The sequence below is a fragment of the Apodemus sylvaticus genome, chromosome 19 (assembly GCF_947179515.1).
Source record: "Apodemus sylvaticus chromosome 19, mApoSyl1.1, whole genome shotgun sequence".
Lineage (NCBI taxonomy): Eukaryota > Metazoa > Chordata > Mammalia > Rodentia > Muridae > Apodemus > Apodemus sylvaticus.
Genome location: NC_067490.1, coordinates 7966773 through 8094458, shown reverse-complemented (window position 1 = coordinate 8094458; position 127686 = coordinate 7966773). Strand labels below are relative to the sequence as shown.

The window sequence follows — 127686 nt, the reverse complement described above, 5'->3', positions numbered from 1 at the left end:
ATTTATAAATGCTTTTAGAGAGGTGTAAAGTAGGGCAGAATATGATCAAAGGAGGTCTTCTGCCACGTATATGGTTCCCTCTCACAGCTACTTACAGTTGAGAGACCCTGAGCTAGGATTGCCTGACCCCTTGTTCAGCTCTGCCTAGTCTGGGTTGGAACAAGGTTCCCACCCTGAAGGGAAACCAGAGCTGGAGACAGGGAGAGGCTGGACCCCACAGCAAGGTCCCGTCTCCGGGAATTGAGCATGCACATCTCTCTCTGAGCCCTGGGATGGAGAGCCTTTGCTCCCTGCAGGTCCTGACCACACCTTCTTGGTGTAGTAAAGATGACAGAAGAGTAAAGGGCACTCAGACCCTACATGCTTCAGACTGTTTCTCAGGGGTCTTGGAATATGTGGTGTAAGACATTCTGCCATAGAGGAGCTATGTTAGGGAGAGACACATTGCCAAACTGTTAGAAATACTGGATCTCAAGAACTAAAATTTCCCCCAAGAATCTCATGTCCCAGGAAGAGATTTCACACAGTTCCTACAACTTGAAGGAGAGGTTAGATATCAGACAACAGGGATCCATGGTGGGTGGGAGAACACCTTGAACAAGATTGTGTAGTAAGAATTTTGGTTTCTTTAAAAAACTCAAAGATAGGAATGTGCTTTCATTTTAATCCCAGGTGTGGGGACATGGAGCTGCTTCAGACAGTCCACAGCCAGTGACTATGATTTGTCCTGTGCTCTAGCAGAGGCGTGATTTTGCCAGCTGCAGACCGTTTCTGGGATTGTGTGATGTTTGGATTTCTGGGGACTTTTCAGAAGGTGCATAAATGCTAGAGCTCCAAGCAGCATGGTAGATTGTTAGTGGCAGTTTGTTAAGTAGTTGTGCACAGTGAAGAAGCAAGAAGAAAATAGATATCCTGACAGCAAAGATCAAACTTGCCCCCAAGTAACTTGAAACCCCTACCCAGCAGGAAGTAGTCTAAAGATAATGTAGCCCCTCTTCCAACTTCTGATTGTTTTTCAGGCATCTCTTTTCTTTCCCCTCTATCCCTCTTATCTAGAGTTAGGGGATTCAAAAGGGGAAAGAAGAACCCACAAAGTAGCAAAAGTCTAGGCTACAAGACTGCTCAGCAGCCGGGTGGTAGTAGCGCACACCTGTAATCCCAGTACTCTGGGAGGCAGAGGCGGGCGGATTTCTGAGTTCAAGGCCAGCCTGGACTACAGAGTGAGTTCCAGGACAGCCAGGATACAGAGAATCCTTGTCTCGGGGGAAAAAAAAAAAAAGACTGCTTAGCTTTGCCCTTTATTTAGCCTGATCCTCATGTGCGTACCCCACAGAAGGACTTGGGGGATCACTGGGTTCCTTATTTTTTCCAGTGTAGCCATGCTGAATAACCCTCAACTCTTAGCTTTGCACTATTGTCTGCCTCTTTCATTAGCACATTAAGGACAAATGACCAAGCCTAATTTACTGTGGCTGTCTGGGCCCTGGCTTTGACGCTAATCATGCCAGCATGTGATGAGCATTTGTCCACCTGGGCCTGGGTGATGCCACTACCATGGGATCATAAGCACACCTGTCCTACATGTCTGAGGATCTGGGTCAGGCTGTATATATTTTTAATCTTTGGGTCCTGGCCTCTGAGAAACTGAGGAGAGACATTCAAGTATCATTAACCAGGTGACCAGTCTCTGGTAATGACCCTGGATACTGAGGCTTGAGTGGGCTTTACTGGGAGATCCATGCCACTCCCTTCCCCAGTATTTTCACATACAGAGGCCATGTTTACTGCTACTCATGGACAGCCAGGCCAGTTTCTTCTTCTCTGCCCAGTGCCACAGTCTGGGTCTTTTCAGAGCAAAGGATAGCTTCAATATGCATCATGTTTCACATGCAAGAACTCAAGAAGTTAGACCCCAGAAATCCAAATAACACCATTAAAAATGGGGTACAGAGCTAAACAAAGACTTCTCACCTGAAGAACTTCGAATGGCTGAGAAGCATCTTAAAAAATGTTCAACATCATTAGTCATTAGGGAAATGCAAATCAAAACAACCCTGAGATTTCACCTCACACCAGTCAGAATGGCTAAGATTAAAAACTCAGGAGACAGCAGATGTTGGCGAGGATGTGGAGAAAGAGTAACACTCCTCCACTGCTGGTGGGTTGCAAATTGGTACAACCACTCTGGAAATCAGTTTGGTGGTTCCTCAGAAAACTGGGCACGTCACTTCTGGAGGACCCTGCTATACCACTCCTTGGCATATACCCAGAGGATTCCCCAGCATGTAATAAGGATACATGCTCCACTATGTTCATAGCAGCTCTACTTATAATAGCCAGAGGCTGGAAAGAACCCAGATGTCTCTCAACAGAGGAATGGATACAAAAAATGTGGTATATATACACAATGGAGTACTATTCAGCCATTAGAAACAATGAATTCATGAAATTCTTTGACAAATGGATGAAACTGGAGAACATCATACTAAGTGAGGTAACCCAGTCTCAGAAGATCACTCATGGTATGCAGTCACTGATAAGTGGATATTAACCTAGAAACTTGGAATACCCAAGACATAATCCACATATCAAATGATATCCAAGAAGAACAGAGGAGTGGCCCCTGGTTCTGGAAAGGCTCAGTGCAGCAGTATAGGGCAATACCAGAACAGGGAAGTGGGAAGGGGTGGATGGGGGAACAGGAGGAGGGAAGAGGGCTTATGGGACTTTCAGAGAGTGGGGAGCCAGAAAAGGGGAAATAATTTGAAATGTAAATAAAAAATATATCGGGGGGGGGGAAGATCAATAGATGTCAGCATGAAAAATTCTGCCTGTAGAGCTGAGAGATGGCTCAGTCAGTAAAGAGCTTGCCACACATCCTTGAGGACCTGAGTCTGATCCCCAGGACCTATGTCAAAAGCTTGTCCTAGAAGGCAGGGCAGTGGCTAGAAACCACTGGGCTTGGTACCAGGGACTTAATTCTATGGAGGAGCTGCCAAACTGGCAAAGCACACAGAGATTTTCCCTATAGGAGCCATGGCCCTCTTGTGGGAGGAGTTTGGAGAGAATTCGGAGAGGAGCTGGGTGGATTGTGTCTGGGAAATGCCAGGCTAATGGGAAGGAAAGGAGAGCTGATCCGCCAGACCCTGGACAGGGCCTGGGAGTCTGCTCCTCTGTGGGATGTGCAGGTCCAGGACAGGACAGCTCGCTACAGGCTTGCAGGGAGCACAGCAGAGTACCCTGCAAGATCAACTGCAATGTGGAAGGGAAATCAGCCCTGGTTTGGGCTGTGGCCACAGAGGTAGAGGTGTTTCCAGAGCTTGAGAAACATCTGTCAGGAAGTCCAGGGACCCTAAGCCACACAGTGGACTCTCTTTAAAGTGTTTGTGATGTCTGTGGTTTAGCAGGGCTCCCCAATCACAGTGCCCGTGGCTCCTGCCTACCTGTTGGTTCTAGCCTATACTGGCCTCTCTTCCTTGTGGCCTAGTCATGCTGAGTCAAAAGGAAGCAGGAAGTCGGAAGCAGGAAGAGCACATCGACAGAACTGGGATGTGTAGGACCCGGAAGCCACCTATGTGCTGAGCAGTCGTGGGCTCCGGCACTTGCCCATTACTCAGAGGGCCCCCAAGTTCCATCCCTGTACCCCACCCACATTACAGTAACAGAACCAACACATGTCAACTGACTCATTAGCTTTCCATGGTCCTTCTGTACTTGAATAGGGTAGCAGAGGGGGTGGCAGTGGGGGGTGGGAGGGAAGGTCCACAGTTGGGGGGGGGCGTCACAAAACAAATGGAATAAATTAAATTTGTAAACTCGGTTTTAAAAAATGTCTGTGGAGTGGGGTGGCTGGAGAGATGGCTCAGCGGTTAAGAGCACCGACTGCTCTTCCAGAGCTCCTAAGTTCAATTCCCAGCAACCACATGGTGGCTCACAACCATCTGCAATGGGGTCCAATGCCCTCTTCCAGCGTTTGTCTGAAGAAAGCTACAGTATATTCATATAAATAAAAATAAATAAATCTTTAAAAAAAAGTCTGAGGGGAATTTAAGTAGCAGGATGGTTGACAAGGTTTTTGTGGCCAGAATTTGGTCAAACATGCTATGAGGGCCCCTTGGAACATGATTTGAAAATTCCCAGATGTATGCTAAATACATAAATAATAAAAGATTCCTAAGTTGAATGTACTTAGGGAAAATGAAGTACTTCTGAAAATTAATCTTGGTGGAGTCTATATTTTCTTGTGAGAGGAAGTTGGTTATTTCATATGTGCATGCGTGTGTATGCACACAAACACATTTGTGCTCAGCAGCTTCTCAGGTGATAAAAACAACAACAACAACAACAACAACAACAATAATAAAACATGCTTGATGGGGTAGCAGTCAACACCAGGCTGGTGGCCAGAGCAAGGAAACCAGGGAACCAAAGGCCAGGAAGAGCTGAGATGGGACTGTGATTTCGTGATCCCCTCTTTCCCCCAAGCTCCATCTCCTACACTCTTCCCCAGCAAGAGTTGATTTCGCAGGCTGGAGAGATGGCTCCGTGGTTAAGAGCACTGTCTGCTCTTCCAGAGGTCCTGAGTTCAGTTTCCAGCAACCACATGGTGGCTCACGACCATCTGTAATGGGATCCGATGCCCTCTTCTGGTGTGTCTGAAGAGAGCTACAGTGTACTTCTAGACAGGAACTGAAATCTAAGACAGCCCAGAGTACCCTGGTCCTGCTGCTCTGAGGAAGACTCAATGTGAGTTGCCTTAATGGACACGCATCTGGTAAGTGATCATCTGTGACCATCTGTGACCGTGGGAAGGAATGGGACAGGTCTAATATATCTGCATGGCGGGGAGCCATACTGCTCTGGGGAAACTAAATTAATAATGGTGCCCACTCTGGAGAAAGAGAACCATGAGCCATTCCCTGGATCTAACTTCTATAACAGCAGCTTAGCTCAAAATAGGATTCATTGCAAAGAGATCCCATGAGTTGCTGGGGTTGAGATCAATAGCAAGCAGCTAACTAGTTCAATAGGCAGAAAGGAAAAAGGCACAAAAACCGAGGGCTCCCAGGGGGACCCAGTGACTTTTGTAAGATTAACTCATTTATAGGTACTGCTCAAAAGTCAAGTGGCTACTTCCTCCCCTGAAGCAGCTCCAGGACTCAGCATGGGGACATGGTGAGCCAGAGGCCACTCCAGCTGCTCTGGTGACATCCTCAGTCAGGGCTCCTGTAACTTTAATTTTTTTTTGTTTTTTGGATTTGGTTTTTTTGAGACAGGGTTTCTCTGTGTAGCCCTGGCTGTCCTGGAACTCACTCTGTAGACCAGGCTGACCTTGAATTCAGAAATCTGCCTGCCTCTGCCTCCCAGAGTGCTGGGATTACAGGTGTCCCCGCCCCCTCCCCATCCCAGACACGGTTTATCTATGTAGCCCTGGCTGTCCTGGAACTCACTCCGTAGACCAGGCTAGCCTCAAACTCAGAAATCCATCTGCCTCTGCCTCCCACGTGCTGGGAGTAAAGGCATGCACCACCACTGCCCCGCCAACTATAATTTTTTAAAAGCCTACTTTTGTATGTTGTTTTTGTTTTTTTTTTCCGAGACAGGGTTTCTCTGTATAGCCCTGGCTGTCTTGGAACTCCCTATGTAGACCAGGCTGGCCTTGAACTCAGAAATCTGCCTGCCTCTGCCTCCAAAGTGCTAGGATTAATGCTTTAACCTTCCTTCTAGCCCACTATCTACCAGGTAGTGGAAAAGAACGGATACGGGGAACGTGGACCTGTTTAGAAATGGTTCTTTGGAGCAAATCTCATTTGCATTGTTAGGAAATCAGCAGTTCAGTTCACAGGCCAGCAGCGGCAGCTCAATCCACTCGCAGACACTTCACAGATACAGCAGCAGTCCAGGTCGGGAGAGTCGGGATAGCAAACGTGAATCAGCAGCAGAGGCTCTACCTAGCGGAGATAGCCAGGTCTTAGTCTCCGCCCAAGTCAGCAGGAGGGACCAGGGCCAACAGGAATGCCGGGAAAAGTTCTCAGCTCAGCCTCTCTCAGCAGAGTGAATATCAGAGACGAGACGTGAGACCAGCAAGCACTGTCCAGCCAGCTCTACAGGCAAGCGAAGCTCAGCCCCCCTCACAGTCTGTTGGGTCCTTTCGGTGCTCTCTCTGAACATCACATGTCCTCCACTCTCTCCTCAGTGAGTGAGTCTGACTCAGCTGACATTACTCTGCCAATCAGCCCGAGTCCGCAGGAACAGCAAGAAACAGCAGTACACCACCAGAAGGTCTTTGGTGCAATTTTCTCACATATGCAGCTCAACTATGCAATGGATGACGGACCAATACATGTGTGTCGTTAGCAAAGAATCCTTCATTACATGTCCTTTCACATGTTTGCTTTAGCAGAACATCCTCTCCCATGTCTGCTTCAGCGAAACGTTCCCGCCTTAGCCTTTCACACCTGTGTCCACTTTAACAAAACGTTCCTTCATGTGTTTGCCCCAGCAAAACACACCATCCAACACAACTGACTTTCCAAAGAACCCTTATGTTTCCACTTCAGGTGCCAGCACGGACTCCTGCCCTGGATACCCACATGGCTGCCCAAGGCTCCCGGAGGCAGATCCAGCAGGAGTAGGCTCCAACGGCCCAGCCAGAGACATCCCAGGTTTGCTGGGTGGGAGAGTTCACTTACCTGTCCCAGGCCCTGAGATTCATGCCGGGCATACCTAACCCCTTCTAATCCTGTAGGCTCCCTCTGCGCTGTGTAAGCCCACTGTGCGCATTCCTGTATGTGGGGCCTTCCCAGTCCAGCCACTGCCCGGAGCAACCAGGACTTCACTTTGCAGATTAAGCGCATGGTGACCAAGAGCTATTGTGGCCAGGATTGGATTAGAGATCCCGGTAACACCTGACAGAAAGACCAAGGAATCCTAGTAATCATGTCCAACCACCATTTCCTCCTAAATGGAGATGGGAGATGGGAGAAAGAAGGGGACTGTTTTCCCTAAAAAGTCTGAGTAAAGCAGATGTTGCTGTAAAGTAGATGTTCCTGTGAGCCCTCCCGATGCATGCTATCCGCACTTCAGCGTGAAGACAGAATCACAGGGTCCTATTCTCAAAGCCTAGCATCACTCTAAGGTCCGGTGCCAGCAGGCACAGACCTGAAGAAAACCTTCAGATTTAAGGTCAGGAGATGCAAATCCAGTAAAAAGGAGATGCCAGAGCAGTGTTTGATACAAAAACACAAGGAGTCCAGCTACCCTGGATGCAGGCTTGGCTCAGCGTGCCATCTAGTGGTGATGTTGGGGAGTTGCATGTTGGGTCAGGCATTGAGTCAAAGCTCAAAGCCCTCTTCCATCAGAGCCCCCTCCCATCAGACCCCACTTTCATCAGACCTTTAGCTCCATAAAGTCGTCCTCCATCAAACCTTCTACCTCCCAAAGACCTCTTTTAAGCACTCCTCCACCTCCATCAGATTTCCTTCTCCAACAGTCCTTCCCCCACCACACCCTCCAGCACAGACAGACCCTCCTCCATCAGACCTTGACCTCAATCAGATCTCTAATGTGTATCATTTCAGGCACCGAGAGACTTCATCAGGAAGATTAGGGCCAATCTGAGGCCAACCAGAGACCCAGGAAGAACCACAGGAGGTAAAGGATAACCACTCTGGGGAGCCTCACAAGCGTCTGGACCTACTCTATAAAACTTGCCTAATGGATACATCCATATCCCGAGCTATAAAGTGAGAGTCTCACCCTTGGAGCCCAGGGTGAGCGCTAAGTGAGGAAAGTCGGCCATTCCCCTCCACCAACAGGAGACAGGCCTGTTCATCTGTGGACTGCAGTCTCCAGAACCCTGGGGTTTGTCCTCACAGCTGGTACCTCGTGGACTGAGGTCAAGTGTGAAAGAGCTGCCTGGTCCTGGGCTCAGGACGTGGGTTCCCCGCGATCTTATTTTCCTTAGTAACCACCAGTGGAAGACGCCAAGCTGATGTCATAAGTGATGGATGCTACACCAGGCAGGGGTGTGGGGTGGGGAGCCCCGCCTCAGCATCTCCCTGGAGTGTCTGGCACAGAACCGGTGCTCAAGGATGGCCTGTCACGTGAACCGAGCCACACAGGGAAGCGACATAGCAAAACCACTTCTGTGCCAGGAAAAATTTATTGCTCAAAGTCGGCTAGCCACGCAGACCCCCAGTGGCCATTCTTGCCCCCAAGAATATGCAACAAATGGACTTATTTCCCCAAATGATCTGTGTAAATTACAGTCACACAACATAAGCAATCATATTAATTAAAAGCTACAACCCTGTTATGATCCTATATTCACTAAGGAGGACACTACTACCTCAGGTGGTAACTGTGTAACCCATTCGGGTCTTTCAAACCAACAGTAGAGGACCTGTCAGCATGGTACGTACCCCACAACCCCTTCTCCTTCCCTGCTTCCTGTGTGGAGTGGGAAAATCCCACCTTCTTCTTGATGGGGTTACATGAAAAAATGTCCATGGATGTGCTGGGAAACATGCAAGAGTGTTACATACATGTCATATGACTATGACTCATTAGGAAGCCTCCCGAATTCGCCTAGGCTGTCTTGAGTCACCGTCGCGCAAGCGAAAGTCACGTGCTGATAAGGAGAGCCAAGTTAGTGCGTTTGCCTGTGGAAAACAGCACTCGGGGAGTTTAGCCGATGGATCCATTTGTGAACGAGCATTGGGGGCACTGGAAAATGTCTGCGAGGATGTCATTGTCGGAGAACAGGGGCCACACAAGCGGCGAGGACGTCAAAGCTCAGAAGGCTGTGGTAATTGGGGCTGTGTCTGTGCTGGGTTTGAGGATGAAGGCCACTCCCGGGCTCTGCCCTCATCTTCAGCAGGCCTGTCACCAGCCTGGGGGGTGGTACTCTGGGTCTTCGGGCTCTTGGGGGCAGATGGAGGTTGGCTGTCATCGTAGGGTCTCATCCCCAAGTGCCGACGCAACACCGTCCAGAGTTGGACTCCGGTCAGTGTTCGATGAACTAGCCACTGGACCTTATTCACGGGGTGCTCTGTGTGGGGAAGGTGGTCACAGGATCAGTCCACAGGAGGGAAAGGAGTTCACGGAGGGGCCCTCCGTGTCCTCAGGCTCTGCAGCCATAGATCCACCAACCAGAAATCAAAGCGTTCTTAAAAAAAAAAAAAATGGGGGCTGGAGAGTTGGCTCAGTGGTTAAGAGCACTTGTTTTTCTTGCAAAGGATCTGGGTTCGATTCCCAGCACCCACATGGAGGCTCACCACTTCCCCAGGCATGCGCACAGATGGGGAATTCACATGATTAAAATAAATCTTTAAAAAGAATATAAAGTGTCCCTGAATCTGGTGAGATGGCTCAGTAGGATTGAACTGGAGTTCAATCCCTGGAACCCATGTGGTGGAAAAAGAAAAACCATTCCTGCATATTGTCTTCTGATCCCCCACTCTGACACACTGTTCAAATAAAAAAGAAAGAATCTACGTTGTCTGCTCCAAACACGGACAGACTTGTCTGGCCATTATTACTGAAGCCACACAGTGTGGTGATTATGTAGCATTGCCACTGGGTGAGCTACCTTAACTCAGCAAGAGGTGGTCTGAAGCATCTAGGAGAAAGTGTGTGGTCTATGTGCCTTCTGTGGGAGCAAACTAGATTCCCCTAGAAACCAGTGTGACTGACAAGTTCACAGCCAAAGACCTTCAATTTAACTTATCAATGCTGCCCAGAGCATCATGGTGACCCGGGGCACCCAGCTGGACTCCTGGGACAAGGAGGACTGTCCTAGTGAACATAGGCTTTCATAGACGAGGCTGGGACCCATCCTTGGGTACCAGGGTCACTGCACCACCTCTGGCTTTCAGGGACCAGGGTGTAAATGGCAGAACTCTTCACTGGCCTTCAAGTGGTCCCTTCCCCCTTTCTGACGGCTTTGGAGAAGGAGAGGTTTGTCAGTTACAGATCTGCCCCTTGCCAAGCCCACTCTGCCATCTCCAGAGGTGACGATCGAGGCAGGACGTGGCGTCAGACACGCTTTCTCTTACCCATCTTCCGGTCAGCTGGGTCTCCTACTGAGAGAACACCTGATAGCTGAAGTCCTCAGTCTGGATCCGAAGGTTGTATTTCTGCCTTACTCTCTGGTACCGCAAGATCAGAAGGGTTGCGGCCCCTGCCACCACCGCAAGTGCAGCTGCCGCCAGGAGAATGATGTAACCCGTCCCCAGGACTGGCTTTGTGCACGCCTGTGCACCTGTGGGTGAGACAGGTGCCAGGGTCAGGGGAATCATGTGTCGGTGGCTGGCTCCTGGCCCAGAATCTAAGCGGTCTGCTCCAACATATTTTGGAAGCAAAATATGTGCTATGATTGCGGGAGACGGGGGGTGGGGGGTGGGGGGTGGGGTGTGCTGAGGATCTGAGGGGCTCAATCGCTATTTCCTGAGCAGCTTGCGCAGGAATTTGGTTTGAGGCCCTCAAGGTAAAGGCCTGTGTACCTATGGGTCAGCAAGGGAGGCGGGAGCCCCCATCCAGTGAGAGCAGCTCGGCCTGCAAGCTTCCAAGGTGAAGCTTCTACCTAGAGGAGCTCTGTGGTCCCCTCTGTGGTCCCCTCATAGCTCCTCATGGGGAGACACGGGGATGGGGAAGGGGGTTATCATCCACAATAGAGACCAGGGCCTCTCCCAGGCCAGAGTAGCAGTCAAAGTCCTGGAAAGTGTAGACCCCAGAGAATGGAGGGGGGAATATATATATATATATATATATATATATATATATATATATATGTATAGTATATATATATATAATTATTTTGTTTGTTTGTTTGTTTGTTTTTGAGACAGGGTTTCTCTGTGTAGCCCTTGGCTGTCCTGGAACTCACTCTGTAGACCAGACTGGCCTCAAATTCAGAAATCTGCCTGCCTCTACTTCCCAAGTGCTGGGATTAAAGGCATGTGCCACCACTGCCCATCTGGAAAACAAATCTTTTAATGGTTGTTTTCACGCCATGATCATAGCGGCGTTACTCATCATGAATGAAACATGGCCCCAACATCCATCAGTATGTGAATGAACAGGCCAGCTGTGACCAGTACACACAATGGAGTGGATTGTTTGATTTTCCCATTAGTTGGTTTTGAGATACATTTTCACCCTGTAGCACCAGCTGGCCTGGAACTCACTGTATATAACACCAGTCTCTGCAATCCTCCTGTCTCAGTCTTCCATGTGGTAGGGCTGTGGGTAAGAGCCCCACTCTGCCCAGTTTATACGATGGAATATTATCAAGCCACCAAAAGGAACAGAGCTCTGATGTCATACACCATGTGGGAGACAGTGTTTAAGGGAGTCACAGAGGGACCATGGTTAGTGAGACCCATTCATAAGAACTCTCTAGAACAGGCAAAGCAGAGACAGACAGAAGGCTGTCAGGGCTGGAGCATAGGAAAGAGGCTGCTGCGGGGCAGGATGGATGCTCCCATACTGCCAGGGCTGGGAGAGTCAGCTCTGAAGGAAAGAGACCTTCATGGAAAAGCATAGGATCTGAATTCAGATTTGCAGGACCCACATAAAGGCTACAGACCTGGACTCCTAGTGCTGTAGGGGTAGAGGCAGGAGGATGGCTGGGACTGGCTGCCCTCCAAGCTCTAGGAGCAGTGAGTGACCTTGCCTCAAGAGACTGAAGTAGAAAGTGAGAGAGCAGGGTGGTGGTGGTGCACGCCTGTAATCCCAGCACTCAGGAGGCAGAGGCAGGCGGATTTCTGAATTCGAGGACAGCCTGGTCTACAGAGTGAGTTCCAGGAAAGCCAGGGCTATACAGAGAAACCCAATCTAGAAACAAACAAACAAACAAAAAACAAAAAAAGAAAGTGACAGAGAAGAACATTGATGTCCTCATCTGGAGACACACACACACACAAACATATAAACCACACACACACTGATGTCCTCATCTGGAGACAGACAGACAGATAGACACACACACACACCTCACATTATAGAAAAAAAGATTCAAGCCACCAGCCAGCCCCTGACCTGCCCTCCAGTGACCTGGCCCCATAAATGCTTTGGGCTTGACTGGAACACATTATTAAGGGGATCGCTAACAGAGATCACAGATGGACCCTAGTTACGTTTACCCCTCCCCATCTCCCCCACCTTTAGTACACCCAAAGGTCTGGTTAGGAAAGAGCCTGGGTAGCCTGTAGCACTCAAATCCCATTTCCCTTCCACATGGGACTTCTGGACCCATGGTAGACATTGAGCTGTCTTTTAGGAGGTGGCCCAGGGGGCGTTGCTGTCAGCAGAGCTGTCCCCTGATGGTTCCCTTTGGGCAAAGCTTCAAACAGACAGCATTGCCTGGACTTGCTGGGGTACCATCCTCCTGTCTGCAATTGTGTAACTTCCCCAGGAATGTGGGTTCCCCCCTGCCTGGTCAGTCATCTTCCTAGGGACACAGAATAGCTGGCCCTAGAATGCAGTCTCCAGGGGCCTCCAGGAAGAGGCTCTTCCCAGCAGAGTCAGGGTATGTCAGTTGAGTATGTTAAGGCAGAGTCAAGAGACTGGCTCTGTTGGCACTGTGGAAGATACTGTGGCAGCCCAGACTGTCAGCCCTTGAGAACAACAAGCCTCTGCCCTGATGCTGCCTATCCATTTGGATCCTTGTCACCACTGACAGGGTGACTCGCTCAGCATGGCTCAGAGTGGAGTCTGTAGGCCAGGCTGTCTCCTGAGTGGCTCCAAAGCCAGGTAACCCCGAAACCAAGAGCAAGATCTCAGAAATGCTTGTGTAATTTGACACAATGGGTGTGTCCCCTGGCATGGGGCCTCTGTCTGCTCACATGAGGCTCCAGACATCACAATGTGACCCGTGTGGGTCCTCCAGTCAGACCCTATCTATTCATGAAGTGGGGAAAAGTTTTATAAGTGCAGAGACACTGGACACATAGAAGACTCCTAACTGTAGAGTAGAAAGTGAAGATAGCCAGTAAGCCCCCAGCACACACATGCCCAACCCATACTGGCCCTCCCACACACTACATGTGTGTGTCTCAAATAGAGACAACTCCCCCACACTATATACAGAGCCCCAACATAGCAGAAGTCAGCCCTCTTGGCATACATGCAGAGTAGAAGCAAGCTCTCCTGGCATTGGGAATCCCAGCTCAGATACTGGAAAAGTGCCACTGGCCTCAGTAACTGTCTTAGACATTTGCACACGCCCTGGTGATCTCACACTACCCATGTCTTTGCCCAATCATACAAAATAAGCAGGTTGGAGAGTCGATTACTGAAGCAATGGGCACAAGACACTCCCAAACTGGCTTCAAAGCCTGCAGCACATATTCAAGAAGGCAGTGTGCATATGAGACATGTGTGGAAATTTGTCCCCCATGAAAAGATACATTAAAGCCCAAACCCACGAACTGCAGGACTCGTCTAGAGACAGGGACACTGCGGAGGGGACTAGTGAAAATGTAGCCATACTGGAGGAGCTGAGCCCTCACACAGTAGGACTAGTTTTCTTATAAGCCGGTTGCAGTGAAATGTAGCTACAGGCTGGGGAACCCCAAAACAGGCCATGGCCTGTGGAACTTGGAAGAGGCTGGATGGACGCTTGGCAGCGGGTTTCAGAGGGAGCAGGGCCTGGCCACATCCCTATCTCAGGCTTCTGGTTCTCAGAACTGTGAGAGAATACAACTTCTGTGGTCCTGCTATGGTCCTACAGCACTAAGTCCATGGTGTTTTGTCACCACAGCTCAGGCTACTTATGTACTGAGGGGGAGGAGGGGAGGAGGATGAAGAGGAAGAAGAGAAAGAAGAGGAGGAAGAAGAGAAAGAAGAGGAGGAAGAAGAGGAGGAAGAAGAAGATAATGAGGAAGGGGAAGATAATGAGGAGGAGGAGGAGGAGCAGCAGCCTTTCTCACAAAGGAGGCCCTGACCCATGGGGACAAAGACAAGTAGAAGATTACAAACAGCCAGCTCTGCCTCTGAGACCCAGTTCACCGCAGTTCAGTTCCAGCCACATGAACACATATGTCCTCTCAGATCTCAAGGTGAGGCTCATGCTTCCCTGAAGAGGCAGTGGTGTTGACAGTGGGGATAGAGGCCAGACCCCTGTGTCTGCTGACCTCGCCTTGTCTCTGGAGGTTCCCACAGAGCTTCTGCTAACACTACTCCTGCGCCAGAGCAGCCCTTACCAACTGAAACTACATGTGCTGAGAGGGGCTTTTCTGCCCATTTGTTTGAGAATCTTGTGGAACTAAAAGCTCTGAGAAAGCAGGTGAGTAGGAAGGTGACAGAGCTTTGGAGACACATCAGTCACCCTCTTGCTATAATGTACTCTGCGCTGGCCTAGTGTAGACCTCTGCTTGTTACAAATTGCAACAATCAATTCTTATCCAGAAGCTTCCACAGACCATGCTCTGAAGTAGAAAATAATATCCCCACTTCACAAGGGGGAAACCAAGGAATGAGAGCTAGTATGTTCAACATCCCAAAAGTATCAACACTGACCAGATTTGAAATTAAGGGAGCCTATCATATTAGGGACTCTCAAAGGTCCTATATTTCACACTAGAAACAACCCTGGGAGGTAGGCAGGGCAATCTGCTCTAACTGCAACTTTCTAAAGGAGAACCAAGTTTCCTGACACATAATGGAAGGAGGAAGAGAAGCTTATCTATTTTGTCCATCTGTCTGTCTGTATGGACATAATAGTGTGGTGAATATATGATGAATAGGTGAATATGTGAATGCATGGATTAATGAAGATTAAATACATCCATGAAAGGCGTATAGATGGATACTTTGGTGGATGGTAGATGGACTGATGGAAGATAGTGATGAACAGAGGATGGATGGATGGATAGCCGGTAGTGGGGAGAGTCAATAATATCTATCACAAAGACCACACAGCTCAGGCTGCAGCCTAGGATCAAACTCAGATCTATTATCCAAGCCCAGTGCCTCTCCACTCTTGACATTTCCCCCCACATCCATGAATGAATGAAGAGGTTCCACTTCTATTAATGAGATCACATGATACATATATACTCTTTCTTATTGGGGTCCCAGGTCGACCAGTTCTCTATAGCAATTTAAGAGGATGAGGAGTTGAGAAAAGCCACATGGTTGCTGAACCTAGGCCAGCAGTTACCTGAGGATCCCCACCTGAGTCTCAGAGCCTAGATCAGCAATCATTGGTGGACCCCCACCTGTGTCTGGATTGCTCTTGGATCAGTGGTGTGTGTGGGCATGGGCGTGTATTGGGGTGTCCTTGGCAACTGTGCCTAAGCCTTTATTTTCCCAATGCTTGGATGAAAAGCAAGAGTTGAGAAACACCAGCCAGGTCCTGCCTGTCGACTCCCTTGCTCACTTAACAGAACCCTAGCTCCACCTAAGCCTGAATCTTAGCTCACAGCCTGAGCCTGAATCCTAGGGGTTGTTGCGCAAGAAAATGCAGAAAGGTACAAGATCAGCAAAGGTTAGAAGGGAGAAATCATAGCAAAACAGCCTGAGCAGCAAGAAAAGCTCAAATCTCTTTTGGGTATAAAAATAAGATGACATCGGGGGACAAGGAAGGAGGAGTAATGAGGGATGGCCCAGGATGGCCCTTTAAGAGGCTCTAGTGTGTTCTGTCCTCTTTCACTGGCCAGAATTGACCTCCCCAGTCGTTCTCAGCTGCCTAAGAGGTTGGGGACCTCCAGACAGAGGTTTTTGCTCCAGACAGCCATGGGGCAGCTAAAGCCGGAAAACTCTCCTACTATAGAGCAGAGACAGAAACTCAATGTTCTGGACTTCCAGGATGCTTCCCCACAGCATGGCCACAGAAGTCAACCCCACCTCTCAGGGTTAGCCAAGAGGGACAAATCCTATCCTCTAATCCCACACAAGCGCCAGAAGAGTCTTGAGGAAACCTTTAGCCACTGCTGTGAGTCTTTTAGTAAAAAATCTTTAAAGCCCCACATTTCAGGCTGGGCTGGGCTAGTTTCCTTGCCATTGAAACCCAGAGGACTCACCTTCAGACCGATAGAGGGGCCCCCAGGTCATCTGGTGCAAGGGTTCACTACTCCTCAGCAACCGGAAGTCGTTGCAGCTCTGTTTTGGAGAAACCTCACTTTAGTCTCAATGGTTCTTTCAGGGTGCGAACGCCCTGTCTTGGGTTTTCCCCATCTGACCCTGATTGTTTGGTCCTCTAGAACACGGTGTTGAGCTATTAGGTGGGTGAGTCTAAGATGTGGGAGCAGGGGAGCCTTAACAGTGGACATTGGTGGGACACCGCCTGTCTTAGTTAGGGTGTCTATTGTTCTGATGAAACACCAGGGGCAAACACAGCTTGCGGAGAAAAAGAGTTTGTCTGCTTGGCGTATTTTGGGTCAGTCTATTGAGGGAAGCCAAGAATGGCAGCGGGAGCTGAAGCAGAGGCCACGGAGGAGCGCTGCCTATTGGCTTGTTCCCCGAGGCTTGCTGAGATTGCTTTCTTATGCAGTCTGGACCTGGACCACATGCCCAGGAGTGCATGGAATTCTTGGACCTGTCATGCTATGACCACTGAGGCTCAGGCCAGCCCCGGAGCCATGTGCACGGCTAACAGCTGTCTTGGATCGCAGAGAGAGCGAGCTCGTGCTCGGGCCTTGCCTGATTCTGTGGGAGACCCTGTGGAGAATGAGGAAGTAGCTTCCAGGCTGGGCCCCCCTCCCCCATCAATCATTAATCAAGCAAATGCCTTACAGAGTTGCGTACAAGTAATCAGATGCGGGCCTTTCCCTCTTCTAAACAACTCTAGCTTGGGTCAACTTGATGAACACAAACCAGGCATCACGTCGAGCATGAGAGGCGTGTAGTGGGTACACAGAGAGGAAAGATGGTGGAAACATGAGCCTCTAACCCGTCCCCAGGACCATGCCTTAACCGCACAACCTAGAGTTCCTCTTGTGTCCTCCAAGGGCTCAGCTGGGCCTTCGAAACAGTATGGGGCAGTCTTCTTCCTGGATACCCAGCACACGCCACGGTCTTCCAAGAAAAAGCTGGCATCCTAAGCCCAGTTTTCTAACCCTGACTGTCTTAGTTAGGGGGTTTCTATTGCTGTGGTGAACCACCATGACCAAAAGCCACTTGAAAAGGAAAGGGCTTGTTTGGCTTACGTACCCAGAGTCACAGTTCACTGAGGGAAGCCCAGACTGAGAATTCAACCCAAACAGGAAGCTGAAACCACGGAGGAGCACCACCTACTGGCGTGCTCCACTCAGCTGCCTCAGCCTGCATTCTTATAGAACCCCGGACAGACGCCAGCCCAGGCACAGCCCTGCCCACAATGGGCTGGGCCCTCCCAATCCGTCACTAATTAAGAAAATGCCCTCCAGGCTTGCCAACAGCCTGAGCCCTCAGAGGCATTATTCTCAGTAATTCTTCTCAAATTACTCTAGCCTACGTCCAGTTTACACAAAACTGGCCAGTTGACCGCATTTGAAAAGATGAGCAGGTTGAGATGAACTCTAACCTCTGTGCACCCCCTCCCCCTGGCGATGAGACCTAATGTGAAGAGGGATCTGTGTACATAAAAAGAAAGAAATTCTACAAGTCAGGGAATGGTAAAGCCACAAGAAACTGGGCAAGGCTTCGACAGTCTCCTGAGCAGCTGGGGACCCAGCCTGCCAACACTGTGGGTTCCCAGTTCACTCAGTAGTGTGTTTCTTTTTCTTTTTTCTTTTAAAAAGATTTATTTATTTAATGTAAGTACACTGTAGCTGTCTCCAGACACTTCAGATCTTGTTACAGATGGTTGTGAGCCACCAGGTGGTTGCTAGGATTTGAATTCAGGACCTTTGGAAGAGCAGTCAGTGCTCTTAACTGCTGAGCCCAGTTGTAGCACTGTCTGGCGACCTTGGGAACTTATGGAAGGCCTGCTCTGAAGGAATTAGGTGGGGGAGGGGAGCAAGGTCAGGGTCAGGTTGCAAAGACCAGAGAAGCAGCAGCAGCCCCTGCAGAGACAGCAAGGCCATAACCTCTAGCCCTGTGCTTCTGAGGCTGTGGCTCCAGGTGCAAACTGGAGAATGCCCCCCAGTGAGTGACCTGGAGACTCATCTGTGCCTGCGGTAGAAGACACTGTGTGAGAAAGCAGGTGGTAGAATTATCCAGTGGTGCTGTGCCTTGTAGCCACACCCTGCTAATGGCCAAAGGCTTGGAAAGACCCCGAAGTCTGTCACCTTTGGAGATGGGTACAGTAGAATGCATGACTCCCAAAGGAGGAACACACATAGTCTGGATGAAGAAGCAAATCATTCATAAGCTCCTTGTAGATACTACACCCAAGGAGAGAAAACCATGCTATGGAGGCTGAGAGCGGCCAAAATGGTATTAGGTTAAGGTAACGTTTCACACATAAGCTTCAGTGTCATCAGAGGGGAATGCTACTACTAACTGAGGTGGGGTGACAGGACTGGTTAGTTTTGTTGTCTAATTGACACACCTGGGAAGAGAGCGCCTCGACTGAAGGCTCGCCTTGATTAGATTGGCCTGTGGGCACATCTGTGGGGCAATTTCTTCATTGCTATTTAATGTAGAAAGGCCCGGCCCACTGTGGGCGGTGCCATTCCTAGGTCTGAGCAAGCCAGGGCGGCAAGCCAACAAGAAGCAATCCTCTACCTTTATTCCAGCCCCTGAGTTGGCTTCTTTTGATGAATTATTACCTTTAAGTTAAAAATCTTTTCCTCCCAAGTTTCTATTGGTCACGAATTTTATCACAGCAATAGAAAGCAAAGTAGAACAGAAAGCTCAGGTGTAGCTGCAAGAGGTCTGAAGGGAAGAAGAAGGAACAAAAGACGGTAATGGTGTGAGTGTGTGTGTATGTATGTGTGTGTATACGAATGTATGAGTGCATATATGTGTATAGTGTGTATGTGTGCATGTATATTTTTGTATATGAATATGAATGCATGTGTATGTGTGGATGTATATTTGTATATATGTATGTGTGCATGCATGTTTATATATGTATAAATATATATGTATGTGTATGTGTGCATGCATGTCTATATATATGCATGAGTATATGTATATTTATATGTATATGTGTACATGTGTGTATGTGTAAATGAATGCATGGGTATGTGTATGTGTGCATGTATGTTTGTATATGTATATGTGTGCTTGTATATATATATGTATATATGTGTATGTATGTGTTTTATATATGTCTATGTGTGTGTATATGTATGTCTATATGTGTGTGGTATGTATATGTATGTGTGCATGTATGTTTGTATATATGTATATGAATGCATGGGTATGTGCATGTATGTTTGTGTCTATGTATATGGGTATGTGTATGTGTGCATGTATGCTTGTATATATATGTGTGTATGTGTACTTGTATGTATATATGTATGTGTGTATGTGCTTTGTGCATGTGTATATGTATGTATATGTGTGTCTGTGTGTATGGTGAACATGTACATGTATGTGTTTCTATATGTATGGGTATGTATGTATATGTAAGTGTGTCTGGTATGTCTGAGTGTATGCATATAGTATATATGTGCACGTACATGTTTGTACATGTATATGTATATGTATGTACATGTATATGTGTATGTAGGTGTGTATGGGTGTGTGATATGTATATTACAGAATATGTGTGTGCATGTGTGATGTGAGCAGAAAACGAAACCATGGGGGGAGGAAGGGGAGTATGGGATAAATAAGAACAAAGCACAACAATAAATACATATGAAAATGTCACTATGACACTCATTTCTTTGCATGCTGACCAAAAAGTTAACAACAGAAACCCAGGAAGAACACGTTTGGCCTGAATCATCACACCCAAAACATGCCACTCTCTGTCGTGGACCCTCCCTCTAAGCCACATGCTTTTTCTGAGCATGCCCCCCACACCACACCCCTCTTTCTCATACATGGGGCTGCTCTTCTACCAAGGAAGAAAGCCCCCCCCCCCCCCGGGGAAGCAGAAGAAGGAGCCAGCGCTTACTATCCTGCATGAGTTCCTGGGATTTTCCATGCACACTCTTAGCTTGCAGTGCAGGTAGACAATGGAGTTGTTGATGAAGGAGAAGATTCTCAGCTTGAACTGGGCCTTGCTGGAGTTGCCATTCTGAATCACACTGGTGTAGGTTTTGGGGACAGGGCAGCTGAGGGAAGGAACACAGCACCTTAGGTCAGTTGTTCTGGCTGCTGCTCAGGCATGATTGATTCTCCTGAACATCTGCCTCCCACGGGTGTCCTATAGCCTCCGTGGAAGCCTCACGGGCTGCTGCCTCATCTAGCTCAGACCCAGACCACTCGGAGTTTGCCTGGAGATTCCAATCGGTCCAAATAGGCAAAGGGGCTGGGCAAGGGGGTGTGGCCTCTACCTGTTGTTAATGAAGTTGAAGGTGATGGGGTCCTTGGCATTGCTGGAGGGGGTGGCCCAGCACTCAGTCAGCACGACCTTCAGACTGCTCTTCTGCCTATGAAGCCCCACCTCAATCTTGATCTCGTCGCTGGCAGACACGCTATAGTTCTGAGGTATGGGAGAATCACCAATGAACAACTGCATTTCAGTGACAAAATTTCCAGTACCGTGGAGGTCTTCGATGACGGTGTAGACCCTGCAGTGGGGAAAGGCTCTGAGAAACCTGCTCTAGGAAGTCCTTTCTTCTAGTTCCTCCCCACCAAAGGTGATTCTGGGAAGGCACAGAAGTCAAGGAAGACCCACAGGTGACAAGAGGTGATGTGTGCACAGCTGGCTGCAGCCTGGAGCTGACTCCTCTCTGTGTGGGAGGTTGCCCTAGAGAGAGGGTGGCCATGATAGAGGTTGTGGGTCTGAGGAGCTGGAGGCTGCTGCCTAGAAGCTGTTCTTTCTAGCCGATTGACCAAAGAGAGGGTATTTGGTCTTCTCTAGTTAATCCTACAAAGGACTGGGGACAGAAATGGGGGAAGCTGGTGCAAGTTCTGTCCACTTGTGTAATCAGACTCAAGAAAGCCCTCGGAGCTGAGCAGTGGTGATGCACACCTTTAATCCTAGCACTTGGGAGGCAGAGGCAGGCAGATTTCTGAGTTCGAGGCCAGCCTGGTCTACAGAGTGAGATCCAGGACAGCCAGGGCTACACAGAGAAACCCTGTCTATAAATAAATAAATAAATAAATAAATAAATAAAGCCAGCCCTTGGAGCATTGGCGCCCCGAAGAGCCTTTAAACAGAGGTGCTAGAGGGATCCCAAGCTGTGTGGAGGACAGGCATTCCCGACTCACCCCCAGTGTGGGGTGTAGCCTGAGGAGGTCAGAAGGTCATTCTGGAAGGCACAGTGGATGGGACTGAGGATCTGCAAGTGGTGGATGACACCCTCTGGGGACAGGTCGTTCCTCAGCGTGGTCTTCACCACTGTGGTGGTCACGTTCTAAGCACAAACAGACAGGATGTCGGTGATCTCCTGGGTCTGAGGTTGCCCCGGGCCCCAACTGCAGCCACATTCCAGGGACTGTAGGGTTATCCCCTGATACATGTCCCCGATGTTACCTGCTAGAGATTTTCATATTAGGCATTATCTCTACCTCTATCTAGCTTCTATCCTACACACCAAAAGGAGACCAGCCTACTGATCATGTATATGGCTCCATATGTCAGCCTGTGTCTGACCATGTCATGCTGAATCTAATCAGTGGTATTCCCCAAACCCAGCTGAACTGAACTGTCAAATTAGATATTTGCCTCTGAGAACAGAGGCGACCCTGAGCCTCCATCTGCTGGCTCCTCTATCTGGTCCCTGCGAAGAGATGCTGACTCCCTGGGAACAGCCTGGCATGCAGAGATGCAGAGGACACTTGAGTGAGTGCTACAGCGACTGGCCTTAAGGTTGGCATCCTAGTGAATGTTCCTTAGACACATGAGGGGCTGCTGGGCTCCTCACAGTGGCTGCTCATTTGTGGGCAACTAGGAGGCTTTAGGAAGTGGGGCCTTGGGTGGGGGTGGGGCTCAACGGAGCACTTGGATCTTAGCATATGCTGGTGGGAGCACTTGGATCTTAGTATACGCTGGTGTATTCTCTCTCTCTCCTCCCTCTCCCTCCCTTACTCCCTTCTTCCCTCCTTCGTTCCATTTTCCTCTCTACCCAATCTCACTTGCCCTATCTCCCTCTTTTCTCCCTGTCTCCCTCCTCCCCACCCCTTTCTCCCTCCCCTCTCTCCCTTCCTCTCTTTCTTCTTCCTCTTTCCCTCCCCCTTTTCTTTCTTCTCTCTCCCTTCTTTCCCTTTTCTTCCCTACTCTATCTCTCTTCCCCATCCCTCTTTCTCTTCATCTCCTGCCTCCCCCCTCCCTTTCCTCCCTCCCCCTCCCCTCCTGTTTTTCTTCCTCTTCCTCCCCTTCTCTCTTCTTTCCCTCTCTGCCCCTCCCCCTTTCTGCCTCCCCCACTTCTGGCCCCCACCAGGGGAGCAGCTTTGTTCCATCCTGATCTTCTGCCCTGAGCAACAGAGTCAAGCAACTGAGGACTGAAACCTCTGAGTGTGAGCTAAAACAAACCTTTCCCTCCCTGAAGTGGATTTGCCTCGGGTGTTTTGTCACAGTGACAGAAACCGGACTAGAGACACACATGCATAGACATATGCACACACTCACACACATACATGTTCCCACCTTTCCCACATGCATAGACATGTGCACGCACTCATGCACGCACATGCTCCCACCTTTCCCACATGCATAGACATGTGCACGCACTCATGCACGCACATGCTCCCACCTTTCCTACCTTACCTTTCCATCCTACTTGGGAAGAGAAAACTCTTTAAACCCCAACCCTGGCCAATCCCAGGCCCTTTGTACCATAAGAATTCTGCAGTGTGGGTCTTGCACCTACCTCAGGATTCCTGTGAGCCAACTGTGAAGACGTGAGCCTGTCTGACTTCCTCTTCCGGGGTCTCTGGCTTAGAAGTCAGAGGCCCAGGAGTGAAGAGCCCTCCTGGTCTCCCTCCCCACACTGAGGTCCCTCCCAGTGGGTGGCTCACAGTCACGTGTACTCACGCTCTGTATGAGGGTGCCACACTCGCCCCAGCCAGCCACCAGGAACACATGTGTGCTGTTGCTTCTGCTCACGTTGCAGGAAGGCTCTCCCAGGTACAGGGAGGCCACGGGTATGGCCTCCTGCTGCAGAAAGCCCTTCTGGATGGCGATGATCACCGTCTCGATCTCACAGGACACACTAACGGCATCCGTCAGGTTCAGCCGCAGGGGCAGGTCCTGGGGTACGGAGCTGGCATCTGGCACAGGGGTACCCCTAGTTCCTGTTGGGATAGAGGTCCACTCTGAGGCTGGGGTATGGGCTGTGTTGCCAGAAGAGCTGCCTGCAGGTTCCAAGGAGACAAGGGCTCAGGAGGAGGCTGTTTAGGGCTTGCAGGAACAGAGGAGACATCTAACTCTAAGGTAGCCATACCCAGGAGCTGCCGGCTGCAGCTGCAGTGCCCCCACACTGCACAGACCAGGCTACTTGGCATTCTTTGGCCCTCAAGTGCCATCCATGGATGTGCTAGGCATGAATGAGCAAGTAACCTGCCCCAGAGTCTCCGCGACCTGTCTCTAAGTAGAGTCCTAAAGTGTCCCCTTGGGAGCCTGCTCTGGCTTCCTGCTTGCCCCCTGCTTGTCACACCTTCGTAACATCCGGGGAGCCCTGGAAAGGTCTCCCATGTAGACGTCACCCACATTGACTGCATGCTTGTACCCACTGGCATGTCCCTGATGGCCAGCTCCAACAGGACCTCACCTTCTCTGTCCTCTACTTCCCCCAGGCAAAGCAGGTCCCCTGTCCCAGACACTGTTTACTTACATATGTGGTTTTCTCCCTCCCCTGGACACATATGAAAGACGAGGGAGGGCCAGGCTTACACAGATATTACACAAATGCATGTGTTCTCTCTCTCTCTCTCTCTCTCTCTCTCTCTCAAACATACACACACACACACACATACCCATATATACACATGCACACATACACACTACACACATACACACACAAGCAGTACATGCACACACATGCATGCACACATGTACATATTACATGCCCACATACAATATACCACACCAAATACATACACAAAACATACCTTACATGTATATGCATATATACCCTACATACATGGACATGCAAACCCACACACATATGCACATACACACAGTACAGGCATACACACAATACATCACACCAAATACATACATAACACATACTCTACATGTATATGAATATACACCCTACATGTATGGACATGCAAATACACATATGCATACACATGTACACACATACACATGCTTGCACATGTGCACATACATATACCGAAAACTTGTCTAGGTCATTAAAAAATAGGCTGACTTCCGTTGGACAAAGCTACTTTTTTTCCACAGGAACGAGCATCCTTAGGAGAGATGATGAGACTGTTCTAGAAAAGGCTTATAAGACTTACCATCACAGGATCTTCCAGAATATTCCACCTGTGAGTCAGGTCCTCCCCCATCACAGCTACATGTAAAAGACCCGAAGGTGTTCCTGCACGTCCCAGGGGCACAGTCATCCTCCCTCATGTCACACTCATCGTAATCTGAAAAGCATTGAGAGAAGAGCAGAAGCCTCAATGGACCAGCGAGTGGCCCTGGGGTGGGCAGAGCCATCAGCTGCATGCGGTCCTGTTGGGACAGCACATCTCAGGAAGCAAGGTGGAAACAGACAACAGGCCACGTGGATATGGCAGGCTCAGGGCGGTCCATGAGACTCTTCAGTGCGGGTGGAGGTTGCTGTGGGAGTGGGGAGCCAGGGCTAATCTAGAACACAGCTATGAGACAGGGAAGGGGGTCCCACAGAGCTGAACCCACACCAGCTCACTGTTGCAGCCATTGCACAAAACTGGAGGTCTGAGCAGCGAAGCCCTGAGCCCTGGGGACCCTCCTTCACCCCCTCCCTGTGCCTTCCATCTTTCTGTCCATTCAGATCCCCTGCAGAACGGGGATCTGAAACAAAACTTAGTGCACAGACTGCAGGGTCACAGGGTCATGTTTCCTTCTGGTCTTTACTGAGCAGACTCCAGGACCATGGCTGTGGCTCAGTGGTAGCACACTTATCTAGCAGACACACACATGTCCACATACACACTCTCACACATGTGCATACACACATGTGCCCGCTCAGCACATACACACATATATGTGCACTTACATGTGATACCCCACTGTAACCGAGCATATGACCTAGCACCTTCTACCTCAACAAACCCATTTATAGATGACAACAGCCTATGGTGTGGAAGGAATTCAGCATACCTATTAGCCCAGACTATTGGTCATTTCCAATTGTCTTGGAAGATGCTCTGAAGATGGCTATCCTCTTGTAGTAACTATGGTCTGAACTGAGGTCCCTTCTCTCAGGACAAAGTCTCAGAATGCACTGCCAAACCAATGAGGAAGATGCTGTGGACCGCTGCATCACTGGGGTTTTCAAAGAAGGTGAGGAATCCTACCCCATCAGTCCATCCCGCAAACTCCACAGCACCAGCTCACCATGCTGTGTTAGGAACCACGCTACTCTCAGAGGATCTAAGAGCTGGCTTGTTTTAACTCAGTTTTGTTTATACTATTTCTTCCTTTTGCAATCTGGACAGAGGGAACCATGTCCTCAGTGATCATGTGACTTGCCAGTGACTTGTACTGCTTTAGGGTTCTGTCTGTTAGTGTCCTGTGCACACTGGGCTGTCCGGCTCGGTATTTGTCATCTCTGTGTGGTCTCACTCTGTGTGCTCAGGCTGTTAACTCTTTACTACTTTGTTGGGGGAAGTTTTCTTCTATCATTTCTACAATAGTGACTTTATTCTGATTGACAGGAGGATTGATATTTTTAGGTGATTCGAGTATTTCAGTCCTTTCCTCTGAAAGCCTGAGTTTACTGAGGGAATTCTTCTCATTCTTCAAATTAAAAACACATTTGATTTAAAGTCTTCATCAAAGAAGGAGGAGGAGGAGAGAGAAAGAAGAGGAAGAGAAGGAAAGAGAGGAGGAAGAGGAGGAAGAAGAAGATTAAGACAAGATGAGGAGGAAGAGAAACAGGAAGAGGAGGAGAAAGAGAAAGAAGAGGAAGGAGAGGAGGAAGAATAGGAAGGAGATTAAGAAGACAAATAAGATGAAGAGGAGGAGGAAGAGAAGCAAGAAGAGGAGGAAGAGGATGAAGAGGAGGAAGAAGAGGAGGAGAAACAGGAAGAATAGGAGGAGGAAGAGGAAGAAGAGAAGGAGGAAGAGGAAGGAGAGGAGAAAGAAGAGGAAGGAGATGAAGAGAAAGGAGATAAGAAGACAAATCAGATGAAGAGGAGGAAGAGAAGTGAGAAGAAGAGGAAGAAGAGGAGGAAGAAAAACAAGAGGAGGAGGAGAAGAGGAGGAAGAAGAAGAAGAGGAAGAGGAAGAAGCAGCAGCAGCAACAGCAGCAGCAGCAGCAGCAGAAGAAGAAGAAGAAGAAGAAGAAGAAGAAGAAGAAGAAGAAGAAGAAGAAGAAGAAGAAGAAGAAGAAGAAGACGACAACTATCTAGGGCCAGGCATGGTGGCGCACACTTCTACCCCAGCACTTTGGAGGCAGAGGCAGGTAGATCTCTGTGAATTCGAGGGCAGCCTGGTCTACAGAGTGAGTTCCAGGCCAACCAAGGATTTATAGTGAGACCCTGACTCAATAAAATATGTGAGCCAACTGTAGTTTTTCTTTACATCTGAGGAGGGAAGATTCTAAACTGCCCATCTCTCCCTGCTTTCTTCCCCGGTACTTTTGCTAGGATTGAAGCTCTTCCTGGACAGTCTGACTTCCCAGATCAGCCTACTTGTTCTCAGTCCATCAAAGCCCCAGGTGACAAGGAAGGGACATCCCTGAGACTTTTAGAAGTATCATGGCAACAGTAAGAAAGACAAGAAAGCCGCACCATGCTTCAGACAGCTCCTGGGAATCCCCCTGAGAAAGCTCAGAGCACATCTTCCTAACCAAGAGCCACTGCTGACTTTGACTGGGGCAGATCAGCGTCGAGCCCAGCCCCGGCATACCTTGTATAAAGGTTTCGCCTCTAACCACCTCCAGCATCGACGTGTTCTGTAGGGCAGTGAGGAAGCCGGCAGACACCTCCCTGACATCCAGGTCTGCTGTCATTAGCAAATTAAACTCCACCACGATGCTGCCATTTGTGATGCCGATGACGTCCACGCGGATCTTGCCCGCATCCATTTGCTCCCGCAGCGTGGATGGCAGAGAGTCCCGCACCTTGGAGAAACAGACTGTGTGAGAAGGGCTGCCTGCTGGGGTCAGAGGCCATGTGTCCTAATACTCCTGGTATGCTGCCTGGCAGACAGGACAGGCTTGTGGCAAGAAGGTCCAAATCTCAAATCAGTTCCTGGCCCTTGCAGCCCAGCCCAAACGCCTTCGGGTACTGATGATGCCCAGAGGAGCCATCTCTCCCTACAAGCAGCCAACAGCTGCAGACAGCTGCCTTTGAGGTGAACAGGGGGCAACACCAGCAGAACTGTGTCCAAAAGGGCCTGTGACACAGAGGCTCACAATGGTCTGCTCTTAGCTCAGAGGTAGGGAGAGGGGGAGGCTGAGCGGTCCTGAGGAAGAAGACTGTTTCTCTAGAATATTTCTTTGCCTCTAATGCTTCAGGACATATCCCCGCCCCAACCCCCACCCCTCTTCTTCCTCTCTACCTGTTTCCAGGACATTTCTGAATGAGTTTCTCCAGCAGCCAATCCTACCAGGACACACACACCGCACACAGTTCCTGCCTCTGGAAGGCTTGCTTTTGTCTTCTGTGTTTTAGAGCACAGCCCCATGACACAGGCTGCATCATTCTTATCCAGCCCAACATAGTCAAAGACACATGGTCTTATAGTAAGCCCTAAAAGTCCATGCAATTCAAATTACCCTGGAAAGAGTGCCTTCAGGGACTGTCAGAGAAACCCATGAGGGGCAGTGCCCCATGACAGGAGTTCCTGGCCTTCCTTTGCCTCCTCTGGGACACCCAAGGCAGGGAACCCCGTTATCCTCCATCAAAGGCTTGGTATCACCAACCCCAGCCCTGCTGCCTTTGGGTGGTTCAGTCAGACAGCCACCGTGCTTATCTCAAGGACTCCTGTTCCTCAACTTCCTCCCCTGATTTCCTTACACAGATCTGCCAAAGCACTGGGTCACCACTGAAATGTCACCATTTCAAAGCGATCTCCAGGCAAAGCTCTAGACCCTGCTAGGAAATGGAGAGCCATTAGCCTACCACCTCCAGAGCTGGGCTTGGTATCTTGTATGTGTCTAGGGTACAGAATTGTTTTCTGCCCTGAGACACTAGACAGGTAAAGCAACTGTGTTCAAAAATGGGCCAAGGGAGGAAATGGTTTTGAAAGGAAAGGTTAATCTAGAAACTTCGGATGGAGCTGGAACAGCCGCAGTTGGGCCATCAAAGTTGGAAGGGGTTCAACATCTGTTGTTTATATTATATACAACCATCATTTTCTAAAGACAGGTGATGCATGTTATCCGCCACCTCTGAGGACTCTTGGATCCAGGTAGTTGGAGAGCTGAGAAATCCAGGATGAGGAAAGCAGAGCCTTGGAGCCTCTGGAGCCAGACTGGAGCAGCTCCTGAGGCTCATGGTCCACATCAGAAGCCAGAGAGTAGCACCCTTGGTTTCTGGACATACGGGCGTGTTTATCAGAATCAACACTAGGTGGCACTGTCCAGCCCTCCCGTTAAAACTCAAATTCCGTGGCTAGGTTGACATGTCCACCAGATAAATAAGATCACTATATTACAAGTGCTTTATCTATACTTGTAAAAGTTATGCAATCTAGGACTGGGGGAAGGGGAAGAGGGGAAAGAAACTTGGAGTGGTTACAGGGTCTCCACTGAGGGTTAATTAAACATTCTGAAATTAGATGGTGGTGGTAGCTGCAGATGTTTTCAAACAATATAAACCACTGGATTTTCATGCTTAAGACTGTCACGCCACCTGAAATGGAGCTTAACTTTTAAATATTCATTTATGCCTGTGTGTGTTTGTGTGTGCCCATGCCCACATGCATTCAGTGCATACATATTACAGGGCATGGAACCTAGGGTCCAGTGAGTTCTAGGTCAACATTGTAACACCCTTTAGCTTTCTGCTTTATGAATTTCGAAGCCGGTCTCACTAAGTGATCCAGGCTAGCTTCCTCAGACAAACAGTTCAGGACGCTCAGACCTGCTGCAGTCTGGCCCAGCTTCCCCCAGAAACAGGTAATCCACAAGACCCACGGGTCTTATCCCTGGTTGGAAGTGTCTAGAATGCCCCTGCCTCCTTCCTTCATTCCTGGGAAGTAGGACTGACCATGCTGACTCACCGTTCTGAGGAAGAACTGTACGAACTCTCGATGCTCCGGGCTGCTGGCATTGCGGAAGGATTCTGAATACTGCATGCTCGTGATTTGGACTTTGCCAGCCAGTTTCTGAGCCACTGTGGGATGAAGCTTGCACTAGGTCAGATGGTCATGTCAGGCCCTGCCGGCTACGGGAGCATCAAAGCTGTCCTGGTTCCAAAGAAGGACTAGAAGCTGCTTGCTACCTACAGCCATGGCCCCACCAGGCCCCAGAGGATGTGGACCAGCCTGCAGCTGGCCAGTGTCCTCTGAGGCTTCACTGCAGGCCTGGCAGCTGGCTAGCAAACCACGACAGTTTGAGAGGAAACGGGTACCAAGAGACAGTCAGGGCCTGTACTGGCTGGTTTTGTGTGTACTTGACACAGGCTGGAGTTATCACAGAGAAATGAGCTTCAGTTGGGGAAGTGCTTCCATGAGGTCCAGCTGAGGGGCATTTTCTCAATTAGTGATCAAGGGGGTGCCTTTGTGGGTGGTGCTATCCTGGGCTGATAGTCCTGGGTTCTATAAGAAAGCAAGCTGAGCAAGCCAGGGGAAGCAAGCCAGTAAGAAACATCCCTCCACGGCTTCTGCATCAGCTCCTGCTTCCTGACCTGCTTGAGTTCCAGTCCTGACTTCCTTTAGTGATGAACAGCAGCATGGAAGTGTAAGCTGAATAAACCCTTTCCTCCACAACTTGCTTCTTAGTCATGATGCTTGTGCAGGAATAGAAACCCTGACTAAGACAGGGCCACAGTGTAAACCAGATGTACCTCAATACCAAGCCTCTGCTCTGAGCCCATGCCTCACTGGGGGACCTTGTTCCATCAGCTCCTTTCCCACCTCTCTGTGGTCTAAGGGTGGCCCCACTTTGACCTGGCGCATTTATTCTCTCTGAACCTTTGCCTCTGGGGATTCCAGGAACCCATGGAACACGAGCATAGTCTATCATGTTCCCAGGCACATCCCAGCTTCTGACATGTCAGTCTTTTCACATTCTGCCCCTTCCCTGAATGTCTGGGGCATGCCTGATCTATCTAAGGGGCTTGGGACATCGAATGGGCATGACAACCTTCTCCCCCCACCCCACCCCACCCACCGGTGACTTGGAGCATGCCTCCCACTACCATCCTACTACCCTTCCTGATGAGCCTCAAACCCCATGTTCCTGGGAGGGGGTACTGTTATCATTGTACCCAGGGGCCAGGACCATGGCCAGAGGCACAGGCAACCTAATAGAAGAGCACTAGCAGCAGCAACAGTGGGAGCAGACATGGGACTCATCTTAAGAGCATACACACCCATGTGCCGCCCCTTCCTTCTAGAGAGAAGGAGACCTTCAGAGGTCTCCTAGCTTGGCTCAGACTCAAGGGCTTTTCCTGCCTGACCATGCAAACACCACCAAACTCCCTCTCCTCCAGATGGCCATGAGCTGTTTTTACCGCACCCTAATAGGTCATCTTAGGTGCCACTTAAAGAATGTACCCCCCTCCCCCAACCTCTAGACACAGCATCCAGTGTGTGGGAAATTCCCTGAGATGTGAAGGCAGCCTACGGCAATCACACACATAAGAAAGTCACGTGCTGGGAAAACAGATGTCAAGAAGTAATGAAGAGGAGAAGCGGGTGTTATCTGGCCACCACCTCCTCCCAAGCGAGCCAGGCGCTTCTGTGCTGAGAAAGATATGGACACCCAGTACCCCACAGGCAGGCCCTTCTCCGTTCAAGCTTTCATGCTTGTCTGTCTGTCCAGACATCCTTACCTGTCCGCACTTTCAGCTGTGTTCTGGCTCCTTCTTTCTCACACACCTTAGCCACAATCTCCACCAGGTACAAGGTTCCGGGTTCCAGTCCTGACCATGTCATGTTATTGTTCCGGGTCTCCATAGTCGAGGCGGGGCCCCGAGGGGAGACCAACGTGAGGTAGAAGGCAGGGGAGAGGCGGATGTCTGCTGGCCACTCGAGGGAGAAGCCGGTACTGCTTACGTTAGAGACTGTGACCTTTCCGATGGGCCTAGGAACTAGGAGTGGGACAGAGACCGCTGGCATGAGCATCAATTCCCCTGCATTGAGGGGCAGGAAAGGAGCTTCTAAAGGTCCAAGTCCAATACTTTACAATGATGGGGGGGGGTGTCTGCCAGCCAGTGATGTAGTCAGTCCGTCATGACCCCATCACAGAGACAGTGCACAGGACCTTGTGGGATCCTTAGCTTGGCTTCTTAGCAGAAGTCCTGTGTTGTGACAACAGGAATTGGGTCCTGGGATATTTTGTCCAAGGGGATGATTCATACCCAGCCCTGGGGTCCTAGGCTGCCCCCAAACCACTCCTCCTCTGTAGATTCTGGCCCCTCTACAAGGTGGTCTAGCCCAACCCTTTGCAGATATCCCAGGGGCAGCCATGGGCATTGAGGGCTTAAGAATCCATCTGACAGGGAAGTCTCCGACTCCTGTGGGATGATCCTGGCTCACAGGCTCCCGGGGCCCATGCTGTGCCTCAGAGGAAACAAGGGAGGAGTTCACCCCTGACAGCAGCTCAGTTTAGGCAAAACCTACAGTGGAACCAGCATGGTAAGCTGACCAAGAGGACAGGGGGTGTGGTCAACCAGGCCTCATGTGCCTCAGCTCACATGCTATTTAGAAGGGTCATTCATTCCTGTGTGTCCCCAAGTCTTGGTGACAAGCTAAATAAACCCTTTGTGTATGGCCTGTACCAGCTGGGGGTCGCAGTACAGCTGTGATGTATAGACAGCTGATGTACATATGGGTGGGTATGGAAGACTGGGCGGCTCAGGGCTGCATAGCCACTGGAGGTTCAGTGTGGCTGGGATGAGGAAGAGGGAGAGGGTCTGATGGGTCAGCAGAAAAGCTGGAGTTTGGGAAACTGGCATGGTATAATGCTGGTGACGGATGAGGGAGCAGTGCTGCTTGGAATTATGGGATTGCTTTGGTACTAGATGGGATACATGCTCTCTAAAGTCCCCTCTCCCTTCTGCCCATCTTCTCCCTCAACTGTTGAAAGCCAAAGGCTCATAGGAAATAAAAAGGACAGAGCGAGCCAGGGATGAAAAGGGAGCCTTTCTTCTCTCTGACTAGACCAGACACTTGCTGCCGAGGAGGACCACAGTGTCCTATGTCTGAGGCCACATCTGTTCGAGATGAGAAAGCACAACCCACATTTCTGGCAAGTCTAACACCAGGGCTCACACAGGCTGAGGTTCCAGCTGAGGTCCCTGTCCCCAGATGACTCACCACAGACAGGGGGCTCTTGAGCCACAGCCGTTGGGGCCGATGGCGGGCCTGGGAAAGAGGGAGATGAAGGGTCTTCATTCTGCAGTCTTGTGGTGTTCAGAGGTGTCTCCCAAGTGGGACTCGGGTGCCACACAACATAGCCCGTGGCTCTAGCAGCCGGGGAGGGTGGACCTTTGGTGATGTATTCCTGTGACTCTCCAGTGGTGTGCAGCAGGGCATCCGTGGTCCCCTGAGGGGATCCATGGGTTCGTCCTGGAGCCCAGGAAACAGAGCTTGTCACCCACTGTTACTTCCCATGGTTTATGCCTGGCTTCGGGGTCACATTGGGCACCTCCATACCTTGTCCTGTGCTATTCCTATCCTGCCTGACTGTGCTACCCCCATCTCTCCCAGATAGGGGCGCTGGGGTCCAGGCTTGGCCTCCTTCTGGGGTGCTCCTCAGGTGCTTGGAACTTGGTGACACGGTAAGGGTCTCTGAGCCAAAGGTTGTTATTCCCGTACTGACAGCTGGGGCTGTGACCTTCGTTGTTACAGACAGTCCACCTTCTGTGGGGGTCACCATGTCACCTGCAAGATACATCCTCTGTCAGATGCCAGAAACAGCCATCAGAGTCTCCCTACAAGCAAGAGCTACTCCTAGAGAAAGACACTGCATTGCAGAAGGATGCCCTCGACCCCTTGTGAGTCTGGAGAGATGTCTTAGCAGCCGAGAACACTGGCTTCTCTTCCCAGTGTCACAAGTTCGGTCCCCAGATTCAATAGCCATCTCACAATGCCCTATAACTCCACCTCTAGGGAATCTGGTGCCCTCTTTTGACCTCTGCAGGACACCCATCTATATAGAGGAGCATGTGGATGCAGAATTAAAAATGAACTAAAAAAAAAAATGCTAGTCACAGTGGTGTGCATTTGTAATCCCAGCTCTGGGGAAGGAGAGGCAGGGGTACACCTGAGGCTCAGTAATCAGCCAGGCTAACCTTACCTGTGAGTTTCAGATCCCAGTGAGAGGGGCCCTGTAGTGGGGACATACACTTAATCTTAGCACAAGGTATATGATTTGGCCTCTACGAGCACATGGACTTACATGTGATTAGTACGTGTGTGTGTGTGTGTGTGTGTGTGTGTGTGTGTGTGCGCACACACACACACATATGCACACATGAGATGGGGGAGATGGAGGAGGAATAGGAGGGGGAGGAGAAAAAGAAGAAGGAAGAGGGGGAGAAGAAGAATGAGGGGGAGGAGGAGGGGGAGGAGGGAGAGGGAGGGGAGGAGGGGGAAGGGGAGGAGGAAGGGGAGGAAGAGGAAGGGGAGAAGGAAGGGGAGAGGAGGAAGGGGAGGAGGAGGAAGGGGAGGAAGAAGGGGAGGAGGAAGGGGAGGAGAAGGGAAAGAGAAGGGAAAGGGAGGGAGACAGAGAGAGAAAGAGAGAGAGACAGACAGACAGAGAGCTCCTCTGCTCCAGCATGCTCCAAAGGCAGACATGACTAATCAGGACAGAGCATCTGATATCTGTAAGGTTAGACTTAATTAATTGGAAACAGAATCAGATATGTGCAAGTAGCTGTCTTCTGCTTCTTAGCTCAGCCCTGTCCCCCACTAAAAGACTTGGAGAGAGGGTAAAGGTCAGGACTAGGACTCAGGAGCCCCTCCCCCTGCCCCCAGAGGGCCCTCTTCTAGCAGCTTAGCTTCTACAGTCTCTCCATCTTGAATTCAACTTCCCCACCCCGCCCTGCCCCTGGGGATATTTGTAACTTCCTTGGGGCTGGGGTACTTTTCTTACATGGATATATATATATATATATATATATATATGTATATATATACATATATATATATGTATATATATACATATATATATATATCATATATATATCTGAGAATATGTATATTCATATATATGAATGTATGTATACACACACATATATATATATACATACATATGTATGTACTCTATATTTTACAGCTGCCTTGGATTTTGCATTTGCTCTTAGGTACATTTATCATCACATTGATTCCTTCTGAATAAAAAACAAGCAAACAAAAGAAAAACAAGAAACACTGCCGTGGCCCTTAGCACTATGCCTGTTGAAGCTGGCGTCCCCACCCCAGGTCTCAGAGCACTGCCAGGCATACACACCCTCGCAGACCCTGCCAGCCCTGGAAGGGTTGACATCCCTGGCTGTGAGACACTGGCACGTGTAGGAGCCTTCCAGGTTGGTGCAGCGTGCGCTCGGGTGACAGTCGTGCTCCGAGCTGTGTGCACACTCGTCCCAGTCTGTGGGGAGAGGAGGGAACATCGGTGAGAAAGGGGAGCAGATGAAATCTCCCTACCCTTCCTACAGAGAACTACTGGGCATGATGGGCCAAGTCTGTTAATCACTCAACGTGAACAATCTCTTTGCACGAGGCAAAGTGAATTAATAATGAAGCTGATTAAGCCGACCTACAGGTGAGCAGCTGACTGACAGACATTGTAGTACTGCGCCCTGACCACCAGACACAGGGATCTCCCTACCCCCACCTCCACTACCCCTCACCTCCCCCCACCCTCTCCCCTACCACATGGACCCCTATTTTCCTTTTGCTCTGTGGGTCGGACCAGTGACTGCAAAAGGCGGTCCAGAGGGAGTAAGCCCACACCAGGTAGATCCTGTGGCTCTGGCTTTTGCTTCTCATAGAGGAGCCCAGGAGATGGTTTACACTTTTATTTTATTTGACTTTCAGGTAAAAGGAAGACTAGCTCAAACGATTGCTGCCTAGGCACCTTGTGAGCTGGAGGTATACCCTGCTGCCCTAAGAGAGGTACCTTGCACGAATGTCCCTTGCTGGTCAACCTGGAACTCGGAGCTCTCAGTTAGACGCTGCAGCATGGGCTTCAGTGTGCCGACACCCACTGGAAAGCCTGGATCTTGCAGGGTGAGTCTAAGCGTCACCACCAGACTCCCTGCCTTCAGAGACACAATCTGCATCCTCAGCTTCCCTTGTCTGTACATGTCCGAAATGGCTTGGGGGAAGGAGTTTTCCACCTAGCCGGGAGACACACAGGGCTGCTCAGATGGCTGCTAGAGATGTCCCCCAAGCCTCCAGCCCCCAGCCATGAGGCCCACACAGCTCTCCCTGGAACAGCCAGGGAGACCTACAGAAGCCACCACAAGCCAGCCTCTGGCTAATCATGGACAGTCCAACCAACTGTCCTTAAAGGGAATGTGTGGTCTGTGGGTGAAATACAGAGCCAATCGGCTTGATTGATGAGCTTACTGACAGGGAAAGCTTACCAAGAAAGTCCCAGTGATTTGTAGCTGTGTCCTCTTTACCGGGGAACCACCAACCTCTTCACCACCATCCCATGAGTAGCATGATTAGCTTAGAGGGACCACCACCACCACCACCACCACCAACTACTACTTCTACTACCAACAAGAAACTAGCTAGCTGAGAAAGCTGCTCCAGGGAACCAGGCAGGGGGATTGTCTCTAATTAAAGGTCAGCCTAAACTGCATGATGAGCTCTAAGCCAGCTTAGGATGCCAAATGAGAACCTGTCTTTAAAAAACTACAAATAAAAAGAGCTGGTGTCCCTAGAGGCAGATATCAGGAGCAGCTCCCCAATAGTCTGGCATCTATCTCTGCACACCCTGCACATAGAAGACCCTAGATCCTTAAACCTCCAGGGAGGTTGGAATGCAGAGCAGCCTGGGGACCTCAGAATGGTGGCTCCCTCCAGAACAAAAGATTAGCCCTTCTACTGTCAGTATAGCAAACATAACCTTGTGGAATGTGATTTAGGGTCTACAAGATCTGGGCTCCCCTCAGGGTCCCCAATGGAGGAGTTAGAGAAAGAACTGAAGGACCTGAAGGGGTTTGCAACCTCATAGGAAGAACAACAATATCAATCATCAAGATACCGCACCCCCCCCCCCCCGAGCTCCTGGGGACTAAGCCATCAACCAAGGAGTACACATGGCTCCAGCTGCATATGTAACAAATGTTTGCCTTGTCAGGCATCAATGGGAGGAGAGGTCCTGGGTCCTATAAAGGCTTGATAGATGCTCCAGTGTAGGGGAATCAAAGGCAGGGAGGTAGGAGTGGGATGGGTGGAGGAACACACTCATAGAAGCAGGGGGAGAGGGGATAGGATAGGGGGTTTCTGGGAGCAGGGAAACTGGGAAAGGGGATAACATTTGAAATGTAAATAAAGAAAATATCCAATAATAAAAACATTGAAAAAACCAAATATCTGGGCTCCCTAAGTCAGGAGTTGTTCATCTGAGGGATACCTCCTCTGCAGACACACAGATCTTCATAGGTATTGCCCTGCATACTTTCTGGGAGGGGCAGGATGGGGAACTGGCCTTATCTGCTTCTCGGGTCACCTGCTGTGCTGTGACAGGCACTCTACCTCTGGCCCAGGAACCTTGTGTTTTCTGACAACATCAGCAACACTATTATCAAGCTAGCCTATGGCCTTCCAAAGGGGTAAAATCCCAAGCCTTGGATAGCTAGAGCTAGCAGCTTTCTCCTCAACCCAGAACCCATGCTAGCTAGTAAATACTGTCTCTGTCCTCCAGGCCTGGTGCCAGTGTCCCCTGCCAACCATAGGGGAGCAACAGATGCTAAGATTGGTGGCAGAGACTTGCTCAGGAAGCTACTCTGAAGCCACATAGGATAAGGGCATCCCAAAGCAGAGGTTAGTACAGTAAGTCCAGCCATTTGATCAAGGTGCTAATTTGATAGAAGATTACTATCCCATGAGGAGCTGTGTTGGCAGGTGTGACCTCCTTAGGCTGTTACAGGACATATGACTTTGCCCAACCACAGGGAGGAGATGATACTTATGTGTGCATGTGTATGTGCACATGTGTATGTACATGTGTATGGGTGGGTATGTATGTGCACATGTGATCATGTATATCACGTGTGTCTACATTTGTACACATGTTAATGTGTATACTCACGTTAATGCGTGTGTGAATGCACCTATGTGTGTGTTTGTCATTCGAATATACATATGCCTATGTGTGTGCCCTTGTTCCGAGTACTTGAGGGCAGGCCAGTGGTCTGCCCTCCTGCTACCTCATTAAACAGCTGTCTAGAAAAGTTCCAGAATTCCTTGCTGCTGCAGTTGAGAATCTGCTCAGTCAGGTTCCGGTTCATGATCCGTATCGTGACTTGGAAAACCCGGGCATCTGAAACAGAAGTGACACAAATAAGTCAAATCCCCTGGAGGGAAAGTCACATGCTGGCGTAAAGGTTTACCTAGGTAGCAGAATGTTTAGCTAGCACGGGCAGAGTCCTGGGCTCAATTGCCAGCACCACTCACTCAAAACGAACCGCAGGCTCTTCTGTCCACATTTCCCTTAAATCCTCTTTTATTGGCAGATCTTTTGAAGAAAATAAATGGAGACATCAATTTCAGACCAAGGTGGTCAAACTGGAGAAATCTATACAAGGAATGGTAATGCTGATGCCTGCTCTATAGTGAAAGAATCAGTCCATGTCCTATGCATGCTGTCAGCGGGGACAGGGGCACTGAGTCACCAGTCTTGTAGGAGCTGGTTGTCAGGTTACACATGTGGGGTCCCAAGGCCCCTCCAGCTGTCCTTTCCTGGGATGGGAAAATGTGCTGAGAACTGGGCCTGGCCAGGCCCTCATGTTCAGCCACTACCCATGTCCCTACACTAGAGACTGCTGGTCCCAGTCTGCCAGGACCTGCTAGGTTTCAGCACAGAAAGTGCCACCACTTTGACCCTTGCCACGAGGTTGCCTCTCCTTGAGATGCTGGGAGCCTATGTCTCTTTTACGAGAGTAAACCCAGTGTGCACAGGCATTGGGGTGAGCTACACTGCAATCTATCATGCTCTCTAACTGTTGACAGCCACAGATTAACTCCAGCCTGACATGGAGAGACCTGGGCTCATGGGCCAAGGGTTCAACCCAACAGATCACATGTTGCATGTCACACAGAAGCCACAGAAATGTTGCCAAGGCTGCAGGGAGCCTCTTGTGCCTGGGAGTCATTCCTTCTAGGGGACACCTGGGACCAGAGCCCCACATGCTGTTTTCCCTGCACCCAATCCTGTGATAAGCTTAAGCCACAGCTGGAAGGGAACACACTCCGTAGTGACAATGAGTGTGACCCCAGCCTGCAGCTACCATCTGTGCTGGGGGAGGGATAGTCCTGAGAACCTAGGGTCTCAAGGTTGCAGAGTCCCCTCCTTTTGCTACACCACAGCCCCAGAACTAAGGGAGCCAGCTCATTGCCTTGCCTAGTCTGTAGGTCGGCAGGCAGAGCCAGGCAGGCAACCTAGACTGGACGCCCACATCAGCTGCCACCCAGTGCCAGAGGTCTGAGCATATGCAAGTGTCCTGGAGGTTTGGAAGAATCTGTCCAAAGCAGAGTGGATGCTATGAGCCACAGGAAATAGGATGTGCTTCCATTTCATCAAGACACCACTGAGCCACCCGGCCCTGATAGCGGGAGGCTATTCAGCCCATCCTGTAGAAGTCTGTGCGATTGAATGTGACACAGCATGATCTGTGGGTTATCTCCCCTACCTGACAACATTCATGTACACCAGACTATTAGAAAGCAGGTCTCCACAGAGCTTGTAGAGCAGCAAGCAAGGAGCCCGTGTCAGCACCGCACAGCACTCTGTCCAGTGTGGGATGATCAGGTGATCAGAGGACACGCAAGTAGTCAACCCTCCCCCTCTGCACTCAGGAAGGATCATGCAACACAGAGTTAGGGTGCCAGCTCTGTGACAGAAAAGCACACTCCAGGAAGCACGGATTTCAGATGGTGCCTTACCTGTCTTGACAACCAGTGTGGCAGAGACATTGGCTTGGCACCCCTCGTAGCTGGTCTTCACTCTGTAAAGTACTCCAGCCTCCAACTCAGACACAGCCAGAGCCCGGCCCCTTGTCCAAGTGCTTTTGATTATTTCTCTGCCTTTGTACACTTGAATGTAGAAAGTGTGGTTCTGAGTGGAATTCAAACTCCAGGATATGTGGAAACTGCTGCTGGTGACATTAAGTGCCACGAAGTCTCGGATTGGAGGGCAATCTGGGGAGAAATATACGGGGCCCTCAGAGAGGCGGCATCTCAGCTTCCGTCCTACCTGCTCACCTGGCAGGGTGACCAATACACAGAAGAACACTCGTTCATCTCACAATAATCAACTGATTTACTTAGTTTAAAAACAAAGGTCGACGGCTGGCAAGATGGCTTAGTGGATGTAGTGGCTATTTCTGGTTATCAACTTGACTATATCTAGAATGAACTCTGACCTGGACCTTGGCTTGGAGATCTTGAGGCACAGTGGCTATGAATCCCAGAAGCTTAAGACAGGGAGATCTCTGAGTTCAAGGCCATCTGGGACAAAGCAAGTCCCAGATCCAGGTGTGGTGGCACACACCTTTAATCTGGGCCACACTTTCTGCTGGAGACCTACATAAGGATATTGGAAGAAGGAAAATTCTCTCTCTCTCTCTCTCTCTCTCTCTCTCTCTCTCTCTCTCTCTCTCTCTCTCTACTTTGCCTGCTTGCCTTGTGGGACTGAGCAACTGCTAGATCCTTGGACTTCCATTCACAGCTGCTGCTGACCAGTGTTGGGAGCTGGACTACAGACTATAAGTCATCAACACATTCCCTTACTATATAGAGACTATGAATAAGTTCTGTGATTCTAGAGAACCCTGTCTAATACAGTTGATTAACCAATTACCTCAAAAGTGAGCATAGACTAGATCCCCAGAACCCATGTAAATGCCAGGTAGTCATGGCAACTGCCTGTAATTCCAGCACTTCTGAGACAGGGACAGGGGACCACTGCCTCTCACCTAGAGCAAGCTGGCTAGTGAATCTAGAGCCAAGCCTCAAAGGATATAGCAGAGAGCAATTTAGGAAGACTCCTAATGCCAAACATGTTGTGTATGTGCACATGTATTCACCAATAAACACAAAGCACATGTGTACACACACCACACAGGTATAGACACTGAACAGAGTAACACGGTAGGGAGAGACTGAGGAAGTCCCCTGATGTTGTTGCTTGGCCTCTGCATGCACCCACACACAGAAGTTAGAACAGTCTACGGGGACCATGAAACCATGACCGAAGAGGTCTATAGTGAAGGCCACTGTGCTGTGCTATGACCAGGAGTGTGTGTAAAATACAGGTTTGACATGCATTGCCAGGCTACAGTCACACCAACTGCATGTCCACAGGATTTTATCCTGCCTGTCTTTAGCCATTGGCTTGGGAGTCAGATGGGGTTTCCTCCACAGCCCTGTTCTCACTTTCCCATCTAAACATGAGGAGCAAGCAAGGTACTGAGAAGTGTCTGTTCTATAACTAAAGCAGAATTCTAGCTCCACTTCTGGTGGACCAACACTCTGGCTCTCCAGTGGTGAGCTGACAGTGGGAACTATGTAAGAAGTGGGTGCCTTCAGGTGAGGCATCAGAGTTTTTGCACCAGAATTTCAGTTCTGCTAAAAAGAATAAGCAATTAGAACTTAACAATATTTTTTCAAAAGCCATAGTAAAGGAAAAAAAACCTTAAATTATATGGTTACCCAACACCCTTTTCATCAGAACTTGGAGGATACAGTCAGGGAGATAGCTCAGTAAAGTGTTTGCCTTGTGTGGGGGTTTGAGTGAGAATGGCCCCCACAGGCTCAGATATTTGAATGCTTGTTCCCCACTTGGTAGAACTGTTTGGGAAGGATTAGGGGGTGTGGCCTTGTTAGAGAAGGTGTGTTCCTGGGGGTGGGCTTTGAGGTTTCAAAAGCTCACGCCATTCCCAATTAGCCTTGTGCTTGCGGATCAAGATGTGAGCTCTCAGCTGCTGCTCCAGCGCCACAGTTGCCTGCCTGCCTGCCTGCTGTCACACTCCCCACTATGATGGTCATGGACTCACCCCTCTGAAACTGTAAGCCCCAAATAAACTCTTCTTCTCTAAGTTGCGCAGGTCATGGTTTCTTATCACAATGACATAAAAGTCACTAAGACACTTGGCAAGAAAAAGGTCTTGAGTTCATCCCCAGAATCCATGTTTGTCATTGTTTTAAAAGACAAAGAGTAGGCATGCTGACCTGTGCTCATCATCCTAGCACACTGAGGGAACCATGTCCCCCATGGCCTGGTAGCCTGGCCTGCTTGTAAGAGCAATGAGTTCAGTGAGAGACACAGTGTCCAGAGAATGACACCAAAGCTACCCTCTGGACTACACACACACACACACACACACACACACACACACACACACACACGCACACGTCCTGCACACACATAAACAAGCACACATTTGCATGCACACATGTAGGAAAACATCTTAAAGGATGTTTGCTTTCTAATGGTAATAAGATGTTGTCCTTCCAAGGTGTGTGATTGTTTCTGTCATCAAAGAAATGAATAGGGGGGGGGTAGGGTGGGATTGGAGAGATGGCTCAGTGGTTAGGAGCACTGACTGCTCTTCCAGAGGTCCTGGTTTCAAATCCCAGTTACCACTTGGTGGCTCACAACCATCTGTAATGGGATCTGATGCTATCTTCCGGTGTGTCCAAAGACAGCTACAGTGCACTCACATGCATTAAAAAAAACCAAACAGATGACAGTCAGCCCATCTCCCTCTTTTCCTCGACTCTCAAGATTCCCAGATGCAGTATCTAGTCCCACTTCTCCAACACAGCCCTCTGTCTCCTCCTCTCAACCAGCATTTAGCTGTCTTTTGTTTTATTAGTTCCCTGTGCAGTAGGGTTCCCCACAAAGAGCTCTCTCAGGTCCAGGTCAAGATGGTGGGGCTTAAATTGCTAGAAACCCAAGGTCCCTGACTCAGCTGGACTGGGCTGGTGACTACCAATCAGATCTGCATGTTTCCTTAGCACACTCCTAGGATGCAGAAGAGAGTGTGCTTTGAAGTCTCTTCTATAGGAGCAGATGTGGTCCTGGATGCTCCCTCGATGACTATCTTGGTTGTGTTTTATCAGCTTGTCCCAAGCTGGAGTCATCTGGGAGGAGGAACCTTAGCTGAGAAATGCCTCCAGCAGATTGTCCCGGGAGCAACACTATGGATGTGTCTTGATTAATGATGGATGTGGGAGAGCCTAGCTCACCATTCTCAGTGCCCCCACCCGGGCTGCCCAGTTCTGGGTATAAGAAAGCAGGCGGAGCAAGCCAGTAAGTCGTGTTCTTCCACAGACTTGGCCTCAAACTCTGCCCCATCTTAACGTCATTATGGACTGTGAGCTATAATTGAAAATAAACTTCCTCCCCAGGTTCCCTCTGGCCATGTTTATCACGGTAACAGAAATCTATGGCAAGGACGTTTTCCTCAGTGGCAGGGAATGTGGAGCCTGTGGACAGCTGTAGCCCTGGCCTGACTATGTTTCTTACCCCCAGTTCCCATCATTGGGACCCTGAAGTGGAAAGTTCTTTCTGGTCACTGCAGGGCCTCAGAAGCAAGTGCCTCACAGAAAGGAGGAAGGGAAGGAGGAGAAGAGGGAGGTGGGGCTACACCCGCTATCTTAGAAACTATGTTGCAAGCCTTGTCTGTGCTGTTTCTATAATCGAGACCTAAGGCCAAGCATTGCAGAGTCCACATCTATGGAAGACTGATACAGCAATATACTAGTCAACAGGAAAGTGGGGGACTGGGAGCTGACCCAGAAGCCAGCAAGCAGCCTCCGTGATCCTGTTTTCCTGCTATCATTCCAGCAGACAGGCTCCCTGTCTGGCCTGCTGCTTCAAAGGGCATTAAGAGCATCTCTGATTGGGTGGGATTTAAATAAAACAAGACTCCATTGTAAGAAGGCAGAGGATACATTAGGTAGAATTCAAGGGGTGATCAGTAGTCAGTGCACAGGGAACCTTACTCTCTCAGGTCCAGAGGTTCTTTGATTGCAAGGGTGGGGGCTGAGAACTCCACATGTTGACTGCTATGAGACCCTCCAGGCATCTGTGGAAATTGATCTAACATCACAGAGGTGTGTGGGGACCTCTGTCCTCCAGGTTAGCAGACACCATCGTCACCAGAACACCTGTGGCCACCTGAGAGAGACCCTGAAGATCTGATGACTCTCCTTCATGGACGAAAGGGACAAGGAAGGGATTCCAGCCATGTCTTTCTCCAGCCCTGTTCCCTCTTGGAAGGGATCTCAGCAGGTGCTAGAGGATAGAAGGTTTATTAGATGGGGGCTACGACTAAGCAGGTATGGGGGCGTCGTCACCATCCACGCTGCTATGAGACGTCGTTGATGTGGCTGTTTGGGAGCCATCCACGTGCCTGTGGGTGAACCCGTGCTAGCCTGGGAGCCCTCTCTTTGGTCCGTTGTTGGAGTTTTATGTCAAGTGGGTAGATATCTGTTTACACAGCAAAGCACCACAGAAAGAAACCCTGATCTTCCAAAATCCAGGTCAAAAGCTCTTGCTCTGTGACTCTCTCCATGCTATGTCTGGGGACGGAACCCCAACATTGGATGGTCCTTTTGGAGATGTCCATCAGAGTCACCAGAGCTGTGGGTCTGGGCTCTTGTTCCTTCCAAGTGGCCCTGAGCTATCTCCTTCTGATCGGGGACACACGGGGACACCAGCCTTCACGAGATCTCTCTGTCAAGCTCTGTTCCTTTTTCTTTTGCATCCGGCAGCTTGACACCCAAGCCTTGTGGAATGCAAAGCATTGAAGATTCAGTCAAACATTCTGGTTATTGAAATCAAACTCAAATGGAATCCACAAAGATTGCCTGAGGGAATCCAACCTCTTACTCCACGCCAGCCCTGCTCACTTTAGCAGTTGGCACCCCTGCCCCACCAGGCCACAAATCAAGCTGGCAGCTACAAAGCTGTCAGGTGCCAGTTGGATCTCTATAGAGGGGAGCATTGCCTTCCTCAAAGCAGGACACATTCCTAGAATAGCAAGAGCAAATCACGCCAGACTTCTTTTGGCTGCTGTCTTGTGCAAGAATCCAGCTGCACCATGGACCATCCGCTGGGTGACTGTTTTCACAAGGAATGCATCTGAAATCTGTGCTGAATTTTCCAGCGACTTGTACAGATGAGCTCATCTAACAGATTGCTCCTTTGTATTAGCTTCTAAATTTAAAATACATGTGGTTCTTATAGCATTATGCAGCAAAAAACTGGCTCAGGCTCTCAAGTCTGGAAACACACACACACACACACACACACACATTCCATTTAGAGGAGCCATCCCTTGTCTTATCCCCCATCTATCCTCAGTCCTTAATCTGGAAGGCTACTAGAGGCTTATTCTGCCTGTGGCATAGCCTAGTTTAACTAGCAGCATAAGTTGTTGCAAAGAGAGAGCCTTGCATCTTATCAGACCATTGACCCCAGGCAAAATGACTGTACTACAGCCCTGCTTCCTATTGCAAGGACAAGGTTCTCAGCCTGGAGTCCAAAGACCAGGAATCTCTGACACATGGTGGCACACAGCAAGCTCCCTAGAATGACCATGTGTGAGTGAGGCATGCAATTCTGCAGAAACCTAAAGGTCCTGGGCTCCTCAGATAGAGGAGCGCTTTGTAGGCAGAATGGAGTTGCTAGTTGTCTGCCTTCATTTGCAATACCATGGGACCCTAGTAATGGAACCTTAAGGTCCTTATATTGCAAAGATGTACAGTGCAACCTCACTATGTGTCTTAGCTAGGGTTTTACCACTGTGAGCAGACACTATGACCAAGGCAACTCTTATAAGGACAACATTTAGTTGGGGCTGGCTTATAGGTTCAGAGGTTCAGTCCATTATCATCAAGGCAGGAGCATGGCAGCATCCAGGCAGGCATGGTGTAGAAGGAGCTGAGAGTTCTACACCTTCATCTGAGGGCAGACAGGAGAAGACTGACTTCCAGGCAGCTAGAATGGGGGGTCTTAAAGCCCACACCCACAGTGACACATCTATTCCAACAGGCCACACCTCCTAATAGTGCCACTCTCTGGGCCAAGCATATACAAACCACCACACTATGTTTGGCATTTTCTCAAGAGATCTATAGCTTCTGAGCCCTGAGGTAACCTTTCTGTTACTAAAGTTGAGTGACATGACCTGTCACCTTCAGGGGAAGAAGGGACTCACAATCAATGTTTTTGCACACACAAAACTCCATGGGTTTCTCCCAGTAAGGAGGGAGATGTGACATGAGGTTTCTATATAGGTCTCTAATCCTTCCCCACAAAGCACCAGGATGCACCATGAAGGAATACATGATGTCTGGAATTGACAGATCTGGGAAGAAAACATCAGGAGAGAAGGTGACCACCAGGGCCACAGGAGGCTAAGAGATAAGACCACATCCTACCTGGAAAGGTGACAGGCTGGCATATCCCAAAACCAGCCTGGATATCCGTAAGAAGAGATGCAAAGTCTCCATTTTGCAAAGGGCAGAGCCAGAGCTGCCTTCACTGTGGCTGTGAGGTCCACTCTGCTGTCTGTGTAGATACACACCTGGGACCTTCCTCTGAAGTGCCCTTGGCCCTACCGAGCACTAATGGGGCCAGGGACAATGAGAGGGGGATCCCCACTTAAAGCTGTGTACCCATCACAGGATCTCATGGACTTTCCAGGGAGAGAGGCACAAAGTCCAGCCCATAGAACGGGATGGGGTCTCGGTCTAGGACTCTAAGTGGTCCCCACCCAGGATGCACTGGAGATAATGCACCCGCCGGGCTGAGGGAGGCCAGAATACCTGTGCTGACAAGGGATGGAAGGGATGGAAGGGATGGAAGCAGAGGCAAAAGGAAAAATGATATCATTTAAACAACTCCAGAGCTCTCAGAGATAAGTGGTGAACACAGCCGAGATACAAGCTCAGACTTTAAAGTTGATAATGAAGAGAACGCCACAGTTCGAAGACTGGAAACTGGATATTAAGAAGTTACCTTGGTTACAAAGGGACAATAACAGGGTATGTTATTTTGGATATCAGAATGAAGGTTTGATGCTTATGGGAGGTAGGAGGAGAGGGAGGCTAGCCAGGCTGGTGCAAGATGGCCCAAGGGTGGGAGTAGGGTTGTTGTAGATGACACACTGGTGTGTGTGTGTGTGTGTGTGTGTGTGTGCATGTGTGTTCAAAGGCCCTATAGCCTCCCTGCCCCCACTTCCATCTCAGTCTTTATGATACTCATACAAAGCCAGAGGTGAACCAGTTCATCCCTTTGGGATTGATATAAATGTCCCTTGAGGTCTCTCTCTCCTTCTGTTACAGGATATTTGATCACATTGTGAACTCTGAGATTGTGAACTGGAAAAGCCTTGCTGTGGTGTGGCTCAACCCTAGCACAGACCTTTTGTCCAAGGACTTCTATTTACTGTAAAGAAGTAGTTGTGTGGCTGAGCCCTAGTGCACACCGTTCACCCAAGAGCTTTCTATAAACAAGAGCTAAACAAAGTCAACTGTAGGGCAAGAGGCGGCACAAGAAACCAGCTGACAGGGAGCGAACACAGGAAAATCCAAGAAAGAGAAAGGAGGGTTTTTAAGCTGAAAGGTATTTAAGACAGTGTGGAGGAGGAGGAGGAGGAGGAGGGGGGGGAGGGGGAGGAGGAGAGGAAGAGGAAGAAGAAGAGGAGGAGGACGAAGAGGAAGAGGAGGAGGTAGAAGAGGAAGAAGAGGGGAGGAGGAAGAGGAGGAGGTAGAAGAGGAAGAAGAGGAGGAGGAGGAAGAGGAAGAAGGAGGAGCAGCAGTAGCAGCAGCAGCAGAAGCAGCAGCAGTAGCAGCAGCAGCAGAAGCAGCAGCAGTAGCAGCAGCAGCAGTAGCAGTAGCAGCAGCAGCAGCAGTAGCAGCAGCAGAAGAAGCAGCAGCAGTAGCAGTAGCAGCAGCAGCAGCAGCAGTAGCAGCAGCAGCAGAAGCAGCAGCAGTAACAGCAGCAGCAGAAGCAGCAGCAGAAGCAGCAGCAGCAGCAGCAGCAGCAGCAGCAGCAGCAGCAGCAGTAGCAGCAGCAGCAGCTTTTCCCTTCTGGGACGTTGATAGAGTTGGAAGGTCAGCTGTGCACTTTCTCTCCTGCTCTGATCTAGCAAGGGTTTTACCCCGGCGTCTAGCTCCTGAGTCTTCATTTGGTAAAATGGAATGTTTGGGTTTTTTTTTTTTAATAACATCTTTTATCACCTCTGGAAATTTGTAACTGTCCCTTTTCTGTGCTACCTATGCACACTCTCCGTGTCTGAGAGCAGGGTTCTGACCTGGACACTGCATTTCCTGTATGGGCCATGCATTAACCAGACAGTCGCCATGTCAAGGACTGACCGCAACCCCCTAGGAGAGGCAGCAGCCCTTCTGCACCTGGGAGCAGAGGAAACAAAGGACTGTACAAGACAGTTTAGACAGCATGGCGCTGACCGGTCTGCGGGTCCAGAGGCCTAATGCTGGATGTCTTAGGGCAGGGCATGAATCAACACAAAATGGCCAATACCGACGTGTGGGTGAGGGGCGGGAATATGGTGATGGAATGTAACCGTTTCTGGAAGAAGGTCACCTTTGTATGATTCTACATAACTATGGCTTTGAGGTGAGAGCTCTGTGCCTTCACCAGCCTACCTGTGTGTGTCCACCTGAGGTCTGTACACTGGCCTGTGCTTGTGTCTGTGTGCACCTGTATGTGGCCTATGTGTGCCGGCATGAGCCTAAGTCCCTGCTCCTGTCTTCCTTCCCAGTGGCCCGAGTGTCAGTGAATAAGTACCTCTTATCTGTCTGTGACTTATCAGGCTCTCTTCGATCTCCCAGCCTCCCTCGACCTTCCTCTGCTCCCGGGTTGGGAGCCTCATGGGAAGACAGCCGGAGTACCTGAGGTCCATAAACCATCTACCCTAGACTTAATCTCTTTATCCCTCTCATGACTTCTGAGGACTCCAGCATTACCTTCATCTACGTGGTTCTGCTGCTGGGAAGGCAAGGTGTTCAGCTGCTGGGAAGGCACACATTGGTAGGAGCCCTCCAGGTTCCGGCACTGCTCTCCTCCAGAGCAGGCTTGGAGCTCACTGTGAAGACACTCGTTCACGTCTGTGGAAAAGGGGGAACCGGTGAGATAACCGGGAAGCTACTTCTTCATTCTCCACGGGGCCTCCCACAGAGTTAGGCAAGGCCCAAGCATGCTCACTCCGTGATCCCAGGCAGCTGTTAGAGCCCGTGCACACGGCTTCGGGGCTGGCCTGAGCCTCAGTGGTCATAGCGTGACGGGTCCAAGAATAAACCCAAGGAACCGGAAGTTTCCTGAGCTGAGAAGAATCTGGAACATCGCCCGACATTTCCAGCTGGCCTGGCCCTCCCTCTTGTGTCTGTGTCATCCTTCCATCTGAGGCCCCAGAACCCTTGCCTCACATAAAGCCACTCTTCCCAGGACAAAGAGAGCAAAGGCGGGCTGCTTCATATTTACATTTACGCATAAGCAGGAAGGCTCATGTTCACCCACAAAGCACCAGCCCCTTCTCCTAGGGGAACGTGTGTGATTTCTAGCTATTTATCTTCATGTGTATTCTGCTTTCTATGCAAGTGATTTATGGAGATAACCAACTGGACCACAATGACCTCATGTTATGACAGCCTCCAACCTAGAGCCAAACCTCTAGAGCCAACGTGGACCTCCCCCACCCCTTGTGCACCCCCAACTACCCGGGGAAAGTCCACATCTGTAGCAGTTTCTAAATAAGGATGCTCACTGGCCTTCAGAAATGGGCCTGTGACCTGTGGCTGAGGGGCATTTGCAGAAGGACAAGATGACTGCTTTGGTCATGGGCCCCACCCTTAACAGGACTGACTCCAGACACAAGGCTGCCCAGGAGCCTGGCAGTGCCTCTCCCCAGCTTCACCAGGAGGAGGTTACCAGTCCCCAGGCCTTTGTACACACACTAGTGACTGCTACATGCCAGCATCAGACCTAAGGGACTGAAGTAAAAAACTTTCCAAACCCTGACATTGATTTTTTTTAAAGCCATAGGTGTTATAACTTCTTTCATTGAGAGTCTGAGTTTTCCATGTGTCATAAGCTGTAGTTTTCAGGTTAGTGTTCCATGGAAAGATGATAGGGAGTAAGGAAAGGAGTAGAGGATATTGTGTGTGTGTGTGTGTGTGTGTGTGTGTGTGTGTGTGTGTGTGTGAGTGAGTGAGTGAATATAGCCAGGAAGTGGTGGCACACGCCTTTAATCCCAGCATCTGGGAGGCAGAGGCAGAGGCAGGCAGATTTATGAGTTCAAGGCCAGCCTGGTCTACAGAGTGAGTTCCAGGACAGCCAGGGCTACAAACCCTGTCTCAGGAAAGAGAGAGAGAGAGAGAGAGAGAGAGAGAGAGAGAATGTATGTGAGTGTGTGTGTGTATGTGTATATGTGTGTGTATGTGTATGTGTGTGAGTGTACATGTGTGTAAGTGTGTATGTGTATTAGTGTGTTTATGAATGTGCGTGAATGTATGTATGTGTGTGTACATGTGTGTGAGTGTGTGTATGTGTGAGTGTGTATGTGTGTGCAAGTGTGTATGAATGTGTATGTTTGTGTGTGTGTCAGTGTGTGTAAGTTTCAATGTGTGTGCGCACGTATGTATATGTGTGTGCGCGCGTTATGTATATGTGAATATGTGTGTGAGTGTGTGTGAGTGTAAGTGTATGCGTGTGCATGTGTGTGTAGTGTACGCTGGGAGCAGGTACTGATGGAGCATAAACAGTTCCTCAAATCTGCACACAGGAGCTTGAGTTTGAACTCGGTTTGGGCCAGAATGAGCAGCACAAGAGCCAAGCCACACCCATGCTCTGCAGAGCAATGCCACACCCAAAGCTGAGCCTGCTTTAACAGGACCAGCCCTAGCCTCAGAGTCAGCTTAGCAGTGTCCCCAGAGGGCAGGCCCACCTTGCACCTGGATGCTGATCACCTCATAGACGCGATTCACCATGTCATCCAACATGGCGGAGACGTTGGCTACTGTCATGAGCCGAGGAAAGCCCAGTAGCAGCCATGACACCGTGGTGAATGTGTCCCTGCCTCCAGTCGAGGTCAGGTAGTGTACAGCTGGGTTCAGAGGCTGCAAGGCACTGGTGACCTGGGAAGCAGAACCAGAGGACCAATGGTAGAAGGACATCCTGTGCAGGGGGGAGGAGCCAGAGGAAAGGACGGGGAAACAAATTGTATACAAGCACACACAGTGCACACACACACACACACACAAGGATATATACATACATACACACACATGGAAATGCACTTGCCTACCCAACAATAAAGAAATTTCAAGGCTAGCCTGGGCTATATGAGATTATTTATAGGAGATGAAGATGATAAAGAAGAAGAGCAGGAGGAAGAAGAGGAGCAGAAGTAGAAGGAAGAGCAGGGGGAGGAGGGAGAGCAGGAGGAGGAGGGAGAACAGGAGGAGGAGGGAGGAGAGGAGGAGGGAGAGCAGGAAGATGAGGGAGAGCAGGAGAAGGAGGGAGAAGAGGAGGATGAGGAAAAGTAGGAGGAGGAGGGAGAAGAGGAGGAGGAAGGGGAGGAGAGAGGGAGAACAGGAGGAGGAGGAGGGCTGCTACAATATCTTTTATATCCGCGACCTTCACAGAAAACCAGAGTGGCCTCAGCTTCTGTAGGGAGATCCAGCCCCATGCAAACTCAGGTGTGAAGCCCTGACCTCCAGCAGCAGGTGAGGCCTCAGTTGGACATGGGTGTGCCTGGAGAAGCTGAGGCTGGACCTTGATGTCGTCATTATTAAAAGGGGACATCTGAGCTGGGTACAGTGGCAAATGCCTGTATCCTGGCCACTTGAGGGGCTGAACCAGAAAGATCACTCAAACCCAGGAGTCTGAGACCCAGCCTGAGTGACTTAGTGAGATTCCATCTCCATCCGTCATAAGGCAAAATGTGGGCACACAGCTGGACCTGCTCAGATTAAGGACAATGTGAAGAGGGGACAGATGGCCATGCAAGCCAAGAGGAAGAGCGTTGCTCTTTTGGGCTGTTGGCCTCCAGAGGGACCATCACTGCTCATACCCTGATGACAAATTTTTCCAGCCCATGGAGCCACAGAGAACCGTTCTGCCTAGCCATCTATTATCAGTGACACTTTACGGGGGCAGCCCCAGGTTACCTGCAAAGCTGTGGCCTCCAGGACCTGAGCCCCAACCCCTGCAGAAACCTGGCCTCTTACATTGAATGAATAATAAAGGCAGGGGATAGGAAGGTAAGGAGTGGCCACTAGGAGGTGTTGTCCTGTCTGGTGATGTTATTTTAGATCGACAGTTCTTTTATTTATTTATTTATTTTATCCTTGGTAGGATGCTTCCTGGTTAGCCTGCATCTCAGCATCTCTACCCCAGGGACACCAGGCATGTTGGCACTGCACACCCTGACCCCGGTGTCTCCAAAGCAGATTTGTAAACAGACCTGGCTCTGTGGGGCCAGAGACCTGAAACCCTTCCCAGGAGACTGAGTTTAACTAACTCTGGAGGTAAGCCAAGGTCTGCCCATACCCCACTGGAACCCTTTAGTCTGGAGCCCCAGAGCCAGCAGCTGCTGCTGCAGCCAGGAGACTGCCTGGGCAAGCTGACTCCCTCGGGAGGGAGGCAACTGCAGGGTTGCAGAAATAGTGGGTTCAAGTGACAGGTCTCAGGTGTCAGGAACTGCGGCAAACACCTCAAAGGCTGTGGTGGTTTTTACCCTCGACTTGACAGGATTTAATCACTGAAGGCTGAAGTCTGTGAGGGAGTCTCTTGGTTAAGCTAATTGAGGTGGGAAGGCCCACCCTGGTACCATTCCATGAACTGCACCCTGTGAGTTCAAATTAACCTTCCTTCCTCAAGTTGCTCAGATACTGTCCCAGATATAGGTTCTCATATACTGTTTAAACCACAGCTGCAGTTCCACGTGGAATTATGGTCATTTGCATCGAATGGATGAATATCTGAGGCACAGAGGGGTGAAACAATTTATCCAAGCTCACACAGCAGGTGCCAGGCCGGGGTTTGTACCCCAGTGGTCTGACTGCAGAACTGGGTTCCTATTGGCTCCATGGGTAGGCCCTCAACAAACCAATAGCAAACAAGAACTGTGGGCATCCCAGAGCTTCTTGGAGGAGGTGAGATTGCAGAGGACCCCTAGGGCAGCATCCCTTCGCAGTGACAAGGACAGGGTAAGCGTGCCCAGCTGGCTATTCTAGGCTGCTTGGCTGATAGATGTAGTGACTGAGAAGAGATCCCATTTTCAGTCAGCACCTGTGGGACATGATCTGTGGGGCCTAGAGATGCAGAATGGAAATTGTCACCCCTTGCTGGATTCATTATGCTGTGGTAAGCCAGCAATAGGGCAGCAAGCCCCGCTGGGCCCTCCTTGTGTACAGCCTTTTATCCACAGTTGGCTGTAAGAGCAGGCTGCTGTTTAAAGGCATAGAGGAGGGTGGGGGTGGAAGGGGGTGGGGTGAAGGGTGGGGGATGTCCTGCTATTCTAGGATCCCCAAATTGGGACAATGCTGCTAAGGAAAGATATCCTGACTAGAAATAGCTGTGATGTCTGAAGTGTGGCCGCACTGTAGGGGTCTCTACTGGGGTGGCTTTGACCTCAGGGGGTATTAGGTACTGCCTGGATTCATGTTTGGTTGTCACACTAGGGGATGCTCCTGGCCTAAACAGGACAGATCAGGATTCTACAAAGTGAGAAAGGGGACTTCAGAGTTGGGAACTGAGAGGCTAAAGCCATACTGATAAGGACATCCTTTTATCTATTCAACTGAGCTTTTCAAGGAGGCTTTACCCATCCCCCATACCAGGTGTGACTTCAGGGACATATGTCAGAACTCATGAAATCACACTCCGATCACATTCGTTCTAGTGTGTCTCTGTTTTTTTGTGTTTTTGTTTGTGTGTAGAGACAGTCTCAAGTAGCCTAGGCTGACCCTGAACTTGCTACGTAGTCGTGGATGGTCTCAAACTCCTGATCTTCTGTCTGCATGCCCCACGGGTCAGGGTTACAGGTGAGGCTGATTTACCTTTGTTAAGTGTTAAGAATTCAAGTTTGCTTCAGGGTCAGTCACTCGGGACACTTCCGGGGTTGTCACCTCTTTCTATCTGCCTAGGGAGAAACATCACATTTGTAACCATCACTCACCAACGAATAGAGCAGGCGGGTGTGGTTCCGGAGCCCAGGGTCCTCTCGCTGCAGGTCCTCAAAGCCCATCTTCACCAGCACAGTCACGTTGTACCAGCTTACCGTGTTCCTCTCTGCACCTGCAGGTCAGATGCCAAGGAGTTACAATGTGGGGGCAGGGCACAGCCACCAGAGGCTGTCAGCAGGAGACCACCTTTCTACATAAAATGCCTGCAGGGAGCTTCCTGCTGTCTGCCCTCTCCTGTAGCTAAAAGGACCACTGACTCTCTCCAGTGAAGAGTCAAAGGCCTTGTTTGAAGAAAGACCCTTGGGACATAGTTCAGTCTTTGCCCTTTGTTACAATGTAACAGAAAATCCACCCTTGCTTCCTTACACGGACAGCAATAATACCAAGTATGATATTCTATGTAACATTGTTTATATTAGATATCATCTGCTGTCTAGGTGAATAGTGTAAGTGCATGACATTGGAATGTCATACACGACTGCACACTAGACAGTGCTTGCTGTCACTTGTAGCACGTGAAACATTCATATATCCAGTCTATTCAGTTACCCTCAGAAACAGTAAACACAGGTTCCAAGACTCCCAGGGTCACCAAAGCCTGCAAATGTCCAAGTCCCCCCATGTAAACTGAACAAGTTGGATCAGAGAGATGGCTTAGTGGATAAGAGTTGTAACTGATCCTCTAGGGGACCTGACCTCACTTTACAGCACCTACACAACTGCTTTCAACGTCTATAACTCCAGTCCCAGGGAAGCCAATGCCTTCTGCTGGCCTTTGTGGGTACCATACATGCAGGCAAAACACTCATACACATAACAATATAAATAAATAAAATAAAAAACACTTAAAGTGGACAAGGGTTTGCACGTCAGCAAGCTCCCTCCCAGACACTAAATGCCTGTCAGTCTTTGTATATGGATTGTTTAGGAAGTAGTGATTTTATGTTTTTTAAAAAAAATTATTACAAGTCCACTACCAATGTGTCCACCTCAGGTCTTCCTGTGTAGGGCACACATCAACAACAAAACATTTTTAAACGTTTTAAATAATTTAGAATACAGATTATTAAATATGAGGACCAGCTGCAGTTCAGGAGTATAACTGGCATAGAGAAGAACTGTAATCTATTAATCCTGATACTCTATACTTGATAAGCTTATGACTATCTGCTAATAGGACAATCTAGTACTTGTGCTATATATACATATATATTAGTTTTCTGTGTTTCTTTAGTTATGAGCATTGATCCAGCTCTGCATATAATACTAGTCAGAGAGAACTTTCTGGAAGAGTGGGCACACATGCCAGACTGTCAGCAGCTGCCCTGGGCCGTGAGATATGTGCAGGTCTGTGTTTCCTCAGGGGATACAGCTCCAACAAGCAAGCCCACCTACCGTGCCAAGCCTGCCTTCCCTGGCAAGCGACCGTGGCTCTGCTCACCACTGCGTTCTTCCCATAGTTTTAACTCTCTCAGGGCTCTAAGGACCACCCGTGGGGACAGGCAGACCTCCCGTCTGCCCTGTTCCCAGCTCTAGGCTGTCCAGGGAACTGTGACTGCCCCCTTCCCCCGATCTACATCTTCCTGAGACCCTACTCTTTGCACCCCTACCTGTGGGTGTAGGGGACACACAGTGGCGGCCCCCTGGCCAGGAACAGCATTTCTGAAGTCCAGAGCAGTCTGTGTCCAAGGTGCATGATGGACTAAACGGCTCTGGCCAAGCTGTTGGACAGACTCCCGGTCTTGATGCAAACTCCCCGGATCGGTTCAGGGCTGAGGGAATGAGACAAGATGACCATATTAGCTTCAAAGTCGGCTCAGCTGGCACTGCCAACAGGAAGGCCCGGGCTCGGCCCCCAGCACCTGTTAAGACAAGGCGCGTGAGTGGTACCCTGTGCCTGGAATTCCAGGGCTCAGAGGGATCAGAGTTCGAGGTCACCCTCAACTCTGTAGCAAGTTTGAAGCCACCCTGGGATACATAGGCTCCTGTCTCAAATGCAACCATGGGGCCTGGAGAGGTGGTTCCATGGCTCAGAGCTCTTGCTGTTTTTTGTAGAGGACCAAGGTTCAATTCCTAGGACCCACATGGCAGCTCACAGTCACCAATAACTCCAGCTCCAGGGGAATCTGATAACCTCTTCTGACTTCCTGGTGTACCACCAGGGTGCAGTGCAGACAGAGGAATCCCATAGAGGCCATTACTGTGGGATGGGCCAGTATGTGTGGGATCGTGTGGTGATGGAGACATTTTTGGTGCCTTCAGACACTTTGATGATCTCCGTGCTCCCTTCTCCGTGCTCCCCGGAGCCCTGGAGCTGCTGGAGTCTCCTAGCTGGAGTCAGTGCCATGACTTCAACATTTGCTCCCCTTGTTGGCTGCCTCACTTCCTGGGGACAACGTTCACACGTCTGCTATCACTCCATGGAGTTCATGGAGTGTTCAGACTTGTCATTCCAGGCCCTTCAAGTGTCAGACAATGCCAACCACTAGTTATGTTCTGAAGATACCTGCAGTGGTTTGAGTGACAATGGCCCCCATATAGGTTCAGATATTTGACTATTTGGGCCCCAGTTGGTGAAACTTCTGGGGAAGGATTAGGAGGTGTGGCCTTGTTGAAGAAGGTGTGTTACTGAGTGTTTCTGCTTTTGACGTTTCAAAAACCCACACCATTTCCAGTGAGGCACCCTCTGCCGTGTGCTTGTAGATCAAGATGTAAACTCTCAGCTGCTGCTCCAACACTGTGCCTGCCTGCCTGCCTGCTGCCATGCTCCCCAATGCGATGTTCACATGATGGTCACAGATGCTAACCATTTGAAATAGTAAGCTCCAAATAAATGCTTTTTTTTTCTAAATACATTTCCTTGGTCATGGTGTCTGATGAAAGCAATAGAAAAGTAACTATAACAGTATCCCATGAGGCAGGAGGAAAGTTAGCCAGGGCCCTGGAGGGGCATAAAGGCAGCTCAGAGATGCTGCAGTCTCAGAGATAATCCTCTTGGGTTTCCCAGGGTCTCTGGAAATTTCTGTAGCTAATGAAGAGAACTGTAGCCTCACTTCTGTTGGGAACAAGTCCCAAGGACAGCCACTCAACCAAAGCAAATGTAGCATACAAGGCGGCCAGGAGCCCTGCTCAGGAAGCTGAGCCTTGCATCTTGCTATTTAGAAACATCTGATTAAGGGTCATGATTAGTAACATTGTTCTTTCTAATCTATGGGCTTGGTCCTCCATTTCCTCCATATCTAGGTGTGTGTACAATGTGTCCAGGTCTGAAAGAAAGGATTGAGCTGGGTCAGGCTGCAGGCCAAGCAGGGAATGGGGGATCTCTGTGCAGTCTTCCTGTCAAGAGCAGGACAGACGCTCATCTAACAATGGGAACATCAAAGGTCGTTGGCCAAGCAGACAGGAGGATGGCAGGCAGGGTGGGTAAGGTGTTCTGACAGAAAGGCCAAACATGGCGTGAGGCTTGACGTCAGCTCTGCTCCAGGTTTCTGGGCTGTTCAGCATGTCCCAGTGAGCTAAGAGGCTCACAGTGGAGGAAAGTGGTCTGCAGGATCTAAGGCACGTTTTCTGTAGAGCAAAGACAATTCTAAACTGAAAAGATTTACTGAAATACAGAAAAAAAAAAAAAACAGGACGCCTCCTAAGCGATGGGTAATAATAGGCTAACACACACAAGGGCCATGACTTGCACTTAAGTCCAGAAACCAGGGGGAAACAACCTTGCATAATGGTGCACGTTGACCATTCCAGTACTTGGGAGTCCCAGACAGCTGGATCCCTAGGGTCACAGGGCTAGTAAGCATAGCAGGATTGGAGAGAGTTCCAGACAGTAAGGGACGCTGTCTCAAAAAAGGGAGAAGGAACCCAAGGATGACAACTGAGGTTATTTTCTGAACAGATACGCGCGCGCGCGTGCGTGTACACACACACCAGACAAGAAAAGGACTCTAACAATGGTTGCCTAGTAACAGCAGGGGTCTGGACCCCAAGTTCCTCATCTTAACCTTATTGCTGCTGGGAATTTCCCTTCCCCCTTTGTGGGGTGCTGGTGACTAACACTGTGATCTAATGGAATAGTCAGTCAACTTGGTAGAAAGTTGAGAATCTCTCCTTTCTCAACTCAAGTTAAACAATGAGAAAGCACTCTTCAGTGCTTGGTAACCCAGGGAGACCCAGTTCAGCCAGACAGCCCCAGAGATTCCTACTTGGACCACAGTGTCCAAGGCTGCCCAGGGCTAAGGAATCACCGGCTGGTGGGCACAATACTTCTGGGATCCCTTTCCCTCTGCTTCTCAGCCTGTCAGCACAAGGTGCCCCTGGGCATTTGCATGGAGATGGGAGGTTGGAGGTGGGCCTCGTCCAGTAGGGTTTAGATGTGGAGTAAGAGTTCGCCAAATTGCTGGCAGGTGGTGAGGGGTCACACAGAACCCTGCTGTTCACAGGGTTCCACCTGCTGGAATCTGCATCACATGCAGTGTTACTGATAACTAAATGCTAGAGACAGCTGATTGCTGATTGGGTGATTATGTATCCATGTGTGACAATTCTCCGAGGCCACTAAATCAATGGCTACAGTAATATTTATTCACGAGGAAGCCATTCTGGGGAATTGCTAAGTGATTAAAAAAAATCAACAGAAAGTTCCATCAGGGTAGCTGGACTCGTGTGCAGTGTTGACCTAGGGCATGATGGGAAAGATCACCAGAGGTGACTTTTGAGGGGCAGGCTTTGCGGTACTTTCTCTCTGGTCTTTCTTTTGCTCTTAAAATCTGTACCTGTTGAGATGACGTTTATAACTGTATATTAAAATTTTGAATAAGTGAATAGATGACTTAGCATTACATTGAGATTCTTGGGGTTAGAAAGAGGTGACGACATTAGAAGTCACAGCAAGTGTGCCTGGGTGTTCATTTCCCTGGGTTGGATGGTTGTTTACTGAGTGGGAGGAGAAAGATCTCGTCTGGGGTTGCACCTCTAGAGGAGAGAGGCTCAGACACCAGGCCTGAGAGACAAAGGCTGCCCCCACTTAGGCAGAGGTGAGTGTGTCTTTGATCCTGTGTTTGCTCCTCTGTGACACCCGTGGGTGCATCTGGAACCCGGCCCTGTTCTGCATACACACAGCCCTTGGGCTGGAGCAGTTAAACAGTGGTGAATTCACCTCAAATCAACAGCCCAGCACGGGGAAGCTGTCTGCTCATGCCCGCGGTGTCAATGCTGCACCATAGGCAGCACCAAGCCACCAAGGGGCTGTCCCTGGAGGTAGAGCTGGAGACACTAGGTGCTCAGTTCTCAAAGATAGGATAGGGGACACTATAGTGGCCCCACAGGTGTATCAGATGCCAAACCTTGACACCAGCAGGGACCTCCCTAAGGGGAACCCCAGTGTCAGGATAAAAGGGATAAAAGACAAAGAAGCTATGGTGACTGGGGACAAAAAGCCGGGGAAGGAAAGAAGCCCTTCCTCATGGCACCTGGTTTTGTCTTTCTGTTGATAAAGACAAGAGACATCAGGCCCCATTGATGAGGTCCAAACCACTCAACTCAGCCAGCATGGCTTTTCCTACTGACATCTCAAAGATGACCATCCAATAAGCCATGCTTACTTAGGGACAAGATGGTCTGGAACCTGGTGCCAACTCTGTAATGTTGGCTCATCCTGAAACCCCTGCAACCAAGCCACAAATCCTGGCTTCCCCCGATGGAGATCTCTAAGTGGGAAGAGAACCCTTCAAGCTTCAGAGAGTGACAGAGGAGCCTCTGTGTCTCTCACCACAGATGTCCTCTGTGTCCTGAAATGCCTCCTCCGCTTCCTCACTGGAAACACTAGCCTCAAATTTCAGACTCCCTTATAGCAAGCTGAGTTGCCTGAACTGAAAAAATTTGATTCCTTGATGTGGGGCAGAAGGGAAAGCCGGGCAGTCCTTTATTATTATTATTATTATTATTATTATTATTATTATATTATTATTATTATTGTAGAGGTATTTTGTGTATTAATATTATTAATAACTAGTACAACACACTCTTATTGGCTTGTTTATTCTGAGTTAACCCCCACTCCATCCCAAATCTTGATGTCCTTGATACATACAAGGTTGATGCGGGCAGCAGCCGCTAACCTGTCTCTGTTATTAAGAAGCGCCTGGTGAGCTGGTAAGATGGCTCCGTGAGTTAAGGCACTTGATGCAAAACATCAACTTAGGACCCACATGGTGGGAGGGGACAGCTGCCTCCTTAAGTTATCCACTGACCTACAAACATACACACACACACACACACACACACACACACACACACACGCACACATATATACACACATGCATGCACATACACACATGTGCATACACACATGCATACATATTTACACACATGCATGCACATACACACATGTGCACACACACATATACACACATGCATGCACATACACACATGTGCACACACACACACACACATACACACATGCATGTATAAATAATTTTGTCTTTTTTTCCTCTGGAGTTGAGGACTGAACCTAGGGCCTTGCACTTGCTAGACAAGCACTCTACCACTGAGCTAAATCCCCAACCTCTGAAGTCACTGACCTCTGGGTCAGAGCTCAAGGCTGGGCTCTAGATGAGCGCCTTCCACCCATTCCCATAGAGCTTGCTGGCTGGAGGTGAGAGAGAGGCGGGTTCTTAGGGTTGTAACCACCCTCCTTCCCAGACCGCAGTCTCTCTGAACACAGCACAATGTGAAGCTTCTATTTCTGTCTTCCTGCCCTTGTGGTGACCGACACAACTGTCCCAGTTACGGCGTGACTACATATCTCAGGGCCTACTGCCAGTCTGACCACAGTTGCACTGTCTGCAGGTCACTGTCCGCAGTGACCCAGGAAGACCTCTTAGAAGACCATGCACAATGCCAACGTCCTTCCCTCTCCTACTTTTTTTGGGCTGCTCCCTAGCTGCCCGGCACCCTATTTGACTGGGCCTTCTAAGATCTACCTCTTCAACCCGACAGGACCACTTTCCCTTGACAACAGCCATCCCATAACCACCAGCCCACCAGCCCCGCCCCTGCCGCTCCATCCCCACCTCTGCCATCTCCGAGAGCAGGCCTTCACCTCTCTTCCTGCCCAAGCCTGGGGACCCTAACGAGGTCCTCCTAATGAAAAGTAGTTGACACTCCAAAAGTGGGGCTCAAGTCCCACCACAGACATTTCTCTCAGGAACAGTTTGGTAAGGGGGAGAGGATGAGAGACAGGGGAGCTCATGGGGAGGGACCCAGCGCCACGTTCTCTTTGATGCAGCAGCTGAGGTAAAAGTGGACTGCTGTGCTAGCCCAGCTGGGGGTGGGAGAAGCTGAGACTCAGCCTTCCCGACAGCCTCTTCCCTGGGCTTCAGCTATGTGGCCCTCCATGAACTACCCAGCAGCTAGGAGACAGTGTGGCTGGCACCGGTGAACAAGGGTGGACCAGGCCGCAGCCAGTCAGCCACTGCCAGACTCTGGCAGAGCCTACACTCTCTGAACCGCAGGGCCAGGGTTCCCAAGGGCTTTTCAGGTTCATGTTGACACCTAGTGGAAGCTACCACCCAGCCTAGGAGGTTGGGGCAGCATCAAGAGCTGTGTAGGTGGTGCCCATGAGCCTTGGAGTGGGACCAGGGAATGTGGGAAGGAAGTGGGTGTTAGGATAGGAAGTCTAAGACCAGCACTGGGCAAGATGGCCTCTCCAGTGTCCCTGCTGTGGGAGGCCGTGGGAACATGGAATGGCTGCTGGCCCTGACTGGTTCCTACTGGCAATGGAGGATCCTTTAACCTCCTGATCAGCAAGCAGCATGTCTACCACAGCCATCAAACTGCCTACACCAGCACCCTGGAATCAGGCAATGCTGTCCTCATGATGACACACTGGCAGGGACTGAGGGGTGAGCACAATCAGAAGGCTTCAGCAACTTGAGCCAAGATGGCCTTCCACAAGTTTGCACAGGTTAGAGTCTCTGAACCCTGAAACCCCTGCTCTGGGGAGGAGTCACCCCCTTCCCCCAGGTTGGGAGGATCCACACATAGACTTAACTGGCTAGCGTCCCAGCCCAGGCCGTAGGGATGGGTCCTGTGAGATTCCCTTTGGAGCCCTCAAACTCATACTGTTTGCACTGTGGGGCAGCAACCCTCACACCTCATGGTGGTCCAAGCTGACATCCTGTGTATTTTGAGTGACAGGCAGGACCTTCTGACTATACAGAAGTCCATTCCAATTTGACATTGACTCAGAACAATCAAGCCCCTCCCCTCCACACACCTTTGCTAGAAGATGTACTTGGTGCACCCCACTCCAAGTTAGGAGCTGGGCCCTGTGCCTCAAGCCATGTCAAGCTCCAGCAATGACATGGGTAGCCATATGGATCACCTAGGTAACCAACCTGTACATCCTATAAACCTGTGCCAAGGAGTAGGAGGCCCATCCCCTCCATCTCTTTCTAGTGGAGACCAGATTAGGATTTCAGGCAAGACAAGGGTTCTATAGCAGCCTTGGGAAGAGAGCGCAGTCTCCGCTGTTGGAGAGGTTGGGACACGGTGTCAAATGCCACTATGTTAGAACCATTCTACATTATAAAAGCCACAGATGCTGGACCTTGATCAGTACCACCACCAGCTCCGAGGCTGCTGCACGGTACAAGTATCCAAAGGCCCTTGCTGTGCAGTCAGCTCTGAGGACCACTGAGGCTCACCAGCCCATAGTATCTCTCCAACACGTTAAATGGCTAATGATGTCAGATATAGTGGTTTATTTCGTTAATCCCAGCAGTCAGGGGGCAGAAGCAGGCGGATCTCTGTGAGTTCAAGTCCAGCCTGGTCTTGCCTAGTGAGTTCTTGGACAGCCAGAGCTACAAAGTGAGACCCTATCTCAGAGAAACAAACACTTGAAAAAAAAAAAAACACAAAGGGCTGGTGATTCTTGTATTTCACTTGAGCTGTGAAGTCAGAAATCTGGGGATGGGTTCATAAGAAGCACCCCAGGAACCCCAAGGTCCAAAAAAGATGAAGGAGCAATGTTCTAGAAAGATCTAGGATTCCAGGGAGACATCGAAGGCTTGCACACAGTCCCAGCAGCTCCTCCCTCCAGGGGAAAAGCAGCTCAGCCAGACCCTACCCCACCGCCCCGGACTCACGCAGAACACAGTAGAGACCAAGCTGCTCAAAGCCCGCACAGCAGTCAGTCACATTCCTGGACTCAGGGACATCCATCGCCAGGTACTGGGTCCGGTACACGGTCTTGGGGCACTTTTTCCAGGGGATCCATCCGCCACAGTGCACGTAGGCCGTGTGGGAGGTCTGCACCGCCTGCAGCCTCTGGACACTTCGGGTCACCGGGTAGCTGCACAGCTGATAGCTCAGCAGTGAGAGGCCATTTTCTGCAAAGAAGACCATGGGAGATGTATCAGCAAGCCAAGGTGGGGAAGTGCCAGGTCAGATCACTGTGACGTGTATGGGTGCTGGCCCTTGGCAGCAGCAAACTAACGGAGGTCTCTACTATCGGATGGACCCTAGAACCAGCCTGCCAGTCCTAGTGTGGCCTTTGCCTTTTCAAAAACTAAAACCACCCCCCATATTTGCATAAACTTGTAACCATGGTCATCAACCTGTACTCCAAGAACCCCCCTGTTCAAAGCCAGGCCATCCAGGCTGGATCTGGATGTAATATTAGATTGAGTCCAACCCAAGCACATAGAGTTGGAGTCCAAGATCTGGACACCATGTCCCCGTTGTCACTCTGCCTTTGGTCCCACTTGCTGCAGACTTTCTTACATATCAGTATCCATAAACCTGACTCTGGCCATGTGGCCCACAGACAGGTCAGAGTCACCCAACAAGTGTGGATTATGAGCCAGTGGGTGGCAACAACAGATTTTTTGGAATGGAAGATGGATAAACAAACATTGTATGTATGTATGTATGTATGTATGCATGCATGCATATACTCATGCATGTATGCATGGATCCATGTATGCATATATATGGTATATATGTATGTGTGTATATATGTATGTGTGTACATGTACATATGCATGCATGCATGTATGCATGTGTGCACATGTGCATGCACATATATGTATGCATGTATTCGTGCATACGTGGACACATATATGTACATGTGTATATATGTATGCATGCATACATATATATGCATGCACACATACGTGTATGGACATATGTATATATGCACCATCATCATCACAGTAAGAGGACACAACTGTCCTTGGTGAAGGAGGCCAGCTCATATTCGCTGACCTCCTCACGCCTGCCCTGGGTCTCCCTCTGAGCCTGGCCTTGGGGCCGAGATACTGTCCTCTTCAGCAGCAGCAGCATGGCTCCCCAGACTCGCACACCCATGGCATTTCCAGCTCTTCACCACTTCATGATGGGCTGCATCCCATGAGACCTCTGTCACTTTATGCCACAGAAATGCTAGGGGTCAAGGTGTGCCCTTCCAAACGATGCTAGAATCCCAGAGCCCAGGCACTCAGACAGTTGGGTGGACCCTGGTAGGAATGCTGTCTTTTTGAAAAATAATGAAACCGGAACAGGCACTTATGTATATGTGTGTGTGTGTGCATGCACACACACACAAACATGGGGAGAGAGAGAGAGAGAGAGAGAGAGAGAGAGAGAGAGAGAGAGAGAGAGAGAACCATATGAGAGAGAAGGCAAAGAACAGAGTGATCTTCTACAGGCCAAGAGGTGCCAAAGATTTCAAAACACATCAAAGGCACAGGCTTGGATTGGACTCAGCCCCCACGGCCCCAGGCGGAGCCAGGCCAACACTGGGCCATAGATCCTGGTCCTCAGAACTGTGGGAGAAGCCACCTGCTCCTTAAGCTTCTTTGAATACTCAACTTCAAATCCTGCCCCTTCCCCCCCCCCCATGTTTTCCTAAATGGTGACGCTGACAGAGCCCAATGTCACAGTTCCCTTCCCCAGCTTGAGGACTAGTGTCTGGGGAAGCTTGGAGACAGAAGTAATCCTAGGAGTAGCGGCCATTTTCACCCACTAGACCACGAAGGCACCTCTGCAGAGCCCTTCCCTGGGCCTGTGGCAGCCCACAGGTGGGGATGACATGACCTCTCTGCCACCACTGTTGGGGGAGGAGCACAGCAACCTCCTCCCAGGCAGATGCAGCACAGAGTCCTGGGCCCTGCAGCCACTGCCAAGGGCAGGGGAGCAGCTATAACCCAGTCCCCCCACCCGCCATGGGGTCAGCCCCGCCTTTGGAAAGTCTTATAACTCCTCCCCACTGAAAGTGGTTACAGACTGGAGAGAAATAGAGGCTCTTAGGATACGAATGTGGCCAGAGGCCAAGATCTCAGGGGTGACCCAGGTGACGGGTGGCAGAGAGTAGCAGTTTAACTGTGCAGAGCAAGTTGATGCTGGGGTGCCCTGCATGAATCTACCAGACTTGATAGAGATTCTTCCAACCTAACCTCGGCTGAGATGTCACCCATGTTAAAGAAGGGCACAGGCTCTAGGGAGCCAGCTGCCTCCACCTGATCCTTCACACACACACACACACACACACACACACATACACATACATACACACATACACACACACACACCACACATGCACACACACACCACACTATATACCATACACCAAACATACCACATACCACACACACATATGCACACACACACACACCACACTATATACCATACATCAAATATACCATGTACCACACACACATATGAACACACACCACATACCCACCCACCACACATCCACACACATGTACACACACACACCAAACACACCACACATACTACATACCACATACACACACCACACCACACATACATACATACACACAAACACACACCACACACACACACTCACACACACACACACACACACATATACACACACACACACATACACACACCACCTCCTCTATCTCCAGGGAAGCCTGGGAAATGTTATCTTTCTTTGCTTTTTATCTTCTACTGAGGCCACTGTGCCATCCTCAACCCTGGGGACAGGCAGGGCTAGGGTAGAAACCTCCTTATAGGACCTGCTGTGCAAAGTCTCTTCCAAGAGCTATCACAGCAGGAGGTGAGAAACCTCAGTGGGCTCTAGCCCTGTGGTTCTCACCCTTCCTAATTCTGTGACCTTTAACACAGTTCCTTACGTGACAGTGACCTCCAAACATGAAATTATTTCCATTGCTACTTCATAACTATAATTTTGTTACTGCTATGAATCGTAATATAAATATCTGTGTTTCCCTATGCGTTAGGTGACCCCTATCAAAGGATTATTTGACCCCCAGGGGGTCTCGACCCACAGGTAAGAACCACTGCTCTCAAGTGAGTGTGGTTGCCAGCCCAACTCCCTTAACCCTCACATTGCTCCACAAATGTCCACTTATGTCACAAGGTCCTCCACTGCTCCTGAGATGAACCCTGGCCAACCCCCTGGTGAAGGCAGGTGATACTTGACCCCCTTCCTCAGAAGCCTGCTGACCCCGTTAGTCACGCCTGGAATGGAGCAGGCCCCAGGAATATGCTACACGTCTCAGCCTTCCAGCCCTGTCATTCCTAAAACAATCTCTATGTTCTGTAGTTGTGGAGTTAAGTGGCAAAGTTAATACCTTGCACACCGTGATGCATTTGAGTTCCACAGTTCTCCTGATGCACCATGAGCAGGCAGGCACCCGGAGGAAGGCTGCACTGTGTCCTGTGGTCTCACAGGAATGATGAGGGGGTCACAGCCCCATGACCTTCCTGATGTTCCACTCTTTCTATGACTAAGCTGTTTGGTACGCATGCACGCGCGCGCACACACACACACACACAGCACAACACAAAATCCCAAGTACAGGAAAATCCTCCCCTAGACAGAAAACAACAGAGATCTATTTTTGTAATAGAGGGACTTCAGAAACAAGATAGATCTCTGAGTTCCCAAGCAAGTCAGAAGGATTGTAAGAGGAAAGGGACTCAGAAGATTTGCCATCACAATTCCTTGAATTGTGGGGTATGTTGGTTTGGTTTGGTGGTTCTGGGGATAGAACCCAGGCTCACACATGCTGGGTACCCTGAACTGCACCCAACTCCACAATGTGTTTTTAACAACTTTCTGAGCCACGAGCGTCTCCATGCTTGGCCCGCTTCCTCGCTGCACCCCTTGCTCTGTAATTCTGTTCTTGAGAACATGTGGCCGAGGACAAGTCAGAGCCACTCTGATCTGTAAGCCACCCCGCTGCCCTCCCCTGATCTGTAAACAAGACCTTCATGCTGCGCACCTAATTTTGTACATCCATTCCTCCCTTGGAAATGTAGTGGTTCAGGCCCAACCACAGCTTCAAAATCTCCTTCTGTCCCCTGTGCTGTTGCTAGTGGGCACAGACCCCACACACTGGTGGCACATTCCCACTGGGGAAGCCCTCATTCTGAAAGCATACCCAGTGCCCAGTCGCAGCCTGTTGCTATTGGTACAGACAGTGTGGCCAGGACAAGATGCCTCTCTCAGAGAGAAGATGTTTGCTGACCAGCCAGGGTCCCAGCAGGCACTGTCCTTTTTGAGACCCATTCCTGGAAGTCCCTTCTCCGGATTCACCCCTAGATCCCTCACCTGTGAAGCCATTGGCCTTGCTCAGGTCCACAGTGCAGGCTAAAGCCAGCAGGGCCAGCCTCAGGGTCCTGGATATCATACTGTGGTTGCGCAGACAGGGCTTGGGATCTCTACTGCAGTGGTCTGAGTCCTAAAACAGGCTCGGAGGAGCCTGAGCTGCCCCAGCCTGGAGAAAAGGTCCTTCTGTCCCCTGTGCTGTTGCTAGTGGCAGTGACTTCAGAGGAGCACTCACGGGGAGCAGTCCCTTATGCCTGCTAATTAACGCCAGCCTAGCCAGCCACCGGCACGGCTGTTCCCCTGGGGGGCGCCTGCATGTCAGAGCCTATTCTTGCTCTGAGCAGATGGAATCTTTGAAGAAAGGTGAGCAGTTAGCAGCTTCGGCCACATCAGTAGGTCTCCTCTTGTTTGTACGCAGAAAATGCATTTCAGACCCAGATCTGACTCTCCCCATCAGCCCTGAAGTATTCCGTTACCCACCTGCTCCCAGCTGGCAGGAGAAGACAGGCTCACATCAAAGTGTCACATCGGCTCCAGAAGGGAGCCTTCATAGCCCTCAACAATAGAGTTCAGAGGTCACAGCCAAGTTCGTCAGCTCCATGCAGTCCCAACTGGCCATGGAAACGCCCGCTCACAGAGACTTTCTGTGCCCATTGGGGTTCAGAATGGAGAAAGTATGAGATGAACAGCTGGAGGCGAGTGAGCAAGCCAGGTGCTGCCATGGGGCTTCAAACACATGGTAGAAGAGAGAACCATCCTGAGGGCTGGAAGAAATATTGATGACATAGTCTGTATTTCAATAGTTATCGTGTTAGGCAGAAAATGAACTTTTAAAGTTTCTGTCTGGTCTGGGGCTGGGGCTCAGTTGGTAGGACGCTCGCCTGGGCTCAGTCTCCAGTGCTGAAGAACCAGGTTGGCAGAGCATGCCCATTAATTCAGGACTTAGGAGACAGAAGAAAGAGGGTCAGAGGTGCTACTTGTTCTGTGCTACATTGGGAGCTCAAGGCTAGCCTGTGCTATATAAGAACCTATCCAAGAGACACACACATAAATATACACATGTGTACACCTAAATATATACATATACACACATAATATACAAATGTACACACAAATAAACATGCATATGTACATATATACATATACACACTAGTACACAAATACACATGAATATAAATGTACACACAAATAAACATGCATATATACATATATACATATACACACTAGTACACATATACACATGAATACAAATGTACACATAAATAAACATGCATATTTACATATATAATACACACATACACACTTGTACACATACAAATATACACATACACATGCATATATATACATATATAAAGATATATACATGCACACTTGTACACTCAAATATACACATGCATATTCACATAAATATGCTTGTGTGCACACACATAAACATGTGCACACATAAACACATGTGCATATACATAAATATAAACATGTGCACATACATGAACATATGTGTGCAGGGGTGGGGGTTGGAGGGTGTCCCTGTGACTACCATGGCTAGCAGAGTAACTATCTGCAGGAGACAAGAAGGTATTCTGTTCAACCTAAGTGGGTGGTGCTGGTTCAAACATCAGGAGTCTGACTCTGAACAGTTTATTTTAGGCATATCTAAGCACAGCACACTTTGGTGAAATTTTTCCTGGTGATTAGGAACTCAACTTTGTATCCACAATAAACTACAAAGTAATCTAAGTCAAGATCAGACATTGCTACATCTATATTCTTTGTAAAGTGCATTTGATACATTCTACAAAGGTGGGTTCTCAGGATTGAGAAAAACAAGCTTATGTTAAGGGTGTGTGGGAAAAATCCAGTGTTGAGAGCTTTTGGTGTCACTTCTAGGAATTTGGCATTTGTCACTGGGCTCTGACAGGGAAGTATGCTTGGATAAGAATATTGGAAGCCAGAGGCTGGAGAGATGGCTCAGTGGTTAAGAGCACTGACTGGTCTTCCCGAGGTCCTGAGTTCAAATCCCAGCAACCACATGGTGGTTCACAACCATTTGTAATGGGATCCAGAGCCCTCTTCTGGTGGGTCTGAAGAAAGCAACAGTGTACTCACATACATGCAATAAAATAAATCTTTAAAAAATAAAAAATAGAATATCAGAAACAGTGACCACAGGGCTTTGTTTACTGCTTTGCTTATGTGATTGTTTTTTACTCAATTATTACCTTGTGTGATTCTTTTGCTTACTACTTTGCCTGATTACTATCTTGTGTGATTTCCTTGTTTACTACTTTACTTGATTACTTTGTCTTTGATCTAAGAACAGACCATGGTTTTTTTTGGATATACCTAGATTGATATAAAAGCAGGCTGGGAAAGAATAAAGCTGCTTCAGTCTCAGTACTGGTTGGAGTCATGTTATAATCTTGTCTAACTTTCTTCTTTTTCAGTCCTCCCTCCCTCCCTTGATACCTGGTTGACTGACTGAGCTAGCTTGGTCAATCCAATGTGATCTTAGCCACAAAGAAAGTTCAAAGGCCACCGGGTTATTGATCCCATGCACCCTCAGCCTTTGAGGATATAACAGACTATTCATTCTTTGAAGGCACAACCTTGTGTATTCAACATTCCAGGTTCTCCTAGTGATTGAGAACACACAGATCCCCACGCCCCCTACATCTCTCCTGAGATTACTTTTGAACGAAAAAATTGTGGCTGTAACAGAGGCCAATGTTGAATGCACTGCCTGTACGGCTAGTCTAAATAATACAGGCAGGCATAACAAGTTATAAGAATAGCTAACTGTCTCAGTCAGGGTTTCTATTCCTGCATAAATATCATGACCAAGAAGCAAGTTGGGGAGGAAAGGGTTTATTGAGCTTACACTTCCACATTGCTGTCCATCACCAAAGGAAGTCAGGACTGGAACTCAAGCAGGTCAGGAAGCAGGAGCTGATGCAGAGGCCATGGAGGGATGTTTCTTACTGGTTTGCTTCCCCTGGCTTGCTCAGCTTGCTCTCTTATGGAACCCAAGACTACCAGCCCGGGGATGGTACCACTCACTATGGGTCCTCCCCCCTTGATCACTAATTGAGAAAATGCCCCACAGCTGTGTCTCATGGAGGCATTTCCTCAAGGGAGACTCCTTTCTCTGTGATAACTTCAGGTTGTGTCTAGTTGACACACAAAACCAGCCAACACACCAACAAAGGGCCAAGGAAAGGGGGGAGCCATGTTAGCCATGGTGGACATTCAAAGGTCGCTTGAGAGATTTTGTTTATCCCGTCATGCGTATCATTTAATTTGACCATTGATTGTAAGAGAAAAATATGACACATTAAAGGCAACATATGACATTGACAACCAAGATTAGGCTTGAGCATCAATCTAGTGTAGCTTTTATGAAGCAGAGCTTCTCACTCCGCCCATCTCTTGGTTGATTTCTGCTAATATTTTTGCTGTCAAATGAGTAGTTTTACTAATCACGTAGGGCATCTTTGAGACCTCTCTGTAGTCCAGGGACTTGTAATTCCTGGGACTGGTAATAAAAAGAATCTTTAGCATGGCAAAACAATATCATGCAGTTAAAGGCGAGCCTTTTTATCCTGTCTGACAAAAGGCGTTTGGATTCTGCACGGACAAGCTAAGAGTTAACATACAATGCCATCAGCCAACGTAACAGCAACATTTTTGGGTCAGCGTGTTCTTGTTGTCTTCCCAAGTCACCGGCGTATTCTTTCTCTTGGGGCGGCTCCTTTTGAGGGTCTTGTCTTCCCGCTTCTGATGCTTTGTTTGTCCAGTGGTCTGTGGGACACCGACCTGGTCGGACCCAACAGATCGGGAGCCATCTGGGACTTTGTTCATTTTCTGCAAAGGCACAGGCATGTCTTCATCCTGGTGTTAGAATAACATCTGGCCCATCCCATTGAATAGTTCTAGATCTTTCCATTTAACATATTCTTAAGGCTGTCTTCTTTAGGGTAAAATGGTTTGGGGCATCAGAGGAATCATTATCCTTTAGAGTAAAAAAATGTAAAATTAGCACCACTGAATGTGGCATTGTATGTAGCGATTTAGGTGGGTGTATATACTCCATATGTATGTGTATATATGTGTGTGTGTGTGTGTGTGTGTACTGTATAAATAGTTTTAAATACTGTATACATTAATAATACTTTACATATTATATATACTATATAAACAGTAAGAATAAATACTGTATATATTACATACACTTATATATTATAATAAATACTGTGAATATTATATGTGTATATTATATACAGTATTTAAATAAGAATACCATATATATTATTAAATTACTGTATGTATGTATTTAATGTTGACATTTAAGTATTTGGTGGTGTCATTAGAAAATAGTTTGATTCTGTGGGTTGTAAGGGATTCCAGTAATATGATCAATATTCCATTATTTGCAAGATTCCTTGAAGCGTTTGCTACTGCAAGCAGGACCATTATTGGTTTTTAGTTATACTTGGAATCCTAGAAAGGAGAAGGCATATAATAAATGATTAATGGAACCCAAGGTTGTTTCACACCTGTGAGAAGAAGCAACAATCACATTAGAAAAAGTATCAACCATGAACATAAACATCCAAATTCTGAGGCAATGGATTTTAACCTGGGAGGACTAAATTGGCCACTAGAGGGCAGTGGTGTAAAAGAAGAACAAAAAGTTGACATTCAATTTTTTAAATTTTTACTTTTATTTATTTATGAGGGGCTTGAGCTTTGCCAGATGGTAAGGGACCTGGAAAATCAGAATCAGCAGGAGTATGAGTTATGAGAAAAGACTGAGTCCATTGTCATACAGACATTTGAAGGGAGAGAAGTAATTGTGAAGTAACATTTGTAGCAGGCTTGGGGTTAAAAGTTTCGAAAAGAGAAACAGTTTCTAAAAGAGAAACAGTTTGAGCACAATATGCAGAGTCAGTTAAACTATTCAGTGGTTGATAAACATTCAATAAAAGCTTACTGGTTGCCTTGAGTTCAGACTGTTGAGTTGGACAACCAGGGGGAGGGGGCAAATTCAATCGTTTTTGTGGACAATGTGGAATTGTATTGTCTTTTTGAAGAGCCATCTGTAAAAACATTGAGGGAGATCTCTGTAGGGTTTTTAGATGTAAGTTTAGATAATATCTAGAGGTAGCTTTGAAAACCCTTGAAAGGGGATCTTTAGGATAATGATGATCTATAGATCTTGTGTAACATGCAAATGCCACCTGCCAAATATCATCAGTGTAGACCAAATAACCAACCTGCATTTTATTTAGAGGCACAGTGGTTTCCAAAGGCTTCTAACCTGTAAGTTAAGATGCGTCCTTCCCGTCATTAGCGAGTGTATAATTTCTTGTAAATAAGGAGTTACAGATTGTTGCAGGGAATTATGACATGCATAAATTTGTCTAGTACCATTACCTTGTTGATGTGTGATTCCAGTTCGCGGTGAGTAGGAAGGCAGGCTAAATAATTGATAAGGAAGTAAGGGATTAATTCTATGAGCTACTGCTTTATTTAATAAACTCATAACTCTCTCTGCTTCGGGTGTTATGATTCTCATAGAATTTAGCCCAGGGTCTCCAGAAAGCAGCTTCAAAGGTGGAACCAAGTCCTCATAGCGAGAGGCAGATGAGAGCGAACCTAACTGACATGGCCCCCACAGTTCTATACGGAACTGAAGGTACATTGTTTGGGAGGTTTGAAGTGGGGAGGATGATGGAGATTTTGAAATCTGGCACAAACCTTCCTAGTGATAATGAACTCAATCCCATGTGTACAGCAAAGCTTACATCAATCTCCTTGAGGAACAAAGGGAATAAGGACCAGACATGAGGACATTGAAACTTTGTAAAGTACATGTAATATGTTCCATAACATGTGTTCTACAGATTAACTGAGAACAGAGTCTGGGGAGGATCCAGATGGTAAGGTCCTCCCCAGCACACAGACAGTACAAAGGTCTTCAAACTATTAATCGCATACACTCCCAGCCTACTGTATGGGTAACAGGCTCTGCTTCCCTCCCTCTGAAGAAACAAACCTGTGTGTTTAATATTCCATGCTATCTTACTTAGCACTTCTTTATGAACACAAAGACCTCCATGCCTCCTACAAACATACATGTGCACACAACATCCCATTTACACATACACACACATTGCACATGTGTACAGATACATAAACACACATATGTGTACAGATACATAAACACACATATGTATATGCACACAAATATACACACGCATATGAATATATACATGTACATACACACAAATATATACATATGCATGCATGTAAACATACACATGTATATAACACATAAATATGCACATGTACACACATAAGTATACACATGTACACACATACATACACACATGTACATACACATATAAATACATACATATAAATTCAGGTAAAAATACATATGCATACACATAAATATACACATGCACATACACATATAAATATAAACATGCGTGCATGTTAACATAAACAGGTACATATGCACACACATATGCATATGTATACCTCTAAATATACTCATGTACACATATACATACATGTTCATGCATGTAACATGCATGCTCACACATAAACACATACGTGTACATACACACATAAACATGCGCATGTACACACATAGATGTACCTATGTACACACACATATACACCTATATTCACATATGCATATACATGTAGATACATAAACATATACTTGTACTCATATAAATATACACATGAACCTATATAAATATACACATGTATACACATGTATTTACACATATGCCATTATTAGTACATTGGCCTGCGACCTGGTAATGTTCCTTGAAAAATCCCTGGGGAAACACTGACTCTTGGCGTTCTTCATCTTTGAGGAGCAGAAACTCTCCTTTCGCCCCAGCTGTCTAGCAGGAGATCATGAAGATGTCCCACACCAGCAGTTCAAACATTCCCTTTCTGGCTACACCTCTTGGCCAGCTCAGGACCTCAAGCCTTCATGCCTTCTGCTTTCCCCTTCTCCCTGCAAATTTAGTCACCTTAGGCTGCAGGCCCGTCATTCCAGGAACACTAGGGGTCCATGACCTTAATTGTCTTTCTGTCCCACCTCTTCCTCGGAACCCTGCTGGAGAGTCATGTGACCATCCAGATAGAGACTCAGTACCTAACTGGCCTCCACGGTCCCTACGTCATCCCACTTTCTGAATGATTATTTCAAATATTTCCTCTTTCTACTTCCACTCTCTTCCTTCCTCAAGCCACGTTGCCCTAGCACATTTATGAAAGCCAATTGTATGTGATGTTCCCAGTCCCATGAGCCTCCCGTGCTGTCCCCATCCTCCCCTCCTGTGCCTGGGACAGGGGGATGTCTCTCGGTACCTACGTGTATTGGGCCCTGCTTGAACCTGGACTCTCCCAGCCTCTCGGCCTGCTAGGGTGCTTCTCCCTGATTCTACCCCTGCGTTCTTCCTCTCTTTGAAGTTTTGGAGCCAAAATCTCACTGTGTAGCCCAGGCTGGCTATGTATCCCAGGTTTGCTGCAAACACAACGATTCTTCTGCCTTAGTCTCCCCAAAGTCTAGGATTGCAGGCATGTTTTCACACATACATAAAACTCAGTCTTTGATCTTCTCATCAGCCATTGGCATTTAGACATCCTTTGGTCTTCCAGAGGAAGGGAGGGAAGGAGGGAAGAAGGGAGGGAGGGAAAGAAGGAAAGAACTCTTTCCTGTCACTTCACCAATCCCTTTCTTTCCACAGTCCACATGCCTACTGTCTGTGTCTCCCTGGCTCCTCGTTCTCCTTTAGGTCTTTTTAAATAGGGAAAATCTCGCAGAAGTGCACCTCATGCATAAAGCATATTTATCTCAAATGTGCAGCTCAGTGAAGATTTACACGTTTATATACCAGAAACAGGCACTGTCCTGGTCCGGGTCTGCAGCCTTGGCAGGAATGTGCTGTGCCCGGCATTCCACCGTGTAGTTCCACTTGATAATGCACCTGGTGGGCAAGTCCGTAGCAGCGCTTTTCAAAGGCTTATTTTATTTGTGATTGCGTGTGTCTGCGTGTGAGGATGTGCCCGTGTGAGCGCAGTGCCCAGAGAGACTAGAAGAGTGTGTCGGAACCCCCCCCCTCCCAAACAGAGGTGGGTGCTCGGAACTGCACTTGGGTCATCTGTAAGGGCGGGATTTGCTCTTAGCTGCTGGGCCATCATCCCTCAGAGCCTCTCCACAGCGCTCTCTTCAACTGCCTCTGCAGTGCTCCCTCAGCACTGTCCTGCCGTTGAAGGGATTTGATGTATGTATTCCTTTGTTCTTACAAGGGATGCACTGATGAACACTTCTGTGCAGGTGTCATCTGTGTTTCTGACTGTGTGTGTTTGGCATGTATATTCTCTCTCTCTCTCTCTCTCTCTCTCTCTCTCTCTCTCTCTCTCTCTCTCTCTCTCTCTCTCTCTCTCTCCCTCCCTCATACTGGGAATTGAACCCAGGACCTCATTCATGCTGGGCACTTAAGTAGACAAGTAGCTGTCACTGAGCTATAGTTTTGGCCCTCAGCTCAGATTCTTAAAAGTGGCCAGAGACTAAAGATGTTTACCATTTGTGTTACTCTGATTTCTCCTGAGACAGACTGTGACAGTTTGCATTTCTACCAGGACTTCGGAGGGTGTTTCCCCATGGACTTTCTATGAACATAGGTGGATCAACTTAATTACACACATATATGTATATGTGTATATGCATATCTATCTGTATATATGTTTATATATGTATGTATCACCTTTCTTTATGTTTTTGAAGCTTCTTTGGAATGTAATTGACATGCCACAATATATTGTCTCAATTTGCTGAATTTTGCTATATGCATAAAACCCATATTTATAATCAAATAAATATATCCATCCAGCCCCAAAGCGCCCCATGCTTCTTTGTAATCTAACCTTCTCTTCACAGCCCTTTCTCAAGCACGGATCTCAAAACTCTTATAATGCCTTCTACATTCTTATCCCAAGGGTTCAGGGGATACCGCCTCACATTCTAAAGCAAGCCAGGCTGACAGCCTCAGCTTAGAGAGCAAGGCTGAAGCCTGCAGCTCTGTGACGGAGAGCGTGTGTGCTTTTTTCAGAGGACCTGGGTTCAGTTTCCAGCACCTGCCATCAGGTTGCTCGCAATGGTCTATAAGTCTGGCTCCAAGTGGCCCAATGGGCGTTTCTGGCCTCTGTCCTGGCCATTCGTGTGCATAGACCCACGCTCAAAACACACAGCTACCTTCATAGTAAAAAAATAGGCTAAATGTAGAAAACAAAAGACAGCAGCAGACACAGGCACCCACCGCAGTGCTCTGCAGTGTCTGAGAGACCTACAAAGGGTGATGTGGTGGGAGAAAACACATCTGCAGGACCCGCAATAGAAGGGGGGTGGGGGCTGCAGTCTTTTGGGAAAAGGCTTTTAAAATGTGGACTCACCAAAATGGACGGAAAGACGGTGAAATGGAGCTCTACGTGGGGAATGATGAATCTATACCCTCTGCTACCACGTCTCAGCCAGCGGACTGCAAGCACAGGAGTCCGTTGCTGAGGAGTTCCAGGTCGGCCAACACTGGCGCCAGGGAGCTGTGCTGCTCCGCAAACACAAGTCCAAACCGCTAGGCTCAGGCTCCTCAGCCAGCTCCCACCAGAACCACCAGGGTCTCGAGTCTGTGCTGCTTACCCTACTGGGAGACAGAGAAAGCAGCCGTTCAGCTCAGCCCACAAGCCGATCGGCCTGGTGAGCCGATCGGCCTGGTGAGCCGATCTGCGGGCACTGAGCACAGGGTGGTGTGCAGCTGCTTGGCGCTCCCTTAGAAACACGTGGTAACTGAAAGGGGCTGGTCCGGGGCCCTTCAGCAAGCACCCAGCATAGAGTCGCTGTTGCAGATGCCTGAGCTGCTTGCCCGGGAGAGAATGCAGGGCAGCTGCCTGCAGCCTCCAAGCATGAGAGTGGAGTCTGGAGAGCCTCGAGTGATGGGGAGGTAGGTGTGCAGCAGCCAGAAGCTCACACAGAACCAGCACCCGGACCCTCTGCCTAGCTGCTACATCATCCTGCCTCTGCCAAACAGCAGGACATCTGAGAGGAGTCTCAGCAGTGGTCCGATATATATTATGATGCTTCAGAAACCAACCAGACCAATGACTCATTGCAATGAATATTTGCATGCAAAGCTGTCTGGGATGTCTCCAGTACTACAGTGAACAAATACATGCTGACGTGCATGGTCCTTGTTGATGGCCCACAGCTGTGCTGCCGCCAGGGAGGCTATATTGATTTGAATGGCCTACTTTGCCACCTGAGACATGGTAATGTTTAGTCCATTGATGTGGATGGCCTGTGCTTGCACCCAGGGCTATAATGGTGCCTGGGGCCATGCAGTGTCAGGATATGCTGAGGTCTGGGACATGTACTGACTCCAGAGACCATGTGTATGTCCACGATGCATGTTCCTGCTGATGTAAAGGACGAGGAAGTTACTCATGCCATGGTATTGGTAACTGCAGACTGACTGTTGAGAAGAGGGACATAGAAGGTTTCTGTGGATAGCCCAAACAAAAAGGCAACCAGTTAAAGAAAGAAGAGGGACTGGTACTAGACAGATGTCCCAGCTGCCCATCACGCTCACACGGTCATTGTAAATATTTAAAGTGGTACTGACAAGATTATGAGATCACTTTTTCAGAAGAGCGGCAGGGTAGGAGGGTTGTGCATGGGGTAGAGGCGAAAGAGGCTAGGTTTGTTTGTTTGTTCCTGATAGCAGGGGTTTAACCTAGAACCTCCTATATCCTAGGCAAGCTCTTTAAGCACCTGTCTTAGCCAGGGTTTCTATTCCTGCACAGACATGATGACCAAGAAGCGAGTTGGGGAGGAAAGGGTTTATTCAGCTTACACTTCCACGTTGGTGTTCATCGCCAAAGGAAGTCAGGACCGGAACTCAAGCAGGTCAGGAAACAGGAGCTGATGCAGAGGCCATGGAAGGATGTTACTTACTGGCTTGTTTCCCCTGGCTTGCTCAGCCTGCTCTCTTATAGAACCCAAGACTGCCAGCCCAGGGATGGCACCACCCACCATGGGCCCTCCCCCCTTGATCACCAACTGAGAAAATGCCTTACAGCTGGATCTCATGGAGGCACTTCCTCAACGGAAGCTCCTTTCTCTGTGATAACTCCAGCTTGTGTCAAGTTGACACACAACCAGCCAGCACAGCATCTAACCAGCTGTAGTATACCACCAGCTCTCTTGGACCTTCCTGTGAGATGAAGTTACTAAGTTGCCTAGGATGGCCTTGGATTTCACTTTCCCAAGCATGCCTTGACCACATTGGGACCCACATGCCTTGGCCTCCTGAATAGCTGAGATTGCAGGTCTTATACTTCCAGATTCTTCACGGAAATACCATCTTCCTTCCGTGATGTGTGGCTGGAACATCGAAGAGGAGCCAGAGAAGCAGATCCTTTCTTGATTCCTATGTGGTTAAGACGTATTGTCTTAAACAACAGACTTCATGCTGTCTTTCCAGACTGTCTGGGACATATCTTGATGTATGACTTTGTCAGGTCCAGATTTGAAACTGTGGGTCATCATCCTCTATAGATCTATATACCTGTGAAAAAATGGGAAACTGAGCATTTCAGAATGCACCCAGTGCAATGAACTTGCCTTTTAAAACTGCTTTCACTGTATCCTGTATGTTCGGTATGTTGTTTCAATTTTAGTTCAATTCTAAAACGTTTTTTTTAGCTTCTGTCCTGACCCATCTTTCACTCTGTAAGGAGCTGTTTAGTTTCTATGAGTTCATAAGCTTTTCTATTGTTTCTGTCTTTATTAACATCCAACTTTAATCCACAGCTGTCAGGTAAGATGCAGGGCATTGTTTCAATTTTCTTGCATCTGTTGAGACCCCCCTTGGGGTCCAAGCATGTGGTCAATTTTGGAGAAAGTTCTGTGAGATGCAGAAAAGAAAGTCTATTCCTTTGTGGTTGGGTGAAATACTCTGTGAATATCTGTTAGGACCATTTGGTTCGTGACATCAGTTGGCTACAGCATTTCTCTGTTTAGGTTTTGTCGGGATGACCCGTCTATTGGTAAGTGTGGGGTATTGAAGTCACCCCCCCATCGATGTGTGAGGGTCACTATGTGACCTAAGCTGCAGTAGTGTTTCTTTTATGAACTTGGGGCCCTTGTGTTTGGTGTATTAATGATAAGAATTGCAATATCCTCCTGGGGTATTTTTTTCTCTGATGAGTCTATAGTGTTCTTCTCTATCCCTTTGAATTAGTTTGGTTTGAAGTCTATGTTGTCAGATATGTCCAAGTGGCTATGGTAGCTTGTTTGTTAGGTCCATTTCCTTGGAATATGCCTTTCCATGCTTTTACCATGAGGTTATGTCTATCCTTGACAATAAGGTGTATTTTCTGGATGCTGTAGAAGGCTGGATCCCTTTTTCACATCCACTGTGTCTTTTTATTGGAGAACTGAGACCACTGATGTTGAGAGTTAGGGTTAGGGTTAAGGTTAGGATTAGGGTTAGGGTCAGGGTTAGGGTTAGGGCTTGTTAACCAGTGGGCAGTGTTCGCTGCTTCCTGTCATTTTGCTGTACTATGGATCCTCCCACTCCTGCTTTGATTCTCTGGGCTGATATTATTTATTCTTTGTGCTTTTTAGGGTATGGCTGACACCTTCAGGTTGAAGTCTTCCTTCTAGCACCTTCTGTAGGGCTAGATCTATAGATAGATACTGCCTGAATTTGGTTTTATCATGGAAAGTCTTTCTCTAAAGTGATTGTGAATTTTGCTGAGTATCGTAATCTGGGCTGGCACCTGGCTCTCTTTGAAGCTTATAGAACATCCTTCTTTCCGGGTCCTTCTGGCTCTTAAAGTCTCCACTGAAAAGTTATGTGTTATTCTAATAGGTCTGCCCTTATATGTTATTTGGTTTTTTTCCCCTTGTTGCTTTTAATGTTTGTTCTTTGTTCTGTACATTTAGTGTTTTGATCATTCTGTGCCATGGGGAAATTCTTTTTGTGGTCCAGTCTATTTGGTGTTCTGTACGCTCCTTGTACCTTGATGGGCACCTCCCTCTTTAGCTGAGGGACATTTTCTTCTATGCTTTCGTGGAAAATATTTTCTGTGCCTTTGACCCGGGCTTCTTCACCTTCCTCTCTTTCTATTAGTCATAGCTTTGGTCTTTTCATAGTGTCCTAGATTTCCTGGATGTTTTGTGCCTGGATTTTTTTTTTTTAATTTTTACATTTAACATTTTCTTTGACTGAGATGTCCATTTCTTCTTTCATGTCTTCAATGCCAGAAATTCTTTCTCCCATCTCTTGTTTTATGTTGGTGAGGCTTGCCTCTGAGTTTCCTGTTTGTAAAAACTATTTTGAAGCCCTTTCCCTGTGCTGGAGCTATATTGCATGTCTCAGGAGTTGCTGTGGTAGGGTTTCTGGGCTCTAGAAGAGGCATATTGCCTTGGCTATCTGACATCTAGGCGGCTGAGTTTGGGATGATTGCAGTTCCAGGTGCTGATATCTGTTCTTGTCTTTGTTGCATGGGCTTTCCATTCATGGCCATCTGTTGCCTTCTCTGTTTTTTAGGAGGGTGTGGTGGATGTGGGTTGCCTGGTAGAAAATGCGTCTGAGATCCTGCCAGGTGGGGCCACTGGGGTTTCCACATAGAATGTGCTTCTAAGTATTGGAAGGTGATACTCAGGTATGGGGGTGGGGTAGAATGGGATACTGAGGGGGTCTATAGGAAGGAGGAAAGCACGGTGTGCCAACAGGATCTGGTGATCCCCCAAGAATAGGGGCATAGAGGAAGGGGAGGCCACAGCAGGTAGTTCATTTCTTACAGGGAAATGGATTTGCAGAAGAGGAGAGTGAAGGTAGCTTACCTGCTCTCCTGGGCCAGTGTGGCCAGTTGGTCCCCAGGGAATCCCACAGACAACTCTCTTCCTGCCTCAAAAGAATGGCAGTGCCATTCTATCAGCTGTCTAAGACACTTCAGCATCCCCAGTTCTGTGGACTTTGTTTTGTTCTGTAGAGACCAGATGTCTTAGTTGGGGTTTTACTGCTGTGAACAGACACCAGGACCAAGGAGACTCTTATAAGGACCATGGTTAATGTGGGCTGGCTTACAGGTTCAGAGGCTCAGTCCATTATCATCAAGGTAGAAGCATGGCAGCATCCAGGCAGGCATGGTGTAGGAGGAGCTGAGAGTTCTACATCTTCATCTGAAGGCTGCTAGCAGATTACTGGTTTCCCAGCAGCTAGGATGAGGGTCTTAAAGCCCACACCCACAGTGACACACCCACTCCAACAAGGCCACACCTCCTAATAGTGCCACTCCCTGAGCCAAATATATACAAACCACCACAATAGGTCGCACTCTAGCCCACACTAGGTAAACCTCTTGCCATAACCTCACAAATACCCCGATTACCACCACCCTTGGTTTTCTGCTCTGATTCTGTCTGTTTTGTTTTCCTTTAGACTTATTTTATTGTATGAAGGTTTTGTCTGCATGCATGTGTGTGTATGCATTGCATGCGTGCCTGCTGGATGACTGTGAGCCACCAAGCCAGTGCTGGGGATGGAACCCCAGTCTGTCAGGATGACAGCAAGTGCTCTTAACCACTGAGCCATCTCACCAGCCCAGTTTCTCCTCCTTCTATGTTATGTGCGTCTTCCTAAGTAAACCCAATAGATTTTCAAGTCCTCTCAATATACTTTTTAAATACCACCCCTTCTGTTTGTTGTTTAGCCTCCAGACAGGGAAGTTCTAGGCCAGCCTACACTACACGGAGAGGCCCTTAACAACAAAGCAAAAGTTGACGTATTTTTCTGCGGTTCCTAACGAGGTGTCTTATTTACTGTTCTAATTTACCATTAGCCCCATCTGTTTCCTGCCAATCATCCTGTGAGCAGAGCAGAAATAATCATGGATACTCTAAACACACCGCGGCACTAAGGAAAGCTCTCGAAACCACACCGCTTACCCATGCTTCTTTATTTAAGAAAATATTTTCCAAAGCAACGCACTTGTTACCATTCTTTTAGATTTTCTTTTTAAATTACATTTATTTATTTACTATGTGGGTTTGTGTGTGTGTGGTGGAAGGGGGGAGACATGCACGTTACTCCATGCACATGAAGATCAGAAGACAGCGTTGGGAGGAGATTCTTCCCACTATGTGGGACCCAGGATCAAACTCGGGCCATCTGACTTGGGCAAGTGCTTTTACCCGCTGATCTTTCTCGCTGGTCCTGAATGGTGCTTCTAGACATGGTCTTCCCCAGGACCAGAAAAACGGTTCAGGTTGCAGACAACAGCATAGACACATGGCAATGTTGGTAGAAGTTTCTCAAATGACCCTTTTCTCATCAATGAAACTCATTTGAGCCATGGAAAAAAGGTTGAGAAGGACCCACCTCACCACATTAGAGTTGATTCTAATTTCCTTTCTGTTGAATATTTAACATGCCATTTGCATAGCTGTCTTAGTAGAATCAACCCCCGTGTTTTATGATTTGAGGATCAGAAAAAAAAACAAAACAAAAAACAAACCTGCCTCCTAGGGGCCCAAAGTAGAGTCAGCCCTGTAGATTAGAATCAATTCAGCAGATGGAATATAAACGCTTGAAACATATTCTGCCTTCCCTGAGCACGTCGCAGGCATTACCAATAATGGGAGCCCTGTCTGTGTATGGTGGGGGTTCATCTGCCAGACACAGCCAGCCCTGCCTGGTTTGTGCAGTCCTGTGACCTTCATGGTGGAGGAGGACTGAATCCAGCTCCAGCATCTCCTCACCTTGGGCTGGAATGCACAGGACAAACTCAGGCTCGCATAGTGTTCTTTGTCTTGAATGGCTGAAAGACAGCCAGCTGAGGCAGGAGCGAAGAGGAGACTCTATCAGTCCTTCAGAGCACTGCACCATCTGCTGCTCTGTGAGATCTCCCCAGAATTCAGGGAGCACTGGAGAGGGAAAGATGAGGTGCCCGGTCACCATTTCATTTCATTCAGTCACTTTTGTGTGCCTATTAGCATATTTCAAACAAAGAGATGAATCTGGAAAAAAAAATCTAAGATGAGCCGTTGAATGATCCCATGACTGCCCTCTCAAATATCAACCCTGGTCTCTGCTCATGTGTATTTCGTTCTGGATTTGTTTTTGCAGATTGTGTGTGTGTGTGTGTGTGTGTGTGTGTGTGTGTTGATGTTTGTGAGGTGTTTATATGCCACATATGCCACATGTGTGCCAGTTCCAGTCAAGGCCAAAAAATGGTGTCAAGTATGGTGTGTGTGTGTGTGTGTGTGTGTGCGTGAGAGAGAGAGAGAGAGAGAGAGAGAGTGTGTGTGTTGTGTGTATGCCATACACATGCAGGTTCCAATGGAAGCAGAAAGAGGGGGTCAGGTACACTGGGGCTGAAGTTACAGGGGGTTGTGAGCCTCCCGATGTGGGCTCTGGGAACTGAATGCTGGTCCTCTTCAAGACTTCACATTCTTGACCACTGAACCATCTCTCCATTCCTTCCTCTCTTAATTCTAAGAACAAATAAAGTACTAGAGTGGACTTTAAAACACACCCAGCTTCCTCTCATCACATCTTTGCTATGGGATGGGTCTGCTTTTGCTGACCCATTTCTTCTTTAATCTAAATCCCAGGTCACACGAGGACTCGAACTTGGCACGTCTTGAATGACCATGTGTTTTCCAGAGGAGACCCAGCTGCCCTGGCATCCTGGAGCTGTAGACCCCAACAATCCTTGCAAGACTCTCTCCTGGCTTCTGTAGTCCAAAGTCAGGAGGAATTGTCAGGGTCTTTCCTGCCTGCTGAGTGTCCCAGAACCCCATTAATGCTGTCTTTAATGTGAGGAGCGCTGGGGTGATTGTAATCATGTCTGCCCTCCCCAAAGTCATTCAGAAGAGAAGGCAGTCTTGGAGTGTAAATGATTTGTAAAGTTCAGTGTTTTAGGCGTTCAAAGACTGAAGGACACTAGAAGAGGAAAGAGTCTTTGAGGAGACGTCAGCCCTTACCCTGTTCCCAGGAGCTGGCCAGAGTGCTGAAACCATCAAACATTGACAACCATCGCGAGAGCCTGCTGGCTGCGGGTCTCCAACAAAGCTGCTGTGTATATCCTGTAGGCTAGCAGGGGCAGCCCCAGGACAGGGTCAGGAGCGGTCAGAGAGTTCTCAGCAAGTGCCAGGCTTAGACTTACGGCCAGAGGCATGTAAACAGCTAGTGGAATTTCAGAGTACATGGCATCGGATTGTTCCCAGACCTGGGGGAGCTATATTTAGCGTAGGCAAGTTTGCAGGGAGCTCAGAGAGAGTGTGGTGCTATTCAAAAAAAAAAAAAATACAGGGACCCAGAGACAGGCAAAGACTTCTTCAGTATCAGGAATCTGGGAGGTTAGTGTGTATTAACAGTCTTGGAATGTGGGGTGCAGTGAACCCAAGAATCCAGAGCTCCAGAAATGGGGTGGAAGAACTCCACCTTAAAGCTCCCACTGGGTTGCCTAGACTCTCTCAGCATCTTTCCCTTGGAAAATTTATTTCAGGCAGATTATATCTGCCTTTTCCCTTCACTTGTGTGTAATGAATGGTTCTAGAAAGTTCCCAGTTTATCCCACGCTTGTCTTTCCACCCTTCCAAGAGTGGGAACAAGAAAGAGGTGCTCACTGGAAAACCTGCCCTTTCCTTAGGATGCAGAGGACCCTGGGACCACTTCCCCCACTGAACTCCTTGCCTCAGTCAAAGAGGCAGTCGGACTGCACGGCTCCATTCTCTAGCCTGAGGTCCCACTTCCCTATTAACATAGACACGACACTCTGTTAAAGCTTGAAGGATAAGATATTTTCTGCTTGGCGTGTTTTATGGCCCATTATTATCTCCCATACATGCCTCATGCCTCTCCAAGGGGCACAGGAGAATGTGTCTAGTGTAAGCACTGGGGAGGGTCCCCCACTCTCCACAGGCTGAGGGAGAGATCAGCCTCACGAGAGAACACATTTAAAGCCACCCCAAGCCCAAATCTGGACGACTAGGATTCTGCTCCAGCTCTGGAATCTTTTTTGGCCTCTGGGAAGCCGTTCCCTAATTCCCTGAGGAGGCAGTCTTTGGGTTTGGGTCTCCACAGTGCTGTCTTCTGCCAGCCTTCTCACAGAGGCTAGAGGGGGTGTGTGCAAACGGGATATATTTCCCCCTATCCTGTTCTATCTGCTGCTCATTACGTGTGGGAGGAGTGTGGAGGTGGGGCAGACATTACTTATCAACATCAGCGGGGGTGGGGGGTAGGGGATGGAGGGTGGGTAGGGGGGAATCAAATCAATCACTTTCCCCCCACTTCCTCAAACATAACAACAGCCATGACCTAGTTCTTCCATTGGGTGAGAGAAATCAGAATTATATGTTTGAATAGATACAAAGAAAAAAAAGGATAAATATATATATGTATATATGTATATATACATACACACACACATATATATATATGTTCCAAGTGGGAGGATTTCAATGGCAGGGGCATAGAGAGAGTTGCCACCATGGTAGGGGCTGTTGGTTTCAGTGGAAGAGTCTCTTCTAGGTCATAGCCTCTGAAGTCAGAGGATGTATCCCAATTCTCATCCAAGTCACAGACTCTGGTCACAGATGAGGTGGAGGTGTGTTGGTAATGGATCCCTTGGTCCTCTGGATTCCTGTCAGCAGCACCCCTAGGGGTATATTCCTTTAGATGAACCCTAGAGGGTATCTGAGCATCTTCGCAACAGAACTGAGGGTCTGCACCCCATGTCTGGGCTCCTCACCGTGGGACCCGCCCTGGTACCCTAGGTACTGCAGAAGCCCAAGAGCAAAGTGGGTTAAAGGGCCAGGCAAGAATTGGGCACGGGCAAAGACATGCACCATCTCCTCCAAGCTTATCCTCAACACCATTCACAGACGCTTCCAGAAAGAGCTGCACAGCATGACTTCAACAAATCCCCCTCCCCAAGGAAAAGACAGGATGGCGGGAGAACAGGCAGATGGGGGAAGAGCGAGCGGCAATCCAGATGCACAGAGAATGCTTCTTGTCGTGAGCTAGGCTGGTGCAGGTGACAACCCCAGCCGTGCACGTAGCACAGCCGGCTCACCTTGCTGAGCTCTGGGCTGACTGAGGCTCCAAGGGCAGGTCTTTCATGGAACTGCCTCGTCTTGCAAGCCCCAACCCCACCGTCTGCAATTGCCCTTGAGTGGGAGCCCGGGGTTGATTTGCTGTTCTGTCCGAGGGAACCCCAAGGGCCTTTCGGCTTTAACAGGAAGAAGTCCTCCTCATCTTAGCAGCAATTGTTTCTTCCTCTCTTCCTGCCACGGTGATTAAATTAGCAGGCTGTTCTCCTTGGAGAACATGTGTCTAGGGTCCCAGGAGGCACTGCCGACTTGCCTGTATGATAGGTTTGGAGGAGGAAATCTGTGTGTGTGTGTGTGTGTGTGTGTGTGTGTGTGTACATACGCCTGTGTCCCTCACCTTCCCCATCCCCAGGGTCTCTCCCACCTGGGATGGCCATCCAGCCAGCAGCAAGGACCACAGAAAGAGCAGCCCCGGGGCTCAGCTGCAAGAAGTCTGGCAGGTGGCCGCGTACACGCTGCTGCCCACCGTGGCCCCGCTGCTGACGCTGCTGGTGGGACACTTGAGGGGTTTCATGCTGCTGTCCCTCCGGATGTTCAAGTGCTCCAGCCTCCAGCGCGCCCAGCTCTTCCGAAACTCCATCTGGACCTTCCGTGGCAAAGAAGAGAGGGAAACAAAAAAGAGCCATCAGGCAAACCAACTGCCCACAAAATGGCCTTGTTATTACATTAGCAGGGAAGGGGAAAAAAATCCACTGGATTATATTACAAGACACGAGTCAAGGTCTTCAGGCGCCTAAATTAATATCCCAATAAAATTGTTTATTATTGTCTCCTATTTTCTGCCTCTCCTCTGGAGAGAGATGGGCTTGATGACCTAATTGGCCCTCTCCGTCTCTAAATTCAGTGATTCAGCTAAGTACCTTTGCCAATCCATCACAGTATTATTCAACGGAAGAGAAAGAGTGAGGGAGAATGAGAGAGAGCAAGTCTGAGAGGACGAAGTCTCACGTTATAAAAAGCTCTCACCGTATGGCTTAGACGATTGAAAGGGGAAGGCATACCTCCCAGCCCCTAACCCTGGAGAGGGAGGCCCCCATAGCAGTTTAAAGTCCCTGAGGAGCTTTTGCTTTGTTCTGTTTGGGTCTGGGTTTATTGGTGTTTGTTTTCTGACAACAAAGTCTCACTATGTAGGCCAGGCTGGATTTGAACTCTCCACCCTCCTACCTCCACCCCCTGAATAGTGAAGGCATTGCTTGAGGAGTATGAATTATCAAGCCCAGATTTCTCTTCAGAGTTCTACTCAGTCCCTGAACCTCCCAAGGCAGGGACGATGTGAAGAAAGCAAGGGGGATAGGTAATACAAGGCCCCAGATTTCTGTGCCCGGCTTTGGGTCCATCTCATTCAGAGAAACCGATGTGAGCCTCACTGGGCAATCTGCCTGTGTGAGTTCAGCCAACTCAGATTTCCTGTTGTACTGAGCTCAGGCTTTCTCCAGGGGAAGAGACTTCTCAGCAGAGTATGTGCTAGAGGACCAGACTGCTGGGGCAGAAAGTTACACAGAGCACAGAGGGGCTCTGATCCTCACCATCCCTGGTCCCCCGGCTCCATCACAGCTCTGTGACTTGGGTTCCAGTGAGAGCTGTTCTGAGCTGCACGCAGCATGTCCTGAGGGCTGGATCCCTCTTCGGGGAGCTATTCTCCTTGTCTCCTCTTCCATCCTTTCCACTGGGCTTTCCATCTCAGACTGTCTGGGGACTGTGTTCCTTTTAGTCCCAAGCCATCAGGAGGGCTGGCTGCCAGCAACAGACTCCCTGCCAACGCCTCTACCTGCCCCCGGGCAAACAGTCTTCCTTTACTCTTTCCATGTCGTACATCAAGCGTTAAGTCCAGCCAGACACCCTGTGTGGCCACAAGCCATCCCTTACAAGAACTTCAGTGTTGAGTGGAGCTAAGTTTACCCAGCGCCTGCCTGCCTGCCTGCTTGCCAGGGCGTCTTGGTGTCCCAGACGGCATCATGGAGCCCAGACCTAGAGGGCGAGGGAAGGAGGAGCAGGCATTACCTACAGCTGTCTTGCCTAGCTGGGCTTGTATAGTGCTGACAGCTGGGATCGAGCCATTGAGCCCAAGATGGCTCCCTTCTGCACAGCTTCAGGAAAGCAAATCTCATTCTCCCACTTGGAAGAAGGGAAAGAAAACTGGCGCGCTGAGGCACAGCCAAGCCAGCAGGACTTAGAACACCTGGTATCCCTCGATCCTGTCTCCCTAAGTACTTTTTCGGAGCCTCCATGGTGGCCCCCGATCATCAGACTTGTTCTCAAGAACCGCTAAATTGCTTGCTTCAGAAACATGAGGCGAGGACCCGTGGCTCTTCCAAAAGACCCAGGTTCGAGTCCCAGCAACCACATGCGACTCAATACCATTGACCATCTATAGCTCCATTTCCAGGGGGATCCAGTGCCTTCCTCTGGCCTCCAGACATGTATGCAATGCACAGACATATATGCAGGTAAAAAACATTCTTATACCTAAAACAAAAATGAATCTTAAAAACAAGTCGAACGTGTTGACTCAGATCTGTAAGCCCAGCACTGGAGAGCTATTTGTTTGGGGTGTGTGGGGGAGACAGGTTCTAACTAATGGATGAACTCCAGATTCAGCTAGAGTCATTGTCACAAAACAAAACAAGGTGGAGAGCATCTGGGGAAGACACGTGGCACAACTTCCACGTGTATGTGCACGCACATGTATGTATACATCCATATCCAAACGGGAACACCGTCTTGGTTAACTTAGGGAAGCAGCCACCACTCGTCAAGTCAAGGTACTGAAGCAGAGGAGACCCTGTAAATATTTCTCCAGGGCTCAGCCAGGATTAGAGCCCAGGTGCAGCCTGGTTCCAACACCAGGCGCCTAACCACTGGCTTCCTGCTGCCGCAGCTCTAAAAACCTAGCAGGTCTCTGGTCATGTCTCCTTCCCACTGAGCAGAGAGCACATGACAGTCATGACTACATCTTCCTCCTCTGACACCCCCCTGCCCCGTGCTCCCAGGACAGTGCTCAGCACACCCAGGAACTTGCTGCAGGCTGCTTCAATGAGTCAATGAATGGCCACTTGACAGAACCGGCCTCTGATGTGAGGTCCTCTTGTTGATCAGTGAGAAGTAAAAAAAAAAAAAAAGAATGGCCCTGGGGCCGGGGGGGGGGGATGGTTTGGTGGGGAAAGGCATTTGCCACCAAGCCTGATGACCTGAGTTGGCTCATCAGAACCTACACGGAAGGGAAAGAGAATCAAATTGCCCAATCCTCTGACTTTTACCTGTGTGCTCTATGGCACACACACACACACACTGCTAATAACCCCAATGAACGAGTGATTGAATGAATGAATGAATGAATGAATGATTTGGTCTGGCATGAGCACTAATGTGCTAATATCCAGTAAATGATTAAATCAATGAATGAATGAATGATCTGGCTTGGCATGAGTACCGTCTACTGTGCTAATAACCCAATGAATGAATGAATGAATGAATGGCCTGCACCATCTAATGTTAACCCTTTCTGCACTGAAGCCCAGCATCACATTCCAAGTGCCCTCCCTGACTAAGTACCAGATAGGTCTCCAGGTTTGGTAAATCTTTCTCACCTCTGCTGACTCCTGGGTAGAAGAGAAAAAGACCGCAAAGTGGCTAGCCTGATGTCACAGTTTGGCAGTGTGGACAGAACGAGCACTCAGGGTTCCTCGGCTACCTGACTTCGGCCCTCTGACACAAGCCATTGTCAATACACCGCCAGTCCCTCCCCTCCCTTGTGCCCGCTACCCACCGACCGGCAGCTGGTGCAGGCCTTGACAACCACATGAGACAAATGTTCAGGCCATCTTCTCGGGTCACAAGTACCTGGCATTGCCATGGAAACCCTGGGTCTGGAGAACAGCTCTTGTGGGCAGAGGCCACAAGAGTGGCTTGGGCACATGTGTGTTGAATCACTTTGCAATAAATCAGGTGTGCCCAACCTGTAGCTAATGGCCACGTGCATATTAGGATAGCGCCAGATGGAGCCCAAATCATTTCTGGATGACAGTGATATGTGGCTAGGTCAGAAGGTTGGACGGCCCTGCTTGAAACAGTCAACACTAACCCTTTAATGCAAGGCTAAGTCGTGTGTGTGTGTGTGTGTGTGTGTGTTGGTGGCTCAAATTTCAGCCATAGTGAAAGGACCAGAGGTTTCAACTAGAAAGGCTTCATGGAGCCCACACTGCATAGCCCCCTACCAGCCAATGGCAGCAGCCCCCACAGGGTCCCTTCCATTCCTCCTCAGACCTTACCTCATTATTGACAAAGCAGTACAAGATAGCCACCATCAAGCCCTGGAAACAAGAGGCATGTTAGCAGGAGGGAAGCCCAAAGGAGACAACTGGACAACCAGCCCCTGACACCCCACTCCTCAGATTGGGCAGCCTGGGCAAGCTTAGGAATAGACAAGGGTGGTTTGCTTTCTTTTTAATCTTCCAAAGTAAATTGTGTGTGTGTGTGTGTTTGTGAGAGAGAGAGAGAGAGAGAATGCATACGCACACATGAGCATATATGTGTATGTGCATAAATGTGTATGTTCATGAATGTGTGTGTATGTGTGTGTGTAGGTGTGCATGCACACTCATGAGCATATATGTGTATATGTGTGCATGAGTGTGTGTGTATGTGTGCGTGTATGAGAGTTTATATGCACCTCATGTGTGTAGGAGCCCTTGGAGGCCAGAAGAGGGTGTCTCATCCCCTGAAGCTGGAGTAACAGGCAATTATACAAGAACACATGGATTCTGGGAACTGAACCTGAGTCCTCTGCAAAAGCACCAAATGCTCTCGACTGCTGAGTAACTGAGTAACTCCAGTAACAGTTGCATCATCTGATGCTAGTGAGGAGGACCAATTCCCTGCTTTGAACTGGTGTGACGCCTGTGTGGTAGAACTAGCTCCTCTGTCTTAAGATATTCCTTCCTAGAAGAAGGGAGGACCTTCATAAGATCCAGGAAGTTCCTAGGACTTACAACACTCAGGAAGTTCAGAAAGTTACAAGGCCCCTCCACCGGGTTAGAGGAGTAGTCAGCAGTTACAGAGAGGAGGCTCTGCTCCGTGGAACTGCCTGAAAATTGTGCAGGGAGCTTCAGGGCTGCATCTTCCTTGAGTTATCAGCCATGGTGGGGTGGGCTTTTCAATGATTCTGCTGTCTTGGAGACACCCATGATCCTGTATCCAACCCCAACAAACTCATTGACTCTACTAGACTTCAGTGGAATCTTTTCATTGGTTGGCTGTCAGTATGCTATCTGGGGTGAAGAGATGTCTGTCTGTTCGTGTCTCTCCAGGAAGAGCCACACAACACCTTGGAAATCTTGTTTTTACATCTCTGGGCCACAGTTCCCAGTTATGTCAAACGGGGGCAATCTCTCAACTGTGAGAACTGGATGCATTGTGTGTATAAACTGCCTGGCAGGATGCTAGTGGATGGCCGTGCCTTTCTCTAGACGCCCAGATGTGCAGACGCCCAGGTCCACATCTGGGAGGTCTCTTTGTTCCATAGACTTCCAGAGAAGGCGATTTAGATTTATATGTCCAAATACCTGGGGACACTCGCTCTGGCTCTGCCCCAACTGCGTGACTTGGGGCCAGGGTTGTTTTCCCAGGTCTCAGCCTACCGATTTCTCCCATCTGCACCAGGCAGGCTGATGCCTTCCCCTCCCTCGCTTAGGGACATCCCAGGCAAGTGACTCCAGGTTTAGGTCACCTGAAAGGACGTGAAGGAGAGTTCTGTGAACAGCTTGACGAAGCGCAGGGTCCCCCGGGCGTGCTCGTCCATCACAAAGGCGAAGATGACTTCATGTGTCCCCAGAAGCGGGATGAGCGTCAGAGTGGACTTGGCGAGTCTGGAGAGAGGGCAAGACCACCGGGGTCATTCTGGTCATTGTGCACAGACTGTGCTTTCCTCTCTGTGTCTACACCACCACCTCCCTGTTTCTGCCGAGTCATGGACTCTCTTCCCTGAAATACCCCAGGACTGGCTGCTGCAGGGGTGTGTGGGATGGGGGCAGAGGTCAAGACTTCAAAAGTCCAGGGGCTGCTAAGAATAGAGTGAGGGGAAAGGTTAGGGGTTATAAACCATGCCTGGATGGAAAAAGAGTGTTACACAGGGTTCCTAACAGGCACCCCAGATTCTATCTCTGCCGGAAGGGAAGGCTGAGGGCGCCCCTCCCTCACCCCCATAGCCATCTTGGTTAACATACCTGCATTTGATGTCAGTCTTGCACATGAGATTAGCTTTCAGTTTGGAGACCACGATGCAGATGACCCGGATGAAGATAAGAAAGTTGACCTGTAGAACACACGAGGGGGAGGGGGTGTCGGGAGCTCTCATCTCTCTCCCAGCCATCAGCCCGGTCACAGTCCAGGTGCGCCAGCTTCCGCTCCAACCCCCAACTCTGCCACTTACGCCGATAGCAAAGAGAATGGGCAAGCGGATGATGAGCCAGTAGTTCATGTTGGAGTTCCTGGTCCAGCAGCTGGGGAGGAAGAGACGGGCACATAAGGCACTCGGCTGGATTCATGGAGCCCTTGGGGGGCTAGCACAGCACATGTGCCCGGGGCCAAGCAAGGTGCTACACCCAGCCGCAGATCTAGCAGAGCTCTGCAAATGCACCCCGTGCCCTGTCCCCAGCCCCAAATCCTCAATACATGGTTACACACAGAGATACCCATGCCTGCCCCCCATCTTCACGGACCTCAGCAAACAGTCACATGCCTTCCCAGCTTCATACACAAAACAACAGGCTGATGTTCAGAAAACCCATCAGGGAGGCACCACGGACTACAAAGGCCAGAGATATTGATCATCCTACCATGCCAGGGCAGGTTCAGGAAGTGGACATTAGAGACTGGATTCATACGCTAAACTCCTGCTGACCCCACGGATCCTCCCGACAGGTAATAAACGTATGCTCCAGGGTTCAAGACTCCCAGAGCTGAGAAGTGTGAGACCCCAGCACATCAGTCTCCTGTAGCAGGAGGCTCACTCACCCCTCGTCCTCATAGAGATACTTGACAATGCCCCAGGGGATAACGAACAGCAACGGAACTCCTAGAGGAGGGAGGGAAGACAGAGAGGGAGAAGATCGGAGCTGGCAGGTCAGAGCTGTTGCCACAGTGCCCAGGTGATCTCCACATCCCAGACCCCTCATGCCCCAAGTCTCTCTCCCTTCCTGGCCCTAAAACAGGCCGATCTGAGTGCTGGGGAGGATGGAGGTTCAGGGTTTCAGACTCATGCTCTGCATCCTTCCATGCAGACCTCTTCATGGTCCACCCCCTCCGTGTATCAGGTCATCTACCAGGATTTGCCTCCCTCTCTTTCTCTCTCAGTTGGGGGAATGGAGGAAGGAGGAGTTGTCATACCAAGTATTGTCTCTGACTACAGAGGTCCCTATAAAGAGGAATAGAGGGCTCCTACCCACAGCTCCGTGACTGAGCTTGGAGGCTGAGTCCCCAGCCAAGCCCTGTATGGCAGCGACTCTAACAGACAGCTCCAGCTGGACATTCTGAGTTAGGGATGCGTAGCCATGTTGAATTCAAGAGTTTTGAGCCCAGGGACTGTGAGAGCACAGTTTGGTGCTCTAAGTGGCAGCAGCGTTCAGAGGTCGCTGTTATACAGGAATGGAAACACAATCCAGCTGGCGTCTAAGATGTAAGCAGTAGAGCAGGAGCCCCGTTCATCCTGGAGCCGGGTCTGGGCTGGTTAACCAGCAGGTGGGATGTTCACCCTCTCATGGAAGACGAGGCCATGGGTGCGGAGGGAAGGACACAGGAAGGAACAGATCTGGGGCTGCAAGCCGATAGCCACTCCAGACACCCTCAGTGGATTTTTGCACCAATGTTCTCATTACCTGCTTCCTACCTGTGCCTTTCTCAAGTGGGTCACGCAGGTGTATAAAGTAGGACACAGTGTGCATATTAATGCATGTGTGTGTGTGTGTGTGTGTGTGTGTCCCTGTCTAGGTCTGAGGGTGCGTGTGCAAAAGTGTGCATGTGAGGGCCAGAGCACAACCTCCGGCAATTCCTAAGGATCTGTCTCTTCTTTCTGAGTCAGAGTCTCACACTGGAACCTGGAGTTTACTAATTAAGTTAAGCTGATTGGCCAGGAAGTCCTGAGCATCCTTCTGTCTCCCCAGCATCTTTTCCAGCTTCTTTGTGGGAGTTCTGGGGACTCGAACTCCCGTCCTCATGATGGCACACTGAGCACTTTCATCAAGGGAGCTATCTTGCCCCATCCTGTTTATTTTTACACAGACCAGCCATTCTAACATCCATGATACTTTATAACCAGGTCTTCATGGGGCTGAATAAATAATGAGGTAACCTAGGAGGGACCTGGGGGCATAGAGAAGACCCTGTCCTATAGAATATGCTCAGTAGGAATGGAGTAAATATATCATCAAGAGAAGGGAAGCTCTCTGGACAAGAACATGCCATTTCTTGGACCATCCAAGTACAGGGACTTCCAGCTGTTTGTCCTGCACTGGCCGTTGTTCCTTCTCTCTGAGCCTCGCTCTAGCATGAGAGAGCTTGCTCATGCCACCAGCTACTCCTGGTGAGCTTCATCCATTCATTAACATCTGGCGAACAAGGCCCTGGTGAAGAAACAGGCGCAGAGCCCTGCACCTGCCAAGGCGGCACAATCCCTGCAGGCTGCATTTCATCAGTTCAACTGCACAGGAAGCCGGAAGTTGCTTTGCCTGACTTGGGCTAGGCCTCTTGGCGCCATGCAGATCATCTCTGTGACTCTTGTCTTCTCTCTGATCCTTCCTCTCCCTACTCCACTTCCTCAAGAAAAGATGTTCTGGTTGGGAAAGAGACCCCAAGGGTTCTGAGCCCTGAGCTAGAATAGCAAGAAAGACCTGGCAGCCTCTTCCCCATCTCCTACTTTGAGAATTCCGTGGCATCCTCTATCTCCACTGACCCCCTACCAACTCCCGGCTTTTCTGTACACATCCCTTTGGTTGGTCCTGCCCTTGGGTTGCTATGGTGACAGATCCAAACAGCGCTGATGTTATTTCCCAGAATGGACAGACACTATTTGTCCCCCACACAGAGGAAGCCCTTCCCTGAGTTCCTTAATGGTCTGTCCTTACACCCACCCCTAGGGAGCATCAGGACTCTCCAGATGCCCCACCTGGTGGGGTTGCCTGGCAGGATAGAGGGGGTTAGGAAGGAAGGAAAGATCTAGTAGGACGGGATGGGTCTTGGAAGAAGAGGAAGGACAGGGGCCATCAGGGATCTCTGGATGCTGAAGCCAGGGCCACTTTTATCTGTTTAGAGATCTAAGCCTCCTCAGCAGAATCAGCAGAGGGCTGGGAGGAAAGCAGAAGTTAAGACCTGAGCTTGACAAGGTGACAACAAGGCCTGGGAAGCAAGGAGCCTCTTGTGACCCAATACCTACTCTGTCTTTAAGGCCTTGTTGCTGTCCAGGTCTTAGTATGGGAGAGCTCAGTCTGCTGTGACTAAGCTGAGAAGTCTCTGGAAGCCAAGGCTAGGAGGGATCTGAACAGCTCTAGGGACTAATGGGTCAGCATGCGGAAGAAAACTCTGGAACTTCAAGGATAGGTTAAGAAGGGCTGAGCACAGTCCTGTCTTCTGTCTGTCCCAGTGGGGGGACCCCCTGGTCCCTCTAGGGGGGGGCTGCCTCCATCTGTCTCCTTATTACCACAGGGCTACAACCCACCCAGCCCCACCCCAACCAAGCTACATCCCTCCCTGTCCTCCATGAGACCCCCATGCAGCGAGAGGTAGAAACACAACTAGAAATGTTCTAGGAAAGAAAAAAAAAGGCCCGATGGTTCTTTCTCTGTTTTTGGCTAGCGCCTTTCCAGCTGGGCTCCAGGCACATCCGCAGCCCACCCTTGTTCTCGGCTGGCCACCCCTCCCAGCTTGGCTCTCCCCTGCGTCCTCTGCTTCATCGCCACAGTGGTATCCTAGGTTATCCCGTATCCTGGCCACTTGCCTACCCCTTGGCCACCATGAGGCCCAGGATGTAGCATCTCCCACAGGACCTCAGGTTGCCCTGCACTGGGTTTGAAGCACTCTCCCAAAGAGAGAAGTATCTGAGGACAGTGTCCTGACTTCTAGTGGTGTAGTGGCAGGGCTAAGAGGGTTGAGGGAGGGGTTATATTTGGCCATATGAGAATGGAATTTACTAAGAAAAGATATATACAATATATACATATAATATCATATATCATAATATATAATATATAAGATAATATAATGTATGACATATGATATACAATATGATATGTGATATATGACATTAAATGTGATATGTGAGATATAATACATAATATATGATATGTGATATAGGATATACTATATACAATATATGACATTAAATGTGATATGTGGGATATAATATATATGATATGTGATATATGATATAAAATGTGATATGTGATACATAATATATGTACACGCAAACATATATATCTCTATATATGGTAGGGTAGGGTCTCCCAGCCCTTGCTGAAGGTCTCCATGAAGGTTGTAAGGTGAATGACTGTGGGCCTTACCCCAGCCTATGCTCAGGTACAGCTTGAAGATGCGCTGCTCCGAGAACACCGAGAAGGCCAGCAGCGTGTACAGATACACGCCTTCCACCAGCAGCCAGTAGTAGTTGGCCGCCACGCAGTACTGCATGAGCAGGAACACCAGTCGGCAGCCTAGAGAGTCCTAGAGGCAAAGAAGGGTCCCATGGGAACAGTAGCCCTGCCTCCTGCCCCACCTGTCAGTCACTCCTCGATGGGCCTGGCCTGGCCACTGTCCTACCATATGAAGGGGCTTTCATATGGCCAGGGTCACTACTGGGAACTCTCTCCACCTTAGGTCATTGAACCCTCTCTCTCCTGAGAAGAAACCACCTGCCATTGCCCCCCCCCCTGCTGGGAGGGAGAACTGAGCCCTGGAGAAGTCATGGGATGTGTCTGGACTAGTATGCAGCCAGTACAAGGCAGAGCTGAGATTCAAACTTGGGTCTGCAGCAGACTGAACTCCCTATGGCAGAGTCTCTTACCTGCCCAAGGCAGACTGCCTCTTCCATCAGACTAGGGGCTCCATGTGTTGAACTACCTCTCCCATCACACTAGGGACTCTCCGTGGTAGAATGTCTCCTCCATCAGACTAGGGGTCTCTTAAGGTGTTCTGTCTCATCAAACTAGGTCTGTCTGGGTAGACAGCCTCTCCCATCAAACTAGGGGTTTTCCATGGTGAACTGCCTTCGCCCATCTAACTAGGACTCCCCAAGCTAGACTGCCTCTCTCATCACACTTGGGGCTCCTCATGGTGTACTACCTCTGCCACCAGACTAGGAGTTTCCCATGGTGGATTCCCATCACACTGGGGATTCCCTGATAATGAACTGCTTCTCCCATCATGCAGGAACTCCCTAAGGCCACATCTGGGCTACTTTTTGTTTTCATCCGTCCAATGCCTATGAAGTAGACTCCTTGACCAATGTCCTCCCCTCCCAGGCTCCCCAAGCTGCGTCACCCACCTGATAGGAGAGGAGCCCATCCCACTGGTGCTGCTGGGCAGCTGTGCTATACATCCACTTGAGGGCGGCATCTTTGATGAAGACGGACAGTGCCCGGAGGATAAAGGATGCAAACAGGTTCAGGTGGATGTAGTTCCTGGTGCAGTGCAAGTGTCTGAAGAGAGAAAGCAGAGCCCGTGCCTGGCATGACGGCCAACACTGGCTCTCTGGCCAGCCCACTTACATACACACCAGGCATGTATCCATCTCTGGGAATATGCTCACATCTTCCTTCCTCTGAGAATGTCTTTCTTCCTCACAACCGTGAAAATCTCTGATGCCCTGCCTGTCTATGAGGCCCTCAACTGTGCAGTCACCGCTCACTTCTGCCCCTTGCTGTGGTGCTGTCTTTCAAGGTTATGTGTAAACCAAAGCAACATATGTGTCAGGATTAGTCTTCCCAATGGGAGTTTTGATTCTTTAGGACAAGATGTTTCTGGACTGTTCTCTGGGGCAAAGTGGCTCTAGGCACACAGTAAGAATTCAAAAGGAAATGGATACAATGTATACTCTCAGGTAAAAATATGTAGCAGGGCTCAGGAGCCCGCTCAGTGGGTACTAGTGTGTTAGCAGGGCTGATGGCTCAGTGGGTACCAGTGTGTTCCCAGTGCAGGCATGAGGCCCTCAGTTCAGATCCCCAGCAGTCCTGTAAAAAAGCAAGCGTGCACACCTCGAACCTCAGTGCTGGAGAGGAGGTGGGGCGTAGAGAACAGAAGACCGCTGGGGTTTGCTGGTTGCCAGCCCAGCTCTATGTCCAGTGAGAGAGCCCGTTCTCAGGCAAATATGGAAAAAAGTATGTCGCACTGAGAGACGGAGCGGGACACCTGATGTTCCTCTTCAGTTTCCACATGTTTGGTATGCAATCTATGTGGAGAGCACATGCATGTATGCACGTACATACGTACACACACACACACACACACACACCCCACTGTGTGGCAAACTTGGAAACCCAAGGGCACTCCATTTGATAAAGGCTATCTCTGGAGCAAAAGCCAGCATCATTCTTAATGGAGGAACTCAGCCACTCTTTCCTTTAAATTCAGCAGCCAGGTGAGGATGTGTCACCCCTAATGACTATTTACAGATCTCACCCTACAACAGGGCCACGGAAGAGGTGAACTGGAACTGGTTATGGCTTATAGATGAAATCTTCAGAGAAACACCAGAACAAGGTACGGATGAACTATAACGTCTCAACGGTCCCAGTGATGGGCTCCCTAATACATTCTAGCAATGCTCACTAAAAAGAAATGGAAGACTCACTCACAAGGTTCTATTTGATTTCCAGAAACTATCTTTAGCAAGAGGATTGGTAAGATCATTGTGGACCACATGATAAAATTGGCTCAAAATTATTAGAGAAGTCTCAAATTTATGGGACATACATAGTCACTCATGAACAGAAATGTCACTGTCCCATGTTGAACAATGAATTCAAACAGCTGCAATAAAATGTCAACTTTTTCCAAGGTACTGAAAAGATTTATAAAGAATAGCTAAAGGTCAGAGATAGCACAGGTAGTCAAGTGGCCCTTTCCTATAATCCCAGCACATGGGAGGCTGAGGCAGGGGGATTAGGAGTTTGAGGCAAGTCTAGGCTACAAAACAAGACCCTGGGTTTCAGCAAAACCACAACCCCTAACTGGGCATGATTATGCACACCTATAATCCCAGCACTTTGGAAGGTAGAGGCAGGGGAATTGAGAGTCAAAGCCAGCCTCAGCTACATATAGCAAGTTCAAGGCTAGCCCAGATTCCATGAGACTCTGTCTCAAAACAATCAACATGCAAAAGGAATCACAACATAGGAGTCTCTGTTGTAAGAGAGCTAGGATGCCTCTGTGTGTATGTATGAGGCCTACATGTATATGTGCATGCTCGTGTGTGAGCATGTGCAGAGGCCAGAGGCTAACTCTGGTGTGTTAATCTTCCCCTCCCATCATGTTTGAGACAGAATCTCTTGCCCACTCCTCCCGACACCAGGCTGGCCAGCCCCTGAGCTTCTTAGCTCGTTGCTGTCTCTGCCTTCTGTGCCTCTGCAGGAGTGCACAGAAACAAACACAAACGCATGCCCCCAGCCATATCCGGCTTCTCCCAAGAGAGAGAAGGGAGAGAAAGGCTCCAGGGATTCAAACCCAGGTTCTCACTGTGAGTGTCAAATGTTTAACCCTGCAGCCAGAGAGTTAGGATTTATTTTTATTTGTTCTTTAAAAAAACATTTTATTACATTAATTGGTTTGGTGTGTGTGTGTGTGGTGTTTTGGATCATGCATGCCTGAACACTTGTGTGCCGCCAGAAGTCTGGGAATAAGTTTGAGGGAGTCAGTTCTTTCCTCTTTCCTTCACGGTGGATTCCAGGAATGAAACTCGGGTCATCAGGCTTGGCAGCAGGAGCCTTTACACGCTGAGCCAACTTGCTGGCCTAAGACCTTAAATTTCTAATAAATCTTTAGGAGACAAGGCGCTGTGGTTTGGGACTAGGGTAGCTAAACAGACCAATAGAAAAGGATTGCAAATGACAGAAACCAACTTACAAATCTGGGGACCCTTGTGGTGTCTTTAATGAAAACATTAGTGTCTATCAATTGATAAGATTAACTTTTGTTAATCAATAATTCTTATTGATGCATTCTACTTATCAATAAACTTGACCAATTTCATTTCATTTAAATGCAGACTGCCTGTGTATAAAAGGCACCATAGAATTATAAATAAGTGTAGATTAACTATATCTCTATTAAAACTTAATACTTAGATTAAGTATGCCTACTAAGTAGGTTAATATCCAGATAAACGCCTACAACTAGCCACAAAAGCCAAATAAACTATTTTTTTTAAAAAAGCAGTAAACATAGACTAATTTATGAAGCAATTCATAGACTAAAATATGAAAAGAAAAAGATGAAAAAAACCAACAAACAAAAACCCACTTACTTTCTCTAAGGGTCAAAGATAAGCAAACTACAATCATAAGAAGACCTTTTACATGCTTTATAGATTAACATTGAAGTCGGACAGTGGTGGTGCACGCCTTTAATCCCAGCACTTGGGAGGCAGAGGCAGGTAGATTTCTGAGTTCGAGGCCAGCCTGGTCTACAGAGTGAGTTCCAGGACAGCCAGGGCCACACAGAGAAACCCTGTCTCAAAAAACCACACACACACAAAAAAATTAACATTGCTTAATTCTGAAAATGCTAAATGTGGGTGCAGTGTGAAACACAGGGAAACTTCGTCACTGGTACCAAAGTGCCACCTGGCAGCAGCCACCTGGGAAGCAACCTAACACTGTTAACCGAACACTAAAGGCCAGGCGGTTGGTTGTCAGTGGCTGTTTTACCTCTAGGGGTATACCTGAAGGAAATATACAGGTAAGAATCACAGGAGGACCACATTGTTGTAAGGTTTGTGATTCAGAGAGAACCCTCCACAAAACATGGCAACTATCCACAAACTGCATGGTGACAAAGAAATACAGGGCTGGGGGAGGGGATGGCTCAAATGAACAAAATAGAACAACTTGCATCTGAATGGATCTCACGAGAATGTAAAGATGGATTCCCACCCCTCGAAATCATAGCAGGATGCGCATGCTTAAACATGCTTAAAAGTATCAACAGAGTCTACTGGGCTGGAGAGATGGCTCATTGGTTAAGAGCACTGACTGCTCTTCCGAAGGTCCTGAGTTCAAATCCCAGCAACTACATGGTGGCTCACAACCATCCGTAATGGGGTCTGCTATATGTATTTCCCCTATACTTCTGAGTCTCTGAAATTGTTCATAATAAAAGAATATCTGAAGTGATTTGGTTGTGAACTATCTCTGGAATGTGTAGATTTATTTGTATTGTGGCGCTATTTCTGGAGTGGTGAACCCTTTGGGGGCGGAGCCAAATTGAAAAAAGTAAGTCACTGTGTGAAGAATATACTTCATCTTCAGCCCCTCCCCTTCTCTACCTCCTGTCCATCAGGCGATGAACAGCTCCCTCTGACACACAATCTCATGGCCCTGAGTTTCTAGCTAATTCCCTGAGGACTAAGTGGCCAGAGAATGAAGCCTCCAAAATCATGAGCTCAGACAAATGCTTTTACTCTGAAACCATTCTTGCATATTATCTCTGAGGTATATAGAAGTAGCTAACACTACACTCAGTCAATGAATGCATTTATTGAGCACTGACTGTATGACCAGGATTATACCAGATGCTTTAGAGGCAGGAGAAAAACCATATTCCCTGTTCTTATTAAATATTTATTCTTAATAAATATTTTTTATATATTAGTTTTAAATAGTTTTAATACATGTATTGTGTTGGGCACATGAGTACAGGTCCCACAGAGACCTGGTATGTACTATGGGTTTGTGGCTGTGTGCGTGAGCGAGTACATGTGTGTGCGTGTGTGAGTGGTGTGTGTGTGTATGTATGTATGTATGTATGTGTGTAGTATGTGTATATGTGTGTGGGATGTATGTGGGGTGTAAGTGTGTAGTGTGGTGTATGTGGTATGTAGTATGTGTCTGTGTGTGTGTGGTATGGTATGTGTGGTATGTAGTATGTGTCTGTGTGTCTGTTTTTAACCTCATGCTTTCCAGAAAGTTCTAGAGAGCAGGGCCCTCTGGTTGCTTTGGTTTGAAATTCCTCTCTTAGGGAACTGAGCAGGAGGCAGCCCCCTCCCTCCCAGTCTTGAGCCGCTCCTTACCTGAAGCCAACAAGGATGGCTGAAGCGATGACCAGGGCAGAGAAAGAAAGGGCATACCCCACCGTATAGATAATGTACAGCGACAGGAGCTGCTCCTCAGGATAGTTCTGTGTGACAGAGGGACATGCGGGTGTGTGTAGGGCCCGTGGGCTTTATGGGTGCATGGGCATCCCCTCCCAAGTACTTCATTCTAGGGTCCGAGGATGTGAGGTGCCCTGGGGCCCCACTCGGGATTCTAGAATCAAGAAAGAGAATGGCCCATGCAGTGGCCCCGGGATGTTTGCGGCCTGGTTCCAAGGTGAACCAGGTTCCTGGTTCCAAGGACCCATCCTTTGGCCAGACAGCAGAGGTACCACATCACGGGAAGTGGGGGACTGATGATGTGACAGCAGCCGCCCCACCCGAGGCCTAGAGCCTCTGCTTCCGTGAAGCTGCCCCTCCCAGGCTCAGAACCCTTGAGCTCACCCTCTCCCCGCGCTTGGAGTCTTCGCACTCCGACAGGTCCCGCCAGGGCAGGCTGGAGTTGTCCTTATGTAGCCAGAGGCCCTCAGCTGTGCAGAACCGGTACACGTGGCCTTGGAGCACTGAGCAGGAAGACATGACATCTGAGGCTCAGCCTAGAGATGAGCAGCCCACCCAATGCTGTCTTTGTCCGTTCCTTTCTTGGAGAGCACCCTGCTCCGTTAGAGCTAACTCTTCTGAGTTAGTAACAGGAATCACATCGCATGCACACACAAATGCACACACACACCACACCATACATACACACACACACACACACACACACACACACACGCACGCACATGTACGCACGAATGCACGCAGTACCCATAATGGTCCAGGTATATGAGAAGAGATCACCAAGGTGAGGATGACCCGGCCACCTCAGCTATTCCTCCTAGCCACCCAAAGACACAGTTGAGTGAATCTGTGCCTTTCAGACAAGATAAATGTAGTTCGGAACTATGTCCTATATTCCGGCCTCAAGTCATACTGTTGACAAGGTCCGGTGCTGAGCAGAAGGGCTCTGCCGATCACAGTCACCCTTCATGATGTCTAATCTTCCTGGCTCAGGATCCCTTGCCTTCCTGTATTCTTTGAGGATAGACGGGTCTAAGAACAAAGCTGGTATTAAACTCTTGAGACTGAAGTAAAGTAATCTCTACTTAGGGAGCCTCAGTCTGAGGAGACATGGCCTGTCCAATGAGTCCCAGTCTGAGGAGATATGGTTCCCTACGGGGGCCTGCCCAGGGACCCCCAGTCTGAGAAGATTCAGACTTCCTTTTAAAGACTTCTAAAAGGAACACAAAGTCTCATGGTGCTGTTGTATCTATCATTCCCTTCAGATGGAGAAACAGAGCTTGCTCCTTCAAGTAGCCCCAGGGCCCTATATTCAAGAAGGAAATGGCTCTTTGAGGCCGGCTTCTCTGAAAGAAGGCAACCATCTAGACCCTCCCCTCCATCAGCTCTCAGAGGAGAGCAGCGTGAAGGGAGACCCACAGGGGCAGGACCCCATTTCCACAGAGCAGGGGGTGGGTGGTCACCTGTGGTCTTCACACTCACTTGAATATTGGGGTTCTGGGGAGTCCCCATCATACCCTACTATAGTAAAATCCCAACATGGGATTCCTTCCCTCCTTAATGGTTTATGTGCCCAGATGATGGACACGCACACAGCCTTTATATTTTAGTATGCCTTAATCAGCGCAGCAGCTGGGCAACTGCCTACCCTCCATGCTCTTAGAATCCATCTCCTGTCCATCACCCATGCTATTTACCGTGCTTCCTCTGGGCAGCTCTGAGCTCCATGTAGGCAGCTCCATGTAGGCAGCCCCCTGAGCCACGTTCTCTGGCCCCTGGCCCATGGTGGCTCTCCTTTCTCCTCTCTCTCCCATGGTGGCTTTTCCTCTCCCCTCCTCTATGCCTCTTCTCCCCAGCCATTAGCCGCTGACGTCTTAATTTACCAGTCAGAATTAACTGCGGGCAGTGTCCCTCAGTGTCTTATGTATAGACTCTCTAGTCTTGGGGCAAACAGTTTTGGGGGACACAAATTAACATTAGAATACAAATGACATTAGGCCAACCCACTACATCCTGCTGTGGACCTGTCTAGGGAGATAGTGGGGAGGAGCGAATTTAGGCCCCAGACTCAATGTACAAGCAGCAGCAGAGTGCGGTGTGCCTAGGAAAGGCCTCACCCATTGCCTCCCTACGGAGAACTTCAGTCTTTCACCTGGGCCAAGGAACAGGGGTGCAGGTCAATAACCAAGCAGTTGAAGGAGGGAGATTCGCCCAGGAGAGTGAGGAGGGCCGCAGCCAAAGTCAGGGGCTGAGGTAGAAGATTTAGATTCTGCAAGACTAACAGACTTGGATTGGCTAGACAGATCAGCAGGAAGAGACGCCTGCTACCAAGCCTGCCGCCCCAAGTTCCATCTCTAGGACTCACATGAGAGGAGGGAAGAAGCAGCTCCTACGAGCCGCCCTCTGACCTCCATGTGGATGCTGTCACACGTGCCTGCCCTAAAAGAGCAAAGAAATGTGATACAAATAGTTTTAAAGAGCAAAAGACTTGAAGGACCAGCTGTGGGCTGTGGGCGGCAGGCACTTTGGAAAGGAACAGGGAGGACACAGAAGTCACCAGGAGCCCTTGGTGGCCATGGCTGGTCAGTGTTAAAGTGAGGAGAGTGTCAGTAGGAAAAGGCTGATTAATACACACACACACACACACACACACACACACACACATATACATACATACATAAACACATATAGACACATACACGCATACATATATACACATATTTATGCATATATACACATATATACATAGACACATACACATATATACACATATACACACATACATATATACACATATACACACATATATGCATATATACACATATAGACATAGACACATACACATATATACACATATATACACATATATACACATATATACACATATACATGTATACACATACACACATATATGCATATATACACATATAGACATAGACACATACACATATATACACATATACACACATATATGCATATATACACATATAGACATAGACACATATACACACATATATATATACACACATATACATCATATATAATATATACATCATATATACATATATACCATATGCACATATACTTATATACACATACATATGCACATATACATAGATGCATATATACATATGGCAGAGTAGCAGCTGTACCCTGTGGGAGGCACACCCAAGGGACCCCTGCCTCCAGGGGTAGACTTTCAGTACAGAAGCCCAATTTCCCAGTGTCTGAGGCTATTGTTATGTGCCAGGGAGACTTCCTGTGGGTCCTGGGACAGCCCTCTTCCAGTGCAATCATGTGCCTGTCAATCAGGCCTTATTCTCACCACCAATGCTGCCACCCAACGCCCATTGTGCCTAGTCTTCACACCTCTCTTCATCTTTCTCTCTTCCCTTCATGAATATCCCCTGAAGAAGGGGTCCCTCTCAAGGAGGAGGAATTTATTGGAATAAATCAGCTTTGCAATAATAACAGTGTTAGAAGAACCTTGTGTGTGTCTGCGTGTGTGTATGTATGTGTGTGTGTTTGTGTCTATGTGTGTATTGTGCACATGCATGTGTGTGCAGGGACACATACATGTGTACATATGTGCACAAAGGCCAGAAGTTGATGGTGGATGTCAGCTGTCTCCCCCACAACCACCTTACTTTTTGGACAGGATCTTCACTGAAGCTGGAGCTCTCTTGGGCTAGCCTAGCTGACCAGCCAGCTCCTCCCCTGTGCAGGCACACCCTACCATGCCCAACTTTTTACAAGCCAGGAATCTAAACTCAGGTGTTCTTGATCTTTAAAGCAGGAACTTTGTCAACTAAGCCGTCTCCTTGGCTTGGACCCTATGTTTTCAGACTCTGACAAAGCCCTGAGGATCTGAAGGCGCCTCATCTTGCCGCAGCTGACTGCTGGGGACATCTCTAAGGAACTTACAAATGGCTGGGGAAGGCAGGAGCATGCTCTCATTCTAGCGTCTCGAAGGGCCATCCTCAGGTCCCCAAATGCTTCTATGATCTGCGGTGTGGATACTTAAAATCCCTTCTGGAGTCCAGTCTTCTGGTAGATGACCAACCTGTCTTTGGCGGTAGATGCCCCCCCAATGGTGATGGGGAGCCAAACCAATTTTGTGGAAATGAACAAGTATCAGATCCTGCTCTGCAGCCTGTCTGTATGACGGGGAGTAGGGAGTGGGGTAGGGAGAAGGAAGCTTGGGAAATAAGATAATGGAGAAAACATAGCAATAGGGCACAGACCCCAGCATACAGTAGGCACCATGTCCTATATGCACTATGCACACAGTAGGCACTGTACCTTACATACATGGTGCACACAGTGGGTACTGTACCCTATATGTACCATGCACATAGTAGGGACTAACCCCTACATGCACTATGCACACAGTAGGTCCTGTACTCTCCATGCACCATGCACACAGTAGGCACTGTACTCTCCATGCATTGTGCACACAGGGGGCATTCATTGTACAATTGTAGGCTTCTTCCCTATGTGCTTGCTGCCTCTGAAGACTACTTACTCACAGAATCAAGTTTTGAAGACCTACTGTGTGCCAGCACCTTAGAACATCAGAGCCACCTCCCCAGGGAGGCATGATTAACCCCACTTTACAGATGAAAACACTGAGCCTCTGAGACACCAAGAGGCCTGTTCAGGATTGTGGAGATAGGAAGACACATGGGCAGGGTTCTAACTCTCAGCTCTCTGCCTGCAAAAGACAAAGCTTAGCCGCTGGGGTTGTGCCCAAGAGTCAGTCGTGGCCAGGTGCCTGGGCTTGGATTTCCACGCACACCATCATGGCCCCCAGACAGCCTGCATAGCTCTGGGATCTCTGCTGAGGGCCAGTTTGGATGTGGGGAGGTGGTGTGGGCCTCTCTGGCTTAAAGAGATCAGAGAAGCCCAGACTGCAAGTTCATCTGTCAGTTAGCCCTCATTAACATCAAATATTAAAAGCCACAGCTGGACACTGGCTGAGCCCAGGGTTCCCAAATGCCCTTCTTGGCTGGAGGTAGGTGGTCTGGGCAAGGCCCTGCTTATCAGCCCAGCTTTATCTGGCCCGTGAGGAGCTGGCCAATCACAGCCAAGAGCTTGGCTTGGTCTAGTCAATACAAGGAGACAACCAGGCGGCCGCAAGCCAGGAGGCCCGGTGATATTTCATTAAGTCCGACCCTGGTGCTGGAAATAAAACCCCCAATTAAACACTTCGCCTCCCGGAAGCTGCCACGGCGTCTGTAATCAAGCTAACAGCCGCCCTTCCACGTGGATGGCGGGCACTCAACGCGGTGGAGAGCTGCTCACGAATCTATTAGCTCCTGCACCCTGGCAACAGAGGTGGCCAGCCAGGGCCGTGGGGGTGCGGGAGGGGGGCCCATTTCACAGATGGAGATGCTGAGGCTCAGTGAGGCTGGCACCCCTCCCGTATGTGCCAGGATGGGGCTGGGTGGCAAGGCAGGGACCAGCTCTGGGATGAGGAACAGAGAGGCCTGGAGTATCAAGACTTTGGGGGTGTTACGCCACCTCTCTGGCTCTCAGCTTTCCTCATCTGTAAAGTGGGAACTATCCCCAGAAGGAACTGTCTGGTGTGCAGTTGCAACGGAGGCCTTGCTACCTCCCTGGTTTTACAAGGCCAGAGCTCCTGTGAGGCCTGACTTGGGTCTCAGTCTCCCCTTGGTAACCCTGGCCTGCTTTCAAAGCTCCCAGGCTAGACATTACCCAAGGGAGCCCGCCTATCAGAGCATCTAAGGAGTGATAGGCCACTTAGCATTTTATGACCCTCATATAATTAGAGTTAAGCTAACAAGCAGGTAGGATCCTGGAGAGGCTGGCTAACAAGGCTGGGCTGACAGAAGGAGTGGGTTCCTGCCGCAGGGTAAATGGAGCTGCAGAAGGACCTGAGGGGCCGCAGAGACCTCATCTTCCTCTCTTGTATGGACCAGACTTCCTCCCAACATCCTCCTCCTCCCATTCTCCTACTTCCCAAGTCCACAACGATAAGGGTCAGACTGCAAGCCTGGAATGGTTTTCTTAGGACCCCGTGGAACTCTGAGGCCTGAGGTCTTGACCCCATGTTCAACGTGCTCCCTGAGCATTTTTCCTCTTCCTCCCTCGGCCTAGGACTGTCCTCCCTGCCTGGCCCCAATGTCACCTGTGCTGATGGTACACCCTAGGAAAAAAAAGATGTCTCTGGGTTCCCTCTCTACCCTGTCTCTGCTTGGGCCCTAAAGTTGACCTTTCTAGTTCCATACGGTTCCCTGGCATATGTCACACAAGCGTGTCCCCAGCTCCTGACAGGGACTTAGCTTGGCTATGGTCATTGGCTTGAATGTAGTTCTTTCTGAGGCCGCCCACTCCTCTGCCTTGCTCTCACCCCCAGAAGGCATTAGTCCTGCATCACATGAGTCTAGCCTGCCATTACTGGGTTTGGTCAACAGGTGACACCAGCAGAAGACAGTAGGATGATGGTGAAAGAACCTGCCTACCATCCTCTCACCCCTACCCTGCTGGAGTCTGTGACTCCAGCTGTGGCTTTGCCCCTATGTGGCCCTGATGGTGGCCTCTTTATCCTAACTCCAGCCAACTTGAGGACCTCTGGCCAAGCAGGTGGTGGTGGTGGCTCAGGCCTTTAATCCCAGCACTTGGGAGGCAGAGACAGGTGGATCTCTGAGTTCGAGGCCAGCCTGGTCTACCGAGTGAGTTCCAGGACAGCCAGGGCTATACAGAGAAACCCTGTCTCAAAAAACCCCAAACCCCCAACCCCCCCCCCAAAAAAGAGGACCTCTGGCCCCAAGCCTACACCTTTCTCCTCAGGTTCTGGGGGTGCTGATCTCTATTACATTACTCTCCGCTGGGCATGTTTTCTAGAGAACCCGCCAGAGACAAGGCCTCCTGTCCCTAACTCATGCTGTGCCTGTGCGGCATCTCCACTAGCTGCTCCTTGAAGCAGGCTAAGAATGCTCCAGAGACGCCCCGCCCCCTTGCTCAACCCCCACGGCCCTGGGTAGGACCAGGGAGCCCCTCTGGTACAGTGACAGATAGCGCTGTGTGAATCCGGTGGGTGTCTCTCGGGGGCGGGGGGGGGGGGCAGAGTGCCTCCAACTCAAGAGAGGGGAGGCAACCCTGTTGATCTGGGTGTCGAAAAACGGGTGGGAAGGAGTAAATTAGCCCGGTGAGACGGGAGGGAAGGTGGCTGGCAGGGGGCCTGTGTGGAGGCCGTTATCTTCATGGAGAAAGCAATAAAACCGTGTTCGCTCATAAACGGGCACCACCAGGACCTATTTCCTGCTCAAATAAAATTAAACCTGATGGATGGAGTCGCAAGCGCAGGCAGAGCTGGGGGCGCTTCGTGCTGACTGATAGGCTCGGTCTGCGCCTGGCTCCCTGGGGTCCGGGGGCTCAGCAGGGATGCCCAGCAGAGGTCCCAAATCTTAGAGGCAGGGACCGTGTATGTCTTGAAGGGTGCCAAGGATGTAGGGGAAGTGAGAAGAAATGAGTGGAGGCTTGTCTCCCCCCCCCCCAAGGATCTCTAATCCCCTCCCGTCCACATCGCGCCAGCTCCGGAGCTCACTAGGAACCCAAACACAGAGAGGTCTAGGAACCGCTCCGGACCACGCACAGCCTCTTGTGTCATCAACAAGCAGAGCCACAGGGTGGCCTGGCTCCGAGGGAAAGGGCAGGATCCCATTGCCCTTACTAAAGTGGTCCAGCCAGTGGAGGTCATTCAGACTACTCCCCTGTCTCCAGACCCAATGGCGAAAGTACAGGCACTATCTGTCCAGCTCTCCAGGAAGCCTGGCTGAGCAACTGAACAACGAAATGCAGATGCTCACCCAACTTCCTGGAGTGATGCCTGGGTCTGACAAACCACGCTAGTGCTGTGTGTCTGGGAAAAACCACACTGTAGCTCTATCCGTTAGCTTCCTCATCGAGAGGGAAATGGGGAGGAATCGTCTCAGAGAGCTGTGGGCAGGATCCAATGAGTGTCTCGCCTGTCCACCTAAGGAATTCGGAGTGAAGGGCGGCTGAATCGCCGCCTGTGACGTTACCAGGACCCTGCCTCTTTTAGACTCTGGTTTGTCCTGAGTAGCACAGGAGAGATGGGTGGAGCCTCACTAGAAGACCCACCTGGGTTCCATAAGACCCTACTTCATGCTGAAGTTTATGTCCGGCCGGCCAGGCCACCTCCTCCGAGAAGACCGCCTGGCTTTCCCCAAGCCTGACCTCATTCCTATGATGGTTCACAGGCTGGTTTCTGTTGAGGATCGTGGCTAAGAAAAGTACCCAGGGTCCCGCCAGTCACCAGCTCATTTGGAACAAGAGATTTACATCTCTTTGGGGCTCCAGTTTCCTCATATAGACAAGCCTATCCCCAAGGACTGGACACAGATATTCGGTAAGTATTAATCATCATTACCTTATCAAGTATCTTCTCTCAGCTGAGTCGGTAAAGTGTTCGCCATGAAAGCTTGAGGGCCTCAGCTGAGCCCCTCGGCATCCGTGTGGGGAGTGGGGTACGATAGATAGCATGTGCTGGGGACACTGAGATTGGTGACTTCCTGGGGGTCCACTAACAAAGCAGCCTAGTCAAAGGTGATGGTCTGTGAGGACAGCCCAAAATTGTCCTCATGGTCTCTGCGTGGTGGACCATGCTTATAGACCCACACCTGTAATAAACATGTACCCGCACACATATGAACACACACATGTGCACGTGTGTGCACACATAGAGATGCACGCGTGTGCTCACACATACAATGTGTCTTTTCTCCCCTCATGGACATGACACCAGGACTCCTTCCAGCAAGAATGCTTGACCTCATTGTCCCCCATGGAGTCCCAGCATGGGACAGGGATGGAGCAATAGACTCGGAAGTTACCACTGCACTCACAGGCACCCTGGCCCTCTGGAGGGTTCTGGAGGGAGAGACTCCCCCACCCACCCAGTCATACCTTTTCCCTGTGTAGAGTCTCCCCTCAGGCCGAAGTAGGCTGGACAAGGTCTGAGGGGCCAGCCCATTATGCCCTTGAGCACTGCTCCTTGTAAATCTTTAAAAGTGTCAGGAAGTGGCAAGGTAGCACCTCTAGGAAATGCACACATGCATGCATGTATATGTGCTTGCGTACACCCCCACCCCCACATGCGTACACATGCACATATACCAGACACACACACACAGAGGCACACACACATACATACAAACACACACCAGACACACACACACACATACAGTCACACACATATACTAGATATATACTATACTCACACATGCACATATCATACACACACATGCACATATAAGGCAGATACACCAAACATACATATACACACATACATGCACACACACACACCACATGCACACACATGTACATATTCCAGACACACACATACAAATATACCAGACACATACACACATACATGCACATACACATTCAGACACACCAAACACACATATATACACATACATGCACATACATGTACATATTCCAGACACACACACACACACACACACACCAGAAAATGACACCCCACAGGAACCTTCCTCCCCCCCAACCTCCCACTCCCCACATGATCTGTTCCTTCCTCCTGGCGCCTTTGCTGACCACCAGGTCAGAAGGGTCTCATCGCTGTCTTCAGTCACATTCCAGCCCCACCTGCACAAATATCACACTCAGGATGGCTCAGACAGTTCTAATTCCTGTCATTGCTGACTATCCAAACACCACCCAAAGCAGGTGCTCCACCCTCCAGGAGGCCAGAGGACATCCTCCGGTGCAGGAACTGGGTCCCAAAGGAAGGAAGGTCATGCCCCACCATGCCCCAGCATCCTGGGATCAGGCATGGATCACTCACCACTGCTGGCCCAGGGCAGGTACCAGGGGCAGCTGACATTCACAAAGGAACCTGGGGGCCCATCCGGCCAGCAGGCGTAGTCATCAAAGGTCCGGTTGCAGAAGAGGTCTGTAGAGACAGCAGAGCCGTCTTTGAGTCCCAGGCTGTCATTCATCCTTCCCGACCTCCCCGACCACTGGAAGCTGTGCTCCTCCAACCCTGCTGAGTGCTCACTGGACACTGAGCACTCTCCCCCCAGGACAGAGACCAAAGAAGGATCCCATATCAGAGGCGGGACCTTAAGCAATTCCTTAACAACTCTATGTCTGTCCGTCTCTGTGGGATGGAGGCATCCCCTGGACCACCGAACTTTGTTGTGACATACATTATATAGAAGAAGGGATACAGTAAGCTCAACAGATGGCTCCTATAAGACATTGTTTGAGCCGTTCTTCTTAGATGGGAGGGAAATGCCGGCTTGAGAGGCTGAGGAGATCTTCCCCAGGTTTCTGTTGTGATCAGAGACAGGATTTGAATCCAAGCCCAACCAGCTGCAATACTGTGTTCTTTAAAACACCATATATACTCCTCCCAGGATTTACTCCTGTTGGCTTGGTTGGTAGAATGCTTGTTTAGCACTGTATAAGCCAGGTGTGGTGGTTCACAGGCATAGAATACCAACACTTGGGAGGTAATTGGAAACTCAAGATCATTCTTGCCTACATAGTGAGTTGGAAAACTAGCCTGGGATACATGATATCATGACTCAAAAAATAAAGATTGATTATAAATGTGTCAATCTACACACAGCTAAGGAGGGCTGGGGAAAACACAGAACGGAAAGAGAGGGTCCTGCTCTTCGGGTAAAGACAGCAATGAAATAGCACCCACGAAGCTGCCTGTGGGAAGACAGATGGGAAGGGGGCAGGAAGGACTTCAGCGAGGATGTAGTGTAGTCACTGGGATAGAGGTCCAGGTAGACGTCATTCAAACGACACCAGCTATGGACTGGGGATCCTCAAAGCCTCTTTGGAGGTGTCCGGGACTCACCTGTGGCTAGGAGTGGCGCTTCCGTGAGGAAACGTTGGCACTGGCGTCGGTATTCTCTCCATTTCTGTACCGTCTCTGAGAGGGACACCGTGGCACCCTACGAGGAAAGCCGAAATAGAAGCCCTGTGGTTCCAGCAGCCCCTTCTGGTCCCACCTGACTCCCCACCCTCTTGGTTCCTTAGCCTCTGGTGGACCCAAGCCCACCGGGAACTTCTGAAAGGAGAGAGAGCTGGTGACTGTCACTTTGGGGATCCAGGCCTTCTGGGGTGTTTATCCTGCACAATGCTGCTACGTAGTAAGTACACTGAGAGTGTCTAACAGATGAGTGCTTTAGGAGGTGGTGTGAGGGAGAGCGGAGAGGCAGAGTATGTGACTCATTCATAGTGCCAGCTGCCCTTCAGCTACCCTCCACAAAATGAGACTTCCTGAGGGACAGCTGCATCACAGCCTGGGGCTCCTCCTCCGGATGTCTGGCCACGCAGCCAGCCCGGTGATGTCTTGCTTCCAACCATTCTTGGAGAGTCAAGAGCAGATGCCATCAAAGGTGCATGGTATGTTGGGAAGCAGAGCTGAGGCCAGCACCTTGTCACCTCGCTCAGAGGCTAACCTGCAGCATCGGAGGATGCAGGATGTGGTCTCATGGAGGGCTTGTAGAAAGACCTAGAGGTATCATCCACTCTCCTGCTAGACTCAACTGGTCACCGCCCTCGGAAGGCCACAGATTGTCCTACCCCACAGTGTCTCTTCTGACACAACCCAGATCTGAGGTGCAGCCTGGTTTCTACGCCCCAGGGAGGATACGGAATCATAAGGACAGGGTGAAGACGGGAAAGTTCCAGAACTCTGAAGGAGTGCCTGCACTGGGAGGTGACCTCCTACCTGTGATGGAGGAATGGGAGCCTAAATCAGTTTAACAGTACCGCTGGCTTTGGAGCACCGAGCCTGCCCCCTCTGCTTATTTCTCCGTGCTCCCTTCAGCTAGCCTTGAGCTGGGGTGCTTTTGAATTTGCTTCACGAAGATCCTTAAAGATTATAAATATGGCCCATTGAGAAGTGATAGCTGTCCAACTGATGAGAGAGCCCCCTGTATTAAAGTTGGGACTTACACGAGATTAAACATACAAATGAATGCGTGTATACACACGTGTGTGCACAAGAGAGAGCAGCATGTGTTGCCACAGTGTGCGGCGTGTACACGGAGGTCAGAGGGCAGACTGTGGGAGTTGGCTCTCTCCTTCCAACTGTACGGGGTCCTTAGGATGGAACTCATATGCTCAGACTTGGCATCAAGCCCCCAATGAAGCCATCTCTTCAGCCTAGAAGTTCACCTTTTGAAGCCACGAGTTACACACAGGTGCTGGAATTCAGATGCCAGGGCCCCTGAGTCTTAGTCCCATCCCCCACCCACCCCACCCCACTTACATACAACAGATCTGATTTCTGGGTGAGCCTGCCCCGGTTTAAGATGTCATATGACATCACCACAGAATAACACACAGTAACATGTGCTTGTTCCTGGTGCCATGGAAAGTTCCAGAATTGGGAGTTGGGGTGGGGGAGGTGGGTCAAGCTTGTTCTGAATGCCACCGACATCTCTGGGGATGAGTGTGCTGTAGGTGAGGCCGTCCTGAAGGACATGTTCTTCGAGAGCAAAGGTCAGCAGTGTTTGTTTGGAGAATAAAGAAAGGGAAGCTAGCTGTGGCGATAGCAAAGGTGGATTGTGCTTGGAGCCACTGCTGAGGGGTGGCAGACTCGTTGAACTAAGCCACCCACGGTGGCACGGTGGATCGGTACCACCTCCCTCACATCCTTCTCCGTTGTATCCCTCCTTCTCAGTGCCCTGAAGGCAGTGGAGTGGGTAAGAGCAGGCAGGGCCGGGGAGGAATCCTCACAACGCCTGTTCTTAGTAGGACAAATGGCAGAAAGCAAGGTCACTGCTGGGAACTGGAGCAGTAGGTGTCTAGCCAGGGAGTGAGGAGGAGACCCAAGAACCCAGTGGAGAGGAGGCGTTGGGGGCTGGAGACAGGACCTTGATGGCCAGCTACTGTTAGAGCATCAAAGATGCGTTGACTTTGACAAAGAACAGAGTGAAGACAGGAAACTTAACTCCAGCCTGAGGCTCTGTTAGGACAAGATCTTGCCTCCTCCTAAAGTCTCAGAGTGCCAAGTTTCCATGGCAGTGAGTAGAGGAGATGAGAGAAACCCAGAGGTGAGCAGAGACTGTGCTGAGAGCCTCAGGCTGCATGGCCTTGGGACCGAATGCATTGCAGGACAGATGTCGTAAGAAGGCAGTGGGTGTGTGAGCTCAGGGAGTGGTTGGGCCAGGTCTCAGTGTTGACCCAAGGGGTCACCTATGGACTGAGGGGGAAGGGAGGCATGGGAAGGGAAAATGGAGGCTGACCTAGCAAGGAAGGCACAGTAAGGACAACGGTGTAGCAGTGAGCAGGCTGGGGAGGTGGCTCGGTCCACACAGTGTGCCCTGCAAACCCTTGAAGGCCTAAGTTCCACACCCAGAACCCAGATAGACAGCTGGGCACGGTGGCACATACTTTTAGTCCCCGTGCTAGGAAGGGGGAGACAGGAGGACCCCTGAGGCTCCAGAGTCCTTGAGAAAGAAAAAGGAGCATCAAAGGAAGAGAGGACAACTCCCAGGTGGAGGGAACAGGAAAAAGGAGGCATGCCTAAGAGAGTGAGATCAAGGAGTTCACAGCAGCGGACCATGTGCCCTGTCTGCTCTGTCCACAGCCTGCACTATGGCGCAGGGCACCCTCCGCTGGCTCAGCTGAGGACGAATGCACACCAGAGTTTTTCCTTTTCTGGAAATCCTTTGGGTTGGGTTGAGGGGTAGGAGAAAGGAGAGCTCAGTCTGTCCTGACTACTGGAGGAGGAAGGAGGAAGGTGGGACCCCTCAGCGGGAGCACACAGGCTCTGAAGTTTGTTTCTAGAGCCTCTCGGGTAGACGCATTCCTGCAGATTCTCTTTCTTCATGGGACACCAGACTTTTCCTCCTGGTCCCCTCTCAGAGCCTGGGTCATGTTTCCCATTGCTTAGCCCTAGATTTCTGTGTGTCCACACTTTGTTTTCTTAAGGTCATTCCTAAGATAGTTGACCCAGACGGACGGGGGCAAGACAAGGTACAGGCAACTCTGTCAGATTCAGGGAACCTCTCAGACACAGTCACACGCTGTACCCCTCACATCCTTAGGGATGTTCCTAGCAATGAGACCCTGACATTGAGTCTCCTGTCCCCACACCAACACACACAGACAGCCAGGCACACAGGCACATACTAAAACACTGACACACACTCACACACACTCACATACATACATACATGCACAAGCACACAAAGTGTTGAACATCTGATTACATGCTAATACATTGCTGCATACATGGTGACACCCATTCAGACTGTGACATACACAAAGGGTCCCAAACAAACACGACAAGAAACAGGGCCTCACATACATTGGACACCTATCTCCACATGCATCTCTATGTCTCTCTCTCACACACACACACACAAACACACACACACACACACACACACACACACACACACACACGGGAATTTGCTGAAGGATAGGTGCACTGGACACTGAAAGACAGGATGTGGTTTCTTGGCTGCTCCGGCACAGCCCTACGCAGGTCCGTGTCTGGAAGGAAGCCCAGCTAGGGACAAAGTCTACCCAGACCAAGCCGGGCCTCAGCCCCCACTGGTCTTTGTTGGAGTACAGAGGCCAGGGGCTTTCAACAATCCTGCGCCAGGCTGTATTCTGGAGCCTGGGGATGTACAAGGTTCCAAAGGGCATTTCTTCCAGAGGCCTCAAGCTACCATTTCAGAAATGGGTCCCCTTGATGCCCCTCCATCCCTCCATGTCAGACCCTATGATCCCTGTTTTACTGATAGGGAAATTGGGGTTTAGGGTCATTGAGGGTCCTGCTGAAGACATCCAGCTAATATCAGACCTGATCTCAGAACCCAGTTCCACCTGGTTGGAAGGTCAAATGTCAAATGTCTGCCTAGCTTCTCAGTAACCCAGTTCCCTCATAGAGGGTCTGTGGGTAGAAAGGAATGGGGAAAGAGGAGTGGTCCTTCCCAGAAAGCACGCTGGAGCAGGTTAGGTCAGGACTGGCACAAGTCAGCTCAGCCATCCCTTTATTCTGCAGGGAAGCAACTTCTGCCCTCAGCAGACCTGCTCCCTCAGCCTTCATGCCCGCCCCCCAGGAGGAGGGCGTGGGCCAAGAGCTGGGGTCCTGCTCTCTTTGCTTCCCTGTTCCTAAGCTGCTGGACCACATCGCCTAGGGAACCCCGTTTCTAAGCACTCACCCCACCGTGAGGGACACGAAGGGACACATTTGCTGATCTCACAGACAGAAAGTAAAACAAAAAATATTCTTGAGTCTTTGCAGTAATTATTGCAATCTCACCTTAAAGCTTACACACACACACACACACACACACACACAAACACACATACACAAACACACACACACACCTCTGCAGGTGGCTGCCAGAGATGTTAGTACCCCCGTAACAAGGGCACCCCATCAAAAGCTCCAGTGTGTCTTCTCAGTGCCTGCATTTTTGCTGCTGTGACCCAGAGCTGGACTAAAGTTTGAGTAGCTTGACTTTAGGGAAGGGGGTTTAGGGGGAAGGGGGTTTCTGGGGGAGGGGAAGACAGGAAGGCCTCAGGCTTGGCTCTGTCCTCTCACTCTCTGTGGCCTGCAGCAGCCTGGGACCAGGAGGCTCACATCTGCAGTTGTGGCTCTGGAAAGATCCCAATGTCACCAGGAAAGCCGTGGCCTGCAGGGGAACAGTGAGGTGGTGCCAGGGACTAGGAAGGTATCTCCTGGGGCCAGTTGGCCCTGGAGAACAGGGAGCGGATTAATCTGGGGAACGGTTTGGGAGTGGAAACAGTGCTGGCACCTTCCTTGGGAGGCACCTCTGTCCAGGGACTTGGTTCTCAGCTGGGGTGAGGTCTGAGCCCTCCTCTGTCAGAAGAAGCTCAGCCCTATGCAGGCCCACTCCCCAAAGGCTTTAGTCCTTTAGGTCTGGCTGTAGACATAGGACTTGATGCATAAAGCATACCCTTCTATAGGAATACTGCCCAGGCTTGGGCCTCTTCTCCCCAAGGCTATCCTGGCACATTTGAACAACCACCCTCTGCACAAGCAGCTGACCATCATGCCCAGGGCAGGAGCCTGGGGACCCGATTCACAGGCAGGACTCTCTCTGAGTCAGGGAAGAGCCCACAAGAGTCCAGCTGCAACCCAGTCTTTGGAGACACCAAGGAGGTAGGATGTTCCTGTGTGTCCCGGTATGCTTTCTGGTGGGTTATTAATCCAAGGTGGGTCTAGGATGGGTATTAGCTGAGTGTGTGAGAGGGCCTGGCCGAGCCACAAGGCACAGGGAACCTGCTGCATGTTTGCTGCAGAGGCTGGGGTGGGGGTGGCAAGCCGGTGCCACCTGGGAGGTCATCAGGAAGGACAACAAGCTGCAGGGTCCCTGGGGCTATGAGTCAAAGACTGTGACGAGGGGCCAATGACCAATGACGGAGGAAGAAGCTGGGTTTCTACAACCAGGCCCCTTAGGTCCTCTAGAGCTTCCGGGGCACCCCATACACAAGGGAGCCCGGGACAGGAGTGCAGGGGACAGCACCGCAAGGGTCCTGGGTACGGAGGGAAGGCAGAGGACCTGTGGGCTTGGGAAAGGAGTTGGGAAAGTGATAGTAGACAAGGACGAGTCACAGAAGTCAGCGCAGGGCAACCCTGGGGCAGCTGGTGCCTTGGTGGAGCAGCTGGAGCCGAGAAGTGGGGCGGCTCTTCAGGATGAGGGTAGTCGCCCGGTGTCCAATCCCCACCCGGACTCCTCAACTCCTCAGTCTCTTTCTCCCCTGAGTCTGGCACTTTCCCCGTCTGGGGTCCCGGAGTTTTCAGCTCAAGTCCAGGAGCCCCTCTGCTAGGTAGCTCCTGCGCCCGCAGAACACCGCAGCGTTCCCCTCCCATTTGTCGCCCAGGTCCCCTGGACTCACCTGGGGGCGAGGGCCGGCCCTGCCCACCGCCCCGAGCAGCAGGAGCGCCAGGCTCAGCAGGCTGGGGGTGCCAGCCATGGCGGGGCGCTCAGGACTGGGTCATAGCTGCCACCTGCGGAACCGCGCGCAGCGACTGATCCCTGCCGGGCTGCGGGGGGAGGAGCTGGCGTGGGGCCGCCCCGCCCGCCCGCGGGAGGGATCGGGCGGGGTCCCTGTCCTCTTCCGCCTGGGTTTCAGGAGGCCGGTGGGCCAGGCGGGCCGCCAGCGTCCCGGACCAGGAGATGCTCGGCGCTGCGCTCCCCGCGGGCGCCACTCAGGTTTAGGAGCTGCAGGAGCGGAGCCTCCAGGTCTGAGCGCCTGTGGTGCGTGCGCCTGGTCAGCTCGCTGCGACCATTGGGGCCCGCCTCCCGCCCCCGCACCCCGATCTCCTCCAGGCTCCCCCTCAACTAAGGAAAGCCACGCCCCCACCGAGTCAGTGGTTCCAAAAGGAAACTGAGGCCAGGAAAGGTGTAGGATTGGTACAAGGTCATAGTGTTGGTCAGACTTCTGGAAAGTATCCTGGAAGCTGCTAGTTACTAGGTAAGAAAGATCCGGCTGTCTAGCTGGTAGCCACCTACTTCCCCAATCTTCTCCTTATCGCAGACCCATCCTTCTGGGCCTGCGGGGCAGTCAAAGTGGGGGCAGGAAATCTCAGAAGAGTCCTCAGGTTCCTTTCTAGCTGAAAACTTTAGAAATTGCAGGGTGGACAGGGTTGAGGCTGGAGATCTGTTTTTCTAGAACTTTCCAAATGGTCCCTGTCCACTCCTTACAGTCCAGTCCCTGGGCCTGCTACAGTGTAGGTATGATCATGTGTGCCCTGACTAGCATTCTCTGTGCACTGATTTCAGTCTGTCTCCCTATACTACGCCTTTGCCCTTGCCTGCAGTACAGGTCAGGATACATCCAGACTCCTACCTCTTCTGTGAGATAGTGACACGGACAGGCAAGCAGAGGTGTACCACTAACCTCTTGAGGAAGGCAAGAGGATGCCCCTCCCCACGAATTAATGTAAGGAAAGTTGGGTGTGGCTCTACTCAGCCCTGGACCAGTCTAGAAGGGAAGAGAGGTTGGATGCATAGCTGCGTCTCTTGGAGATTACAAAACCTCCCCAAAGCCCTGCAGGAAGTGAGACTGCACACCCAGGGCTCAAGCCCATGGTGGGAGACAGCCAAGAGAGGTATGGGAAGGGGGAGGATGCAGGGTGGGGGAGAAGGCGCGGGGTGGGGTCAGGCTCCACTCAGAGAGAGGGGCTCCCTCTGGCAAACTCTGCCTTAGGCTCCTGAGTCCCTTCTTCCCCCCCCCCCCCCCCCCGAGGTCAAACAGGTTCCCTCTGTGCACCATGTAGGCATGGGCTGTTTAGCCATCAGTCACAGAAAATTCCATCCAAAATAACAGATATAACTAGGGCTTTTATGGAAAGCGAAGCTGGAGGTTCAGCCTAGGTAGGAGTGAGTAGCCATTCTATGATCATCAAGGTCTCCAGATCTTTTAGCTTCTCTGGTACCAGCTTCTACCTGAACGACCCGAAGTGGCTTGCTTTAGAACCAATCAGGACATCAAAAGTCCAGCCGCAGGGAAGGACCAGCTGATTACTCACAGGGACATGTCCTGAAGATAGCAATCTTCAGTTCCCCCACCTATTCAGTGGCATTTAGTCACATGGTCGCCCCCAGTTCCAAGAGAGGCTGGAAAAGGTATTTTTTATTTTGGGCTGTCACAGGCACAGTTAAGTAATATACTTTTTGCTATTCTGCTTTCTGTTGCTAATGAAACCACAAAGGCAGACTGGTTTTGTTTTGTTAGACAAGGTCTCTCTATGTAGCCCTGGCAGTTCTAGAACTCACTCTGTAGACCAAGCTGGCCTTGAACTCACAGAGATCCTCCTGAGTACTGGAATTAAAGGCATGTGCCACCACTGTCCATCGAGGCTGGGTACATTTTGAAGACATATTTACTTGGCTTCCTGACTCTGATGTAAAGGTGAAGAACTACTCTCGGTGGCATCCTTCATCACAGAATTCTGGAGTGGTGAAGGGTGTCCCACATGGACTACCAGGGCTTTCTCAATATACCTAACCACAGGGGCTTTGAGTATGAGGGCTAATCTTGGTTGTCAACCTAAATAGTATTAACACTCCCCTGAGGGGCTTTCTTGGTCAGATTATTTGAAGTGGACAACCCCACCCTAAATGTTGGTGGCACCTCCTGGTGGCAGCCTGGATAAGCAGCATGGCAGAAGGAAGGCTTGCTTTTTGCCTGCATATTTTCACTCTGCCTGGCAAGTTCATCTACTCTACTGTTGCTACTGCTGTGTTCTTTTGCTGATATTAGAATAAAATTCTTTGGGCTTTCAACACAAACTGAAGACCAGAAGCTCTCCAAGAATCCTCCAGGCCTTTAGAGTAAATGACTAAGGCCATGACTGTTAAAACACCCAACCTTATGGACTGAGCAACTATCAGATTCTCACCATCTCTGGTGTGAGTCAGCCATTGTCAGGTTGCCTGGACCATGCACGTGATCTAATCTGACAAAACCCTCTCAGCACCACATAATTTTATTTTTATTTTATGTGTATCTGTGGGTGCCTGCATATATGTATGTGCAGAATGTGTGTGTGTGCAGTGCCTGTGGAGGCCAGGGCATCAAGATGACTTCGAACTCTGAGCTGCTGTGTGGGTACTGAGGATGGAACTCAGGCCCTCTGCAAGAACAAGAACTACCAGGGCTCTTCCACTGAGCACTGAGCCATCCCTCCAATCTTCATGTTGCATATATATATTCATTCTATAAGTTCTAGTCCTCTAAAGAACATTAGCACAGAGAGAAAACCCACATTTGAAGCAATCCACTAACCCATTCATCCCTAACTGTGTGTTATTTTTCTCATTATTGTGACCCATGATCCTGACAAGAAGCAACTTTAGAAAGGAAGGGTTTATTTGGGTCATTGATTGAGGGAATATAATCTATCCCCCCCCCACCCCCAGAGAAGTGGGGGGTGGGAGGCATGGCCTCAGGAGCATCAGGTGGTTGGTTACATTGTATCCCAGTCAGTGGCAAGAACCCTTGGTGGTCTGAATAAGAATGACCCTTATAGGCTCATCTATTTGAATGATCAGTCGTCAAGGAGTGGCACTACTTAAGAAGGATTGGGAGGCGTGGCCTTGTTAGAGGAAGTGTGTCACTGGTGGGGGGGGGGGTGGGGGGGGTGGGGGGGGGGGCGGGGGGGTGGGGGGGGCAGGGGGGGGGCGGGCCGGCTTTGAGGTTTCAAAAGCCCAAGCCAGGCCCAGTGGCTGTCTCTTCCTGCTTTCTAAAGCTCTGGATATAGAACTCTCAGCTGCGTCTCCAGCACTGAGTCAGAATGGACTAACCCTCTGAAACTGCAGGCAAGCCCCAGTTAAAGGCTTTCTTTCGCAAGAGTTGCCGTGGTTCACAGCCCTTTGAATGGAACAGATTTGGAGGGGAGGGGGTGTGGGGGGGTCCCCAGATTCCCACAGTGGATGCCTGCTCAATCATGTGCCCAGTGCTGACTTTATTTTCTTTCTTGGTTCAATTTCTAATAGTGTGGGTGTTGGAGGCAAGAGCTTCTTGGGGCTCACTTCTCAAATTAAAATAAAGCATTTGTGTTCTTGTACATGGGGTGCCAATATGTCTGGGCATGTATGGGCAGGGTGCCCGGTTTCTCCTTTAAAATCTGAGGACCCAGAAGTTTCTCTGTGTGCTGTGATGCTACCTCTCATCTCAGCATGCATCATCCTGGGACTTAGCAGCATCACCTTGGGACTTAGCAACATCACCCTGGGTCTTAGCAACATCACCTTTTCTCTGGGAAGGTGGGGTTCAGATGCAAGATTTTAGCACAGTGTACTTCTGCCCCTAATGTGGTTCCTTCCGGTTTCTGTCTCAGGACACTGGGTAAGACCCAGTCCTCTGCACTTTTGCAGCCATGGCTGTTTCCTGTAAGAGTACGTGGGGCACTTGGGAGGACTCATCTCTGGAGCTCCGAAGATGTCAGGACCCTTGCTCATAGCAATCTGCCTGTCGTGGTTAATCTTGTCGATGTGACTGACTTCAGAATCACCTAGAAATAATTTCACATGTCTGCGAGGATGTTCCAGAGAGGTAGCATCATGAAGATTTTTATTTGGGTGGGTGAGTGGGTGGGTGGGGTGTTAAAACACCTGCTAGAGCAAGAGTTAGAGACAGGTGTGAGCTGGCTGTCATGGGTGCTGGGAACGGAGCTCCTGTCCTCTGGAAGAGCAAGCCAGTGCTCTTAAACACTGAGCCATCTCTCCGGTCCCTCCCAGAGTGCCTCATCAAAATGACAAGACATCTCACTCTGAACGTGGGTGGGACCGGTCCATGAGCAAACTCTCCCTTTACTTGAAGAGGACAGAGTGAGCTAGGCACCAGCCTGCCTCCCTCCCTCCCCCCCTCTTTCTCTCTCTCTCTTTCTCTGCTTCCTGATCATGGACATTTCTATTCCTGCCTCCACAGCTAGAGTGCTCCGTCCGCCTAGATGAACTGGAGCCTCACACTGTGAGCCGGAATAAGCCCTTCCGTCCTGAAGTTCCTTTTCACCAAGGATTTTGTCATATCCGTGAGAAAAGCACCAGGCATATCCTGGTCTGCTCTCTTCATCCAGGGTCCTGGAGGATTAACTCTCTCAAGCCCTCATCTGATTTGTCCCTAAGGCCATTCATACACTGATGTTCCATCATTTATTTCCCCATCGCTTGGGAGCCCGTCCTCCAGGCTCATTAGCTCCAGGGAGGCAGCTACAACCTGCTCCGCCTCCCTCTCCCCTGCAACATCTCCTGTCTCCTCCAGCCACTCCTGCAAACACAACCCCCTCTGAAGTTTTTCTATTCTTATCTCTTACCTGAGCTCTTGACCATTCCTCCATTCCTAGCTTAGACGGCCCCCTTCCCAGGAGTCCATTCTTCAATCCTACCTCTCACTCTTCACCCCTGCCTCTCTTCACCCTGCCCCTCACCTCTTCACCCCTGCCTCTCTTCACCCTGCCCCTTACTCTTCACCCCTGCCTCTCACTCTTCACCCCTGCCTCTTACTCTTCACCCCTGTTCCCTCAGTATTCAACCTTGTTCTCTCACTCTTCACCCCTGCCCCTCACTCTTCACCCCTGTCCCTCACTCTTCACCCCTGTTCCCTCACTATTCAACCTTGTTCTCTCACTCTTCATCCCTGCCCCTCACTCTTCACCCCTGCCCCTCACTCTTCACCCCCACCCCCACTCATCACTCCGCCCTCACTCTTCACCCATGTTCTCTCACTCTTCACCCCTGTCCCTCAGTGTTCTTTCAGCCAACATAGATGCTTACTCTGAATGGCGGCCATAGCTCTGGAAGGCTGCACTGGACACCTGTCTTTCCTAAGATCTCTGACTCCCACCCAGACTCAGAGACTTGGTGGAGGGGGTCACCACTACTTTAAGGACTCATCTCTCCTTGTTTCCCAGGGCTCTTGGTCCCTTTTATTACTATGACTGTCAGGGCACTGTGGAATTCTATAGAGACAAACGTGTTATGTCACATCCCTGGTGATGGCTAGCTTGTCCCCTGTGGACACTGTACATCTTGGTTACAGAGCATCATCTAGACCAGTGGGTCTCAGCCTTCTAATGCTACGACCCTTTAATTCAGTTCCTCATGTTGTGGGGACCCCCCCAACCCTAAAATTATTTCCATTGCTACTTTGTAACTATAATTTTGCTACTGTTATGAATCATGATGTAAATATCTGTGCTTTCCAGTGGTCTTTTGATGACCCCTGTGAAAGTCCTCCAAAGGGGTCACAGTCACAGAGTGAAAACCACTGGTCTATACTCACAGATCCAACCTGGGAGTTCTGACTCTATGTGAGGCTTTCCCACAAAACTGAAAGCCCCTGAAGCAAACACAAGACTCCTCAGCCATCTCCAGAGATATCGTATCCACATGGGTCCTGGCCCACGGCAGGTTCTCAGTAGGTGGCCATGGCAGGTTCTCAGTAGGCAGCCATGACAGGGTTCTCAGTAGGTGGCCCTTGCAAACCGCTTGTGGGATCCAAGTGCTTTCTAGCTGCGTGGTCTATAGAACATTAGAAGGTTCAGAAATCCTTCTTCAAGACGGGTTGCAGGAGAGGGCGGTGTGTGCCCTGGGATGCTAGCTAGCAAGCCATCCTAGAGCAGGAGAAAGGATGACTCCCTAAGGGTAGAGATCTGACTGGATGAAACATTGCCTGCTAATTAGCAAGAATTATGAGGGGATGGGGCTGTGGCTCAGTTGGTAAAGTACTTGCCTTGCAAGAATGAGGATCTGAGTTCAATCCCCAGAACCCAAGGAAAAAAACAGGTGTGGGGGTGCACCCTGCGGTTTCAGCGCTGAGGAGGCAAAGACGGATGGATTTCTGGGGCTCGCTGGCCAGTCAGACTACTTAGTGAACTCCAGGCCAGTAAGAGACTTTTTTTTTAGATGGCAGAGACGGCTGTATGGTTTAGAGCGCTTGATGATCTTGTGTAAGACCTGAGTTCTCTTCCAGCACCCATATCAGATGGTGCTCTGGTTCCAGGGCATATGGATGCCCTCTTGTGACCTGCATGGACAACTGCACTCACATGCATATATACACATACATAATTAAAAATAAATCATAGAACAGATAAATGGTTCCTAAGGAACAACACCCAAGTCTTCTGGTCTATACACACACTCACACACATGAGAGAGACAGAGACAGAGGGAGACGAGAGAGAGACAGAGCGAGACAGAGAGAGAGAGAGAGAGAGAGAACGAGAGAGAGAGAGAGAGAGAGAGAGAGAGAGAGAGAGAGAGAGAGAGAGAGAGAAATGGCGGTAGGTACGGCCTACTGGCTGCTCTCAGGGGTCCCCAATCTTACAAAGCATCATAAACTGTGTCTTAGTTAGGGTTTCTATTCCTGCACAAACATCATGACCAAGAAGCAAGTTGGGGAGGAAAGAGTTTATTCAGCTTACACTTCCACACTGCTGTTCATCACCAAAGGAAGTCAGGACTGGAACTCAAGCAGGTCAGGAAGCAGGAGCTGATGCAGAGGCCATGGAGGGATGTTCCTTACTGGCTTCCTTCCCCTGGCTTGCTCAGCCTGCTCTCTTATAGAACCCAAGACTCCCAGCCCAGAGATGGCACCACCCACAAGAGGCCCTCCCACCTTGATCACTAATTGAGAAGATGCCCCACAGCTGGATCTCATGGAGACACTTCCCCAACTGAAGCTCCTTTCTCTGTGAGAACTCGAGCCTGTGTCAAGTTGACACACAAACCCAGCCAGTACAAACTGGTATTGTCACGCCCCTTTTACAGATGAGAAACTCAGGGCTTGGGCGTAGAGCATTCATGAGATCAGAAATATGAACCCCCAAAGCTGTCGTGCTAAGCAGCTTGGTGCTTCGCAGCCTGGAGGATTCAGGCTCCCATCCACCAGCTGGGCTGCTGTGTGCCTCCCCAGGAGGGCTCCTCCCATCCATAGCACAGAGTGAAAACACCTGCTCCCACCCTCCTGCCCAGGTGCCAAGGTGCCCACGTGTCCAGGGCTTCTTCCCAAGCACTTGGCGGCATCTCGCCTTCCATGAGAACAGCCTCACTCACAGCTTGTCCTCTGAAATGCGACTGAGCGCCACCAGCCAGTGGACCTGAGGAAAAGATGCTGGCAGACCCTTCCGGGACTCTGCTCTCTCTGTCCCTTCCCAGGAAAGCCCTGCCCTCTGCAGGGAGAGCTGGGCAGGAGTTGGGGCAGACCTCCTACCCAGAAACTCAAGATCGCATTCTGCTCCTGAGGGACAAGATGGAGTTGGAACTGATGTCTCA

At 49.5% G+C, this 127686-nt stretch overlaps 2 protein-coding genes across 2 annotated transcripts; both read right to left on the bottom strand.

Moving 5' to 3' along the window:
• Positions 1-8153: 8153 nt before the first annotated feature.
• On the bottom strand, positions 8154-67413 carry Umodl1 (uromodulin like 1). The gene is given in 22 exon segments (XM_052163773.1): positions 8154-9052; positions 10059-10264; positions 16029-16107; positions 20000-20159; positions 20382-20618; positions 21262-21407; positions 23027-23342; positions 24453-24591; positions 27059-27272; positions 29378-29490; positions 31153-31410; positions 32639-33205; positions 34776-34913; positions 35445-35664; positions 37711-37823; positions 39446-39700; positions 48506-48646; positions 50482-50671; positions 53719-53837; positions 55336-55497; positions 62875-63117; positions 67335-67413. Coding segments are annotated over 21 exon segments (4071 nt in total). The 3' UTR covers positions 8154-9052; positions 10059-10082.
• A 19442-nt stretch (positions 67414-86855) lies between these two features.
• On the bottom strand, positions 86856-119902 carry Glp1r (glucagon like peptide 1 receptor). The gene is made up of 13 exons (XM_052163598.1): positions 119801-119902; positions 113766-113862; positions 112737-112844; positions 103268-103386; positions 102803-102909; positions 98063-98216; positions 97083-97242; positions 93547-93607; positions 92963-93032; positions 92757-92845; positions 92261-92399; positions 90804-90845; positions 86856-87121 (listed from the first exon to the last, which is right to left on the bottom strand). Exons 1-13 carry the CDS (start codon positions 119876-119878, stop codon positions 86954-86956), a joined length of 1392 nt encoding a protein of 463 aa, XP_052019558.1. The 5' UTR covers positions 119879-119902; the 3' UTR covers positions 86856-86953.
• Between the last annotated feature and the right edge of the window lie 7784 nt (positions 119903-127686).

Bases quoted from the DNA above. Each gene is read 5' to 3' on its own strand.
- Glp1r (XM_052163598.1), bottom strand. From the start codon at position 119,878: ATGGCTGGCACCCCCAGCCTGCTGAGCCTGGCGCTCCTGCTGCTCGGG. The intron at 113,863-119,800 runs GTGAGTCCAGGG...CTTTCCTCGTAG, and splicing joins GGGCCGGCCCTCGCCCCCAG to GGTGCCACGGTGTCCCTCTC. The intron at 92,846-92,962 runs GTAAGTGGCAGA...TGTGTTCTACAG, and splicing joins CCATTCTCTTTGCTATCGGC to GTCAACTTTCTTATCTTCAT.